The sequence below is a fragment of the Adiantum capillus-veneris genome, chromosome 17, assembly GCF_014529385.1.
Source record: "Adiantum capillus-veneris isolate H3 chromosome 17, ASM1452938v2, whole genome shotgun sequence".
Classification (NCBI taxonomy): Eukaryota; Viridiplantae; Streptophyta; class Polypodiopsida; order Polypodiales; family Pteridaceae; genus Adiantum; species Adiantum capillus-veneris.
Genome location: NC_140947.1, coordinates 99,209,309 through 99,353,487, shown reverse-complemented (window position 1 = coordinate 99,353,487; position 144,179 = coordinate 99,209,309).

Genomic DNA, 144,179 nt, shown 5'->3' with positions numbered 1-144,179 from the left:
CATTCTTTCTCTTCTATCTTTTGAGAATCTTCATGATATTTGATCTTTTACACAATCCTCTGCTTTTACAAGCATCAAATAGTGAGTTTTACCTTTTATCCTGGGCATAAGGTTCTCTCTTGCTTTGTTTCCTGCTCGTTTCCTCCTATAGCGTTCCTATCGTCTAGGGTGTTGATTAGCAAAATCATAAAACTTGATATTCTTGGTTTCCCTTCCATGCTCACTTGAGGCGTCTGAACACTCATTATCTGCATCATCATTTACTTCCAGATATTCAGAGGAGTTATAAAACTCTTCTTGTTCTGGTGGTTCTATCGTCTCATCTTCTCCGGGTATAATGCTTACCATGTAGTAGGGTAGCACATCATAGCCATCCTTATTGCAAAATTTTGTTGCTGGACTATCTGTAAGGGTACAGCCATCCAATGTTGCTAGGATGTGTTCCCATTCTAGAGGTTCCAAGGCATCTTCAGGGAAAGGTTCCGGAATATACTCCTTGTCCTCTATCGCTCTTTCTAAGACACATTCCTCTCTTATTAGGATTCCACAATGTGAAGCTCTGCACATCTATAGCTCTTTTTGTTGCCCTAACCATGCTGGGAGTTCCGATCCTGCTATTGTAGCTGAATCAAACTCCTCCACAGGTGTTTGGTTCACATCTTTGTAACTATGGTCTTTTAGGTGTATTTTAGTTGTTGTCTCACCATGTCTGAGGTATATGTGGTCGTAACCCCAATCTTGGACCATCTTCAATTGTCGCATGAATGGTCTTCCCTAGATGATCTCATCATTGTTCTTTTTGTCGAAATCGATTATTGCAAATGTATGCTCATACTCGATTCCACACGAAGTGACAATCACTTTTTCTAAGAGTCCTAGAGGCTTCTCCATGAACCCATTTGCTAATTGCAATTTCATTCTGGTAGCTCTTAAAGTTGGTTTTTCCCATTTTTTCCAGATTTCCTTGGTGGCGATAGCAACTCCTGCTCCACTGTCAAGAATAGCTTTGGAAACTACTCCTTGGAATTCTATTGGTAGCGTGGTGTTTCCATCTTCTCCCTCGCAATACTCTCCAACCTTGTTTAATGGTACTGGCCTAGTGTTTAGTTGAGGTCTGTCCAACTCTCTGATCCCTTCCTGTAGCCTTAGGGAGGGGTCTTTCACTCCAAATTTTTCTAGGCATTTACGTACTGTGGTCCACATATTTGGTTGTAACCTTAGGAGTTCTGCTAATGTGATTGTGCATGCCACCGGGGTGGACAAGAAGTCAATCAACCCTTGTGAATCCATTACTTTGTTAGAAGAAAGTCTTTGAGATGGGATTGCTCTCACTTCAGACTTGACTTCATACTCTCCTAGGTAAGAGGGTAAAGTTCTCAGCGAGTCTGGTTGGCTGTGCCCCGAACTAATTGATCCCTGGTCTCCCCCTTGTGAATGTATCTCAAAGTTCATTTGTGACCTTGCCTCAAATTCTTCAATAGGAGGTAAGGTTACATTGTTTTCTTTTCTCGTGCTATTCATGTGGTTAGTCATCCTATTAGCCTTGTTGGCCTCATGGATTTGCTTCCACAGATCGTCTAGACCATTACAGTCCTTACCCATTTCTGTCAATGTTTTAGGCTGGAACCTGTCACTTGCCTCCTCTGTTGTATTTGACACTATGATAGGCTCTCCTCTGGACTCATAGGCATTAGTGAGTCTTTCCTTTGTTTCTACTTGTTCCTCTAAAGTTGGTTGGATAGGGGTTGGAGCCGGTGCCTCATGCCAATTTGCAGGTTTACCCAACGGGTCTTCCATCAATGATTGAGCTGTTTCAATCATCTTTTTACACATTTCCAACCTCTGTTTTTCTATTTCCGCATATGGATAGGTCATCCACCTTTTCTCCTGGGTTTGGTTCTTTTTGAGTCTGGCTTCATAAGCCTTTAGAAGCGCATCCAAGTGCTCATTTACCTTGTTTGCCAGTACAGATCCTCCTGATCCTGCACTTTTGGGCTCTGCTATTTCCTTGGGTGCTATGGTTGCCGTGGTGTGTGAGCATAAGCTAGGTAGATCCTCTACCCGCTTTAATCTATCCTTTGTATGTTTCAACTCCTCGGATAGAGCTGTTTGCTCTCGTTCTTTCCTGGCTTTCATACGCGCTTTTCTAGCCTTCCAAGTGCTTCTCCGATTTTTCGTTTCTGAACTTTGGGCATCGGTTTTTGGATCCTTAACTATGGGTTCGTTCGTCATTCTTTGAGCTTGGGCTCGTGTTACCGCCTGAATAGGTATGATTGTTTCATTTTGTGAACCTCCACTAGAAGGTACTGTTTCTAGCATGTTCAAGGTGGTTTTTACTCCTTTGCTCGGGTTTTTAGGGCAATCGGGAATCAAATGAGTAACTCCACACTCGGTGCAATATGCGTTGAATCTAATGATTTCATCATGAGGACAGTCTCTTAGCCAATGGTCTCCACCACACTTGTAGCAGGGTCCCTTGGGTTGTTGAGGTGCTCCTTGAGCTCCCCTTTGTGGGTATGCATGTCTCTGTCCACCCATGCCTCCGTTCGCTATGAACAACAATGTTCGTTCATCTAAGCTATATCTTCCTTCTCCTGCTGCCTGTGTAGTTGTTGGTGGTCCTGTACTTCCTATCATGCTCCATGGTTCTGGTGTCGAGGGTTCTTCCGGTGGATAATAGATAGGGTTTTCCACATATCCATTGGGATCTTCATAATATGCATGCATAGGCACCAAAGCCTTATCCTCTGATTTGGTTACAGTTGGTGTATATCTTATACCAACTGGTTGTAATCCTGGTAGGGATGGTTGTTGCCCCAACACTGGTTGTGGTCTTTCTACACCTACAGGTCCTGGTAGGTTGCCTGCTTGATACCTAGGCATCGGTGGAGCTTGAGGAGAAGCTACTGGAGCTTGGGGAGCGTAAGGTCTCTCTCTCACATATCCCTTGTTATAATAACATTCCTCTGTCCCATAGTTTGTCCATTTTTGTTCAATAGCACACCACTTGGGCTGCTTAGCCTGGGGTTTGACGTACAAGTTAATCTTTTTTAGCACTTCATCTACAAGCTGCTCTTGGTTTATAGCTACTTCTCCCTTCCGGGCTGTCTTAGAAGACTTGCTTCCACCAGTTCTCGCCAGAGATGGTTCATCTCTTCGAACTCGTTCTAAGGGTGGCCCTCCAGGCTCTGTTGACCCTTGAGTCTTTGGCTTACTCTCTCCTTGATACCTTGAATAGAGTGGTGGTTCTTGCAAATCCCTTAGCCCTCGTGCGGCTTGATAACCATCTTTGTTTCGGTCTTGTTCCAATGTTGCACTCTATCGAAGCCATGCCTGCAATGATGGCTGGTTTGCTGGTTGGTTTTGGTTGTTGAATGCCTGCGGTCGGGTGGAATGTGAGGTAGCGTCATAATCTTCTGAAAAAGGATTTGTCGACTTGCTTGGGGTGTAGGTGGCCCTTGGCACTTCCTCAGGGGCATATGCTGATGCTCCTGGACCTGTTGCCTTTTCCACCTCCTCTGGGAGAAATAGTTGGTATTCTCGCCCGTATCTATCAACAAAAACTATACCCTTCCCCATGGCAGTTTCATAAGAGAATAAGTAAAGAACCTTGTCTTTGCTCAATTTGTTTGAGTATGGTTCTTTGCTGCGAAAGTAAGCGACTATACCCTTACTCTCATGCTTGTAGATTCCCACATTCTTATTATAAGTTGGAACCCTGGTTGTTTTCTTATCATTCATAAAAATAGCTCTGGGCCAATCAATGTTTGGTGGCGATTCTTGAGCTTTTGAAACCATTTTCCCTTTCGCCACGTTATCTCCATATCTGTTGTAATCTTCAGGGTTATTGACTATCAGATAGTGGTTCCCCTTTTCGTCTCAGAATCTATCTCCATCATCATAGACTCGAATTATCTCCAATCTCTGTGCTGGCCTCTCTTCGATACAAATGCACTTGCGTCCTCGATAGTCAGAATAGACTAGGGCTGCCCTCGAGTTTGTTCCCTCTAAGAAGATCACAATGAGCTTGGAATCATTCAAAGGATTTAGGGAGGTGCTTCCTCCTGGCATTGGTCCGTCATAGGTGAAACCTCCTGGCTCTTGACTACCCATCATGAAGAAAGATTTGTCTGACAAAGTGTCAGTATCACTACCTTCCTCAATAATCGGTGCTAGCGGATCTAGCCTTGCCTGAGTTACACTCTCCTCGGTGGACACTAAGCTACCTTGGTCACCTGCCACCTTCTGGTCTCTAACAATGTATCTTCCTGATCTTAAAATCATCAAACTTATCAATGCAATTTATCACAAATCCAACCACTCACCTGGCATCGGTCTCCGCACAACTTCTTGCTTTGTTGCTGAATATACCTGTACACAAGCGTTTAATTTCGGCAATCGAATCAAATCATTTATCTGCTAGAGGTTATCTTAGTAATGATTGGTATAACTGGAGAGTTAATCTCAACCATTGCTGATGATGTTCTGGATTAGGTCTGTCAATCTGGAACTGTACTTTCCTCGGATATTGGTCAATTTACGCGAAAAAGTCTGAATTCAGTCTTTGCTCCGTCAAATGAACAAACAAGGTCCAAATTCACTTCTGAAAGAAGTTCTGGAACCCTTAAGCCAAATGGAATCTCATTGTCTAAGCCCAATCAATTTTTCTCTTCAGTAGGCCCCAATAGACATCCTTCGCGTAGAATGTCTCCTGCTTTGTTTTGCCTGGATTTTTGCACTATGGATTCCCCTTGATGTGCAGAGTCTACAACTGTTTTTACTTTTTGATTTGGACACCTATAAGCTGGTCAATGGGTTAGAAATCTGTTTCGACAGCCTGTTGCTGATCTTGATCAGTCTAACCAACTCCAATTTGGACCAAAATTGACCTGGAGGCTTGCCTTAGGCTATACAACACCTTGCTATGCTCACAGTCAGTATTTGGCTTCAATTTCTTGCTAAAGACATCCTACGCGTAGGATGTCTTTTTCATCAAAATGGCTTCAAATTCAAAACACAGGCTCTTCTTGAGTTGCTGATCACTTTGGTATGCTCAAAAGTTGGTTTGGAGTGCAAAATCACACAAAAGACATCCTACGCGTAGGATGTCTTTTTGGCATGTTTGACCCTAGACTTGACCCACAGCTTCCCCTTGATGTCAGCAACCCAGTGGTATACTTAGATTTTGGTTTGGATTTCAAAAGTCCCCAATTTTAGCTGTTCTTGCCTTTTTCAGTCAAAAGTGCTAAAGTCCGCTTTGAACCCAATTTTCTCACCCAAATGAGATGAAACCCCTCTCAGTCACTCAATATATCCTGCAAGACATGCTCATGCAGCCATCTTATGGTTTTGGTCTCAAAATAATGCTTTGGCACAATTTGGGTAGGATGTATGGCAATTTCAGTTTATCTGGCCTTATCCTGTCAAGATATGGTCAAATTTCCACTTTCCAGTTGAAATTAGGGTAAACCCCACCTTCTGAACACACTGGTCAACTCAAAATCCCAAAATTCCTTCCAGATTAGCCTGTAGACATCCTACGCGTAGGATGTCTCCTGGCTTGAAATTAAATTTTTTCCTGACAGAAATGCTCCCGATGCTCTGCAGCTCTATCAGAAACACTCACAATAACTTTTTGGACTTCACTTAGGCTTTCAAACACACTTTTGCGTCTTTTACAAACTTGTGATGAATTTACCAAGCAAGTATACATGCATGAAGTGCTCTAGATCCTAAATCATGATGTCCTACTTACTCTACTCCTACTTATCATGTGAAATGGTGATAATGGTGTTTTGGTTGCTTTTTGACCTCTCTGGACTCTCAAGCTCTCCTCTCACCGCTTCTACCACTCCAATTCCTACTCAAGAACTCGACTACTACCTAAAACTATTTTAGTATTCCTAATTCTACCTAAGTCGAAGGATCTAGGCCAGACACACGCTCCCTAGACTCCCTCTAAGACCTAGAGAGTCCTCCACCCTCTGATCCTATCTAAATGTAAAACGAGACTCTTGGCAAGTCAAAAATCCCTATCCTTAAGGATTAGTCTCGGTCACCTACCTAAGGTTTTCGTCCTCGGCAGAAGCGGCACCCAATGTTGGATGGATACGCCGCGACGGACGTCAGCACAACGAGAACTCACCTGATATATAATGTCAGCTAAGGACGAAGCTCGACCCGTAGGCGTGTGGAAGCAAGCATAAGGTGTCAACCTACACTCGATCGACTCCTAACTAATTCCTACAGAGGTCTCTACCAATTGTCTAAGTCACAGCCTTCAAGAGTGCATAAGAGGAAACTTCCTACAACGCTTTCTAGAGCCGAACACCCATCAAACAATCTCAAAACACCATAGAACTTGAAGGAGACCCTACTAATACCAATAGGTCGCTCTCCCTAAGATCTAAGAACCAAAACCCCAACCCAAAACACTCGATGCAAAATCACGTAGGATGTCTGGCCGAAATTTGCAGGTCTTCGTTTTCAAAATCTAATGTACCTAATGTGTAGTTCTACTCAATGTGAATGTGTGGATATGCTGCAATGCAAAATCTGACAACGTATGCTCACCAAATCACCAGATGAAGCTCGTAGAAGGAGCTCACAAAACCGGACCGTACGCGCGCAATGTAGGTATCGGCGCGTAGCTCTCGTCGGGGGCAACACGCTGCACTTCTCCACACTCGATTCCAACCACCGGTGCACACGTAGTGTCAAGATGAATCTCACACTCTCTCTCGTACACAGTACTCTCACTCACAGACTTCAAAAAACTTGTTTTTTTAAAATGAAAAAAGGTTCTTTCATTAAGGTCAAAAAGTGGTATATATACCTTACAATTCTCAAACCCTAAAGTTGCAAATCAACCATCTACTCCATCTAACTATCAAAACTGGGATACAATCTGGAAACTTCTGTAAGTCCCAATATTTACAAGGTGAAAAATCGGGTTTCCTCAATAAATGAATAATTACAAAAAATGATAATCTTCCGAGTAGTTAGTTTCTGTGGGGTGTGTCCAGCTTCTAACAAAGAATTCCACGTAGGCTACCCAAGAATTTGGCTACCAGTCAACCTGTAACTACTATAGATGAGTTGCATGAAGATCTTAAGAGCCCAACAAGACCTTGAGCTAGACAAAGAAGCTACAAGGTAATGGAAGGATTTGGATTCTTCCAATGCTCCTAGCCAGTCAAATTTCGACGGTCAACAAAGGCCTACAACAACATCAAAGAATCCTTGCAACATGCCTAACTGGAGAATCAAACAGACAATGGAATCTTCTCAGTCAAAGAAGGACAACCCAACCAACAAAGCTGCATATTCAAAGATGATAAAATAGGTATGGGAAACTCTGTGCTAAGAGCCGTAGTTATTATGCTTACGCTCAAGCTGGAAGAGTTGAGAATATCTAAGTTGTGTCGCTCATGTTGGATGAGATGAGCATAAGAGTTAAAGTCTATTAACTTAATCATGTGGAGTAATGTAGGGTCCAAAGCTTACACACAATGCACAATATGATGAGAGCACCTATCCTTGACAATGAAAACCCTTCTTAAAGGGGTGCTAGCTTGTAAAGCCATGCCATCTGCTTTATAGCTACACCTTCTTTGTGAATAACCCCTCAGAATTTTTTCTTGCGCAACATATTGTTTTCAATGCATTATTTTGTATGCATATAGGATATCCCATCATTGTACATATGTATTAGACACTCTTTTTTGCTTCCATCTATGCACCTTGAGTGAACTATAAAAGGCAACCCAACTTCCATCTATGCACCTTGAGTGGAGTATAACGGGCAACCCAACTCTCTTATTTCCATATCCATCAACAAATAATTCCTTCAGTACTTAAGTAATATTTCCCATGCTAAGTACGTGGTTTTGAGATGTTGTTTGCCCAAGGGAAACATGTGAGTTGTGCTTTGGACTTCTTTGCAAGCATTCTGAGATGCTACTGAGGTAGCATTTCAGACCGTGCTTGAAGACTTGAGGGATAGCAATTGCATTTTGAGATGCACCTTGCGAAGGTCCTCTAGCGATTGGGGAAGATTCCAATATTGTTTTCAAATGCTAAGCTCAAAGGGAGCTCCAGCAATGCAATAGTGGCACATCTCTTTGTTTGCCGGGCAGCATTTTGAAACATTGCCTAGGCTATATAGGAGATTTTAGCTAGTGCCTTGAGATGCTGCCCCTTGGCCTTGTTTTCAACAGCGCATTGACACTAGTTTTTGTTAACATCCTAAAATGCCTTCCATTTGGTGCTTTGATAAGAATTGGCCTTGGGCATCCTTAGACAAGCCAAGTCTTGGACTATTCTAAAGTAATCCTGCGACTTCAGTGCGTGAAAATGCATTGTTTTCAACAACGCATTCACACTAGTTTTTGTCAGCATCCTGAAATGCCTTCCATTTGGTGTTTTGATAAGCATTGGCCTTGGGCCTCCTTAGAAAAGCCAAGTTTTGGACTATTTTGAAGTAATTTTGCGACTTCAGTGCGTGAAAATACCACCTTACTTTAAATCCTATGACTTGTTGATTATCAAAAGAAAATAACCTACTGACAGTTGGCAACGATATTTTTGAGACAGAGTATCCTGTATCATCGCGGAAGCATAAAATGGAATTGAGTCCATCATATTGGTATGAATTGTATGTAACTCATTAAAATAAATTGATAAGACCTTGGATACAAGAATAGAAATTTGGCCAATATCCTTACGTACCTTGCACTATCTAGAACTTGCTTTATGTCCTTTCAATTTGATTGACTGGTACTTCGTCATCCTTAATTTTAGATAGGTTGACTATCATTGCATTTGACTCTCTTTTCCTTCATTTTCTAATGAAATTGGTAGCTCCAGGTAATGCCCTTTTGATATAATCGGGTTTAATAGTTAGCTTCTTGATTCTCTCATATACTTTGCCATATATCTAGCCTTTGAATGGTTTTGGCATTTGAGCATTCTTGCCTTATTGAATTTCTTCTCTCCACATTCACTACAACATAACCCAAAGTTATCGACACCCTATATATCGACGCCTGTACCTTTCCACGTTCATATCGACGTTCTTACACTCCATCGATATGCGTGTCGATAACTGCATCGATATGGACGTGGAAATACACGTAAAAAGGTAAAATTTTTCATGTGCTTATCGATGCGCATATCGACGGACATATCGACACTAAAAATTTGGGGAAAAAAAAGGCGAACCCGCGCGCAGGGGCCATTTTCGCCCTCAACGCGCGCGTTCTCAGATCTTGGCTGAAACTTGTGCAGCAGGTATTATGGCACTCCCCCCCCCAACCCCTCTCTCTCTCTCTTTGTCTCTCTCTCCACATCGTGTGTGTGTGTGTGTAGGAAAAAGATAGATAGAGAGAGAGAGAGAGAGAGAGAGAGAGAGAGAGAGAGAGAGAGAGAGTGGTGTGTGTGTGTGTGTGTGTATATGTAGGAAAGAGAGAGAGAGAGAGCGATGTGTGTGTGTGTGTGTTTGTGTAGGAGAGAGAGAGAGAGAGAGAGAGAGAGAGAGAGAGGTGTGTGCGTGTAGGAAATTAAAGAGAGACATAGAGAGAGAAAAATGTGCGTAGGAAATTAAAACTAGAGAGAGAGAGAGAGAGAGAGAGAGAGAGAGAGAGAGAGAGAGAGAGAGAGAGAATTATGGTTTGCGTAAAAAATTAAAATTAAAGAAAGAAATGAAATGAAATGTTATATTAACTCTTCAAAAGGCCAAAGTGACCTATGAGACCAGAAAGTTACAATGTGGTAGGTCTAATACAAAGTCAGAATAACAAGATGACAAAATAAAATATTATGGAATCCTAAACTGTTGGGTGTGGACTAAGCAGCTAAAATAGCTAGCTGGGATAGGTAGATCATAGGAGATCCAGCATCTGTCGCGCTGGCGGACCTCATCAATCTCCTCCATGGTCAGTAGTTTGACCGGGCGTTGTGCATGTCGAGCCAAAGTGACCTGGATCGTCTGATGTAGCCTCTATCGATGTTGTGTAGTTTGGCCTCTGCAGTCGTGGGCGTCTGGATCTCCCTAGCTCAGACGCTCGTTCGATCAGTACGTAGAGAGATAGGGAAGTAGAGAGAGAGAGAGAGAGAGAGAGAGAGAGAGAGAGAGAGAGAGAGAGAGAGAGAGAGAGAGAGAAAGAGAGTGATATATATATATATATATATATATAGAGAGAGAGAGAGAGAGAGAGAGAGAGAGAGGGAAGTGGAGAGCGAGACAGAGAGAGTGATAGGGAAATAAGGAGAGAGAAAAAGATAGGGAAGAGAGAGAGAGAGAGAGAGAGAGAGAGAGAGAAAGAGAGTGATATATATCACTCTCTTTCTCTCTCTCTCTCTATTCCCTATCTCTCTCTATATATATATCACTCTCTTTCTCTCTCTCTCTCTATTCCCTATCTCTCTCTCTCTCTATATATATATATAATTCCCTATCTCTCTCTCTCTCTATATATCTCTCTCTATTCCCTATCTCTCTCTCTATTCCCTCTCTCTCTCTCTCTCTCTCTCTCTCTATATATATATATAATTCCCTATCTCTCTCTCTCTATATATATATCACTCTCTTTCTCTCTCTCTCTCTCTCTCTCTCTCTCTCTATTCCCTATCTCTCTCTCTCTATCTCTATAGAGAGAGAGAGAGAGATAGGGAATAGAGAGAGAGAGAGAGAAAGAGAGATAGAGAGTCTATAGAGAGAGAGAGAGAGAGAGAGAGAGATAGGGAATAGAGAGAGAGAGAGAAAGAGAGTGATATATATATATATATAGAGAGAGAGATAGGGAATAGAGAGAGAGAGAGAAAGAGAGTGATATATATATATATATATATATATAGAGAGAGAGAGAGAGAGAGAGAGAGAAGTGGAGAGCGAGACAGAGAGAGATAGGGAAATAGGAAAATAGAGAGAGAAAGAGAGATAGCGAGAGCGAGATCGGGAGAGAGAGAAAGGGAGATAGCGAGAGCGAGATCGAGAGAGCAAGAATGAGAGATAGGGTACGTAGACAGAGAGAGAGAGAGAGAAATAAAGAGATAGAGAGTGATATATATATATATATATATATATATATATATATATATATATATATATATATATATAGAGAGAGAGAGAGAGAGAGAGAGAGAGAGAGAGAGAGAGAGAATTAACTAGAGATAGCTACAAAGATAGAGAGAGATAGATAGATAGTAGATAGAGAAAGAGTTAGGTTGGCTGACCAATTGCATGTGTGAAAAGGACAGAAACTCTCTCTCTATCTCTCTCTCTCTCTCTCTCTCCCTCTAGAAGAAACTATGGAACTAAAAGAGGCAAAGGGGTTTTGCCCGCTACATGCATTGCCATGTACACCTGGGAGTGCACGTATGTGTCTACCCATATAGGATTTGACCAACTAAGACGATATTTTGACCCGGTGGTCCTGATCTTCGTACACCTCTCGACTGAGGTGTACGGAGATTGGGCAAGACTAGAGAATGCGAGGTAGTTTACATTGTGAGGAGTATATATATTAAAACAACATTCATAATCATTGTAGATGGCAACGTCATCAACTAACATGGAGGAAAAGATTGCATGCTCGTGCACGCTCTGCAAGTATCAAATCCTACGCAAGCGTAGAATATGTAATGAGCATGTGCACAAGTACGGAGAGTTTGCTAAAGAAACCGTACAGAATCTACGATACAACTCGTACGGAACGGGCATTGATTTTCGTGACATAGCACCTACATCTCAGAGAGAGAGAAAAAGGATTATGCGTGAAGGTCCGACCAATATAGAGCCAAGGATGGAAGCAGAAAAGGACTTACAGATAGAAGACGACGGCATGGAGGAGATGCTGGATGCCTTCTTCCAGACAAGCGAGGAGAACGCTAACGAAGCAACACCAGAAGCCGTGCGCCTATCTCTTGAAGACATGTTGAGGAAGTTGGCACGTCAACAAATTTATGAAGGCGCCAAAATATCGACGCTTCGTACTTGTCTGGCATTTTTGAATCTTCAGTCAGTGTACGGGTGGTCAGATGCAAGCGTCACTGCTTTGTTTAGGTACGTAATTTACAAAAGAGATTTTCCAATTGCAACGGTGACGTGCTTGGAGAGATTTTTAATTTAATGTGGCTTAAACAGGTTGTTGCGGGAGCAACTTCTCCCGGCTGGCAATGAAATGCCCCCCTCCAGGCCAGACGCAAAGCAACTATTGACCTCAGTTGGCTTGGACTACAACAAGATTCATGCATGTCCAAATGATTGCATTCTTTTTCACAATGAATTCGTAGATTGTCTGTCGTGTCCTAAGTGTGGAGCAATGCGCTACAAACAAGATGCAGTTGGCGAGACAGTGCCAGCTAAAGTGTTGCGGAATTTCCCTATTATTCCTAGGATAAAAAGCATGTTTCGTTGTGGTTCCATTGCAAAGTTGATGCTGTGGCATTCTACGAATAGATCCACTGACGCAAAATTTAGGGTGCCCGCTGATTCAAAGGCCTGGAGGCACATTGAAGATACCTGGCCACATTTTAAGAGTGAACCACACAATTTGCGTTTGGGCATGGCAATGGATGGAGTCAATCCATTTGGCTTGAGAAGCTCGTCATGGAGCACTTGGCTTGTGTGCCTTATCAATTACAACCTCCCGCCGTGGCTTGCCATCAAGAAGGGTCATTTGATATTAAGCTTGATTGTACCTGGTAAGTTCAAGGCAAAAAACATGGATGTTTATCTAGCTCCACTAGTTGACGAGCTCCAGGAGTTATGGCATGGGATCAACATAGCAGATGCAATTGAACCAGTAGGACAACAGTATGCAAGGATCCATGGACTTCTTATGTGGACTATGCATGATTGGCCAGGATACGGAGAAGCTTCTGGTAATGGTTCTTGATTTACAAAATTCTCGCTATTCGCAAGCACTTTGCCTTGGCCTGATTCATGCTTTAATATATGCAGGGCTAACAACTTCGGGATACAATGCATGTCCAATTTGCGGGCAGTCTTTGGATGTGCGCTATTCTGTCTCTCTTCAAAAGACAATTTATCAAGGCCACCACCGTTATCTTCCAGATGGCCATCACTTGCACGAAGGTCAGCTTGGTCACGTCGAATGTCGTCCTATGCATGTACAAGAGTGGCGTCGCCGATGGGAGCAACATGAGGGGCAACCTGTTCCAGAAATGAAACGTTTGTCCATTCTCCATACGTTGCCGTACTGGGGTGATCTACTAATTAACCATTTGCTGGATCCAATGCATATATTCAAGAATGTGGGAGAGCTCCTCTGGAAGACACTCATGGGAATGAAAGAGAATCGAGCTTCACGAGATGATTTGCAGTCAATTGGAAAGATGCCAGAGCTGTGGCCTTTCCCAATGCATCTCGCCAAACAAACTTCCAAGAGCGCCATGGGTATTGCTAAAAAACGAAGAGAGACAAGTTAAAAGGGTGATTTCAGAGTTCAGGATGCCAACAGGATATATGCGATGTCTCAAGACAACATTCACCCGTGACGATCAACTGTCAGAATTGAAATCGCACGACTGGCATAAGTTCTTGCAATTCATTCTTCCAATTGCGATCAAGGGGTGTTTAACGGAGGAAGTGTGGACCTGCATATACAAGATTTCAGAGCTAGTGCGGTGGATCTCTTCCAAGGAGATACGGGAGGAATCTATTGCAGTCGCAAGGGCTAACTCCATTGAGGCAGTTTGCATGATTGAGAAGTATCTACCCACGAGTTGCCTAACTATCCAAATGCACTTGCTCGTCCATGTAGTAGATGAGGTTGCAGTGGTAGGTACAGTCCACAGCCGTTGGATGTTCTTTCTAGAGCGGTTCATGAAAACACTTAAGGGTTTTGTTCACCAAAAAGTGCGTCCAGAGGGGAGCATGGCAGAAGGATGGATGGTGCAAGAGTCTCTTGTATTGACGACCGAATTTCTATCCGTTTCTAACCCAAAAATGCCTTGACTGTGGAGCGATGAGGAGGATGCAAGACTGGTGGGAGAGGAGCCGCAAGGGCAAGGGATGCCAAAGAAAATGAACGATGCCATGCGAGAAAAGATCATGAAGTTTTGTATACTAAATTCAGCGTCGATGCAAAAATGGCTTGAAAGGTACGAAGAAGAGAAAGAGAGACGCAATAGGGAGCGACAGGATTTCAGGCAAAGCCAAATGACTAGAGGCTTACCCTTGCCAGACTATCTCACTCCTCAACCTGAATTCCCTACAATGGCATGGTTGGACAAGACAATGAGAGCAGTTCGACAGATCGGAGAACCCATATCTCTAGAAGAGGAGGAGATGGCTATTGGATGTGACTGGAAGTATCATACATACATGGCACTGTGGTCGCATGGAAAACATTTCAGAACACAACAAATTGACACGAGAAGAAACACGTTTGACAGTGGGGTAATGGTTAGTTTCATGCAAAAGAGCAGGGCCAGTGCTAGAGACACGAATGAGAGCACTAGCAACCTGGATTACTGTGGTCTGGAGTCAGATATCCTGAAAGTAAGCTTCAGGCGGTTTGAGATGTTTTTGTTGGATGTGAAGTGGTTCAAGGTGATTACTTCTGGTCGCAGTGCAACGGTACGCAGAGATGGAAACAAACTTGTGCAAATAGATTCTACAAAGGTTTGGACAGATGCGAGCGACACATTTGCTCTCCGCGAACATTGCGAGCAAGTGGTCTTTGTACCGGACCCTCGAGAGCGACAATGGTGGTTTGTGGTTCAGGTTGCTCCAAGAAATAAACAAGTATTTGAAGGGCAAGACCTCCTGGAGGAAAGTCAGTCAGACGACGTCCATACTACTGTGACATTAGATGAGATGGACGAAGGTATATTGATAGAGGAAGCTAACAGATATACGAGGGATGACGTAGACGAGGCAGAATTGACACTTGTAGATGAAGATGCAATGGATGAAGACAATCTGCTAGAACGAGTTGAGGCAGAGTTATGTTTGCAATTAGAGATATACGATGATACGGTGCAAGATCTTATCGATGATGCCTCACTCGTCGAGGCCTAGGCCTGTAAGTGTTTGTGTGAAGACGTTGACTTAAAATTAATCTTAAAGTTAATTTAAACAACTATGTTCTGATGCTTTATTTTACTTTCTTTGTGCAGGACTTTAGTATGGCAGACCAGTTTCCAGATCCCACTTCGATGAGTGCAGATGCATTCATGGGCTTCGTCACAGGGATGACGCCTACTCAGATGGCATAGGCTTCTCAGTATTGGGTAGCCAGAGGCATGGGTACTACGCCTCTGGGCTTCACACCCGAGGGTTCGACGCCTAGGGGGGGACACCTAGGGGGGGGGATGCCTATGGGGGGGAGGAGGCCTACGGGTACGATGCCTGCTTCTCCCATCACGACCACTTCGACACCTAGGGGTGGGACAGAGGCGGGTACGTCCTCATCTTCGTAGCACAGGCGCACTCGCCGATCTCAGCGATCGTCAGGTGGAGGTGGTGGTTGCTATGGAGGAGGGTCCACAGATGCTTCAACCCCTCCTCGATCACGACCCCCGTCCTACCCAGGCACACCTCTCGACACACCTCTTGGCACACCTCGGACACCTTGGGGGGCACACGATCCTAGTGCCTCCAAGCTCTATACTGTGGCTCGCCAAAGCCTTCGGGCATACCACACGAGACGTGGCTACAGATCAGGGAGGATGAGCGGACAGCGGACACGCGGTTCAGACAGCAACGTGAGGCCGCGCAGATACGACACATGACCAGGGGGACATCTCATCTTCGCAACGGAGGCTTCAACACGTTTGGCTATGAGTTTGCGAGTTTCTAATCCAATCTTAACTATGGCGTTTTTAAAACGCGACGAATCATGTATTCTTATTACTTTGATTTTTGTATAAACGCAGAATCTTGCGATGCATCGAGCCTCGACACGCGAGGAGGAGTCAGATGGATATCGCAGAGGTATCTATGAAGTATTGAATGATCTTGATGCTTCAGGAGAGCCTGTAGACTGGGAGGCCTTACAATCTCGCCAATCTCTTGAGGTAAGACGTTAATATGTGTGAGTTGATTTAATTAAGTAAGTATATGTTAAGTAATATCAATACTAATTTTGTGGGTTGTCCTATGTGCAGGTTGTGACGCCTCGTCATCAGTGGACCGGATTTCATATATATGCTTTGTGAGACACAGACACGCTTCTGTGTCTCTTTTTTGTATAGACATATATGGTTATGGTTTATGTTCAGACAGTTATTGTTTTCCTTATGGTTATGGTTATTGTCATTGTCATTGTATAGACATGGTTATTTCTCCTATTCTTGTATAGACATAGTTATGGTTCAGGTTTTGTTTATGGTTATGTGTAACTTTCTGGATATGCTTATGGTTATTGTTAATTCTGTTTATGGTTATGGTTATCTGCATTATGGTTTTGATCAAAGTGGTTATGGCCGGTTATGGTTTTAAGTTATGGTTATGGTTCGTTATGGTTATGCTTTTAAGTTGGTATGGTTATGGTTTTGCACAAAGTTCATTTCATTTCTTTCATTGGCCTTAAATCTCATGTGAGATCCTAATTGGATAGCATGTAGGAGGCGTATACATGATATGGTTTTTTTTGAAAAGTTTATGTAAAAACGAAGGGAACTCTGTCGAAATTTCTGCGGAACGTTGATTTTGGTGCTGCTCGCTTTCTTGGGCAGAGGGCAAGAAGTTTGGCTATGGTGGCTGTGTCCATCTTTTCACTGGGCACAGGCCAGGCTACCTGTCCTCTGTCCAAGATTTTTTTTTATGTTATGGTTGTCGATATATGCGTCTATATCAGCGTCTATATTTCCGTCGGAATCTGCGTCGCTATCTGTGTCTATAACTGCGTCGCTATTTGCATTGCAAATAAAGCCTTTCCACACGTATATCAACACAAATTCTGACAGTTTCACAGTGACGCAGATAGCGACGTTAAGCGTCGCTATATACGTCGATGACACCTTTTTTTTGTTGTAGTGATTATGAGTGGTTTGAACTATCAGTACTTCAGAAGAGCCAGGTGGCTAAGCTATGTAAAAATCCAAGAAGGCCAGATGTAGCAATCTGCACCATAAACGTCCTTCAAAACAAGGAAAGCAAGACTAAGAAGTCTGCACTGCAGAAGCTACCATAATCTGCAGCAGCCACCGAGAGACCATACGGACCACCATCGGATGGAGTCCGGTCAGTAGGTAGGGTAATCCAAGATGAGGGGAAAGCTAGACTCAACATTCTGTGCTATGAAGGGCCTCTGAGAAGAGGTGTGTCCGAGCAAGCTATCTGCATCGTGATCATCCTACATGAAGAAGGAAAGCCAGACTCAACAGTCTGCACTGTGAATAATCTCTTGAGAAGAGGAAAGACTAGACCAATATATCTGCACCGTTTTGCCTGTATCTCTTGCCTCCAAGCCTCCGTGTCAACCAAAATAGAATCCATGCCAACAATGTCACCAAACCGCATCTCGGTGTGGCTCTCAATGTGAATGAGTTGGGAGTGGCCTACTGCCCAAGTCATGGGATAAGTCTGCTGTAAGGTTACCGAGGGTGATTGTAAGAAAATTTGGAGGAAGCAATCCAAATGATTAGGAGTGTAGAAGAGAAATTGCACTACCATCCAAACCAAGCTCCGGGTGACTCCAAATGTAGTCGGGTAATGATGCATAATCTCCCGCATCTTGCAGGTAAACTCTCCAAGAGAGTCCAAAGAACTGAAGTCCACTCTAGTCTGTAGATCCAAGCAATGAATCTGTCCAAGAAGAGATCCAAGATCCTCTCCCTAAGTCCGTGTAGATGCTCCTAAGTAAGCAAGTGATTTGACGTGTTGAGGTCAAGTGGTAAGTGTTTGTCCACCCAAAATCACGGTGTCTTCTTCGGTATCCCATATGCCATGACGATGGCCATATCTCGTGTGAACTCCTCTGATGAGTGAATATGTGTGTCCATAGCAAACCACAAGTCACCACCCCCTCTGGAGTGTGCAACCACTGAATGATGGCTGGAACGAATGGATCTCCCAAGGATCGTACGCCCATTGGTGATCAAGCCGATGTAAAAGGTATGTTACTCCAAATCTGTAGCAGTCCAAATAACCACTCAGACAACCATTGTATGGTGTCTCGGCAAGCAATGGGTATCAACCACGCAAAATGATGAAACTCCAACAAGCCATCCACCCAAAAATCAACTGCTAAGAGGATGACTATGATGCTATACAACAAAAAACAACAAGCTTGTATGCCACCAAACGAGACGAGAGAGTTGCAGAAGAAGGCAATAAGTATTCCCTGTGTACTTAGCCATCTAGGGACTAAAATGAGAGAAAAATAGAAAATAACAAATGTCTAGAAATGCGTCGGATGAGGAGGGAAACCACCTGTGAAAGGCAAGATCAAGATCCTCACCTCGTGTGTTGTAGGAAAACGCAGCAGACTTGATAACGCAACAAACAAAACTTTTGGTCCAGAAGAGGTAAATGCCTAGCGGATGTCAAGGCAATGTGGGTAGAGGAGGTAGAGAGGGATCCTTGCTAGGAGCAAGAGATGAGTCTTCCTAACTACAAAAAACATGCAAGCACCTAAAAGCGCTGAGCAGAAGGAAAAAAAGCTAGAGTTTCTACTGAAAAATGTGAGTGGGCATTTGCGTGGATGCGTGCGTGCAGGGAAGAAGGAAGAGCATGAGACTGATGTGGGTGGAGCAACCTCTAGAAGTAGATAGTGGGGAGCTCCTTATTCTCATATGTAATGAAGAATAAGGGTATGTACACACGTGGACGGGCCATCGGGACACCAGACATCCGGGTGGGCAAAAGGTGGAGCACCTTTATTCCATCAATCTCCCACTTAAAGGTGATGCACCAATAAGTGAGACCTACTAGCTAAACTACTATTATGTACAAGAAAACAGGTGAGAGACTCTCACAACCTATGCCCACTGGCTCACTCTGTCGATCTACACGCTGTTGTATCGGCTCTGGTGGTAAGCGAGTGTGCGTACCCATGCTAGAGCCTGCATGTAAATCCCGTAGACTACTCTATATGGTATGCAAAGCTCCAGAAGAATCACGCTAGTGTCACTCAACGTACGACTAACTATCCCTGCTACAAATGCTCCCATTGTAGCTGCTAGATCGGGCCTCGACACCAAAAAGTCGAACATGAGACGCTCGAATGTTGACAAAATCTGCACAAACCTGGCTGTACTCACCTCCCCTCCGCTATTTGCAATCACTACATCATCATGACTACCAATCACGTATGGATGTGTCAACACTGACACTGGGGAAGCTACGCCCCTCTCACCCATAGGAAAAATTGTGCATCCTAGTACCAACTCATGAGTCTCTAACATGAGCATATCAAAGAACTCCATATCTGTCAGCTCTGTTGTGTCTCTAGGGAGCAGACCTGCTCTACCTCTTCTTACAGAACGTCTGGAAACACTTGTTGTGTCTCACTAGAGTAGTGCCGCTCTATCTCTATCTCTACAGAGTCCACGTGCACGTCCTGCACAGTTAAATGCTTTGTCTCATGAGCATGGTGGAGCTCACCTGTGTAAGAGTCACGTCTTGTTTCTTGCTCAAAGCATGCCAGCATCGAGACTACACTGTCTTGAACCTCAGACACATGCATATGATATACTAGGCCGCTGCGAGCTCCTCTGGCAATCACTAGTGAACCGCAATGCATCTGGAAAGACTACTCTCTAAGCAGTACCTGGCAACCAAAAGCTGCCAAATGTCTCAGTGAGATCAAGCTCTATCTCAGCTGAGGAACATAGAACGCATGCCGTAGCGTGTATGATGCACCAGTGGGCAAAGACAAACAAACATCTCCTGCACTATCTAAATGGCCCAAGTCCAAGTCCAATTTTTTGTTGTGTAGTCTGTAAAACCCACTGTCATCTGGATGGTCTTGACCAAGGTACGTCATCCACCACCACAATGATGGTCATGGGCATATAAATATGATCGTAATAAGAACAATAAAATTTAAAATATAGAAGATGCCGCCATGTTTGATTTTTTCTCTCATTTTATGATAGATTGTATGTAATGTTTGCTTTAACTAACATTTGTTTTTTGCTCGTAGATATGCTACAAAGAATATTAGAGACAAAGATATTTTTTGAAATCAAGCAACATCAGAATGGTGTTGGACTCAACTGATATTTCAAAAAAGCCAGGTGGCTAAGATTTCTGTGTAAAACTCCAGGAGGGCCAGACGTAGCAATCTGCACCGTAAACGTCCTTCAAAACAAGGAATGAAAAACTAAGCAGTCTGCACTGTAGAAGCTACCATAAGCTATAGCAGTCATCACTGAGAGACCACACTGACCACCATCATATGGTGTCCTGTTAGTAGGTAGGGTAATCCAAGATGAGGGGCAAGCCAGACTCAACATTCTGTGCTGTGAAGGGGCCTCTGAGAAGAGGTGTGGTCAGACCAAGCCGTCTGCATCGTAATCATCCTATATGAAGAAGGGAAGCCAGACTCAATAGTCTACGCTGTGAATAATCTCTTGAGAAGAGGAAAGGCTAGACTATTATCTGCGCCGTCTTGCCTATATCTCTTGCGTCCAATCCTCTATGTCAACCAAAACAGAATCCACACCAACAACGCCACCAAACCACATCTCGGTGTGGCTCTCAATGTGAATGAGTTGGGAGTGGCCTACTGCTGCCGAAGTCACATGATAAGTCTACTGCAAGGTTACCAAGGGTGACTGTAAGCAACTTTGGAGGTAGCAATCCAAATGATTAAGAGTGTAGAAGAGAAATTGCACTACCATCCAAGCCAAGCCCGAGTGACTCCAGATGTAGTCGCGTAATGATGCCTGATCTCCCGCATCTTGCTGGTAAACTCTCCAAGATAGTCTAAAGAACTGAAGTCCCACTCCAGTCTGTAGACCCAAGCAATGAATCTGTCCAAGAAGAGATCCAAGATCCTCTCCCTAAGTCCATGTAGATGCTCCTGTGTAAGCAAGTGATTTGAAGTGTCAAGGTCAAGTGATAAGTGTTTGTCCACCCAAAATGGTGGTGTCTTCTTTGGAAATGTCAAAATCCCATATGCCATGATGATGGCCATATCTCGTGTGAACCCCTCTGATGAGGGCATATGTGTGTCCTTAGCAAACCACAAGTCACCACCCCCTCTGGAGTGTGCAACCGCCGAATGATGGTTGGAATGAATAAATCTCCCAAGGATTGTACACCCGTTAGTGATCAAGCCGATGTAAAACGTACGTTACTCCAAAGATGTAGCAGTCCAAATAACCACTTAGACAACCAATGGATGGTGTCTTGACAAGCAATGGGTATCAACCGCGCAAAATGATGAAAGTTCGACAAGCCGTCCACCCAAAAAGCGACTGCTAAGAGGATGAATATACTGCTGTACAACAAAAAATAACAAGTTTGTATGCCACCAAACAGGACGGGAGCCTTACAGAAGAAGGAAATGGGTATTCCCTGTGTATCTTAGCCATGTAGGGGATGAAATGAGAGAAAAACATCAAGTAACAAATTTCTAGAAATGCACCGGATGAGGAGGGAAACCACCTGTGAAAGGCAAGATCAAGATCCTCACCTCGTATGCTATAGAAAAATGCAACAAACTTGAAAATGCAGCATACAAAACTTCGGCTCCGAGAAGAGGTAAATGCCTAGCCGATGTCAAGGCAATGAGGGTAGAGGAGGTAGAGAGGATCCTAGGAGCAAGCGATGAGTCCTCCTGGCTGCAAAAAAAAAAGCAAGAACCTGAAAGCACTGGGTACGAGAAAAAAAATCTAGAGTTTTTGTTGTTGAAGAATGTGAGTGCGCATATGCATGAATGCGTGCGTGTGGAAAAGGAGGAAGAGCATGAGATTGATGTGGGTGGAGCAACCTCTAACAATACATAGTGAGGAGTTTCTTACTCTCACATGTAATGAAGAATAAGGGTATATACACACGTGGGCGGGTGGTCGAACTTCAGACGTTGAACTTCGGACGTCTGAGCGGGCAAAAGGCAAAGCGCCTTTACCCCATCAATCTCCCATTTAAGGCAATGCACCGATAAGTGAGACCTACTAGCTAAACTACTAGTATGTACAAGAAAACAGGTAAGAGACTCTCTCAACCTATGCCCACTGGCTCACTCTGTCAATCTACATGCTATCGTATCGGCTTTGGTGGTAAGAGAGTGTGCGTACCCATGCTAGAGCTTGCATGTAAATCCCATAGACTACTCTGTATGGTTTGCAAAGCTCCACAAAGCATCACGCTAGTGTCAGTCATTGTATGACTGACTATGCCCGCTGCAAATGCTCCCACTGTAGCTGCTAGATTGGCCTCGATACCAACAAGTCGAACATGAGACGCGTGAACGCTGAAAAAATTTGCACAAATCTGGCTATACTCGCCTCCCTTGCGCTATCTGCAATCACTACATCATCAAGACTACCCATCGCGTATGGATGTGTCAATGCCAACAATGGGGAGCTACGTCCCTCTCACCCATAGGCAAAACTGTGTGTCGTGGTACCAACTCATGAGCCTCTAACATGATCATATTAAAGAAATCCATATCTGTCAGCTCTGTTTGTGTTGCTAGGGAGCATACCTGCTCTACCTCTGCTTGCACAAAGTTTGGCAACACCTGATGTGTCTCACTAGAGAAGTGCCGCTCTATCTTTGTCTCTACAGAGTCCACTGGCACGTCTTGCACAACTAAATGCTCTCTGTGGTGAGCATGGGGGAGCTCATCTCTGCGAAAGAGACAGGTCTTGTTTCTTGCTCAAAGCATGCCAGCATCGAGACTACGCCATCTCGAGCCTCAGACACATGAATAGGATATACCAGACCGCTGCGGGCTCCTTTGGCAATCACTATTAATCCGCAATGCATCTAGAAAGACTACTCTTTAAGCACTACCTGACAACCAAAAGCTGCCAACTCTCTCATTGAGATCAAGCTCTATATCAGCGGAGGAACATAGCACACATGCTGTAGCGTGTATGATGTACCACTGGGCAAAGACAAACAAACGTCTCCTGTACCCCCTATGTCAAACGCCAAACCATCGGCCAAGTGCACACAGCTAAGTCTCCCACTAGAAAATATGCTAAACCACTCACAACATGGTGTGACATGGAAAGCAACATCGCTATCTAGTAACCATTATGGAGAAAGTGTGCTATCCATAAATGAATCTGTAAGAGTTACACTTGAGGCAAGCGTGACATCATCATCACTAGCATATATTGCCACCGGAACTGCCTCTCTAACATGTGTGAAAGCCGTATTTTCAATACGCATACATCTCCGTTGTTGCCTCATACGTCTGAAACAATGGTGTTTAATGTGCCTTGTGTGATCATAATGCCAACAATGCAAGTATCGGCAAGAACGAGAGCTTCGTCTCGCAAAAGTCACCATAGTGGACTCTACACTGTCACACATATCTGCAACCATAAGTGAATGGATAAGAAACCAAAGTATGGTGATAAATTTAAGAGAAATCTGGCAAAGTTTCCCCTATAAACTGAGCAAAACCTCAAGTACAATCTCAACCATATACCATGCCAAACTGGCAACAAAGTGGGAGGTAACTCAACCAGTACACAATGCTCAAAAGCATCAAAACTGGCGCTCACATATGTTTAAAATCAACTCCACAATTTGCAAACTCTTCAAGCATAACAACCTGGGACAAACTGCTCAACCGAGCGCAAAGCGCATAACCATATATGCAAGTAGAGAGCAAACTAGCTCAAAACGCACCCCATAAAAGAAACTTCCTGCAAAAATTTGAGAAAACCTGTAAAACCTGTGATTGCTTGACTAAAGCCACACAAGCATACACAATCCTCACTCTTGCGAAGGTGGGTACAAGAACACCAAATTGTGTCCAAACTGAAAAAACCTGTCAAAATCTGTCAAAATCTATCAAAGTGAGAGTAAACACTCGATCACTGTCAAAGTGGAGTTTATCTCGACCACTAAACCATCAGAGAGAAAAACTATGGATATGCATAAACCATGGCAAGAAATCCTGAGAAAAATCTGGCAAAGTTTCCCCTGGAAATTGAGCAAAAACTCAAAAAAAAGTCTCACCAAATTGCATCAAGAACAAAAACCCAGTGTCTCAAAAAACAGATCCACAAATGGTCTACATGCAATGCCAAAAGTCTGACAAATCAGTGGACACCTAACCAAGTGGCTCTATGGATGTGTACTTGTCCAAAAACCGCTGCAAACTGGTAAATCTACTACCTGCAAGCTACACCTAGCTCAAGACGTATCCACATAAGCATGCATAGCCTGAAACTCCACCAAACTTTGCAAAAACCGCACTGTAGTGCTACACACAAGCTGCACTGCAACCTGTGAGCAAAACCACTGAAGAACTGGCAACTACTACCTCATCAGTCGGATAAACACTTCGACCAAAAAACCTATCAAGAGCTGTGTCCACTCAAGGAAAAAATTGATCCGAAATGGGGGGCCGTCGGAGAATTAGACTAGAGTACATTTAGTTTAATTCATTTTAAAACACTTGATTAAAGAACCAATAGAAATTAAGCTCTCTAGAAGACTATTGGTGGATAGTCTCCCAAGGGGTCACCTAGGAAAGATTGGATGCTTGTGGGAAGAATCAAAAGTTTTCCCACATCCCTATCTTGGAGGGGGGCTCTCACCATCTTCGAAGGTGTGTGAGGTCTTGGGTCTCAGACCGTTTGAATGATGTTGTGTTGTATAAGTGTGTGCATGGTGCTTGACGCTTCCATCTTCATTGCACCAACAAGTTATTGAAGGAACACAAAGTATTGTATTGTAAAATGTCTCCCTTGATGGGGGAAACCTATAATACAAAGCCTTTTGGAGGGGGGGCATGGTGGGTATGTGCCATCGAAGTCGAGAAAATGCTCGATGCCGACTTCTGCCACCGAGCGGTAGCGCGCTAGTCAAATAGCGGCCTGATTGATGTCAAAATCAATGTGCTAAGCCGTAAACGTGAAACCATAGAATCACCAAAAAGGGCTGACGAAGTCGGGCCGATGCCGGGTGATGGCCGGGCTTACTCGCCGGTACCTGCACACGTCTGCCTATGTGTGTGAGTGCACGCCAAAAGAGGTGGGATCTATCTCTACACCTCACTCGCTCGCTCGCTATCTCTCTCTCACACTCGCTATCTTTCTGGCACTCACTCTCAATCTCTTTCAAGATCTCTCTCTCACTTGCTCGCTCTCACTCTCTCTCAAGCTGCTCTCAAGCCGTAGTGGAGAGTCGGTGTGTGAGAGCGGGGTGGGGAGTCAAGGTCGATAGTCGAGGCTGTCGGGGGCCGTTGGCGGGATCAAGCCCTAGAATGCAAATCAATTGTTTCTACCACTTGGTTCCGACCTACCTAGCTCACAATGCTCTTGTGAAATGATTGACTTGCTCGAATCATAGGCCCTCAATACGCCTTTCCTCGCTTGCTCCCGTTGCATGCCTGCAGAGAGAGAGAGTGTGTGTGTGTGTAACACACGGGCTCAAAAGCACTTCTGTTGCTCGTAGCCATGAGTCTTGCTCCAAGCCTTTGCACACTAGCTCTCTGTTATGCAGAGCTTCAAGCTCTACCTGTACATCCACAGTTTCTTTCAAAGATTCCACCTCCGCCTTGGAGTGGCTGCACGGGTCAAGAAGCCGGGAAACCGTCCGATCTCCTCCGAGTGGTCCTATCTGTGTCGGATTTTCTACCACTGCCAAGCTCAAGCATGAGCTCCAAGCTCCACCATAGCTAGCAACCTCTGTCGCTTTTGAGTTGGTCATCCGAGAACGATCACACGTGCAATTTTCTGAGCTCTGATACCACTCGTCAGTGCGTGGATGCGTGCACGGTGCGGTGCGTGCGAGAAAGGAGGAAGAGCACGAGACCGATGTGGGTGGAGCTGGAAGTAGATAGTGCGGAGCTCCTTATTCTCAAATGTAATGAAGAATAAGGGTATGTACACACGTGGGCGGGGGGCCGACGGACACTGGACGTCTGCACGGGCAAACGGCGGAGTGCCTTTACCCCAACAAAAAACACTGGACTTTACCATAATAAAATTGTAGGAGCATTAAATACCAGCATTTGGGCTAGGAAGAGGGGAAGGGGAAGAGGGGGCGATCAACCCCTCTGACTACCAGAGCATGAAAGACCAGTACAATGTCAATTTGTATGTGTGATGTGTATCTATGTTGAGAAGTAGGTACCCCCCTTGACCCCGTATATAGGTGTTCAAGGGGGAGGTCGAGCAGTGCATGAGATGACCCCACGACCCACCATGGAAAATAAAGTAGGGCGCCCATACAAAGTGGGTGGCCGGCCCAGAAGTGGGCGACCGGACAATGCAGTCAATGGCCAGCCCAAAGACATACTAGCATTACAATTATGCCGTAGACCTATGTGAAGTAGCAGAGTGGCGTAGATCTAACAGTTTTTCTACCTGCTTCATCTTTTAAAAAGATCAATATTAAGCAGCAAATCGAGCGATTTTGTTGTGGACTTCCCAAAGAGATTTGAGACTATTGCTTATTACAAAAATCTGAGTCCATACACAACTGATGGGGCATGGTAAGCAAGGGTCTTCTATGCATTCATGTAACTTGACTTATCCAATAGAACAACTTTTGACGAATGATGACAGAAGAAGAGGAAAGAAAGATGCACGTCCCCGATTGACAGAGGAACAGAAAGATGAATACCTCAAAACGGGGAAGTGTTTTGAATGTGGGGAACAAAAACATATATTTGTGCAGTGCCCCCAAAAGGCACAAGAATGAGAATGACCAATAGATTGAAGTAGAACTAGGTGAGGAGATACTCGATCCAGAACAGATATTGGATAGAAAATTGAAAAAGATAGTGATGTGCTCACATTATTTTTTCTTTATGACTTTATCAATGAATAATATTGAGATAGGTATTCCCAAAAATGAATCTAAATTGATGTGAAATTAATTTGTTTTGGAAGATCCTACTATTTGTGAACCAATAATAGGTGAAATCAATAATGAGATCATGATGAATTTGCATATGAATGCAATTAGGAGTGATGACAGCTCCAGAATGAACACGATCACAATTCGAGATAAGAATCATGAATTATGAATGATAATGAATGATATGACTGGATACTATGGTGAGCACATCCAGAATTCCCAAGATGTGAGATAGCTACACAATGATAAGATGACTAGACTAAATGATTGAAACACTCTGTTCAATATGAACTCAGTGTGTGATTCATGAACTGGAATTCCCAGAAATGAATCTGACTTTTAGTACTCACTCACGTGATTGTGTTTGAGTGCAAGATTGAAAGACAAAATGATTGAAAGATGCAATGACTACAACATTTTGATCTTGAGAAATCTACGGAGATGATCACAATAAGAATTGATTAATTTGACATCAGTGAGGTCAGGTGTGGATCTAGATACGATTATGTTACCAAGAATCATGGTCCTAGATTTGAATGATTTTATGTGATATGACTTCAATGTAATGTGATGTGACTGTCGTCTTTGTACAAGTGCTGGACTTGTGTCGTCTAGTGCATTGATACTTAGAGTCAGTGTCTACTGAACTGGTTTATGGCTTATGTCTGATTTTGCAGGTGTAATCAAGGGTGATTACAATTCTTTCAAGATGGGGGTATGTCACAAAATGATGGCGTGGAATTGTTGATTGATGATGTGGAACTGCTGACGTAGACAACAATATGGATTTTTGTAGATTGCACTGACATGCTAACGTGGTAGCAGTACAGATCTCCGCGCTTTGTGCTGGCAGTGCCATGTGGTAGGCTATACAGATTTTTGCGATTTTTGTTGTTGGCTATTTTTTGGGCGAGTGCTTTTGAGTTTTGAAGCTTTTCATGTAGCTGCTTTTCAATGGCCAATGGCCTTTAAATTGAACCCAAGGCCAAGGGCATTGAAATTGAACCCAAGTTCACTCCTCCCCTCAGTTAGTTGATGAGCTTTTGAGCAGAGAGGGCCTGCAGGAGTTGTAACTTTGCTCAAGCATTAATATAAAATAAATACCAAAAGGGGCACCAAATTTTGGGGCCAATATCTTTGGGCACAAAACTATGCCAACGCATGTCGACTCTATTTTAAAAGTGTGATAAAGTTGTGAAGTATTTTAAGTGATTCTCTCGTGTATCGTGCCAGATTTTTGACTTGGGGTACCCAAGTATGTAACACTCCTTTACAAGAGGCTTTCCCAAATGTTACCATATACATGTGGTAGTGATGTGTGTGAACACACTAGGACCGCTGGGGCATTTTTTCCCTCTTTAGGAGGTTTTTCCCCCCGTGCATTGTATATACGCCCATCACTCTAGGGCTATCTATCTTTCCATTGCACACTAAGTAACACACTCTCTATTGTGTGCCTTGATCTTCCTTCATCTTCTCCAAGGTGTGTGCATTTCTTTGCAAACCTAATTCCACGAATTGGTATCAAAGCAGGTTGAGTCCACCCGGGCTTAGTCGCTAGCAGCTCCAGTATACGCATGCTCACTTTCTCCGATTTCTGTGAGCTTTGGCGAGCATTCGCAGGTCGACAAAATATTTGGGTATGCTTGTAGAGTTCAATCTGCTCAGATTTCTAATTTGGGCTCATTTCAAACTCCGTTGCTACTATAGCCAAGTCTGTGCAAGTAATTTTGTCATTTTGTGGAAATTTTTTGTTAGCGCCAATTACTGCATAACAAGTCCCATATAATTTGCTCCAGGTTGTGCTATATAGACGTGCTGGTCTCACTCAATTTTTCCTCATTTTGGGCAGTTTTCACATCACGTGCATGCATTTTCCATGGCTGACAACAACACAGATGTGTTCAAGATATTTACTGCCGAGGACAGATTGGATGGGGACAATTACCCTATGTAAGCTTACATGATGCAACATGTTCTTGTGTCAAAGGGTGTTTAGAATATTGTGCAGGGCATTGATGTATGTCCTGGTTCTGAGGATGTAGACGATGTTGCAGGTCCTACTGCAAGGATTGCTCCTATTAGAGTTGTTTTGACTATGGCAGAACAAGCTCGTTGGGATGTAAAGGATGCTCTTCCAAATAATTAAATTGCACCATATCACCACCATTTTGAGTAGTTTTAAAGTAAACTTCCCTTGCTCAATAATGGGACTTCTCCATGACTCGAGTGCTAAAAATCTCAAGCAAACCATATTTGTGCATAGAAAATGCACCATGCGCAAACAAGATATGTTGTTCACATGAGAAAACAATGCACATTATTAAATGAAAACAATATCTTGTAATAAGTTCATTATGTGACATGGCTTACCATGTAATGAGTGATGTTATTTTCACCCCAAGAAAGGGTAAAGACCTTGGTGAAATCCACCAAGACTTCTTGAAATGATTGGCGTTGTTCTTTTGCTGTGCTGGTAAGACCCATAAGCTTGACCATTCTATCAAAAGTTTTGCAAACTTTCTTGTGCTTGTTTGCAAGCTTGCCATTCGAGTCATTGTCATTACTAGTTTTACATAATTCCTTCCACACTTCCCAAAGGTGACTTTTCATGCGTTTGGAGCGATTTTGAGCATCATATTGGTTGGGTTTCCTTGGGTTGGTTTCTTAAAAAAGTGTCTGCCTTTTTGTCCACTCATTGACAATTGTTGGAAAATTTCATGGGCCTCCCCTGTGTTCTTTGCAAACAACAATTGAAACATTTTCATCGTGATAGCCAATGGAATCCAGAAGTGCCTCCACCCTTTCGATCACTTCCTGGGACTTTTTGAATGGCTTCATTGTGAAAGCATAGTCAATGTGGAGATTCAATAGCCTATCAAAAATTCTCATTAATGTATGTAATGTACAAAAATGTACATTTGATAGAGGAAAGGGAAATATTCATTCCAAGCCTTGTCCTTTTGTGCATGATCTAGGGCACTGAGGATGGGACATCTCAAAATAGGCATTTCTCATTCTTTGCCTTCATCCCCGACATCAAGATTGTCCAATCCTTCATCTCCAACCTCTTGCCATGGAAGCATTGAACCACCCTTTGCAATGTTCTTGTGTGCTTTTTGTCTATTAAGTTTGTATCCCCGAGTGCAAAATGGATAAGGAAAGAGAGAAGAAGCCCCTTTTTTGTAGCCAAGCAAACACTTTATGGTCTTCAAGTCCCCACCTAGGTGCCACTCCACATCAAAGTTACCAAAACCATCAACCTCCAACTTCTCACCTACAAGTTGGGAGCGTATTACTTCTTTGATCCATGGAGTTCTCTCAAAAATCCATGAAAGTACTCCATTAGTCTCTTTGGGCACCTTTCTTTGATTGCACACTAAAAGATGGGGTGGGAGATGGCTTGACTGCATCCCTTTGCTTGGTTTGCAATAAGGTTTCATGAATTAGAGTGACACTAAGCCTCTCTAAACTTTGACCTTTCTCATCGAGTTTCAACACAAAAGCGACCTTTGTGCCAAGCACTACAAAATAAGTAGAGGCAAAACCTTAGACTTCAAAGTCTATGATAAGAAGAACACAACCAAAAGAAATAAGTATATTGTGTCCCTTTTTTAGGTAACTCGTGGAATCTAATCATCGCTTGTAGAAGCCTTCTAAGGTCCACAAAACATTGTTTCACATTGTGTAAGAGAATCCCTTCTTAGAAGGACTTATGGGATTTTTTTCTACCTTTTTCCCTTGCCTTTGGTGTATGTGAAGAATAAAGTGAAGCTGGTATTATGTCCTCAATGTGTAGGTATGCTCCAATGCGGGAGAATACATCTTTGTTTGTGGACTTCTTTGCAAGGTTGACCTTGTGTGGAATGAGAAATAGGTTCTTCACAATGCCATGCTCTTTGAAGGCATCCTTTAAGAGTTGAAAAGTAGACTTGTAGGCTTTGGTGCTGATCCTAGCCTCATTACAAGCTTGTTGCATAGCATCTTCTGTTGGAATTAGGGTTGCATAGAAACACACATAGCTTGGAGAAGACGAAGGAAGATCAAGGCACACAATAGAGAGTGTGTTACTTAGTGTGCAATGGAAAGATAGATAGCCCTAGAGTGATGGGCGTATATACAATGCACGGGGAAAAAAAACTCCTAAAGAGGGAAAAAATGCCCCGACGGTCCTAGTGTGTTCACACACATCACTACCACATGTATATGGTAACAAATCCCCCCTGGAGTCATGCGGTGAATGAGAGCTGGCACATGAGTAAAGGCAAGTGCCATGCCCTGAGGACATGATCAGTCCACAAAGCGGAGTAAGCCCAAAGATTTGCGGGAAGCTTCAAGCTTCTCACGAGACAATGCCTTTGTGAAAAGATTTGCAAGGTTGTCCTGTGTTGGCACATAAGCCAAGTTGATCTCTCCTGCTGAGAGCCTATCCTTGACATAGTGGTAATGTACCTCAATGTGCTTTGTGCGAGCATGAAAAACTGGGTTCCTCACAATTGCCAATGCGCTCTGACTGTCAGTGTAGATAGTGTTGGCAGTGTCTTGTCCAACACCCAAATCAACCATAAGGCGTCTGAGCCATACACACTCCACCGTACCTGTGAAGACTGCCCTGTACTCAGCCTCACAACTGGAAGTGGCCACAGTAGGTTGCTCCTTGCTCAACCATGATGTACATGAACTACCAAGCATGAAACAAAAACCACTTGTGGACACTCGCGTGTCAAAACAACCAGCCCAATCTGAGTCCGAAAAAGCATGTAAGTCTGGCGGAAATGAGCCCCCCTTGGGATAAAACAAGCCAAGGTGTAAAGTGCCACTAAGGTAGAGTGAAATCCTCTTGACAGCCTGCCAATGCTTAGACCGTGGGCTATGCACGAATCTATTGATCTGTGAGACTGCAAACTAAATATCTGGCCTTGTGTTGCATACATAAATGAGGCAGCCAATAGCAGTTTGGTAAAGAGTGACATCAGCAGGATTGCCATCATCATGTAGACTCAACTTCAAACCTGTTTCCATGGGAGTGGAAATAGGTTTGCAATCCTCAAGTCCAAATTTACATAGCAATGCCTCTATGTAAATTTTATGACACAAGGCAATACCACCATCACACTGCTTAAACTGTATACCCAAGTAATGATGCAACAACCCCAAATCTTTCATCTTGAAAGTAGCATTCAAATCAGCCTTAAATTCAGCAAGATGTCTCTCATTTGGTCCAGTGATCAGCAAATCATCAACATAAAGAACCACAATGATAAGTACATCACCCTCACGCTTTACATACAATGTGCTTTCTGTTGGACTATTACGAAGCCTTATTTAACCAAATGAGTGTCAGCTTTCTCATACCAAGCACGAGGAGATTGCTTCAATCCATACAAAGCCTTCTTACATCTGCACATTTTGTCCTCTTGTCCTTTTATGACAAAACCGCGAGGCTGCGTTACATAAACTTCCTCAAATATGTCACCATTCAAGAAAGCAGTAACAATGTCTGATTGATGTATATCCCAAACAAAATGAGCTGCCAATGCACATAGAAAATTCATAGTAGTCATACGACAAGTGGGAGCAAAATTTTCTTCATAATCTATGCCTTTTTGCTGTGCATAACCCTTTGCAACAAGTCGAGCCTTATGGAGATCGATCTCACCATCCGGCTTGCGTTTCAACTTGTAAACCCACTTCGTACCAATGACCTTTTTCCCAGGAGGCAAATCACATAAAGTCCATGTGTCATTTTCTATTAGTGCATCATATTCTGATTGCATGGCAGCCATCCAATTTTTTGAATTCTGTGCTTCATCAAAAGAAAAAGGCTCCTCAACATCATGTAAGCTAGACACAGCCAAAGCATAACAATCTGATGCATAAGATGCATGGCGAGAGTCTGAATGAGTACGACTAGACAAAGGTGCATCCAATTTATTGTCACGCAAAGTGTGCACCAGCCATTTTGGCATACCTCTAGCCTGCTCATTTTCAGCCCTTTCCTCATCAAGTACATCATGTACATCTGCATCAGTAGTAGGCTGATCTATAACATTTTCAGAAACCCCCATAGGCTATACATTTGCCTCATTGGAAATCACATTCATATTTCCACCACTGAAAAGAGGCAACAAAGTGTCATAAATGTCCTATGAGCTTACATTACTGTCTCTAGTACATGACAGAAAGGGCTGAATAGAATCTTCCACAAACACTACATCCCGTGAAACCAGAATACGTTTTGTTTGCGGATGATACAACCTGTAACCTTTGCTTTCAACACTATAACCAACAAAAATACATTTGACAGCCTTATCATCCAATTTTCTGCGTTGTGTTTGTGGCACCAAAGCATATGCCAAACAACCAAAAACACGCATGTGCTCAATAGAAGGCTTTCTATCATGCCATGCTTCATATGGAGTAATAGACTGCAAAGATTTTGTAGGACACTTGTTAAGTACATAAGTGGCACACCTGATGGCCTCAAGCCAAAAAGGATGCGGTAAACTTGACTTTTGACCATACATCGTTCCATTTCCATCAGTGACCTGTTTTTCATCTCAGCAACACCATTTTGCTAAGGTGTATAAGGCACTGTACATTGGTGTTTTATCCCACGACTAGCGAGAAATGCATTAAATTCATGAGACATATACTTCCCTCCTCGATCGGAACGGAGGGTACCCATAGTACATTTCGAGACATTTTCAACCATAGCCAGAAATTGTTTGAAGCACATAAAAACCTTGGACTTCGCTTTAAGCGGAAATATCCATGCATGCCTGGAGTAATCATCAATGAAAGTCACAAAGTACAGGTAATTGCCCAAGGAGGGAGTTTGCATGGGCCCATCACTATGCACAAGCTGCAACCTGCATGTGGCCCGAACTGACCCATCCTTTGGAAACTTAGAATGCTGCATCTTACCCAAAATACAGCCTTCACAAACATGTTTGACAGGTGCTTCAAGAGGCGGCAAAGAAGCAACCATATCAGATTTCTGCAAACGCAGTAAACTGGGAAAATTCAGATGACCAAAATGTGCATGCCAAAGTTTTTCATCTGAAATATCCCTTGAAACTGCAACAACATTTGCAAAATTTTGTCCACACTTGTCATACAAAGTGAGCTTATACAGCCCACGACACAAAAGGCCAGATGCAACAATTTCATCACCAAACTGAGATCATGAACTGTACATCTGTCATCCACAAATTTGACTACAAGTCCAAGTCTAGCAAGTGCGGATACAGACAAGAGATTCTTCTTGATCCTAGGTACATAAAGTGCATCAACAAGTGTAAAAGAGCTGTCATTAGCAGCAATAAGCCCAATCTTTCCAACTCCCTGAACTGGATAAGAGGCATTGTTGGCACAAGTGACTGAATTCCCATGAGGGACAGACTCGAGAGAGGTAAAAAATTCACGATGTGAGGTAATGTGCTTTGTGGCACCACTGTCGAAATACCACACATGTGAATCTGCAGCAACTGACAAGCATACATCATGGATAGCAGGATTGTGAGTGCACTCCGCGCTAAAATCCCATTCTGCATCAACATCAGCATGACAGTCTCCTTTCACAGAAGACTCAACAATGGCTGCATTTGTATTGGAACCACCCTCTTGGGCCAAGTTATGTTTAACATTGTAATTTAGGAGTTTGAGCCAGGAGTTTTCAGGTAAAGGATAGGCCACTACTAAGCTACAATATCCTACCTAAGGATTATGAGATCAGTAAGGTATAGTGCCAAAAGATATGTGTATATGTATACTCCAAACAATGTAACCATCAGCCCCCACCCAGTTATGCCAAGAGGTAAGACCCAAGGGAGGTAAACCAGTTTACTCATTAGCTTCATTATGCTTCAACCAAATTACTCCAAGATACAGGAATAAGGTAGTCCCCCATAAGACAAATAATCATTATCTATCTTAGTAGATCATGTGTAAGTGTGTGTAGCTAGGTGAAGAAATCATAGATAGATGAAGTGACCAAGTGTGTATGGTGTGTGTACATCATAGTGAGAGTGAGGTATCATTCTAGTGATTTGTACATACGATAGTTAAGTACAACTGATACTAAAGCGACCGAGGCCAAGTTTGATGGTGATGGACAACTCTCTCTCTCTCTCTCTCTCTCTCTCTCTCTCTCAAAAAAGAATGATGATTTGTGCTTAGTCCATAACCCAAAATACAATGTATAATAAATTTTGAAAGATTTCGGTTGTCTCACACCTACCCCATTCACTCAACAACCTTCATTCTTTCAATGTGTGACATCTGTTCTTTCATGGAAAGAGAGATAATGTAGCAAGTAAAATATATGTGTGCAAATGCTTATGAGTAGTGTGCACACACATATCTGATTGCACAAATGGAATATTGAGCAAACAAACATGCCAAAAGAGAAATAATACTGCCACTTTTGTGTACATTCAACACATGAACTTGAGAGAGAGAGAGAGAGAGAGAGAGAGAGAGAGAGAGAGAGAGAGAGAGAGAGAGAGAGAGAGAGAGATTTTATTATCATCCTTGGAGGTCAAATATGACCTATGGGGCCAAAGTTACAGGTGATGTAGTATGTGTATGGCTGATGAGTGAGTCTTGATGCTCCAAAATTGTGGTGATGAGAATCACAATGGAGAGCCCACACTATGGATGGGAGAGGAAGGTGTGTAGGTCTAAGTCATGGCTGAAAATGTGAGAGAAGCAAGTTTCGATGTGACCAAAAGCTGAGCACTCTAGTAGTGTGTGGTACTTAGACTCTCGAACTTGCAATGAGCATAATGTGCACAATCAATTTGACTCTTCTCCATTGCCCCAATGTCCTGTCTTACATCGAAGGGAATGGGAGCTAGGCCGAATGGTTGCGATAGTCCGTATCATCGACAAGGGGATAGGCTCAAGCATGTAAGTGTGAGTACGATTTCCTCTTTCAACAAAGAACATGGTTTTGTAGTTGGGGGCAATATGGGTGGTGTATTGTATGAAGTGTGACCCACTGGATTTCTCCCAAGCCGTAATACATTGACGTTGTAGAAAAGATTCATTCACTTGGGAGTCAGTTGAAGCATCATGTAGCAAGTGTAATGCATCCCATCTCCCAAATCACTTCTTTATTTCTTGCATCTATCCCGTGCTCAAGATCATACTTTTATGCCAAGGTCATGCTTTTATGCATGATCTTTTTAACTTAGGAAGTCGATGTGAGAGTTTTTGACGCATCTTTATCATGTACTCTACATCCCGTGCTCAAGATCATGCTTTTAGGATTTTATGCATCTTTTTAACCTTTTTTCTTGCTTCCCATGCAACTGTAGGAAATCGATGTGAGGGTTTTTGACTCATCTTTATCATGTACTCTACAACCCTTTCCATGTCCATAACCTCAATTGGAAGAGATCCCGACCCAAGAAGTAGGAGCATATATGGTGTTTGTGTATTAACTTGGAGAAAGCTTGTAAGAAACGCTTTTGGACATTCTCAAAATCTTTCCAAGTAGACTTTGTGAGAGAGAGAGAGAGAGAGAGAGAGAGAGAGAGAGAGAGAGAGAGAGAGAGAGAGAGAGAGGAATCTCTTAACAAGTCCCACTGTCAAAATTTCATACTGGTGATTTTTCTTGGATAGTGTCCTTGTGAATTTCCTTCTTTGTAGACACAGTGTCAACGAACCTCATCCTTCTCTAAGAAATTAAATATGTAATTCATTAGAGAAAATTTATATGTCTGTAGTACTAGGGTCCTAAATGAAATAAATCCCATGTGGAAGCCCAAGATGGGGGTGGAAAATTTGCTTTTAGAAAGTAATCTCTGTACAAAGGAGACTCTCGCAAAAGTTTTTAAAATCCGGGGGGTCCACCTTAAATATGTAAGTGTAGCACGTGAGCTCACCCGGAGGGTTTTTTTATATATTAAACAATTACAAAATTACATGTACAAGAGGGGTTTAAAAATGAAAAATTGAAAACAAGATACAGATCTATGAAGAAAGAGGGGTCCTTTAATTTGTGATGAAGTGTGTGTGTGTAGAGGGGTTTTAAAAATACATCTTAAATGCATGTGCTATAGGTATTTTTGAAAGGTGAAAACCCCGGGCATTTATTAATTGCTTGGGATTCTATTTAATTTTATCTACATGTGTTTATGAAAATTCAACAAAAGGGGGGTCATTGAAAACTTTTGCATGGAGAAAAAACAGGCGTTTTGGTGGGATTTTTGGAATCCACCTCCACTCGAAAATTGGAAATGTTACCAAACGACAAAATGTAGCTCACAAGCTAAATAATCACCTAAAAGTCTGCCCACTTTTTTTCACAAGTCACCTTAGTCTTCTCTCACCTCCATTCACTTCCACACACACACACACATACACTCATTTCTCCACATCCCTCAATCAAACCTGCAACTTCCATGGTTTCTTTCACCCTCTTTACCATTAACCTCCCCTCTCACTTTCATAGCTCTCATATGAACTCTACATGTATGTACACCATCTCTATGCCTCTCTCTATTACTTCCAAAGTACAATTTTATCTTACCCCTTCTCTATGTACATAAAATTAAGCATGTAAACCTTTCCCGAAAGAGAATGAATAAAAAAATGATTGTAATGGCCGGCCGAGTACACCAAGCCCAACCAAAGTGAAAGGGGGCCATAGCATAGACATATAGAACATTCCTACAAGCTAGATGGTGGTTTTGTAGGGGTCCACAAGGGTCTATAGATATTAAGTCCAAATTTGTCTTAGTGTCTGAATTGAGTTTTTGACTTCACAGAAGTCTTTCCCATAGGTTCCATAAGCAATGTACCTAAATGGGATGAAAAGAAAAAACCATTTGAGACCTATGGCATTAGAAAACATCCCGGAGGTGCGCAAGGCATCATTAGCCCAAATTCTTCAAGTTGCTTCAAGCCACAACTCTGATCATGACGAGATTTGGGGGCAATATCACAAATGTTGGGGAGAAAAGTGAAGATACAACTTTGGGAGAACCATTTCAAGCTCAAAATGGCTAGAATTTGTGTATTAGGCTTAGTTAGCATGTGTGTGACCAAATAATTTCACTTTGGATAAAATTTACAAGGGTCGATAATAATTGTAATTATCACCTTGTAGCCCAAAATGACCAGATTTAATCAAAGTTTCATTACACCTTGCTTCCACATGTCATAATGAGCCCACTCATGTCCAATAAAATAATAAATAACCATTTTTACCTTTATACTTGTTAAAAGAATGCACTAGAGTTTCTCATTTCCAAAATTGGGACCAAGGGACACTTGGAGAAACCAAAATTCACCAAAACCACATTCAAGGCTTCACCTCATGAAGGACAACTAGTGTGTATAGCAAAAATGTCAAAAGGTTATAAAATAGGGAGGGAGATAATAGTCCCAATTAATATCTACCTATCTCAAATCAGCTCAACACCACCCAACATTTTTGATACAACTCATTTCTCCATGTCATCACATGCACAAACACTAAGTTTGGGCACATTTGGACATCCAATGTATCCCTTCTTAGCCATTTTTTTTTTCTGAGAAAAAGATCCTTCTATTAGTTACTAAAACTGCCCATGGGGCTACAACCACCTCTGCTAGAGAGGACTACAAAATTCATAAGGGGGAGACTCTCCCAATGAAAAACAACATATGCATTGTGAGGCTAAGTCAAGAGATGGGAGGAGGAAAAAGCCACACAGGTGAGATGTGTGGCTTTCTCCATACTCTCGAAGGAAAAATTCCTCTAAGAGAATGGATCAGCTCTAGCCAAAGATCTCGAACAGTCTCTACTGGTGGTATAGGGAGAGCCTCAAAGATGTGGAAGCAGCGGACCTACTAAATGAACCAGAGTGTCACACCGCAGATGAGCTCTCAACACTACTCTCTCTCACTGCACCACTCCTACCAATGTAGTAGGCTAGAGTGTAGGTCGATATCCCTGCATCACTATCATCTTGCTGGTGGAGGACAACTCAAACTGAAGTGCCGGGCTTGTGAAAGTGGACCAAGCTGCCCCCCAAGTGTACTATCATGCGGTGGGAGCTGGCATCAAGCGAAGGACACAAAGTCAAACCTGCTGTGCTAAAGGAAAATCTCAAAGACAATGGCACTGACTCTCCACAGGATGGTCACAAGTTACACATGTTGCCGAGAGACCACTATGTACTAGCCAACTCCCAACTACTGTAGCTCGATGTGCAAACAGCCACTCGAACAAAGTGACTCACCACGGCTGTTTGGAGTCCCACAAACTCTCCTAAAAGGTTGACAAGAACGCAGCTGTGAGACCCTCCTCCTGCCACAATGAGGTGCTGTAGCAGGACAAGCCTCTCTCCGTGCTGCCAGTATGTGCGTCCCAGTTGAACAATGTACTAAAAGAAAGGGACACCTGGATGGTCAACTGAGGAGAAAGGGTCCCTCAAAAACTACTCTCTAGGATCCCACTACACTCGTGCCAGTTGACAACCCTCCCAAGTCCACAGCATCCAGTGGCCAGTCTCAGGAGCTTGCAAGGTCAGGATCTATGACACAAGTCCTCCCACAGATGCCCACAACTTAGATCTTTTGAAAACAACACTCTGCCACTTGTGGGGCCTCTACTGCAACTTGGTGTAAGCAATCCTCAACCTGTAGCTCAAAAAACAGGGAGGGTTAGTCTCTGAACAAGCCCGAACTGCAAAGAGAATCTCCAGTCACATGAAGGCCCCCATCCATTTGGATGTTGCTAACTCAAGAGGCGTGAGCCACTCAACTGATACTACCTCTATGATGTCTTGACACATGCTATGCACCCCTCTCATGCCATGTAGCTGAATTCTTTGAAGCTCCTTTGATAAGCCTGAAAAATATAGCCAATCTCCTAAAGTGCGTGTTGGACCCTCTTCCATGGGACCCCAAGAAACATGAAGCCTACTACCAACCAAGTGGCCTCTCTAAGTGCTAACCATGGGGTTCCAAACCATGGGTTGTCTCAGGCGCTCCTCCATGAAAGTAGGCTGATGCTGCTCCAGTCCTCTTCAAAGTTGCTCCTAGGAATGAAGCAGACTCATAGCAAAACGGTCCTCTAGTCTCTTACTCACTGCTCAAGCCAACTCTGCACATCTCTTTGAAAATCCATCTAGTCAAAGGTCGCCAAGGGCCTCCAGCCTGAGGTACTCTAGCAATAAGCCATCAAAGCAAAAACTCCTTCCAAGGCTCCTCCCCTGGAAGTAATCCTCTGACAACAAACTTCCCAAGAAGGTCTCTGCTCTGCTGTGCTGGGTCTATGATCCCCAACCCTCCCTGAGAACGAGTAAGAATGATGACACCAGAGAAATTTGTGTGGAACTCCAATGTAGCAGCTTCCTCTTGATGATGGACAGGAGGAGGGGAGCATTATGCTACTCAGGAGACAAGTCCAAGCCAATGTGACAACCCAAGTACCGAACTGCAGTACCTGGGGAAATCCATTTTAAACCCTCACCTGGCAACCAATTAGGTGTAGGAGCACTACCAACCAAGAAAAACACTTTCTCCAGTTGATCAGTGCACCTGATGCACAACAAAAGGTCTCAAGAGCCTGCTCACACCTGTGAAGGTTGGCCTCGTAGCCGTCCAAGTACAAGTCTGAGTCGTCTGCAAACTCAACATCCTGTAGCTCATCTCCCCAAATAGGGAGCACTAAGCCACGTAGACCAACGTCCTATGAAACCAAAAACCTGCTCATTACCTCAATATAGAGCAGAAAGAGGAAGGGGGCAAGAGGGAAGCCCTGTCTGACCAAACGTGTGAGCATGAAATGATCTCCTCTACCACCTAAAAAAAGTACCTAATTGTGTGCCCATCTATAGAGAGATGACACACCTTTGATCCATGCATCTGAGAAGCCCATCCTGGATAGAGTTCCCTCCAAAAAGTCCCAGTCAACTCTATCCTAGGCCTTCTCAAAATTGAGAAGAAGTACCACCAGATCCTCACCATCGAGGCGTGCAAGGACAGATGCCTCTCAAAAAGTAAAGATGTTGTCAAGGATACTATGCTCCTTAACAGAACCTGTCTATGTCTCATGTTATGCTCTCTAGAAGTGGCTAAATCCTCAAACTCAGAGCCTTGGCGAGAATTTTGTAGGCTCAGTTGAGGATGGTGATGGGCCGCCACTGTTGAATCTCATCTAAGGAGCCACCCTCCTTGGGGAATGATGTAAATTAAGCCCTCACTCATGCTGTCAGACATCTCTCCTGTGTGTCGGATGTACTGAAAACCGCTGCAAAGATATGAGCCAAGCAAGTCCCAACACTCTAAGAAAAAGCTGGGAGTCAAACCATCCTCACCTAGACAGCTACCACGGGGAAGTTCTCTGAAGGCTGCGTGGAGCTCCTCTAACTGAAGACGAAGCTTAAGCCTCTAGCGCATCTCCTCAATCACAAGATAAGGCATCTGTCCACAAACCTGCTCTTTGCATGCATCTTGACGCTCTAACTGAGGCTCTACTGTGACAGCAGGTCACGATTGTTGGGTTCAAGCCCTTTTTGATCAGCCATGGGAAAAGCCTCTTATAGGCATGCAGACTAGCTTCACTTAGAACTCAAGTTTTGCATGGTTTTCTTGGCTTTATATACTTTGTAAGGCTTATACACAAAGAATAATAACAATAGCAAAAGCGTGTTCTGTGTTTTTCAAGCAGTGTCGAGTCTCTTCTCTTCTCTCTCTCTCTCTCTCTCTCTCTCTCTCTCTCTCTCTCTCTCTCTCTCTCTCTCTCTCTCTCTCTCTCTCTCTCTCTCTCTCTCTCTCTCTCTCTCTCTCGTTCCTCTTTTGCCCGAGCCTCCAAGCCATGGCTCCTCGGTGGCATCCTCCCTAGCTCCAACCCCCAACAACTGGTATCAGAGCCCTACTGGGCCTCGACTCTCGACAAAACCCTCGCGGGTACAGCCGCTTACACAGAGAAAAAAGACACAGTTGACCTGCATGCTTTTGCCCATAATTGGTAGCAGTAGATTCGCCCTGGCTTGTTGGAGAGATCTCGATTCTTGAGTGCCTGCAAATTTGGCATATACAGTCTGCTGCGACCCCGATACCCTCCTTGCTGTCATCTTGCGCCATCTCTGCAGATCAGAGCTTGTTTTTCCCTTTGTGTTCACACTATTTAGAAATAGTGGCCAACTAAATTAACCTTCTAAGAAAGTGGACAGTCACACCATATTCACACTTTCGGTGCTCGATACCTGATTTGCAGGAAGTGCTGAATTGTCAAGGAGTGTTCGCAGCATATCAAAAGGCAGCATCTTAAAACGCAATCAATAGCTTGGTGGAAGTTCTGCCATATCATCTTGGGATGCTCAAAGGTCTTAGACTTGAAAAAGCATATCAAAATGGATGTAAGAACACACAAGAATTTCTTGGCTACATCAAGCATTTCAAAATACCATTGGCGGTATGTGCGACCTACCCAAGGACTTGTCAACATGTTTTCCGGCATGGACAAGATAATGCATGCACATCAAGCTCTATCACTAAGGTAACTTCCGACTCTTTCAAAGAAGATTTGCTTCAAAAACCAAGAGATACATCAACAGATGCTGAAGATCAAGACCTGCTTCGAGACTACAGTACAAGTTTTTTTTTTCATCAACTATTTTTGCCAGTTTAGTGTCATAGTTTTTGTCAGCTTTTGTCTATTGTCAAAACCATCATAAACTTTCAGTCAAAGCCTTTCTTTAGCCTATAAATTGTCAACTACTGTCATGCCATGATAACAAAACTTTGTACGGGTTATAGACACTGCCATCCATAAGGTAAGACCTCCCAATTTTTGTCAGTTCTCAGCCTATTTTTTTAACGCTTCTCATGAGGTTACTGGGTACACCTGAAACCCAAGGTTTGGCAGTGAACCAAAAACTCCAATCATTTTTGGTAGCTACATATTTGGCCTACACCCTATCTGTTCAAGGGGGGGTTACTGATCTAGCACCAGGTTATGGATAAACCAGAAATCCTTGGTTGTGAGAAAACCTAAAACTCACGGTTGACGAGTACACCAAAAACTCGAGGTATCATGAGAGGGTCTGTCCAGTTCGGGCTTGAGGGGGGGATTGTTGGGTTCAAGCCCTTTTCGGTCAGCCATGGGAAAAGCCTCTTATAGGCATGCAGGCTAGCTTCACTTAGAACTCAAGTTTTGCATGGTTTTCTTGGCTTTATATACTTTGTAAGGCTTATACACAAAGAATAATAACAATAGCAAAAGCGTGTTCTGTGTTTTTCAAGCAGTGTCGAGTCTCTTATCTTCTCTCTCTCTCTCTCTCTCTCTCTCTCTCTCTCTCTCTCTCTCTCTCTCTCTCTCTCTCTCTCGCTCTCTTGTTCCTCTTTTGCCCGAGCCTCCAAGCCATGGCTCCTCGGTGGCATCCTCCCTAGATCCAACCCCCAACAATGATAAAAGTCACTATAGCAACTGATCACATGTCCTATGACTCTGAAGTAGCTGACGTATCAGGACTCCTCAACTGACTGACCCTAGCATGTGCATGTCTGGGCCCCACTGTCTCAAAGAAACTCCGGTCACTTTGTCACGCACCTAGGTCCACTAAGATGCCTGTCGATGAAAAGAAAACTCTTGGTGCCTCTCCTTTGTGCTGGCAAGCTCCTGGAAAGCCTGCTGCAACTACTTATCCAACTAGGGACTGTCTAAAAGCTACTCCTGCATCCTGCTGACTAAGCTGAGCAAGTCAAGAGGCCATTCTGTCAGCAGGTGAGTCCTACAAGTCTAAGCCCTTCATCTGTCTATCTGTCACTGTGAGGATTACTGGTGCATGGTCCAAAAAAGAAGTCCCAACCAAAATGCAAACTGACCCACCCAAGTTACAGAAGTGGTCACTAGTATAGAAGTGATCTATCCAAGATAGATTCACTCCTCCCACTCTGCAGTCCGCCAAACAAGAGAAGGCCAAGCTAACTAGAGGCCTCACAAAGCTAGAGTGTTGCCACACATTACCTCTGCAAGAAGGCGGGCCTGGAGAAGATCTTGCACCTCTCCTTTGCTGTCTAGTCCTAAGAATCTTGCAGATGACAAAAGTGGTCTAAAGGCGTTCCACCTCTGTGGCTAGGCTTGTTGGCTCTGTTGGTGTGAGAGAAAGTCAAATGGTGGTCTCAATGGGGTCCGGTGAGGGTACTTCATTAGAGTCCCTCTGTGGTGGAGCTTGAGCCTCCATCTGTGTTTGTTGCTAACGTAAGAGCGATAGGGATGAGGGAAAGGCCCAACCTTGCTGAAGATAGCCCTTCAAACCATGAATGCACAGTAGGGAGAGTCCTTTGAGCAAAAACGAGGCGGGGGGGGAAGGGATCTCGACTAAGGGCTGTGAGGCAGGCAGCAGGGGGGGGGGGGGGATTGTGGGGGCGAATGGGGAGGAGGCAGCAATGGGCAAAAAAAGAGACAAGGGGGTAGTAGCTGAGTGAGCGTGCTGGTTGAAAACTGCAGCATGCAGCAAACTGTAGTGGCAGGTGGGGGTAGCGCAAAACAGTGACAATGCACAGCAGGGGAAGGGGCAACAGGTGCAGGCAAAGGGGGGGCATGTTAGCAGCAGTGAGCTGCAGTTTCCACCATGTCAATGTCTTGACCTGTAAATCGGCTGAGATCTCTACTTATAATCATGGATTCCTTAGATCTTCTTGTTTCATGTTTCTGGACGTGTATTTTTTAGCCAATTTTAGAGCCATCTTTCCCAAAAATCACTCCATCTCTCACTTCATGATCCAAATGCTTCCAAATCAATCAGTTCCTATTCATGATGCTCTTGACCTATGCATGAAGCAAAAATCCAAAACTCATGCACAAACCCATCCCTAGTTAATAAGCACAATTACTATCTATCTTGCAAACTTTTGTCCCAGGTTGGCATTTTTTGAGTTGCATCATGTTTCCTTAGCTTAAGAGACAAGCTTTAAGAAGGAAAACAGAGATTGAAAACTTCAAGCTTCACATGAGGAGTTGCACATATAATTTCACTCTAAAGTGTACCTAACAAACAAAAATTTACAAATTCAATGCATACATCACTAGGGCTAGCCAAAAATAAGAAAACTCCAAAGCAGAGACTCCAAGAGCTCTCAGTCTACCAATTGAAAGAAAGATCCATCAAGGTCGCAATGAAGGGGTACATTTCAGAGGCCAAGCTCAAAGGACACCATGTTTCCATTTTCTAAGGTACATTCAAGAATGCAAAAAATAAAGGTAGTGGAGCTCCAAAAATCTTGCCAAAGGAAGTATATGATGTGGCCAAGGATCCAGCCATACGTGAAACCAAATGGCGCGGCCACGATTGTTAGCATTTTACAAAATGGAGCCATGCATTGTCAATTTACAAAGATCTTATGAGCTCTTGAGCTCTATTCAAGAGGATGGGACTACTCACACCACATGGATTTTATATTTGCGAGCTTCCGTTTTTGAGCTTTTGCAATTGAAACTATATTTTTGAGTTTTTCAATGCTCGCATTACACTAGCGATATCTTAAAATATCATTGTGGCATGAAAAAGTCTATATTGAATTGTCAATTTCTTCAATTTCCAAACAATTAAATGTGACATGCATGCATGTCTACACTCGAGGAAATGTTAGCTTAAGCACTCTCTTATTAGACTATAATGTGGATTTTAAATAAGCACCATTTGTAATTAGTTTTGAGTGAATATTTGATTGTGAAGAATACCAAACAACACACATAGTGTCAAAGTAACCACTAAGTCAACTCAAGCAGACCCAAACCAAACCAGATTCCAAGTGGTAGTGTGACATGCATATCATACTACATAGTAAACCCCCAATCACATAATCTAGTCACACTATAATCTGATTCCATGTCCAAATCATGTCCCCACCATGTACACAAAACACACAAATCAGAACATAAAAATGAAATATATATAAAGAAATAACCTACTAGATCAACTCAAGGAGCCTCAAAACCAAATTACATTCCAAGTGCTAGTGTGACATGCATCTCATACTATCATAATAAACCTCTAATCACATTAGCTTATCACACAATAACCAAAATTCCATGTCCTAGACATATGGTCGCCATGAACTTATTGAAAGGTCACCTTGGGTGGTGGAACAATAGCATCCAAACCCCATACAAAAGTCACGAGTGCTGACGTGCTTACTCTCCTGTAACTTTATCTCTTGCTTTGGAATTATGCCCATTGGATAGTCCAACCACCAAGGGAAAACATTCATCGCCCAAGTTGTCATTTTTTGTCTCAAGAAAATATGGAGAGTATATCATATTCTCGTCATGGACATTAATCCACTCTCTAGTGAATATTGGGGTTGAAATTAATTGTTGCTCCTCTATGCATTGCACAGTCCATCTACACAAAGTTTTCAGCACCATCTACAAACCATCTAAAGGTATAGACGATGATCTACCAGATGCATATTTGTTCTCCGTGGAAATGATACCTCGATGGTCGGAAAATATGGTATCATTGATGACAATAGCTCAAGTGGATTTGCAAATACCACTTCCTATTACAATCGGATCAATTGAGCAATTGGCTATGTATCAATTACGACCTGGGAGACTATACAAAAGAAACCAAGATGGAATATTGCTCTTATGCATTAATCCTAAAGAGAAAACCCAATACCTAAGTCAAGCGCATATTACCATAGTAGGACTTCACTTTGCAGAAGGCCAAACTATGCGACAAATTTTGAGACTTAGAGTATTTTGGCCAACTATGAGTAGTGATGTTCGCTCTTTTGTAAAGAATTGTCCTCAATGTCAAAAGAAAACACCCATACCTCATGTAACATTTTTCCAAATGTCGCCTGTTCCTAAGTGGAGTAACTATCTACTTACTTACTTATCAAGTCAAACATTTCCTGAGGATATGAGTAAATGCTGTCAAAGAGCAATTCAAACTAAAGCAAGAGACTATGCTCTTATTGGAAACCAATTGCATTGGAGAGGTAAGGACCAACATCTGCATCTTTGTGCAAATGAAGACGAATATATTCCCATTATAGAACAAGCACATGCTGGATTAGCTGGAGGTCACTTTTCTAGTGAGACCACTGCAACAACAATCTCAATGGTAGGCATATGGTGGCCAACACTTTTTGCAGATGCCAAAGAGTATGTTCAAAGATGTGATGCTTGTCAATGAGAAAAAATGCCAACACGTGTAGATAGCATGCCCTTAATACCAATGATGGGGGCTAGAGCTTTCACAAAATGGGGTATAGATTTTGTTGGGCCAATACAACCACCTGCTTATAGAACCCAAGCTCAATATATCATTGTAGCTACGAATTATGTGACCAAGTGGGCTGTCACATTCTTAGATGAGTATGTGTTCACAAGATATGGACTGCCAATAGAAATAGTCAGTGATAGGGGAACTCATTTCCTCAACGAGGTAATTGAGTACCTGCTTAATGAATTTATGGTCATCCATAACAAATCAGCTCCTTATCACCCACAAGCAAATAGACAAGCTGAGCATACGAATAAAATTCTTAGCTCGGTATTGACTAAAGTGGTTAGTTCATGAAGGACAGACTGGGAAATGAATCTCCATGCAACTCTATGGGCTTATCGAGTTTCATTCAAAACAGCTTTAAATGCTACACCCTTTTGCGTTGTTTATGGTCTTGATGCCATACTGGCAATAGAGTTTCTTTTGCCAACACTAAGGGTAGGTAAGAATCTTGAATGGACTGGGCATGAATTATCAAAAAGACTTGAAGATTTAGAGAAGCTAGATGAGCAAAGGCTAACTGTTGTAGCTCACATCTATGCACAAAAGTGGAAACAAAAATAATTTTTTGATTCCCATTTTATTACAAAAATCTTCAAAAAAGGGGACTTAGTTCTAGTCTATTCCCTTAAGCAACACATTCCTAAGTTTAAGAAAAAGAGAAACGGACCGTTTATCATTGAAGATGTATCTCTCAGTGGAGTAGTTAAGTTGTCCACCCTAGATGGTGAACCGATGGCTAATTGGATTAGTGGATGTCATTTAAAGAAGTACAATTTGCCACTAACCAATGAGTTGCTAGAAAGGATGCATGTAGCTAGAAAAGGAAGATAAAACGACAACAGGTTATTGATGAAGCCCAAGAAGAAGCTCAACTTTGAGTACTCAAAAGAAAAGCTGCTCTCAAGAATCAACAAATACCTATTCCCATCAACACCCTAGAAATAGATGGCCGACAATGGGAATTATAGATGATGAATGGTTAGATGGAATGGACCTTCACATCAAAGTAAAACTCAACAATCATAGCACAAATGTATTGGTTGTTATAGGAGCTCGAGTAAATGCAATCAGTTATTCCACATACAAGAAAACAACAAGTCAGTCAAATCATTGACAGCAGGAATAGCGACTATCAAAGGATGCAACAAGAACCCAACACCAACATTGGGAGTAGTCAACTTAAATGTGATAGTACATGGATGTTCATGTCCTCATCAGTTTATATGCTTATCAGATGAACACAGGAATGAGACAATGATTCTTGGAATCTCATGGATGCGGACGTACAAGGCAGTACCGGATTGGGATACAAATAAGCTCAAGCTATCACCTAAAGGTGGACAACTCATTGTTCCAATTGCACCAAGCAAAGAGGAATGGAAAGTAGGTTACCAGCAGAGTAAATCACGGAGCAATCAATATTCTTCATCCTATCTACAAGCAAATGCTACAAGTAGCATGCAAGGAGTCAAGCAAATTTGGGTACCAAAAGCACAACTTAAAGACAAGTTGATTCAAATCTGGGTGCCCAAAACATCATCGACAATACCAAAGACGGTTCCAAAGATCACAAGATAGAGACGAGCATCTCCAAGCAAGAAACCTAACACGAAATGGATTTGGAAGAAAAAGAAGCAGTTATCTTCTCTGCAAACTATCAAACTGATCAAGCAATGGAGAGTTAAGTCTCAGAAGACTCAACCACACCATTCGTCGGCACAAAGAAGATATCAATGGAGAGTAAAAGATTGACAACAACCATTGTTTATACCAACAGCTCAGGCAATCAGCGTGCTAAAGCATCCTGATGGTACAATCAAGCAGAGGGCACACACGCTACAAAATTTGCTCTTTGGAAGACAACATCAGAAAACCTCGAGATCAGAAACCCTTGAGTTAATTACTCAAGACCCAACTCTTGCACAACATATTGGTTTGAACTGCATTGATCTTCAAGGCATGGTAGAGCCAACCAAGGCTATGCATAGACACGATTGTTCATCCCATGCACACAATTGTCCCGGAGTACGCCATCTAGGAGGGGTGGATGGGCACTAAGTAATTAAGGGCAATGTTTGAAGAGGGAGGAAAAAGTTTGATGTTAACATGTGATTTTTTGCAAAATTACCTAATAATGCCCTTATAAATCATCAACAGGGGATTTTAATGATAATATCTCCTTGATGAGTGTAAATAGTGTACATGCTATCAGAAACCAGTAAAAAATGGAGAAATCCAAAAAAAACAATAATGCTCTATTTTCCAATGGATTTTTTTAATTATTGGATTTTCACTTTATTTTTTGGTGCATTTTGTTATTTTCTTTGATTTTTTAAATAAACAAGTCAAAAATTAATAATAAATAGCAAATGAGCTCAGATGGAAAAACTGAAGATACGTTGATGATCAGAAAGACAAGTCAAACAGGCACAAAAAATTTCAATCAAATCAATAGATGAAAGCGGGAAGCCTAAATAGGCGGCCAGGCCTACTTTTGCAAAATTCTTGCGGAATGAGCTATAGGAGTCTGATTGGGGAAATTTTTGACTCTAACATAGATTTCACGGCCTAGTAGGACTAACAGAGGAATTTGGGAAAAAATAGTTTGGGAAGTCTAAGTATAGATACCCAAGGTAGGGTAAAATCACCTCCTTTCCACTTTGTTGCCTTTGGGGAGAGAGCTTTTTGAGCTTCTTCGCACGCATTTTCTAGAGTCCATAGTTCCCTGTTTTCAGCACCATCTCACATGAGACATGAGGGGTAAGTTCTATACTTATCAATGATCCATTTATATGGCCGGTAGCTAGTCTAAACCCCTGGAAAAAACCCTAGAATCCGAGCAGTGCACGAAGACCTACAACCAAAAATCAACCATAGCGGCCTGTCTGCTCAACCAAATCATATGAGACTTGAACTGTAGTATGTCCCAACATAATAGAACACTTCTATGTCAACATCTGACCATTTGGCAAGGGTCGAGGGGGTCCCAAGTAGAAAAGCTAGGTTTTTGACAGATGACAAAATTGGATTCTGACTCCACAGACAACTTACATACGAGGTCTATACACAAATGTATATGATTGGTTTCATAAAATCAATCAAGCCAAGCCCTCCAAAAGCAGAAAACGGCTCAAAGACTACAAAGCGTCAAATTTGACATATAAGGTCAAATTGACTCCAAATGGGCCAAAATTGGATGAGCTGCTTTAGGATTATGTAGCAGACAAGTCCATAGCCTCAAAAGTGACTAACCAACTCCAAAGGCCATGTAGTCACAAAAATCGGTGATTTCAGAGTCGACAAAGCACGAAGTGATGCCGGCAAGACCAAATTTTACCAAATTCAATTTAGGACTTGTTTTAGGTGTATAGAACATGTTTAGGTCAAAATTTTCAAGTTTTACAAGAAAAAGTTGACTGCTGTAAATAATCGCGATTATTTACTTTTGCAATATTTTGGCTTGAAAATGGTATCATCACCTCACCTATCACTTGTACACACCTACATGCCAAATTTCAAGTATGAGCCAAAATGATCAATTATAACTTGGGAAATTGCCAAAAACCGTAAAGAAGTCCTTTCAAACCAATTTCTGAGCTATGAGCCACATTTTTGATCCAAATCACCTCATATCACATCTACAAGGTCTACACCATGCCTAGAACCAAGTTGTACCAAAAAGTGTTTATTTTGATGAAAAATTCAATAATCATGATTATTTTCTTTTTGGCCAAGATAGGAAAAATTTGCAAGTTTGCCATGATGGGACCAAAGTACATGATGTCCTAAGCCCACTAACCAAGTTTGAATAAATTTGGAGTTCAAAATTTCAAAATTCCTGTACATCTATTGTTTCAGAGAAATCTGGCACCATTTTCATCGTGTGCTTCCAAATGAGCCCACACTTCACTCAGAGTATCTATTTGGTATATACTTCAAGCCTATAATGTCAAATTTGTAAAAAGGTGAAAAAATTACTCAGCTTGTAAATAATCACGATTATTTACTTTTGTTGCAATTTTTTGTTTGTACTTTACGAATTTGATCTTTAGATGTTTTTATACACCTTTGCATGTTCAAAAATTGTTTTGAAGCAAATTGGATTCAATTTGTCAGCACTTCAGACTGAAGGACATTTTAGGGCGGAATCTGTCAATTTTTCTAACTTTGACACGCAATTCACTTAACAAGAGCCATGCAACAAGGCCAAGAAGAGAGGCTCTTAAAAGGAGAAACTGCAAGAGCTACCACCATACCAAGTGGACTCCAGTTCAGTAAAAATAGCCAAAGCGACTTATCTGTCGAAAGAACAGTAGGAGGAAAACAACACCACAGTATTCACAGGTAGATTCAAAAGCAAAGAAGGACATCAAGTAGAACTGCAACTTCTACCAAAAGAGGTCTATAATGTCGCAGTAAAACTCGAGACAAAAGAAGCCAACAAAAGGCTTGGGCTCAGACAGTTCTACGAACAAGAGCCGTGTGGAGTATATTTTTAGAATGCTTATGAGCTCCTATCCACAATCAAGGAAGATGGTACAGCCCAGATCTCTGACCACAGCAAGGGAACAAGGTAGAAGTGGTCATTACAAAAGAGATAGTGGCTGAAGCTCTCAAACTGGCAACAAAAGGAATGACCATGAGAGCAAGAGACAGAAAAACAACAGGTACTTTCATGAAAGATACTGCTGTTGCAACATTTGCTAATCTCATCCAAAAACAAGTGGAAGAACCTACAAGATTATATCATCAACACTTCCACTTTCTTGCAAAGAGACCTCCAAGGTACACCACACCTAATCATGCATTTGCGACTACATTTACACAAGTGTTAAAGTCGACAACCAGGCAAGCAATTGACCACGCGTAGTACGTGTTGTCCACACTGAAGGGGACAAAGAAAGAGGGCAAGATAACATATCTCAGAGCCCCTGAGGTACTTACAAGAATTTCCTACCATGCTATCGGTATGGCAGATAACTTGCCACCTACCCCAGATCAGAACACATGGATCGTGTCCGCACAACCATCCCCTCGAGCCACAAGATCCACTAAAAGAACTTATAAATCCGATGAACAATCTGCCAAGAGCTCTCCAGAACGGCATAGCAGTGAAAGCTCTGACAATGAGGAAAGAAGAGCATGCATCAAAGAAATAAAAAGGAAATAAGTGGCAGCACATCAAGAGGAGCCATAACAGAAGCACGCAAGATTTGAGAGAGAGAAGCACTCTTATGAACGAAGACGCCAAGCTCAATGCAAGGACCCTACAAAGTGGGTACCTATAGAAGTCAAAGGACCAAGAACAAAGCACCCTACACGGAGAGAAGCAAAAGATCCAAAGGATCTATCGGAAAGAATGTATCAGGAGGCAGAGGCATTGAAGCTAAAAGAATCTCAAGAAGCAGAAAGAAAAGCTAGAGCAGATGCCGCCGAACGAGAAAAACAAGCAGAAGAAGCAATCACACAAGGAGAAACCCAACATGAACAAGGTGACATGTCTCCCCAACCTTCTTCACCTGCTATACGGAACATCATGACCACCCCATGCCAAGCCCTCCACCATCACCAGCAGATAGAACCACACAAGCTGAGACAACTAAGGAAAAAGAGCCTGAACCGAAGGAAGCAATAAATCTGCACAACAGGTAGCCAATACTTAGGAGCAAGTCAAAGCAAAAGAACTAGAACCGCAAAGAGAAGCAAGTCTTGCACTAGAGGAGACTAAAAAATTTGAGCAAACAAAAGAACTGGAAATAGAGGAAATCCCTTTTGCTGCCACCCAACAAGAAACGACCGAGGCATTCACGAAGCCTCAAGATGACAAAGCACAAGAGGGCCAACCACAGCCTCAAGGGCAAGAACAACCAATCGCCACGACCCCACTAAGGGAATCACAAGAGACTACCAAAATGTCTATGCAGCTCACAAGAAATAAAGACTGGCAGACCAATGATGAGGTAATCTTGCAAGTCAATGAATATGCAAAGAAAATGCAGGATATGACAAAGAAACTATGATCATCAGCACTTAGCCGCAGCACAAAGGCTAAAAAATTGGAGATGGTGATAGACGCTCTCAAAGGAGAGTTAGAAGACAGATTGAATGTCATCATTGATCTGCAAAAAACAAGTCGAGGATTTTGATACCTGAAGCTAAACAACACCAACTAGCAAGAGACAAACAACAAAAAGAAATGGAAGAATTAGGTGAACTAGGCTCATGAAGTTGGCAGATGCTTGCAAAACCAAAGACGAACAATTGACAGAGGTTACTAACAAACTTTTGACTACAACTCTATCGGTTCAAAAGATTCAAGTACAGCTAGATATCGCGAACACCTCATTGCAATATTCAGAGCAGAGGATCAACGATTAGACAACCTTTTTGCGACAGATACAAGAAAATCTCGCAGTTGCCTCGATCAAAGGGACAGACAAAGTGTACAAAGCACTAGAGAAAAAGAATAAAGAACTCAAGCTAGAGCTAAAGCTAGAGAAATCTCAATGCAGAGACCTGACATTAATGCGGGTGCAGCAAGAAGAAAAGCTGCTCAAAGAAATAGCCAAGCTAAAGAGAGTCAGCCAGTTGTGTTGAGAGATAGACGACAAGAGACGCAGGAAGAAGCAGGTACGTCAGAGCAACCACACATTGATATTCCCTCAATATCTCTCATTAAGATGGAAACATAGCCAGGAGAAGGGCTAGGTGGCGAAGAAGAGTTTCAGGTATCATTAACAGAAGTAGACGAAGTGCCAATCGTGCAGCTGTCAAAAGTTGAGGAAGATGCACTTAAGGAAAACATTATATAAGAGTCACATGAGCATTGGAAAGCAGCGATGGATTGGGAGTTGAGAGTCTTCACTCTGTCAATGTTACTCAACTCACTCCCAATCAAATTAATGCACAATGGCATCAGTAATCCCTACCATATCCCTTTATAAAGGTAGAGTTACTCCAGGTGAAGGAAAGACTTTGCAAAGACATGCAAGTAGAAGGCGCAGATGAAGACCACACCAAGTGGAGGAAGAGTTGGCTGAACAAGAATCCAAGATACTTGATTCTGTTCACAAGAGCACTTGCGGCACTTCAAAAGGATCCAACTTTTTGTCCTGTACCAAGAGTAAGGACATGGCAAGCACATGAGGCAATCACAAAGAAGCGGCCTACATGGCTAAATTATGTGAGATTTCCAACTCCAGAAAGGGACAGCCAACAGAAGAATATATATTGAAAACCCTAATGGGCGCCATATCATTATTCAAAAGTCTTCCTGATCTATCATGTGCGATGCTTTATAAAATTTTCCAAATGCTGCTCACCTGCATTGAAGTCCTTCATGAGCTAGAGCAAGCAGGAGCCCCATGGATGTCATTCCTCGAGGGCAATAAGGGGTTATGCTATGATCTCAGTGGACAACCTTTTGAAGAAGTTCTTTACGGCTTCTATGCCCATTGCATGTTCTTGCCTTCTCATAATATGTTGGCATTTGAGGAAGCGTTCTACATAGGGTTCTTCACTTGGCGAACGAAGATTTTTGGGCCAGTGATCAGCAACCTGACTTCAAGATTTGTAGGCTACTGCGTAGTCGAGCTAAAAAACAGAGTCACTATGCAATTTTTGCAGGTGCCAGACAAAGACACAAAGATCAGATACAAAAAGGATCTACATGCACTTAAAGACCCCCTCGCTAGTCGTCAACCCGAAGACTATTCCAACCCATAAAGCTGTGTCAAGGGACGACACAGGCGAGGAGGGGGGGAAGTTAGCAGCAAACTAACTTGGATATCACTTTTTGGAGCTCTCATTGTAAAAACACTTAATATTTTGATAAATCGAGAATATTGTAACTCCTATTTTTTGGATAAATCTTTGTAATTGATGAGCCGGGGCTACAAGCTTCCAGATTGTATCAACCTCTCATTATTGATCTTTAGTTAGAGCTTGTAGATTATTAGTTTTGACCACAGTAAAACTTGGCTAAGGTATAAAAGCCAATTTTTGTAAGTTATTTTTAAGTTTTGGATAATGAAATACACAGCGTGAGTTAACGACGCTCACTGTTCTCCTTCTCGCGCTTCCTACTTCCTCTTTGATTGTCACATTGTAGTCATGTTTGTGTTGCATTGCAACCGCAGGTAAGAGCTCTACGAATTTGAAAGATACCCCTCCCCAGGGGTCTATACACAAAATATACAATTTTACACTTTTATACAATTTTCAATATACATTAGAGTTGCGGAAGCATTTGCATAGGGGAGGAGTTCTTAGCACCCAACCAAGCATGAGCCGAACTGCATCCAAAGGTACCTAGCGACTAGTGATACCCCTGAATGGGTGTTATGAATGAAAGCGTATTCAAGAAAAATATAACATTGTGGAGGGTGACTATATGTGTACACCGCGTTGCGGGAAGAGAGAGAGAGAGAGAGAGAGAGAGAGAGAGAGAGAGAGAGAGAGAGAGAGAGAGAGAGAGAGAGAGAGAGAGAGAGAGAGAGAGAGAGAGAGAGAGTATAGTGGAGGGTGAAATAGAGTGCACAGAGACATGAGAAATTGACAATAGATAATCTTTAAATGCCCATCTAAATGGAACAGGCAACCATGTATTAATGCAATGACAATATCTGGGTATACCATAACATCAAAAATTTTATGAAAAAACAACTAGTAGAGCACCGGACCCTGTGTAGGGATTGATCGGTCCACCCATCCACTTCTGCTCTACTACGGATAGAGAGAATTTCACTTCGTGGGGAGCGAGCGAGAACACCTCCAGCCTACCTGAGCCAGATATAGGTGAGGCCACTTAGCCTCCCTCCATGAACCCGAGCTCTGAAAGCATCCCAAATACCAGCAGGTGGTAGGGTATCAACACCAACCATACTAGTTTAGGCTCACCGCCTCTTCGATGCCCAACACTGGGTGTTTAGGCAAAGCCAAGGAAAGATCCCCGACGTGTTAGTGGTGTAGGTCATTCAACCCCTGACGGGCTAACTGTATAGATGAGCCTAACAAGAAGAAGACCACCTATGCAACATCCCCGATCCAGCAAAGCCCCAGGTCAGCGACCCTTTAGTCTAAGGCTAAGCGATGTAGGTGATCCTAGTCTTGTAGCAACGCTTCCATGAGAAACATAACACATGAGTCCAATCACAATAGCACTTCCCAGATGCACAAACAATCCTTTTCCAAACTGTTAGATTGTACAGGGTCTCTACCCTTACACGTCTACCATAAACCATCTTGATCACTTCATGATCCAATCCAAAAACCATAAACCATAATCCGATCACATCACATGGGTGAGATCTCCACCCTACTTGGGTGAGGCACGACCAATCCTGCATAACCACTTTAGAACATAAAATGACTGCAAAAATTTCGGCAGCATAACCCAATCTAGAAAAAAACCATAAGCCACACCGGCTTCCACCATAAAATATCAACCATAATCAATGAGGGAATCTCAGCCCTTAACCATAAATCATAATGACACTGAACCGGCTCCCACACTTGGAGTTCGACACATCCCCTGCAATCAATTGGAGTCTACACACATGTGACCCTTAAGGTGTGATTCTTTCATGCATAAATGTAATGGCTATTGCCCACACGGGAGCAATAGGCATTACGGGAATGATTACCCGCAACTACATTATGTGAACATCAACATATAGAATGACAAGAGAAGGAAGTACATAGTACACAGGCACATAACACCTCTTGCTTCATTCATGTATATCCGGACTTAGAGTTACAACAGTAGATGCCATGAATATCATAGAGATTGGTTAAGTTACATCAAAAGACAGGCATGCCCCTCCATATACAACCCCTGCTCCAACGTAGATCGGGAACGGTGCACACACTCCTGTCCCATGATATCCGTGAAGAACTGCCGCTACGGCCACCGCATACCGCATGACTCCTGATCCGCAGTGTCCAGATCTTCGCAGGACCGCATGTGTGGCTAATGCTGTAACATCTGGCACGCACGGTGGATTGCGCAAACCCACACTCAGCCCCTCCAGTTGGAAGGTTCCGGTGGTTTCTCTACACCCTACTCTGGTGAAGAGGAAATATCAATATAGCCAAAGCCTCTAAAATCTGCAGTATGTGCCCGATAGACCTCATCCAGAAGACATGGATCTATCTCAATTTGTTCCGGCCAGGCAGTCCGAGAAATAAACTGCGTTGGCAAAGAAATAGATTGAGGCGCCTGTGGTAGAGGAGCAAGAGGTGTATGTAAAGGATAATAGCGAGAAAGGTATCTATTAAGAGAAGACCAAAATGGAGGGCAAGGTGGTAGACTGAGAGAAAAAGAATGAGCTAAGGTCTCCACCCAAAAACAGACCCTGCGCCGCTCCTTATGAAATCGACGAATCATTTTTTGCAAACGAGATACATGAGCTTGGGCTTCAGCACAATCCTTTGTAGCTTGCGCCCAATCAGCAACATCAAAACCCTCGGGAACAACACTCTTACCTCTGTCAGTGTTGGAGGACTCGGGGTGTTGCACCACAACCTGCTGAGTGGGTGGCTGTATTCGCACCTCAGCAGCCAAGCGTGTGCTCCAGCTTTGTAATTGATTATCCAAAAAAACTCGGAGATCTTCTTGCATCTCCACTGCCAACGCATCCAAATCATTCATATTAATCATTACATCGCCAGGGTGCGAGGCTAAGTAAGAGGCTAGGATATACTGCGTTCTCAACTGAAGAAGTTCCTGTTGAATAGAGGCCACAAACTCAACATTAGCCCCTTGTAACATTTGTATTTCTACCCCTTGCTGGCGAGTTGTTGCAGTCAGCTCTTCATTTTGAGTGAATAACTCGTCAATGTGAGTCTGCGAAGCCGCTACCTGCGCTTCCAGCTCATTGACTCTTCCCTCTATGGCGGGGGCTGGCCAGGCTGCACGAATAGACTCTGCAAGTCTACTCAAAAAAGTGCCGCATGCCTACAATTGGTCAGCGGGGGTCGCTGCCGTAGCCTCCCAAGGTAGCGTTGCGGAAAGAGTACCTCCCGTCGAGGCCGCATTGGTAATGCCAGAAGTTTCCGGTTGAGCGGGAACATCCGCAACCGGAGAGCTCATCCGCACAGGAGTAGCACTGCCCACTCTCTCCTGCATTTGGCGGCGCCAGCGAGCCACCGCAGAATCCTCCGAAAGAAGAGATACAGTTGCCGGAGGTGGTGTCAAAAATTGCTGTTCCTCCCTGCCGTGCTTGCGGCTTGCTGATCCTGCACCTGCAGTGGCCATCTCTTGGGCTCCAGAGGATACCACTGCTGTCGATGGACCAGACAAATCCCCAGTGCCCACATGCTGCTGCTGTGTTTCCCTCTCAGCCGGCACTGCCAAGCTTTGTGTTTGCGACAGAGGAGCATTAGTGCCTTGGACCACCAAGCGATCATCTTCAAAGTGGCAAAAAGGACGCAGGGCGAGAGGAAAAACTTCTCTTAAAGGAAAAATCAATGTGAGTAGTTGGCCAACCTTTGTATTGGTTGGGGTATTCCTCCCCAACTGTGCCATCACTCTTTGGCACTCTGCCAGCAGGCGTTCTCTGACCACCGCTGCCCAAGCTACTGGCCCAAAGTTGGCCGAATGCAAAACATTTCTTGCTCGGGTCGAAATGGTATAAGTTTTGGCCTGTAGCCAAATCGCCTCGAGAAACCACCGATATGCATCCCTGGTTGCGATATTTGACAACACTGACAGCTTATACTCCCCTTTTACCTTCAAACCAAATTCTTGTTCTACATCTGCAACAAGGATCACATGAGAGGCGCGCACCACGCCATCGTTGGGCAAACAACAACACCTTGAAATCCTTTCTGCTGTCAACTGAATCTGCTGATTATTCAGCACCACCATATCGCCTGCAGCGAGTTGCTCAATCAAACTTGCTGCCTGCGGGTGAACTGGGATCCCTTGCCAATCCAGGTTGGCGAACACGCGCAGCCGCAAATCTTGCAGCCATGCGTCTACTCGTTGAAGCGCTAGCTGCTGTACAGGTGTGAAAGGAATACATTGCAGGAGAGAAGCTGTCATGGTGGCGATGAGATGAAGGAGCAGAGAGTAGAGAACTAAGAGCGCGCAACACACGAAACAAGAGAAACACGATAAGAATCATCTGCATATAGGAGTAACCTTTCCACAATGAGTTCCCAAAATAGAGCGATCCACGGTGTCGCAACCATCATAGATCCTTTCCCGCTTTCCAAGATTGCATGCAAAAGAATCCCCAATCATGATTAGGGTGGCTTCTGGCTCTTGTACCACAACAAAGGGGCACTGAATCGTGGTAGGTGAAACATAATGGCGCAGTCTGAAACCATTGACCGGTACAGAAATAACCTCCCCCCTAAAATCCGCCAAATAAAAAGAGATGGGCCCGCACGCTTGAAAAATCCAGAATGGTCCTGACCACCGTAATTTAAGCTTCCCCGGCATCTTCCCGAGGCGGGAATTGAAGACCAGGACCAGTTGTCCCCGAACAAATTGCCATGCTTTCGGGCGATCCAACCATTTTTTTCGCCTAGACTGAAGATCCTGCAGCACTGCAAAGCTATTCAACCACTCTTCGTCCAGTTCCTGCAAAACATCCAATCGATAAATCACAGAATCCTCCGGAAGAAGCCGATCCGCAATCAACATACGCATACTCGGAATCACATGCTCCACCGGAGTGATTGCCTCCATGCCAAATGCCAACTTAGAAGGAGTCAATCCTGTTGCCACTTTATAAGCTGTCCGATAGGCCCATAAGGCGGAAGGAAGTTTCACATCCCAATCCGTTCGATGCATATTCACCAACTTTGTTAAAATCCGAATTAATTGCTTATTAGTATTTCTGCTTGCCCATTCGCCTGAGGATAATATGGAGAAGATTTCCTGTGTAATACAAAATAAAACCGTAGCATTCTCTCCATCACCTTATTCAAAAAATGACTTCCCCTGTCACTAACCAGCTCAATAGGGCAGCCGTATCTAGAAAAGATATCCTTATATAAGCATCCTGCCACAGAAATTGCAGAGTTATCTCTCAAAGGCCATGCCTCCACCCATTTGGTAGCGTAATCCGTGGCTGTCAAGATATACTTATTTCCTGTGTAAGCTGCCACTAGTTTAAAATGACCAACAAAATCCAAACCCCACTTTTGAAAAGGCTCCAAAGGCAGAACTGGCTAAAAAGGCATTCTGGACCATTTGGTAGGTTGCCCCAACCGCTGACACACATCACACTATTGCACATAATTTCGCGCATCCTGAAACAATGTGGGCCACCATAATCCAGATTGGAGATCCTTTCGAGCTGTGATTAATGCTACAAAGTGACCTCCCGCAATACCAGTATGGACTTCCTCTAATACTGCTTCCTGCTCCTGTGGTAGCACACATTTGAGTAACACCTCTGCCACTGTACGATAATAGAGCTTTCCCATAATAATCTCAAAATTCCTTATTCTAATAGCGATACGTTTCCTCTGCTGGCTGGACAAGAAAGAAGGCATTTCGTCGCTGTCGAGAAAATGAAACATCTCCTCATACCATGTCCATGGGATGCTAGGAATGGCCCTTGCCTGTTGCAGGACTGTGATATCCTCTGCAGCTACTCCTGTTAGAAATAGAGACGCATCCGGAAATTCATCAACTACACCCGTCGGCGGCTCTTCGGAATCTAACCTAGATAGGTAGTCAGCCACCGCATGCTGGGCCCCTGGCCGATGTATGACCTCAAAGTCAAATTCCTGCAGCAAAAGCACCCATCTGGCCAATCTTCCCGTCAAATTCTGTTGCCTTACCAGGTATAAAAGAGCCGAATGGTCCACATGTAAGAAAAAACGTCGGCCCAACAGATAGTGCCGGAATTTCTTTACTGAATAAATCATCCCTAAACATTCCCTTTCGGTTACGGAATAACTTCTTTCTGCGGATGGTAATCGTCTACTGGCATAATAGACAGGTCGAAACCATCCTTGACTTTGTTCCTGCATCAGCACACTGCCAATAGCACGATCCGAAGCATCCACAAACACATGAAAATCCTGACCCCAATTCGGTGCAAGCATAATCGGAGCTTTGGATAGCTGAAGTTTTAATCTCCGAAAAGCCAAGTCACATTCCTGTGTCCATTCAAAATCTATAGCATGAGCTGCCTGAGTAATCGGGATTGCTAAATGCGCGACAAACCGCAAATGCCTCCCATGCCAACGAGCTTGTCCCAGGAAAATCTGGCACTGTTTCTGGTTCCGAGGTGCAGGTGCTTCCATAATTGCGGCAATTTTATCCGGATCCACAGAAATACCATCTTCAGAAATGATATGCCCCAATAGCCTGCCACTGCGAACCGCAAATGCACACTTTAAAGGATTCAAACTGAATTTCACCTCTCTGCATTTCATAAAGCATAACTGTAATTGCTTCAAATGCTGCAATTTCGCTCCAAAAACACTGAGATCATCCAGAAAAATTCTCATAAAATCCGTCAAATAAGGACCAAAAATTTGAAACATATCCCTTTGAAAAGTGGAAGGTGCATTCCGCAATCCAAACCACATCACTGTGCAGGCAAACACACCCCATGCGGTAATAAAAGCTGTTTTTGGCTGATCCCGCAATGCCATTCGGATTTGATTATATCCACTAAATCCATCCAAAAAAGTATACATCTCGTGTCCTGCTACATCATCCAAAATGGAATCCAAAAACGGAAGAGGGAAAGGATCTGGAATAGTAGCTGCATTCAATTTCCGGTAATCCACACAAATTCAGATTTGCTTATTTTTCTTTGGTACTACCACAATTGGAGAAATCCACTCCGGATTATCAATAGGGGTAATAAAACCCACTTCCAACAGGCGATCAATTTCCATCTTAACTTGCTTTGCCACATTCGGATTCATCCTTTATGAGTGCTGCTTCACTGGCACCGCATCCGGTTTCAGATTGATCGTATGCTGATAAAACTTAGGATCCAATCCCTACATATCCGCATATTCCCATGCGAAAACATCCTTAAACTCGGTCAGTAACTTGATCAAATCATCTCTAAAACTCGCCTCCAGTTGCTTATTAATGTATATAGACTACGACTCCGCTTGCTCCCCAAGAAAAACCTTCTCTACTTCATCTTCTTTAACCCTTGTAATTTTACCCATTTGTGCCTCAAACGCTCGTTCTTGCTAAATCACGTCCTCCAATGATTCAGGACTTGGAAGCACCTGTTGTTGCTCCCCTATTCCTGTTGGAGTTCCTGAAACCCCCACCGAATTCCCTTTAGGAATCAGAGAAATATCCGCAAGATATAAAGAAACCAAATCCGGATTAGCTTTGAGAAATTGTTCCTCTTCATCCTCTTCTAATCCTTCCACCATATTGACTGTTTCGGCTATCACTGGCCATGCTGCCTGAACTGGCTGTCTGCATGTTCCCAACATCACACGCACTTTTCTTCTACCCTTCTTTACTGTAAGCATATTTGCTTCCCAATTATGTTTTACCCTCACTTGTCGTAACCAGGGTCTCCCCAAGATAATGTGATAATCCTGATTATGATCTTCAATATTCAAGACTACTAAGGAAACAGCAAAGTATAAGCCCGCCACATCCAAAACAATGCCCCGAAGTAAACCCACTGGTTGCACTCTTCTTTGATCTGCCATGCGGACTACAAAGGGTGCAGGCTCCCAATCACTGAGACCAAAATGCTCACAAGCTGCTTGGGTGATAATGTTTACTCCCGCTCCTCCATCCAATAGTACCTTGTCAATGTATGTTCCATGGTATCGAACTGAAAGCTCCGGAATGCGGGTATCCGTGATCCTATTTGCCGGCAACGGGACTGAATCATCCTCCTCGCTTGCAACTTTCCCAATGGCGACTTCCCTCAGCTCAGTGGTCGTTTGTCGCAGCAATGCATTATGGAAATTCGGGACCAATTTCAGCAATGAACCCAGAGGTACTTGAATCGGTGACATGAGGACCTCTTGCCAAAGTGAATTCCAATCCTCCTGTTCTTTAATATCATTCTTATTTCCAGCTTTTCTTTCCTCTATTTCCAGGCCCACAGTCGATGGCATAGTCGATGTCGATGGTCCTGCTGTCTTCACTGATGGTGCGGATTGTGGCAACTAGGACACAGTTTTTTTCCGCACTTCTTCCTGAACCGTCCAATCTGGAATTTTCACAACCACATTTTTACCCGAACGTGTGATTAATGAAACCACTGGATCAGACTCCTCCAGTCCTTCAATCTGAACCATAGCCACACTAGGTTGTTTCCCTGCAGTGCGTTCCTGCTTTTTCCGATCGTATTCCATAGCTTCCGTACACTTAGATCACCAGTGTCCATCCCCCAAACAGAAAAGGCATGTCTTGGGGCGATTAGGATCTCGGACACCTCTTCCGCGACCTCGTCCTCCCACTTGACCCCGTCCTCCTGCAGGACTTTGCACAGGTGTCTCTGATGTATGAGCATGAGCCATCGCTGCAGCAGGCTCTTGTCCTTGCCCTATCTGTGGTTGTTGCCAGGTAGAAGAGTCCCCTCGACTCTGATGACCCTGGCCATTGAAATAACATTCCACTGTATTATGAGTATTGGTGGTACAAATCACACACCACTTCTGATTCATTGCGCACTCCTGAGTAGCATGGCCCGGATTCCGACATTGGGTACACCATAGTTTCTTCAGACTTTTAGCCACCGCAGCTGATTCCTACGATCTGGATGAAACACCTTTCCCATGACGCTGGGATTTTTTCCGCGGTGTCTCTTCCGATTCTTTCCCCGAATCGCTGTTGCCTGAGTCCGAGGAATATGATACTGCGGATTCCGACTCCGAACTATCATTGCCACTGTCTTGCGACTTGCGATGAGATTTCTTCCTGTCTTTTTTCTTCCGAGGAATATGATACTGCGGATTCCGACTCCGAACTATCATTGCCACTGTCTTGCGACTTGCGATGAGATTTCTTCCTGTCTTTTTTCTTTGACTTCTTTGGAGATTCCGTATCCTCTAAAGCCTCTCCTGCTACTACCGCCCTAGCGATTACATTATCCAGTGGAGTAGTTACCTTATCCACTGTTGCCATAGCCGTTCTGAGATCCTTATTGAGCCCCCGCAAAAAATAATCATTCAGCACTTCTGCTCCCGGCCTTTGTGCCTGAGGTACCCTCTGCAAAAGCATCCGAAATTTTGCAGCGTAATCCTCCACTGGCACTGACTTCTGCCTGAGCGTTCGAAGCTTCTCCAAATGTTGAGGGACTGTCTTTTCTATTCGAAACCTTCATAGAAACGCTATGGATCCGTCGGCATACGTCTGGAAATGATCATCAGCGTATTCGGACAACCATTTCGCAGCTTTCCCTGAGAGTGTAGATTCAAACACTGATTGTTGATGGAGAGGAATCACCACCCCAGGATGATTCAATCCATAAGCTTTATTGAATTGGCGCAAATGTGTATCAGGGTCTTCACTCGAAAGACCTCGAAATTGACTATACTTAATCCGAGGATGAGCCATCACCCCTTGCCCAACTGTTCCTCCTCCTCCCGAGAAAAGCTGATGAGCACTAGGAGGTGGAGACAGTGGCGGAGATACTCCCGGACTGCTTACCGGAGACGGTGGTGGAGCAACCTGTGTGGGTGAGGGTGAACGTACAATAGGAGGACATGACTGACTGCGCGGAGTACGTCTCGCTCGCCGCAACCGCCTACCACGCACCGGGCTTGGTGATGGAGATACAGATTTCTCAATATGTGGTGAAGAAAAAATAAATTCATCTGAACCGCCTCTGCTCCGTCGTCTTCCTACAATTGGAACCAAAGGGTCAGGCGGACCCTGCGACCTAGTGCGCATGCATATTCATCGCAGGCCGTCCATCACGCATCGTGGACGCCAGATGTAATGGCTATTGCCCACACAGGAGCAATAGGCATTACGTGAATGATTACCCGCAACTACATTATGTGAACATCAACATATAGAATGACAAGAGAAGGAAGTACACAGTACATAGGCACAGAACACCTCTTGCTTAATTCATGTATATCCAGACTCAGAGTTACAACAGTAGATGCCATGAATATCATAGAGATTGGTTAAGTTACATCAAAAGACAGGTATGCCCCTCCATATACAACCGCTGCTCCAACGTAGATCGGGCGGTGCACACACTCCTGTCCCATGATATCCCGTGAAGAACTGCCGCTACGGCCGCCGCATACCGCATGACTCCTGATCCGCAGTGTCCAGATCTCCGCAGGACCGCATGTGCGGCTAATGCCATAACAATAAAAAGAGTTCGACCACAACGACTAATCACGATATAAAAATCCAATTTTGACAACATCCAACCATGCAAAATTTATGCATCACATCTGCACTTCAACACTCTAGAACATAGAGCTAGTTTTGATCTAGAAAGGTGGAAAGCAATCATAACCATGCATATGAAGCATCCACATTAATCCATGAGTTCCCATATATCATATTATTACATTTCAACACCATAAGCATGATACAAAACAACTCCGACCTTTAGGTCAACCATATACCATAACTGCACACATGTGCAAAAACAACTTTCTGACATTTTTGGGAGCATGCAAAACATGAAAAAGAAAGTGCTTGACCTCAAACCAATGTATCAAGTTTATATCTATAATATAGACTATCACTCCATCACGTCACTTTGACCATATGATACTCACACAACAAACGGTAACCCCAAAAGAAAGTCACTTTATTCATATTTACCTATGCGGTTCGAAATGTTACACCATATACTCCCATGTAAGTTTAGGGCCATCTAATAATTGAAATCAAATCACAAAAACAAACCATAAAACATATCAAAACGGCTCGGTTAACTCACGACGTCATATGGTATCCCCCTTTGATAGCACTCCTACGCATGTAGGTAAAACCGATGAAAGAGTGATGAATAACTCACATTACCAAAGTGATAATGGAGACCTATATTTATTTATTATCAAGTTTCATGAATATTTTCAATTGGTTAAGTGGGTTTGCCCATCCAGTGAATCTATATAGTAGTTCTCCAAGGAGCCTGGAGTCAAATTTTTTGGTTGTGTAGTGGAAAGCAATCTGTTTTTTGACCATATCTCTTAGCGTGTGCATGTTTTTCACATGACATGTAAGATAGAAAATGTTCTAAATGATGTGTTTTATCTATGGTATAAAGGGTTTGGGCTGATTCATAATGGTTTGTGATTTATGAACAAAAGTGAACCGAAAAGCGCTTTTATGCACGTGCGTAATCATAAACGCATCATGTACATAAATCAACATGTAAAACATGATAAAAAATTATGAGGCAACTTCATATGTACTTGGTTAATCCATTCATGCACTCATATGCGGAAAAACAATCACCGAGAGGGTGACTACGCAAAAAAAAAAAACGATATATATAAAGAGATGTGCTGACTATGGAGTTTATGGTTTCTCACCGTGTTTTAGAATTGATTTGGGGTTGTCGAAAGTCTTCTTCATTTGCCACAAGAGAGTGGTGATGAGAGCTACGTAGAGGTATCCACCATGAAAATTTCTGGAGAGCACGTACACCGTGAAACGGGAGAGAAGATAATAAGCAAATAGAGAGAGAGTATCCTTCTTCTTGTTCTTCACGAGAGAGAAGAGTTTATGGAGATGGTGATGAAGAGCTTGCACCACTCCATCTAATAGATAATTAATTCTGACATTAAGGCAAGAGAGCTTCCGCGTCTGAGAGTGTATCTATCTCCTAAAGTGAAAGAAGAGAGGTCTTTATATAGGCTCTCAAGGCCAAAAGCACTAGCTAAGAATAGAGTGAGCAAGAGGGGACAAGTTCGCGCATGTTTATGGCTTTTCAATTTTTTTCTTAGGACACGGATTTAGATGCACGATTTAGAGACTCCAAGAAGAAGTTTGGCCTCCAAGGCTCCAAGAAAAGAGTTCTAAACTAAGCGCCTCCTCTCTGTTCTATAAAGACTCTTTCTTTCCTAAAAACAAGCCTTTACCTTTTTGGTGGTCAACTCTCCCACTTACCATTCAATTTTTACATTAAATTTGACCATCCAAATGGTATCTAACCAACTAAGGAAAACTGGCTGAACTACGCCACACCGTAACATCCCAACATAATTATGACTTTCCAATAATGTCAATCAAAATTCGCCGGAATAGACATTGGAAGTTATTGTTCTTATTTTTAGAAGAGACCCAAAAATTGGGGATCGTACATCCTCCCACACTTGAAAAATTCGAGGTGTCCTCACCTCGACATGAAGTCTGAATAATTTAATCAAATCTCCTTTCAAGAAGATAACGTCGCCATACTTTAAGAGCATGCACAACGGCCAATAATTCCAAGTCATGTGTAGGATAATTCAACTCATGTATACGTAACTTACATGATTCATAAGCTATTGGTTTTCCTTCTTGAGACAGAACGCCACCAATTGCTTGTCCACTTGCATCAGTGAGCACAATGAATTCTTTTGAGAAGTCTGGAAGCTATAGTATTGGAGCATTCACCAAAGCTTCTTTGAGTTTCTCAAAACTAGCTTGAGCACGTTTATCCCAAGTAAACATTTTTGCTTTCTTAAGCTATTAGTCAATAGAGATGCAATCTTGGCGTAACCTTTAATAAATATGCGATACCATCCTGTCAAACCAAGAAAGCCACGGACTTCTCGTAATAATTTCTGTGTAGGCCAAGCTTTGACAGATTCGCTCTTACTTGGGTCAGTAGAAACACCATCTTTGGATACAATAAATCCCAAATATTCCACCTTGTAGGTGCATTTGCTACATTTGGCATAAAGTTGATTTTGATGGAGAAGTTCAAGTACTTGCTGCACATGTTGTTTGTGTTCTTCTCTGTTTCTTGAGTAAACCAGGATATCATCAAAGAATACAAGAACAAAATCATCAAGATGTTCTCAAAACACGTCAGTCACATAAGATGATTAAAAGTTGCAGGAGAGTTAGTAAATCCAAAAGGCATAACTCTAAATTCATAATGTCCAAAATGAGTATTAAATCTGGTCTTTGGTATGTCCTCCTCCTTGATTCGGATTTGGTAATACCCTGACCTAAGATCAATCTTTGTGAAGATAGAAAATCCATATAACCGATCAAGCAATTCATCAATCCTTGGTATTGCATACTTATTCTTGACTGTTACCTGGTTCAATCCACGATAATCAATACAGAGACGTGAAGTACCACCCTTCTTCCTATTAAAGAGAACAGGAGTACTCCATGGAGAAACACTAGGTCAATTGCGTTATGTTAATTCAAGAAGTTGTGTTAATTGCTCCACGAGTTCCGCAGATTTGGGTACTGACATTTTGTAAGGTCTACGAGCAATTGGTTGAGCTCCTGGAGTAAGCTCTACTGCATGATGAATATCACGCCGCGTGGGTGGTAGATGAGAAAGTTCTGTGGAAAATACATTATATATCTTTGTTATCCATTCGGGTTCAGGTGAATCTATCTTCTTCTCTTTAGAATTAAACTTTACTCCATAAATCATCTCATTCTTCCTACGACTCTTCATAAGTTTGGTAAAGTTCACTAGTTTGAGCTTAGGCTTTCCCTGTTTCCCAGTATAACTGTAACTCTAGCGTTTTGATCATTTTGAAAAGTCAATGAAGTGTCTTTACAATGGATGTGAGCATCGATGGATTTAAGCCAATCCATTCCTAGGATTCCATCGTAAATTCCGATGGGTAAGATTCTGAAGTTTGCAGAAGTATTATGACCATCCAAAGCAAAATTCAAATTATCCACTAAAGTAGAAGATCTAACCTTCCTACCCTTAGCTAATTCTACTGTAAGGTCTGTATCAAGGTGTTCAGTTAGAATGAGGTTTCTGATGCACTTAGGAGATATGCAAGAATGTGTACTTCCTGAATCAATCAATAGGGTAAAATGGTTACCTTGATACTCCACTGGGGTTTGAATAACTGAAAATTGTTCATTCACTCCTTGATGTTCAACTGCAGCAAGAACATACGCGTTTGCCTGATTTCCTTCACCTCTAGTCCCTTGAGCTCTATTAGCTTGAGGTCTTCCCTGAGGTCTTTGATTTTACCCTCCTCCTGGATGAAGTTGACGATTAACATTCCCGTTGTTGTTATTGTTGTGAGATAGGTGGTCCGTTCCAAACAAAAGGCGGATTGCTTGGTCTAAAATTTCCCTGGTTATGAGGTTGTCTCTGATTTTGGTTAAAGTTCTACTGATTGAAGTTCCTCTAAACTACCGATGGTCTGGGTCTAAAGTTTTCATAATTTCAATTCGGATTGACGTTTCTATGTTCATAATTGTCCACCAATCTTGTGAAGCTTGAGTTGTTAAAGGGACAATCCCTGGATTGACGACCAGGATCAAAACAAGTGTAGCATAAATGATCCTGTTTAGTTTTCATACGTAATAAGTTATCTCTTCTTTGTTGTAGAATTCCAAATCTTTGTTCCTGATCTGGACAAGGTCTTTTGATTTCACGAACAGAAGCAGGTTCTGGTTTTCTCTTTTTGATAGTAGATAACTCAATTTCAATGGGTTTTCCTACATCAAAGACATTTGAAAAATTGGTAAGTTGAAGAATTTAGAGTCTAATCTTCATAGGGTTATGTAGTTCTGACACGAATCAAGCTACCTTAACCTCTTGAGTCATCCCTACTGGAGCATACTTGACAAGGATTAAGAAATATTGGTAGTATGATTCTAGATCTCTGGTCCCTTGAGTACAATCAAGAAACTCATTCATACGGTATGAATGATAAACTTTGTTTTGATAGTTCTTCTTAAGCTGGGTCCTAAGATAATCCCAAGTTGAAGCATTAGGATCAACATTGTTCTTTGTGCAATGGTCTCTCTACCAACGCTTGGCTATTTTCTCTAGTTTGAACTTAGCGATGATAGATTTGTTCACTGTTGATGAGTGAGCCAAATCAAAGTAGTCATCCATGCGCTCAATCCAATCTTCAAGAATCTTGCCTACATCTTTGCCTTCCCTGTTAAAATTTCCAGGTTGAGATGATGATGGTGTGTTGAGAAACAATAGGTGCATTTGCGTTAGCAGCATCCGCATTTCCTCTAGGAGGCATGGTAACTTACTGCACCATATCAACCAAGGTCATACTTAGCAGAATATTCTATCCACTCGAAGTCTGTCAAATAGAATAGACGTTTAAAGATAAGATGAGAAGAAAATAGGAGAAAGAGTAATGAATAAATCAATCAAATTTCAATATCACAAAATTTTGGGTTCTCAAAAGTCTACAAGGTATTTCAAAAGTTTCTAATAAATCCTAGTGGCTCTAACATAATGTACTCGGTAATATCCATTTTGACATCCTTCCACCAATGGGGCATATTTGTCCCATTCCTTCAGTATGTCTGATGGCTGACTCCAGTAGTCCTTTACGACCTTCGGCTCGAACATCTCTTCTTTGGCGTGTGAGTCATACCATTCTTGAGTAAGAGATTTTTTTGTTACAGATACCCCCATTTTAGTGTGGATAATCACCTTCCTATACCCGAAGTAGTCATTGAAGAAAGAAAATTCCTTTGGGAACACATCCGGTGTGTCCCATCCAACTGAGCTGTGAATATTTGCACAATCTGCAAGGCACTGAGGTCTGCTGTAGGCATTGTATAAAATATTTATATTGCGAGGGTTGTAGATTAGTGACTTTCCAAATAAGTCAAAGAATAAATTCGTACTAGACTATAGGAATGTCGATCATTGTTCTCGCACTGTTGTCCCCACACATTAAACATAACAATGCTGAAACATCCCGTAGCCATTACTAAGGGTATTATGTTTCTAGCTATCCACGTTTCCTTTGTTGGTCTTAATGTAAGCTCATACGCATTTATATACCATATTTGGTTTGTGACAACAATTTCCTTTCCCAGCTTAGAATGTATCCACTCGATACACCCAACAGGCAAAGGTTTATGTTGAGGTGGTCTAAACTCGGGATTCCCTGCAGCATAGTGATACCAAGCTCTAAAGGTATTTGGTACAATGAAATCCGTAGACATCAACCTTTTTCCTCTCTTCCCGTTATGCGTAATATATAGTGATAAGTCTTTGTACTTCCACTCCAGTTTGGAAATGCTCTTCCACCATAAGGCAAGAGAGTATTTCCACCCATATCCCTGGAGGTAAGATGTCAATCATCTACACACGTACCCCATCACTCATGTCAGTTAGAAGGATAAAAACCAACAGTCAAACTCAAGTATTATATCCTCAAAATAATATGTGTTATATAAAAATCAAATTTCTATAACTGTAAAAGATAAAAATGATACATAGTGTTTCTTGGGAGATACATAAACACGAAAGGGTCCAATGAACCAATTCTTGGTTCCTACAACTGAGGTTCTACCCCTATATTTGTTCGCATTTCGGGTGTCAAAGTCTAGCACTTCAACTTGTGCACTAAAAGTCGTGTCTTTATCTTCATACCATTCTTCCCTCGTGACACATCCTTGGGTGGTAATCCATTAAAACACATTACATGGGCATGCTGTTCATTTACATCATTTCTCTAGAAATATCTACTCGAGTTCACTGCTATTGGCTATGCTCGGGCAAAGTCACTAACGCACCTTGGTTTCTCGTAGTCATCAAAGGTAATGGTAACATTATGAGGGTTGTATTTAAGAATGGGTCCATATACTCTATTGAACCAATCCTCGGTACATAATAGAATTGGTTGCCACCATTTGACTTCTTCCATACTCTGATTATGACCTTCTCGCAAAAGCCATATCTTTGGTTTAGCATAAGGACCTTTTTACTAAGTATGAGTTCACGACTCGGTATGTCCAAAAGAGAGCATAAGTTAAGGTAAATAACATATGCTTGTACTTTAACATTGCCTTCTTGGATCTTTTCCTTCACCCAAAGCTATGGGTTGGTCACGAATCTATCAGGTACTTGTGTTTGATGTTTGGGATGAGCTTCAACATATAACTCCCATGCTACATAAGTGTTGGATATAAGGAAATCCCTAGTCCCCTTTGAAACTCAAGTCACTTCAATTGTGCAATGGAGACCGAATCCAACTGCGTAATTGAAAAATATTCTTTGTGCAAAATCACTTGGGAGTTCATCAAGACAATTAAGAAGATCCATCTATAACAAGAGAAAGAGAGAAAACTTAGTACACATGTGAATCAAAACTAAGTTTATGCTTCTTTTATTCATCAAAATTTGATCTTTATGATTTTATTACAATATTATGGTGTCTTGGAGGTAGTTCTCTAAATATTCTTTTAACTCTCTTAACAGGGTATTCTCTCAGACCTCCCACTCAACAACGTGTTTTGTAGTTATCCTCTAACTTTTCTTTTCCTATGACAGCTACAAGAGCTTCAAAATTCTTGGCAACTTTGGCAATCCTTAACATTTGGGAACGCATTGCCAAGTAGTAGAACATGTCTTCTAGGCCTAGCCATACTCTGAGTTGAAGTAGTATGAGGTTGGCGAACCAGTCTCTTGGACTGTCGTCAATGTAGATGAAGAATTAATGGAAGGATTCTTGGTGACGGATAAGGTAACTACGGTCAACACTCTTCCAACAAGTTGTGCTTCCTGGTATGCCAAAGACTTTGGTCCTAATTTTTAAGTAAAAGAGTTCTTGTTCATCGTTGGACAATCGTGTCGCCATGTTGTTGAACACTATGGCCAAAACCTCATTCCCTTGGTTAAAGAATTCAGACGTCACTCTGGGAGCCATTGGTTACTACAAAAAAAACATTCAAATAAAATTACATCGTCATTGTTGAACACTTCAATCATTTTATCATAACTCACACCAAACACTTCCACTCAAGAAAAAAACTCAAACAAGTGCCACCAACCAATGTCACTTATAGATGCATCATGAATACATTATCTTTTCTCAAACAGCATGCATGAATGCATGCACGATGCATAACTAACCCAACTAGTATCAGGCTTTAGGCTATCCCTATAACCTTAAGCATTGGCTCTGATACCAGGTGAGAGATACACCTCCCCAGGGGTCTATGCACAAAATATACAATTACACTTTTATACAATTCTCAATATACATTAGAGTTGCAGAAGCATTTGCATAGGGGAGGAGTTCTCAGCACTTGAATAAGCATGGAGTTTAGGCCATGAGCTGGACTGTATCCAAAGGTACCTAGCGACTAGTGCTACCCCTGAATAGCTGTTATGAATGAAAGTGTACTCAAGAAAAATATAACATTGTGGAGGGTGAATATATGTGTACACTGCATTGCGGAAAGCGGAAAGAGAGAGAGAGAGAGAGAGAGAGAGAGAGAGAGAGAGAGAGAGAGAGAGAGAGAGAGAGAGAGAGAGAGAGAATATAGTGGAGGGTGAAATAGAGTGCACGGAGACATGAGAAATTGACAAGAGAGAATCTCTAAATACCCATCTAAATGGAACCGACAACCATGTATTAATGCAACGACAAAATTTGGGTATACCGTAACATCAAAGTTTATGAAAAAATAGCTAGCAGAGCACCGGACCCTGTGTAGGGATCAACCGGTTCACCCATCCACTTTCGCTCTACTACGGACAAAGAGAATTACACCAACCATACTAGTTTAGGTGCCCCGCTTCTTCGATGCCCAACACCGGGTGTTTAGGCAAAGCCAAGGCAAGATCCCCGACCCGTTAGTCATGTAGGTCATTGAACCCCGACGCACTAACATTCCAGTACCATAAGCATGATGCAAAACAACTCCGACCTTTAGGTCAACCATAAACCATAACTTCACACATGTGCAAAAACAACTTTCTGACATTTTCGGGAGCATGCAAAACATGCAAATGAAAGTGTTTGACCTCAAAAAAATGTATCAAGTTCAGCTCTATAATATAGACTATCACTCCATAATGCACTTTGACCATATGATACTCACACAACAAACGGTAACCCCAAAAGAAAGTCACTTTATTCATATTTACCTATGCGGTTCAGAATGTTGAACCATATACTCCCATGTAAGTTTAGGGCCATCTAATAATTGAAATCAACTCACCAAAACAAACCATAAAACATATCAAAACTGCTCGGTTAACTCACGACGTCATATGGTATCCCTCTTTGATAGCACTCCTACATGTGTAGGTAAAACTGATAATAGAGTGATTAATAACTTGCATTTCCAAAGTGATAACGGAGATCTAAATTCATTTATCATCAAGTTTCATCAAGATTTTCAATCGGTTAAGTGGTGTTGCCCATCCAGTGACTCTATATAGTAGTTCTCCAAGGAGCTTGGAGTCAAAATTTCCCGGGGAGGTCACCTAATAAAAATGTAACATATCACGTGAGTTCAATAGAAGGGTATTTAAAGTTCTTGAAACTTATAGAAATATATATACAGAGGGGCATTAATTTTTCAAATTTGAAAAAAAATTATAGATTTTAAAAGAAAAGGGTACATTATATCCTTAACAAAATTCACAGATAAGGGTTTTTACAAACATGTCCTTAACGCACGTGATATGGTAGTTTTACACATAATGAACCCCCCGAGCAAAATTTTTGGTTGTGTAGTGGGAAACAATCTGTTTTTTGACCATATCCCTTAGCTCGTGAGTGTTTTTGACATGACATGTGAGAGAGAAAATGTTCTAAATGATATGTTTTATCTATGGTACAAAGGGTTCGGGCTGATTCATATCGATTTTTGATTTATGACCAAAACAGTGTTCCTACTGCTTCTATGACATGAAACGAAAAGTGCTTTTTATGCACGTGCGTAATTATAAACGCATCATGTACATAACTCAACGTGTAAACATGATGAAAAAATCATGAAGTAACTTCATATGTACTTGGTTAATCCATTCATGCACTCATATGCGAAAAACAATCATCGAGCGGGTGACTACGCAGAAAAAACGATATATATATATAGAGAGAGAGATGATGACTATGGAGTTTATGGTTTCTCACTGTGCTTTAGAATTGATTTGGGGTTGTTGAAATGCTTCCTGCTTTGTAGCAAGAGAGCGGTGATGAGAGCTATGTAGAGGTATCCGCCACAAAAACGTCCAAAGAGCGCGTACACCGTGAAACGAGAGAGAAGATAATTAGCAAATAGAGAGAGAGTATCCTTCTTCTTCTTCTTCACAACATAGAAGAGTTTATGGAGATGGTGATGAAGAGCTTGCACCACTCCGTATAATAGATAAGTAATTTTGACGTCAAGGCAAGAGAACTTCCGCATCTGAGAGTGTATCTATCTCCTCAAAGTGAAAGAAGAGAGGTCTTTATATAGGCTCTCAAGGCCAAAAGCACTAGCTAAGAATAGAGTGAGTAAGGAGGGACAAATTCGCGCACGTTCGCGGATTTTCAATTTTTTTTTTCTTAGGACAGATTTTGATGCGCGATTTAGATACTCCAAGAAGAAGTTTGGCCTGCAAGAAAAGAGTTCTAAACTAAGCTCCTCCTCTCTTTTCTAAAAAAACTCTTTCTTTCTTAAAAACAAGCCTTTGCCTTCTTGGTGGTCAACTCTCCCACTTACCATTCAATTTTTACATTAAATTTGACCATCCAAACAGTATCTAACCAACTAACAAAAATCGTAGCTAAACTACGCCACACCGTAACATCCCGACATAATTATGACTTTTTAGTACTGTTAAATCAAAATTCGACGAAATAGATATTGGAAGTTAGTTTTCTTATTTTTAGAAGAGACCCAAAAATTGGGGATCTTACAACATTGACGTAAGCATTTCACGGTATTTTGTAGCTTTTGGCGTCGCCGACCCGCGGCCTAATTTCATCATAAGTAGGAATTTACACTTCAAAATCAAAAACTAAATATAGGCGGGATATTGGGGCATCATTGCTAAGCATTTAGATGCATTCTGGGTTGAAACGGACTAGGTCAAAAATCCACTGCTGTTAATAATCGCGATTTTTGCTCTTGACCTAAAGTGGGATTTGAGACCATAAGCATGTGTGCTTAGGTCTTATAAACTTGTCCTAGAAGTTTCCTTACATTTGGATGTCATTTGATGCTGTAACGGATGTGATTTGTTTGCCAATGAACGATTGGCTTTTGGTGATTTCAGCCAGTTGAGTGTAGCTTGAGTTAGATGCGAGTTGTTTATTGTTTTCCGAGAGATTGACAACCTCTTGTAGCCTCTATGCACTAATCAAGTCAGCTTCGTCCCATGGATTGACAATTTAATCGTGGCTCTCGCTAAATCTGTAATAAGATAAGAGTGAGGTTAGACACCCGTCCCACACCAAATTTCTTCGCTTATTCAAAAGTCTTCAATGAGTGATACTAGGCTCAGTGGACTCATTTTCTTGGCTTCTCAATTTGCAAAATTTAATGAAGTTCTACAACTCACTATTCATGGCATTCATTGAAGTTCTTAGTCTTCTTTTCAGCTGATTTTATTGTTTTCACCCTGGAGTCAAAAATCATGAACTCATGCCACATTAGTCACTATTGTCGGTTGATAAGCCTCATATCTTGCCACCAACTACATCACTTGGCAGCTTGCATTATTTTGTTATCAATTGTCACTAGCATCGTTGTCTGCTAGTCATCATTTATTGTGCGTGTTTTGAAGCAAAGTTTAGTGGAGCTTATATTTTTTATTGCAATTCATTTTCAAAAAAGGTTCACAATCACTTCACCATTTTTAAAGCTAACATTACTAAGGACACAAGTTGTATTTCCCACTAGACATATTGAGCCCAAAATTCAGAGCACCTTGTTATCGGTTGTTCCCATTTTCTATGGGACATCACGTGTAGCTTCTTGTGGCAAGCAAGCTTGAATGTTTTTGAAGAGGTGACTTCACAAAATATCCCTTTGCAAAAGACACATTTTTTATATGTATGTTTATATATTTATACTTTAGGATAATTTTGTGAATATGCCAACTCATGTACAAGAATTAGATACTACCTTGCAATATCAAGGTAAGACCTTTCTCATGAGGACGTGCATTGACACACATATAATGAGCACACACACAAGCATCATATAAGAATTGTAACATATGCCTGCTTTGCAACATTAACCAAGAACGGTGCACCCTCAACAAAATGGACCTACAATACAAATGAAGATCAAGGAATTCAATATAAAAATAAAGTAGCAAATGATAAAATGAAGATGACAACACATGAAGCCAATGAAATGAAGATAAAAGGACAAAAATGACAACGAAATCAAGATGAAGAAAATTTTGAAGAGGACATACATGATGACCTCGTTGGTGGCTGCTACATCCTCTTGTGAGAGAGTTGGTACCTCCTGTCATACTTGTGTTGCCTGTTGTTGTGAAGTATTCGACACTTGGTCTTTCCTTCAAGGATCACCTTTTCTTTGTTCGTCGGATTTCTTGTGGTCATCTTTTTACTTGTGGTATTGGTCTTGCATGTTTCAAAGTCTTCATTCTCCCTTTAAAACTCTCTCTTATCTTCTTGATCTTTTGTCTTCTCTTGATCTCAATCCATAGGAGGAGGCGACGATTATTTGGGAGAGACATGCTCCTCAGTCTCTTTCTCCTTCTTCTCATGCTTTCCTGTTGTTGTAGATGTATCTTTGGAAAATTTATCATTTCCCAATAGATTGATGGCTTCTTGGAGAGTCCAGAGGAGGATCCATCTTTTTTTGTCTTTTTGAATCCTCCTCTCTCTAGTCATCCTTCATCTTCAGAAAATCATGGATCTTTTGTCGAAAATACCTCGCCAACTTGACTTTAGCTGTTGCTTTTTAGAGTCTTTCTTATTTTTTTTTTTTCAAGCTTGCTCAATATCATCTTCATCATGTTTAGAGGGCGGTGGACATTGTCTAGCTTCATCTATCTTTTTCTTTTTTTCAGCTATCTTGGCAAGTCATTCTTCCCAAAGCTGTTGGCCTTCCTCCATGGACTATTGTGCCTAGGATTTGGAAATCTAATCAGCTTTTGTTCTTTTTCTTATCAATGGCACTTCTACATTTGCTTTCTCTTCTGACAAATGATATTTTGAGAGCACATCCTCTTTACTTTGATTCCACCACCCAACTCAAAATCTGATTCCGTGACCTTTATCTGCTGTGCATGCTCTCACCCTTTCTCCCTCCTTCTTCTTTTTGCCGGTTTGGTGGATGAGATTCCCATGGATCTTACTGCATTCTTTGCTTAATGCAATAGATTCAGTCAAGACTCTGCTTCAAGAAAGTCTTCAGTTATACCCAATGCTTGGGAGCACTCATCTAATGTTCATATATGTTTTGTTGCAGTCACTTTACGAGTCAAATTTTCTTTGACTAGGTTTTCTAGTGTATTGTTTTTGAGGTCACACTTTATGACCCTCCTCTCTGCCAAGCCGATGGCCATTACTACCACCACATGGAGAATTGGCTTTGCATATCTTGGTGGCTTTTTCACTTTTAAGTGCTGGGAGATTAGCCTTAGGGGTAGTTCTATTTTTTAATAGATAAGATATTTATGTGTGAGCTTGTGTCCTTGCTGCTTCATAAAAGTCTTGTAATTGTAAATAGCTTTATTCTTATAGAGAAGATTCAATTTGTGACTTCTTTCAAAAAGATAGAGGGCTTGATTGATGATCTCATCAATGACTGTTGCCCCATCTTTGTTAGTGAGTGTAACTTCTCCGTTGTACTAGATGTAGCTCATCAATTTGTGGGCTATTTGGAAATATGTGTACCATGGTGGTAGCTGAAAGAAGTTGTCTAATTGGAGGCATCGGCCACCCTCCAAAACTTGGTCTTCTATTGTAAGGTTTAGAGCTCCTTTGGGAAAATGGTTGCTTCCACTTTGGCGTCCAATCAACAACTTAAAACATTTTGATAAAGAGGTTTTTTGGAATTTGTGCTAGCTCCTCATCCGTGACATGGGCTTTCTCATTTGAGAAGATGTCTATAATCTTGTAGGCTATAGCCTCCCATTCTTTCTGAACCTTTGTGTGTGGCATCCTATTACCAAAATCCTGGTTGTTTAGGGTCCAAAAATTGATTCAAAAAGTGTCAAAAAGTCAAATTAATGCAAACTTGACCATAAAATAACAAATGAACATAACTTGAGCATAGCAACTCAAATTTGACCAAACTTCACAGTGTGACTAGGACAACTACATGCACTAGGTCAAAGTGCTTCAGTTCAAATCCGGGTCAAAAGTACATGGATTGAGATCCATATTGAATACATTTTAAAAATCTATTTTCACCATTTTATTTAGCATATTATTAAGATGTTATGGTTGAATTTTTTTGGGATTTAGATCACTTGTTTGGGATCTAAGACAAAACTGGATTTTTTTTGCAGACTTAGAAAATTTTGGTACTTTTATCAGGGTTCGAATTTCCAAATCACTTGAAACTTCAGGGTTAGTCTTTATTTGGCAATTGGGATCTAATGGCTTGATTCTAGTCTAGAAATTCAAGAAAGATACATGGATCATCGATCCATATTTTGTCACATATGGAGGTGGAACTTTGGGGACATGTTTTTATAGCTTATCTTAGCACACTAGTGGAATATTTTCAAATTCAGGTCTACTTTTTCTAAGATTATCCGATTTCTCAATTCATAGCCAAGTTTTACCGCCTTTTGCCATATTGTTTTTTTGGAGCCTAGTTTGATTGATCCATGTAGCTAGGGTGTGTTGAATTTGGTTGATTTGATGCTTTGAGATTGACCTTTACCCCCAAGTCTACTTGTCTATCAAATTACACTTCATTTTGAGTTTTTTTTTTGATTATCTTGGCTAAGTTGAAAAGATTTGCCCAGTTGGCAAGCATTTTTTGATTTCCTTTTGCACTTTGAAGCATCCCAAAAGTCCACTTTGTTCTTTAAGACTTTTCTTCTAAGAAAACCCTAAGTTGCACTTAGCACTATGAATTTGCACTTCTCCTAGAATTCAAACAATTTCTCACCAATTTCTTGATTGCTTGATGATGTCTACTTTTTAAAGAATTGTGGACTCTGAACCTGCTACATTTTCCCATGAGATACGTGGATCACGATCCATGTTTTGGGCCCGATTTACACTGAACTTGGAGGGAAGGTTCCTGATAAGTTCCCTAAGCTATTGGTCATGCTCTTTTGGAGTTTTGATTAGTTTTTCATTACATGGATCAAAATGGCCATTTGCATACTAAAACCCCAAATTTTAGGGTTTTTGGGTCAAGAGGACTTCTTTTTTATCAAAATTTATAGGGTGACATCCCCATGCTATGGTCTAACTACTGATAGATTTTTTTCTAAATCTAGCATACTAGGTTACAAAGATCATGATCCATGTTGGACAAAATTTCTCAAATGTAATCATAGAAGAGAGAACATGGATCACGGTTCCACCCCCAATCTAGACTTTGATGGGATGGATGGATTCTGCCCTGCTTGGGGAGCCCACTGTTGAAGTCTTTTTGACCCCCTAAGGGCCTCTAATATTTTGCTAACAATCCATCTTTGATTTGATTCTTGCAGCCAATCTTTTTTTTTTTTTGCATTGTGGGAAACATACATTGGTTAAGGGTTAGTAGACAAGCATATCTATGAAATCTGGTGAGTTGTGGTGGTCCTAAATGCCTGACACCTGTGGCAAGAAAAAATATAGCAGCTCTCCTCTAGGTCACAAAATCTCTCTCTCTCTCTCTCTCTCTCTCTCTCTCTCTCTCTCTCTCTCTCTCTCTAGCTCACGCAAGTGAAAATAACATAGACTAAACCATGGAAAGTGAAGCCCTCATCCATGGACTCCTGCACCTGTTGAACCAGCCATCACATAGCTATATTTGCCACCATACCCATCAACAAGAACTCACATACCTCGAGGAGAAGCAAAGCTACCACTTGGAATTCTTCTTTGCCCACCATAGGCGTTGTTTGCTATGCCGGAAGCACCACAACCTTTAGCTCCATGCTCTCTCCTTCATCCACAATGCCCTTGATCTTTGCACCATCAAGCCCTTTTTCTTCAACCAGCTGCTCTTCAAAGTTACTTTACTCCACCAGCTTGCGAGTTTTTGCTGCCTGCACTTCAATCACCTCGTCTACTGTTGCATCATGCTCTACCAAAGTGGAAAGAAACTCTCCCCACATGACCGTATCATCCTAGTCTTCTACAAGCATATTGGCTTGCACCACTCCCTACCCTTCACACAATTTTATTACTTCTCCATGCAGATGCATAAGGTCAAACCCTTCATACCTTGATTGGGTTGACTCTCTCTCCCAACTCGTATCTGCATCATAGAGATACAATCACTTGTCACATCCTCATCCTTGGTCTCGAGCTTGGGAATCTCCTCCAGCCTCATAGATTTGACTTCATCAGCAAACCGCATCACATGCTCTCTAGCATTATTAAAAGGCCTCCATGCCTTGGTTTGGAATCATGTCTCTTGTTCGATCTAGAAATGTCTTCATCTCTTGCACAACTAGATCCGTTCTCACTGGTAATCTTGGCATGGTTTAACCCTATCTCCTTTAAACCACAACACCCTTGGTTCTTCTTGTATAGGCACCTCCCTTTACACCACTTTCTGCTCAACGTTCATCGCTTCAATCCACCTTGGAATCACCACAACTGGCAAACCCTGCCTTGCCTATCGTTTCTTGAATATCTTATTGGTCCGCCCTTTTGCTAGAGACACCACTTCGCCATATGACCTTGGGTCATCAAATTCCACCTTGTCTCGCACTTCTAATTCATGCAATCAGTCCAACAATTTTTTCATTTTAAGATAATCCACATTTTCAACAATAGTTACCTAGATAACTTTTTCCCAAAGGGTTTTGAACTCCCATTTGAATGCTCGAAAATCTGCTTCCAAGCTTTGGTTCAACCCATCGAGCTTTCTCTTTACTTCGTCCAGTCGTACGAACTTACTTTGAAAAGCCTCTTTCAATGCTTCATGATTGGTCTTCACTTTGTCAAGTAGTTCATCAAACCATCTCTTTGCTTTTCCACATACCAGGAGTGGGAAAACTTGCATCGCACCGTCTTCTCTTGACACACCACCTCTCGGTGCTGACAGTGCGGATGTGTGTGCCTCCCCAGACCGACGGTGTTTTGCGTGAGAGAGTAAGATTGAGAGGTTGTGAGTGTGTGTAAGGATGGAGACATACCGTGGCAGTAGGTGTGCATTGGGTGGTGGGTTTGTGGAGTGTGAGAACAATGGAAATTGAGTAGGCGGTGATCTGCTAGTGTAAATTGTATTTTGGAAGGTGTTTTCAGAGAGGATAGGGGTGCTGTGAATAACCTGAGCTATAGAGAGGCCCTCGTGTCTGTGCCGGGTGTGTTCCCCCATTCCCCCTCTCCAATGTTGGTGGTGGTGGCATAAAGAGAAGGAGGAAGAAGAAAAGACCGCAGGGTCATTTTTGACGATCTACACAAGGGTGAGTCCAAATTTCTTCAACACTTCACCATCACAAGAATTCCCTCACTTCATTCACCCATCTTCTTTCAACCCTTTGACTCATTTTACCCATTGTAAATATATCATTAACTTTTTAGTGACTACTAACACTAACCACTAACCTACTAACACAAAATAGCCATTGACCTGACTATAAAAGACACCTCACCTCAAGACATGTACATTGTAAAATCTCTCTCTCTCTCTCTCTCTCTCTCTCTCTCTCTCTCTCTCTCTCTCTTCCTTAACTCTCTAATTTTTCCCTATCTACCATCAATAATGCCTTTTTCTTGAGCTACCAGCAATAATGCCTTTTTCTTGAGCCCACATCCATGACTCAAGTAGACAAAGAAGGCCCGCAATGTTTTGATATTTAAAATATATCGTAATCTTGATTTTCTTAGCGTGTAAATAAGATTGTCAATAACCTTCATAAGGGGTCTCCAACCTATAAATAGGCCCCTCTCCTTCTTGTAAATCATCCCCGATCTCTCACATAGCACCCCAACACAATAGGCATGAGGATACATTTAGGTGTAGTCATCACCTTGTGAGCTTTACAGTTGGTGTAAAAGAAGCTTTGATGCTACACATTCCAAAGTGAGAGAGTGTGAGTGTCCGATCTAAAACCACTATTGTATATGCTCTTTCATTTTCCACAATCTAAGGTTTTGTTGCTTCAAAGGTGTGTCTTGGTTCTAGAATTGTCGTCCTTTCACTTGTGCCGCGTGGTATCATGAATGCAAGGTGACTCGTATCTTTTAAGTTCCATCATTTGAGCCTGTTTGAGAAAGTGGTTAGTGTGTTTTCATTGCCAAGTTTCTTGCTCATTGTAAGAGGGTTTTGTGGTGAGAGATTTTTCACACCCTAAGACAGTGTGTGTGTGTGTGTGTGTGTGTGTGTGTGCTAGGAATGTTTACCATTCACTAACTATTTGTTTAGTTTATGCAAGCTCCATGATAGTGTGATATTATAAAACCTTACTTTGCAAGTTGTCAATCAGGTATTTGCACAAACTCCATTGCTCTCTCTCTTTCTTCCCTTTGCTCTAGCTCTCTCTTGGTCCATTTGGTATGTGTCTTGGTGTGAGATTGCTTGTGTGTGTTTTATTGCATCTCCTCTTGGTCATGACAAGATCTCTCTTGTGTCCTAGTTCGCATCCCATAACTAGGTGATGCCCCTTCACTTGTTTAGTTGTGGGTTTTGTTGTTGCTTTTTTCCTGCTTGCAATTGCTCCATCCCAAATTGAGCAGCACGAGTGCCTCAAGGGGTGTTTAGAGGTCGCCTCTTTTGTTGCCCGCCCCCGAACGCCTTAGTGTATCATGTCTTAGGGCTCAGTAGGAGACCTAATTTAATAAACCAGACTGCAATAGAGTGTTCTAAAGGGGTGTTTTTCCCGAAGTACACCTTGGGACTAAGGTTTTGACCAACATTTGGCCCCCAAAAGTTAAAAGTTGAATGTGAAAATGAAAAAAATAGGAAACTTGTGATTTAATGCATATCAGCACAATAGGTGTTGAAATTACATTCTACAAATGGTGGTGAGTTTCTTGGGTGGTGGAGATCCTCTAGAATAAAATTCACTCTATTTTGACCAGATAGAAATCATATGGGTATGATGTCACAGGGGCATATTCAATGACGAGAACTGCCAATAGAGCTTACTAGGGTGTTAAACACCTCAAGGCAAGCCTAAGGACCAAGTTTCACCCAACTTGGATCATATTTGACCTAGTTAACCTCTTGGAGAAGCCGGTAGCATCCAAGGCCTACATAGGAGAGATTGACCTACCCACAGCGGTTAGAACTTCAAATTAAGCCTAGGATTATAAAAATCAAGGAGAGTGCATGGTTCGAGTTTGAGTCAATCTTGAGGGATAAGAGATCATACATGGATGATGTCTACAGACCGCTTTTAGTGCTCAAACTGAGAATCTACTACTCTAGAAGCCTTTGCTAGCATTCCATTTGTCTTGTCAGATCATTGTTTGGAGCTCATATAAGGATCTTGTCTTTATATACAATAATAAGTAAGGATTACTGATTTAACAAAGAATTGCAGAGTCAAAGTTTTGTACAGATAGCCACAACCAAGGACCTTGCAAGTTGCTAATGAGTTGAAATTGCAAAGTACTCTACCAGTTTCAAAAGAAACTTGGACGCAAACAAGGAAAAAGGAACAATTGTGGGAAGACGTCTAAGGTATGAGGTTTGGGTTGATAGTTTTTTGTATTAAGAATTTGATGAATTTGAGATCTGAAAGGTGTATTCAAAGAGAACATAGAGTGGCCGGAGATCAAGTTAGCTTGGTGTTGACAAAAGAGAGTGTAAACCAAGCAAGGATAGATCCCTTAGCACCTATCATAGAAGAGGTCAGTGATACAAACACCTCTTCTGAAGGATCATATCAATGGATGGCTAACCAACAACTTGGAGGCTTCCATCAACAAGGGATCATGGTGGGTAGCACATCTGAAAAACCCTTAAACATGCCTAAATACATTGCAATTTGTCTTAAGGAAACCAATGACCATGGGGCCTTGATGTATGTTGATATTCGAGGACATCAATGCATTTGTATTGAAGAACGACCAGTCAAAACGACTAGCCAGAGGATTAGCAGTAATCATGATAATTGATGATGGTGATAATATTCGTGATGAGGAGGGATTGGGGGGTTCACCTTCAGTACCCTCATATATAACATGCGTTCACGGGGTATTGAAAAAATCCCTCTTTTAACATGTCTTAATGAATAAATGACCCCTTATTTTAGGAAATTTTACAAATTTGAATATAAAACCCCTTATTTAATTGCCTAACATTTTTGTATTTTAAAACCCCTCTTTTTGAAATCACTTATACATTAACATGATTACATAGTGCACCCCCCGAGGAGGAGGGAAACCACTATCTCATTGTCAAAGACCCATCAAATTACAATCGATATGGAGACACCGTAGCAAAAGGGAAGATGTTCATGGAGACTGGAGAGATAACTTCTAAACCCCCTCTTTCCGAAGCCTTCTACATTCATGACAAGAGAGTGGAGAGAATGGTGAAAATTCATGAAAATATTGGGATTTACAAGCACGACAAAGGAAGATTCATTTCTTACTACCTGTGCATGGAGCCCCATGTGAACCAATTAAGCATGGACAAAGTCCTGTACTTGTTTTCATATGAGTCGATAATAGGAAACCATATTATTTTTGTTGATAAGTACGAACAAGAATACGAACCAATTCACCCAAATGATGTAGGGAGAGTGAGAACGCTAGAACTGATGGCACAAGCTTCGGTAGAGAAGAAAAAGACCATAGAAACCCCAAGCAAGTCTACAAATCCCTTCTTAGATGATTAAGACACCACAACACAATGAAATAAAAAATCACTTCCTAACCCTTAGAACTCACAAGAATCACCACTATCATTTCAAGATTGGCTCAAACAGTTTTCAACACCAGATGCAAACACAAAAGGGGGTGGATATTAGGCAGTGTCAGGGCTAGAAGCACCACCAAAACTACCAGTCCATCGGCAATACTAGGATGGGAGTAGGAAGAGAACGCTGAACCCTATCATGACGAAAGCACCACAAGAAGAAAAAGAAGAAAGAAGCCAAGAAGAAGAATGAACACTTGCTAGAACAGTCAAGAACTATGGATTAGGAGAACACCTTGGGGAGGAGAATGTATCGTATCCCATGCCAAAAAAGGCTTATAGAGGAGGAATAGAGGATCCTATGTTTAGGATGGTAGATCACCAGAGGATCAAACCTTCTTAAGTCCAAAAAATGGGTTAACAAGAAAGATTTGAGATATAGGGATCCAAGAGATCACTTGGCCTCATTTGTGTGTGTCATCAAGGCTGAGGAAGTACTAGACTTTTCCACACAGTTCACAATATTTGGGTTAACCCTAGAGGAGGATGCTACCACCTGGTTCAACTCTATTGAACGTAGAGATTTTGAATCAAGGGAGGAGGTATTTGACGAGTTTATCGAGGAATTATCTCAAAGAGGGATAGCTCATAATACAATCTCACAAATCCATAAGTTCAAGCAGAAAGAGGGAGAATTTGTTAGAAAGGCAGCCTTAAGGTTGAAATTCTACGTTAAATTATGTCTTGTGGAAGAATTACCTACTCAATCCCGACTCATGTTGATGCTTGTCAATGATTCAACAAAAGTGGCCTCGAGAGCAAAATTCAGTGAATACCAACAGTGCTATAAATCCGGTTGGAGTGGTTCGAGCATGGGGAAGTAGGGTCAGTTGTTGTGTGTGAGTCATTTTGTCTTGTGCCAAAGCAAGTGGGTGGGGTCGCCACAAGTTGCAGTGCCAGTGAGAGATGGGCTCAGGGTGTGCACATGTGTGTGCTGAGAGCCAACTTGGCAGGAAAATTGTGTGTGTGTGAGGAGCGTGTGGTGAGCACCAATCTAGGCAAATCAATGCAAAAGAAATCAGGTGTGCCAGTTTGGTGTTTTCAAAAAAATAATGTGTGTGTGTGTGTGTGTGTGTGTGTGTGTGTGTGATGCGTCAATCCAGGCAATGGGCGTGTGTGTGTGGGTTTTGTTTGTTTTTTCTTGAAAAATCCTTTTAAGAGGCTATTCCCACGGAGAGATTATGTGTGGGGTTCACATACATTGCGACCTAGAGATTGGATGGTTATCCTTGAAGAATCAATGTTTCTCATATCGATGAACAAGATTGAGGGAGCCAAAAATCACCTTGTGGCACACAAAAATGGAGGCCAAATGAATCATTACACATTTAGAACACGCAGAGTTGCATCACAATTCTCATGACTACATTCAACTGTGCAATCCCACAAGGATCTAAAACAAAATTACACACTCAAACCATTTCATTATTTCAAACAAATGTGAGCTCCTTAAAGTTCATTTTCAAGCCATTTGTTTTAACACACATCCTAGAATAAGAACTCACACACGGGAAAATCAAGCTAAATTCTTATCAATTTGAGAATAACATTAGTCTATTTTTAATCGATATAGCTTCCAATTCAAGAGCAAAAATTCAATTTTCAATTTGACATTGATGCACTTTTTACTCAATTGGGCAATGCTCATAAGCAAATTAACCAAAGTTGTCATCTCATTTGCACAATCAAATCAATCATTGCAACTTAGGTTGCTCATATCTATGGATATCCACAATTAGCAAACCCACTTGCATTAGGGAAAATTTGGACCCTCAAAGGGGCCCTATAAGGAGGTTTGAATTTTCCTCTCTTGTCCAAAGTGGGCAACCTAGTGAAGTACATAAACGTGTTGTCAAAACCCTATCAACCAGCATATCATTGGAAAGATCTTAGAAAGTAGGTTCTAAATCTCCAAACTCCGACAAATTTGGAGTTGATTTATAGAAGTTATGGCCTCCCCACTGAAGCTGAAATGTGGGGAGAGATTCCATTTATGAGATAGAGTTGTCACATTAAAAAATGGAATCTTTTAAAATATAAAGAATCTGATGGCATGCTATATATCAATGGATAGATCTTGATGAGTACATTCTAAATTCAAAAGGTCTGACAAGTTTTGATTTCATTTGTAAAAAATTTACCATGCACCCGTTTTGGACAAGAGGGAGAAATTCAAAGTCCTTATAGGGCCCATTTGAGAGTCCAAAATTTTCCTAATGGCACAAAACATTGGTCAAATCAAACCCGATTTACTAATCATTGTAACAATGATTGCTCATATTTAGAATCCCTAATCATCCAAATCCACGTGGGTATGTCATCTCGGTTCGAATGGCTACACATGAGTGAATTTTGGTTACAATTAGGCACAGTCATCCGTGCAACATGGCCATGTTCATCCATTTGCACAATCATTAGCATGGCAATACAATAAAAATCTCCACAATTGAGCATCAATTGAGTGATCTATCTCAATCTTTGAGCCAATTTGTGATACACACATCAACTATTGGACCAATTCATCATCATAATTGGCTAAAAATATATACCAATTTTTCATTTACACACTGGATTGCACATGCCATTGATTGGCATACACACACAAATTTAGGCCAATACTTTTGCAATTTTCCAATCAACTTCTCATTGCAATGCTCAAATTGCAAGCCCTATCAAGCATAAATGAATGTATGCATGCTTAAGTTTTAAAAAATTAACACTATTTTGACCCAATCAAGCAATTCATACACTCAAAAATTAAGCACAAAAGTTCAAATTTAGCTCAATTGGCAATGCATTTAGGCTTACACCTAATGATTTCACATACTTTTCATGCACATTTCACAATAAAAAATTATTTAGGTGCCCCAATTGACCATCAATCATTGATAATCAAGTGGTCTTGGATGGGCACACACATTTAAATTTTGCCCATATTTTTTGGCAAATAGGAATATCCAATGATGGTATTAGCGTAGCATACACATTAATTACATGATTGCACACTCACATATCATCAATTCCATCAATTTCTATGCATGCACACATTCAAGATTAGGTGCCCACACACTTGAATTGTATGGCAGTTTTTTCCCTCTTTGGTGCATTACACACACAACGATTTTTATGCACACACATGAATTCTTGATGAGAATTAAGCTTGACACACACAAAGTTCATTAGTCAAAAATTGACCACAATTTCATTCCAAGCGAATCAAATTAGGTGCAAAGTGTAGGTCAATTTATTTACACACCTAATTTTCGCAAATAATTAGCACACATTGAACCACATTAATCAATCAAGAATTGACATGAGCAAGAGAGTTCACTCACATTGTAATCACACTCCAAGCTATTCCTTTTCTCTACACGAAGACGCATCATTGCACACACGTGTGTTCACCATCAAATTGGCTCCAAAATTGACCATTGTAGGCCAAAAATAAAACACTCAAATCATCAAATTAAGCATAATTAGCACAATCACACATCAAATGTTAGCGGTTAGCTTAGCAAGGCTAGTAAAAAATTAGTATAAAACTAGGACAACTAGCATGAAAGTGAAGCAAAATTAATAAGGGTTAGTATGAAATTAGTGAAATTGGGGGTTTGGGGTATTCATAACTCAACAATTAGCTTCAATTACTTGCACAAACATCATCAAATCAAACCAAAATTGAGTTACACATACTCAAAACCAATGAAATTAGTAGTGAAATTACTCTATTCTAAACATCCTATACTCACTAGCTCAGTTTATCGATCCTCGGTAGCGGCACCAAATGTTGGGGGCAATCGTAGCATGCCTCATCAACACAAGACCAAAAACATTATCAATCCTAGGATCGATAACCCGGCTAGGGCATGGAAGCACGAGCATAGGATGTATCGAATGAGAGGATTCAAGAGTATGCTCATCCAATGCAATAGAGATTAGTCATTAATCACTAACTCTAATCACATAATCAATCAAGCATCACCTACACACATTAAGACCACCAAATTCGGACTTACCATAGACTAGAATTTCTAAGCACACTCTTGATAATTACACACTAATTGCATTGGTGTCGGCCTCTCCAATCACCACATGCCAATCAAGGCACTTCATCAAAATCTACACACACAAGGTGAATGGTGCTAGAGTTGCATAAAATCCATCCACACACAAGCAAACATTAGGGCACATACACTGATTAAAAGATTAAGAACCAACTTAATCAACCTAATTAGAGATGTTAAATATCGCAAATCGAATGCTCATACAAGGATATGAGTGGTTATTAATAAGTAAGAAGTCATCACACATACTCAAATCTAGAATAATGAGAAAGGTGAAACTACTTCATGACATAATGGAATAGAAGAAGTAGACTAATGAAGAAAGTAGAGATTAGATTAAGAATTCTTTTCTAATTACAATGGATTAGCACTAGCCTCTTAAGCATGGGCATTAAGCTCAAGGCTAGGCCATCCATAGAGAGAACACTCAAGAGAGAGAGAGCTCTCAAAAGTGGATCCTCAAGAGTGGATACTCAAGAATGAAGCCTCCTTGCATAAAGTATTCCTTATAAAGGCTTTCACCACAATCCATTCTACTATGGGTCTAAGTTTGATCCCTCTAGCTAGCATATACAACTTTGGAGCTCCCAATGAGCCCAAGACCTTATACAAAGTGAGTAGGAAATATTGTGCACATCCATAGCACATCTCTCGCTTGATGCATAATTGATGTAGCCTGTGTTAGCTGTTGCTAACATGAGTAATTGGTGCTTACGGTAGTTGCACGATACACACAAGAGGAGTTGGTGCTTGCGATAGTTGGTGCTTACGACAACTACAAGACACACACAAGAACTAGTAAGCATCATAGGAAATTCTCAGTAGGAGCCATTGCAAGCATTCTCATTGAAGACTCTTCTTCCTTCTACTACTAATAGCTCTTGTGTCCTTCCTATTGTGAATAAAAGGAGGTTCCACTGAGATGAAGCATGTCAATCCCTATGCAACAATGTTGGAAAATCCCAACACAGTGGTGGAGGCTAGTGCTGCTCCTACCAAAGCAGAGTATGCCGCTGATTAGAAGCACTTGCAGGACACACATGTCACATTGTGGTTCTGGATGATTAGTGGCAAACATTCTAATCATGCGTAGTAGGGAACCGAGGGTGGTGGTGATAGGATGGGGAGAGAGCATTGAGGCAAGGGCCAACCCAGACATTGGAGCATGCACATCGCAGTGAGTGTATGGGCTGAGAAATGAGTGGTAAGAAGCACACGGGAGCTAGAATTGATAACACATGATGGCCAGTGGGACCATGCGTATCAAGACACTCAATCTTGAAGCACACCATGGTGGAGATGGTGGTGATGCGCAGGTCAATAGGGGTGACCTTAGGCTAAGCGTCAGCACGGATTTCAAATTAAAGTGCAAATCTCATTCAAATTAAAGTGCTGGGCCTTCAATTTTTTCATTTTGTCTTGACTTGGTGTTGAATGCTCAATGCTCAATGGCAAATGTCACATGATGCCACCTTAGACGGTCATGCCTTAGGTTGAAGTTTTGAGTGTGATGTTACATGATGTCTCCACCCACGTTCTCAAAATACATTCTTCTTTATAAGACTCCAAAGCCCTTTTCTTCAACCTCAAGTTTGAATCTTGAACATTATTTGACTCATGCGTTTTGTTTAGTGCATGAGGAGAAGCACGATGTACATTTTCATTCACTACAAACTACATTGAGATTCTATTCTTTTATGAATCCATAAGGAGTCTTAACCCAAAGATGAAGCATCCATGTTTTCAAGATAGGAACCTATACCCTAGAGTTCTACCCTAGCTTTTGAAACTCTTTCTTTTTTATTTAAGATAATCGTACTATGAAATTGAAGAACAGTCATCACCGAAGGTTTTCATGAGTCCTACAATCCTAGCCTCGGAAACAAAAAATGGATTTTGTGTTTGTGGTGACACAAAGTGTACTAGGTAGAAGCATAAAGTGCAACCAAACATTGGAGCTTTAATTAGAATCTATGTTGAGCCATAAGTGCACATCTGGTGCCTATTAATGTCTGTTTGAAAAAAGATGTGTGAGTGGATTGAGAAAACACCAGAGATCCATAAAGAAATCAAGACAAGATTAATCTGCATTTGTGGGCCACCATTCAATGCTCCCAAATACTAGTGACAAGAGGAATCATCCCATTTTCATGTATTTTTTCCAAAATTCCTAAATAGGTCTTTAGTAGACAATTGTGGTATCTACAAGGAAGGTGACTACGAAGACTTAGATGATGACTCATCATTACAGCAAAGCGAAGCTAAGTCTACAAAGTCGGCACAAAAGAGCGAGGTAATGGTGAATTAAGAGAAACTTGTTGAGGAAGTTCTCAAAAGAATAAGTCCATTTGCTAAGCCACAGGCTAAGCAACCTAAGTGGTGTGCCATTAAGCAAAAATGGAGGAATTACACTAAGGAAGAGTGTTACTATAACAAGGGTATGTGAGAGAGAAACAATATGCCCCACCAACCCAAGTAGTACCTCCTCAGGTACAAGCAATGCCTAGGTATACGGTAGGAAATTTTCCACAACCAGGAGGGGTTGAATGGCCACACTAGTTTTGGGGCAACAACCACCTCTACCAAGAATGTGACTGGTGGGCATCAGATATACACCTACTATAGAGGAATCAAAGGAACCACACTAAGGAAGAGTGTTACTATAACAAGGGTATGTGAGAGAGAAACAATATTCCCCACCAGCCCAAGTAGTACCTCCTCAGGTACAAGCAATGCCTAGGTATATGGTAGGAAATTCTCCACAACCAGGAGGGGTTGAATGGCCACACCAGTTTTGGGGCAACAACCACCTCTACCAAGAATGTGACTGGTGGGCATCAGATATACACCTACTATAGAGGAATCAAAGGAACGAGCTTTAGTGCATGTACATGTGTATTACAAAGAGCGAAGTGAATACGGGGCTAGTTAAAAATAATATTCACCCAAAGAGCCAAAAGCACATGAACCTTGGAGCATGATTGGAATTGTTGGACCACCAACAACAACTCATGCTGTAAGAGAAGGTAGATAGACTTTGAATGAATGAACATTGTTTTTCATAGCCAATTGGGAGTTAACAAGACCAAGACCTACGTATCAATGAAGAGCGGCTCTAGGAGTGCCTCACCAACCCTTAGGACCATGCTATGAGTGTGGTGGTGACCACCTTATGAAGGACTGTCCTCACACAGAGATCATGAGATTGAAGGTGTATTGTCCAGATTGTAGCATTACTCATTTGATCAGTGACTATCCAAAACCACCAAATAAAACAATGAAAACTACATTAAACATAGTGGTGGCAATCCCATCATGTAACGGTCCTGAAAATGGAACGGTAATACCTATACATGTCGTCACAAGAGCGCAATCTCAAAAAGAAAGGGAAGAATTGATAATTGAGGAACCTAAAACAAATGTGCCTGGTTATGAATGAAAAAGTCAGCAAAACACCTCAAGGAAAGTCTGAGGACCAAGTTTCACCCAATTTGGATCAATTTTGACCTAGTTGACGTCTTGGAGAAGCTGGCAGTGAGACCAAGGCCTACATAGGAGAGATTAACCTACCTAAAGGGGTAAGAACTTCAAAGTGAGCCTATGTTTGGATTAAAAACATCAAGGAGGATGCATGGTTCAAGTTCGAGTCAGTTATGAGGGAATCGACATCATACACGTATGATGTTTGAGTGCTGAAACTAAGAATCTACTGCTCCAGAAGCCTTTGCTGATATCCTAGCAATCCATTTGTCTTATTAAATCAATATCTGGAGCTCATATAAGGATCTTGTTTTTTTTATACAGTAATAAGTGAGGATTATAAATTTGACAAAGAATTGCAGAGTCAAAGTTTTGTACAGATAGCTAGAGCCAAGGATTTTGCAAGTTGGTAATCAATTGAAATTGCAAAGTACTCTATCAAGTTAAAAAGTGATTTGGAAGTAAACGAGGATAAATGAATGACTTCAAACACACTTCTAAGGTAAGAGGTTTGGGTTGATAGTTATTTGTATAAAGAATTTGATGACTTTGAGATCTGGAAGGTGTATTCAAAGAGAGAAGAGAGTGGCCGGAGATCAAGCTAGCTTAGTGTCGATAGAAGAGAGTGTAAACCAAGCAAGGATAGATCCCTTAGCACCTGTCATGGAAGAGGGTAGTGATACAGACACCTCTTCCGATGGATCATATCAGTAGATGACCAACCGCCAACTTGGAGGTTTCCAACAGGAAGAGACCATGGAAGATAGCACCTCTCAAAAACCCTTAAACATGCTTAATTACACTGCAATTTTTCTTAAGGGAACCAATGACCATGGGGCCTTGATGTATGCTAATGTTTGAGGAAATCAATGCATTTGTATTTAAGAATGACCAGTGAGAGGATTAGTAGTAATCATGGTAACTGATGATGGTGATAGGCTTCACGATGAGGAGGGAAACCACTATCTCACTATCAAAGACCCAAAAATTTACAATTGATATGGAAAAATGAAGATGGTCAGGGAGACTTGAGAGATACCTACTAAGCTCCCTCTTTCTAGAGCCTGCTACATTCATGACAAGAGAGTGGAGAGAATGGTGACAATTCATGAAAATATTGGGATTTACAAGCACAAGGAAGGAAGAGTCACCTCTTACTATCGATGCATGGAGCCCCATGTGAACAAGTTAAGCATGAAAAAGTCTTGTACTTTTTTTTCATATGAGTCGATAATAGGAAACAAACCATATTATTTTTGCTGATAAGTACGGATGAGAATACAATCCAATTCACCCAAATGATGATAACACCAAAATTGATGGCACAAGATTTGATAGGGAATCAAAAGCCCACAAAATCCCCAAGTTGGTCTACAAATCCCTTCTTAGAGGATTAGGACACCACAACACAATCCAATCAACAATTACCTAGCCCTCAGAACTCATAAGCATCACCACTATCATTTCAAGCGTGGATCAAATAGTTTGCAGCACTAGACATGAACACAAAAGGGGGTGGATATCAAGCCATGTAAGGTCTAGAAGCACCACGAAAACCACCACTCCATTTGCAATACCAGGATGAGAGTAGAACAAGAACACCAAATCCTATTAGGACGAAGCACCACAATGAGAATAAGAAGAAAAAAGATGAGCATATGAACGAACACTTGCTAGAACAATCAAGAACTATGGATGAGGAGAACCCCTAGGAGAGGAACATGTACCATATCCCAGGCCAAAAAGGAGTTAGGAAGGAGGAACCTATGTTTAGAATGGTAGATCCTTGAAAGATCAGACCTTCTCAAGTTCAAAAATGGATTAACAAGAAATATTTGGGAAATAGGGATCCAAGGGATCATGTGGCAGCCTTTGTGCATGTCATCAAGGCCGAGGAAGTATTGGAATTTTCCACATAGTTCGCAGGATTTGGGTTAACCCTAGAGGAGGATGCCTCCATGTGGTTTGACTCTGTTGAACATAGAGATTTTGAATCAATGGAGGATGTATTTGACATCTTTATTGAGGAATTATCTCAAAGAGGGATAGCTCATAATACAGTCTCACAAATCCATAGGTTCAAGCAGAAAGAGGGATAATCCATTAGAAAGGCAGCTTTAAGGTTGAAACGCTACGTTAATACCTCCCTATGGAAGAGTTACTAGCTCAACCCCGACTCATCAACCCCGACTCATACTGATATTTATTTAGAAGGATTGGCATATGAAGAAGAGCTCAACTCTAGATGAGTTGACTAAGGAGGATCTATACCTAGTAGACAATTGTGATGTCTACAAGGAAGGTAGCTACAAAGACTTGGATGATGACTCATCATCACAACAAATCAAATCTAGGTCTACAAAGTCAACACAAAAGAGCAAGGCAACGATGAATCAAGAGAAACTTGCTGAGGAAGTTCTCAAAAGGATAAGCCCGTTTGCTAAGCCACAGGCTAAGCAACCTAAGTGGTGTGCTATTGAGTAAGAAAGGATGAATCACACTATGAAAGAGTGTTACTACAACAAGGGGTATGTGACAGGGTGAAATTATGCCCCAGCAGCCCAAGTAACACCTCCTTAGGTAACACTAATGCCTAGGTATGCGGTGAGAAATTTACTAGGACCAGGACGGGTTGAACGGCCACAACCAGTTTTTGGACAACAATCACATTCTCCAAGAATGCGACTAGTGGGCATTGAATATACACCCACTATAGAGGAATCAAAGGAACAAGCTTTAGTGCATGTTCCTGTGTATTATGAAGAGCCAAGTGAATATGGGGCTAGTTCAACATACTATCCACCAAAAGAGCCAAAAGCACCTGAATCTTGGAGCATGATTGGGTTGGTCTTGGACCACCAACAACAACTCACGCTCCAAGAGAAGGTAGATACAGTTTGGATGAATGCATATTGATGTTCATAGAAAATGGTGGGTTAACATGACCAAGACCTGCCTATCAACATAGAGCGACTCCAGGAGCGCCTCGTCAACCCTTAGGACCATGCTACAAGTGTGGTGGTCACCATATTATGAAATATTATCCTCACACAGAGATCATGAGATTAAATATGTATTGTCCAGATTGCTGTTAGCAACGGCTAACAGTTGCACCAAGCATGCACCAAGCAAGGGATATGCTATGGACGTACACAATATTTTCTATTCACATTGTATAAGGTCTTGGGCTCATTTGGGAGTTCCAAAGTTGTATATGCTAGCTAGAAAGCTCAACTTAATCCCATAGTAGGAGGGTTTGTGGTGCATGCCCTTATAAGGAACCCTTTTATGCAAAGAGGTCATTCTGGAGTGGTCCTTTTGAGAACTCTCTCCCTAGAGTAGGTCTTGATGGCCTAGCCGTTAAGCTTAATGCCCATGCTTAGAAGGCTAGTGCTAATCACATGTAATTAGTGTAATCCTCTCTTAATTAATCTAGTTTTCATTATGTTGTCAATCATGTTTCTCTACTTTCCGTCATTGTTTTGAAGTGTTGATCTTTTCTAATCTAACTCTTACTTATGCTAAGCTACTCTGATTAGTGGAGTCCTTATCTAACTCTCTCGGTTAAGTGGAGTGGGCGTACTCGTGATTGAGGGATTAGAGTTGTCCTCTAATGGTGTGCTTGTGTGTGTGTAGGTTTGAGAAGCCTTGAGCTTAATTTGATTATGTGTGACTTGATTTGGACACCATGATTGGCATGGTTGGGGTGGCCGACTTGAATGCGATCTTGTGTGCTTAGTCGTCAATGCATGTAATTAGAGTTGTGCTTGAGAGACTCCAAGATTAGTGTGTTTCACTTCGTTGCTTGATGTGTGTAGATGATTGCTTGTATTGATGCTTGATGTACGATTAGCATTAGTTGATTTGGGATGATTTCTATTTGCATTGGAGGATGCGCGCTCTTGAATCCTCTCAATCTTTGCATCCGATGACACTCTCACACATTCTTTGTGTGATGCCTCCAAGCCCTAGCCGGGTCATGCTCTCTCTCTCCGGATTGATATATTTTGTGGGAGATTACCTATGCTATGGCGAGCCTCCAACATTGGCGCCGCTGTAGGGGAGCGGGTTGCCTACGCTAGTGGAGTTGAGGTTGCAAAAGATAAGAGTAATTTGATTACCAATTTCTTGTAATTAGGTAGGATTTGATTTGTGTGTAGTGTAATTAGGTTTAATTAGATGTGTATAGAGTCATTTCACCCCAAAAACCCCTAAATTCTCTTTTGATTTTGCTAATTTTTCACTAACCTTCACTAATTTTGCATCCCATTCATGCTAATTTCGTGCTAATTGTACTAATTCCATGCTAATTTCATGCTAATTATGCTAACCTAACCACTAATTTTGATTTGGAATGTATGCTAAATTCCCTTAATTGAGGAGGATCATCACTCTTAATTACTCTAATCTATGCCTAATCATGTGATTGAGTGTTGATTTTGGTCAATTTTTTGATCAATTTTGGACTGAATCGGAGTTGCACACATGTGTGTGCAATGGAGTGTCTATGCGAGGAGCAAGGACTAAGCAAGCAAGCAATCAATTGTAAGTGGATTGACCTACTCCGTTCAATTTTTGATTGATTAAGTTGATCCCATTGAGTTGCTAAATCATTGCTAAAATTAGGTGTGTGTGTGCCTAATTGATGGAATTTATGTCTAATTTGATGAAATTGTAATCAAATAGGATGTCTAGATGCTTGTGGAATGGTAGTTTTGCATAAATTGTGTGTGCAAATCACTAAATTGATGTGTATGTGAGGCTATTCCGGTCATGGAGTAGGCCTAATTGCCAAAATTAGGGCAAGATTTGAATGTGTGTGCCCATTTTAAATAACTTTGATGAGAAGATTTATGGTCAAATTGAACACCTAAATGCTTGTAGATTGATGATTTTGCAAGAAATGTGTGTGCAAACATTAGGAATTGGCCTAATTTTGTTGTTAATTGAGCAAAAAATTGGAATTGTGCACCTAATTTTTGTGTGTGTGCAATGCTAAATTGAGTTAAAATTTGATCAATTTTTGATTAAAATTGAGTTAATTTAGCATGTATATACTCATGTATGTGTGATCAAGTGTGCAATTGATGAAATGCATTGAGTGTTTAATGAAATTTTTGCACAAATCGACGGCCTAAATTTAGGTGTGTGTGCCTAATTAATGGCCAATTATGCCTAAATTGGGGATGAATAATTGGTCTTGGTTGTCAATTATGATGATTAAAAGACCTAAAAGATCGGTGTGTATTTGATTGATTGACTTTGGATGATTCAATTGATACCCGATTGAAAATGATTAATCTACATTACCATTGTGATGTGAATGCCAATTCGATTGGATATGGCAAAAAATTTCATTACATGTTGCATTTGTAAGTGCCATAATCAAAAGCGTGTAGCGATGCAATGAAACACCTAATTAGGTTTGATCGATGGTTGTGATATTGGATATGAGCAATTGATTTGCAATGATTAATACACGGGGTTGAAGTTGCAACTATGAGGAAATCGTGCATTAATCAAGCATGTGTGCATTTATCATTGATTACAAATTGATTCAAATTTGAATTCAAAGCCAAACATGCTCGTGCATTCCAATCTATTGTAATGTGTGTAAAAGGAGTTATCAAAACTAAACAAGATGGAGAAGAAATTGAAGGAAATTCATGAATATGTTTACGCAATGTGAAATCTCCTTGTAATTCGGATGCATGACATGTTAAGTGTGTTTTGGAATTACTTTGTATGCACTTCTTGTAATAAGATCGAGTGACAAGAGGAATTCAAACAAGTTCAATTACGAGCATTTTTTGACCTACAATTGTATACACAAAAAGAAGAATTGTGCATAAAACACACTTTTGGTAACCATGTGTATGAGATATCACGCTCCGGGATTGCTAGAAGTTGTTTAAATGAAGCCAATACGTGCACACCCACATTCTGCCCTCACACTTTTGAAGCATGCCATATCCCGCCACGCACACTATCTCTTTGCGGGACCGAGCTCTTAATTGAAGAAATGGTTTTGACTATCAAAAAAGAAAAAAAAACATTTTTGGCTGCTTCTGATGTGCCATTTTTGGAAACACACACACTCGTGCTTGGCCTAACTTCGAAACACACAACCCAAAGCGGGGTAGTAGGTCCCTGCAGCCCCATGTGATCTCTCGCTACCGGCTACCTAGACCTCACAGACCCTGCCAAGCTGCTTTGTCTCGTAGCTCGCGACCCCACACAAACCTGCTAATTTGCTAATTGGACCCCAGCCCATCGCGTCGTACTTGTCTAGTAGTGCTCGCCACCTCGGCTGCCTTCAAGGCGCTCACCTCACACACACACACCTGTTGATTTTGGCGCATCTTACACGCTTTACTAATTGCTGCTGACTTGCAGTGGGCACCACACACACACACACACAGAGGTTTTTGATAACGCCAAAGCCCCAAACCAAGCCTCAATGCTGCTTGCGAGTCGTGACTTGCCTCAACAATCTGGCTGTGTCAAAATTCTCTCCCAGACTCCCACACACATCCCTGATTCTCTACCTCCTGACCTCGCACTTGCCTGCTATCAGCGCATCTTCATACAGGTCCATCGACTGCAAACTCGCTGAGCCCACATCTCTTGCTTGTTGACCCCACCCACTGAATTTCCCATGCTCCGGCTTTGTCTCCCATGATCCCTTTGCTTCGGAATCCTAGCTGGATCTCGCCCGAGGCTCATCACCCTCTCGAGTCCAGAGCCCAACGATAGGCAGTCTTTTGTAGTCCATTGATTTGGCATGCCAGATTTTCTCTTGCTGCTACACAACAACTGTTATCAACTCGCGACATTGGCCTCACGGTGCTACTTGCCTCATCAATCCTTGCATCTCACCTAAGTCACTCTCTCTCTCACGCGCAGGTTGCCGACGTGCCATGGCACTGAAAAAAAAAAGTAATAACAACAAAAATGAATAAATAAAAGAATTTAATGAGGCTTGTCCCTACCTCCTTTTTCACCATAGCTTGCACTCACATACACGCTCATGAGCCTCACCCACATACCCTACCCCTCAAACTCGTTTTTTGGTTATGTCACCTCAAGAGACATGAGATTATACAAAGAGAACAAAATCATTAAAATTTTCTGAAGACTCATAAAAAGGGTTTGCATCTCTCTAATCACTTCACGATGCCCAAAGATGATGTATATTTCAAAGTTCAAAAACTTAAAATGTTCAAGACAATACCTTCAGTCCTGTGGTTGATTTTTGGCATTGACGATTGAGTCATTTGAGGTGATGACAATAATATCCAAAGAGGGATCCGCATGGCAACATATTTTTAGTGATCAGAGAGTCGTTGTGCATGGGTGCCTTGATTCTATATTGCTTTGTATGTCAAAATACGATGCAGGACAGTGTGTGATGCACATACATTCAATATTTGTGTGATGGGTGCCCAATTTCAAGGAGTTACATAAAATATGCCAAATTTGTGGTGAATGCGATAGATTTTAGTGCCTGGTTTGATTGAAATTCTCATTGCACTAAATGAATAATTTCTTGTGACATACATAAGGGTTTGCGAGTTAGATTGGATGAAGAGTTGTGCTTGCTTGGTCGTACTTTGTGCTTAAACTTAACATTTCTTATGCATTTTTAATGCTTGAATTGAATGAGAAATTATTTGAAAGCATTAAAATTGCGCCTTTTTTTTATGGACAAGAGTGTGCGTAAAAAATTGAACTTGGCTTTGTGCATTTTTTTAGTGCTTGTATTGGATGTTCAAAATCTAAAGAGCACTAATGATTTGAGTCTTTTGTGAAGAGATGTGGCAGGTGTGTGATTCCAAATGATCCAAGAAGGGGTCATCATTGCAATATATTGCAAAATTTGGCTACTTAGAGCCATTCCAAATGTTTGGATTAAAAGTTGTATATATACTAGCTTATAGCTTGGTCCAAAGTTAAGTTTTTTCAATTGAGCTAGGGTTTAACCAACTTTTTGAGATTTCAAGTACAAATTTGTCTATTGAGAGCCATTCATATTCATTTCATCAAGTTGCAGTCATCTCTAGCTCATAGATTGCTCTAAACAATGTATAATTTCATATGAGCTAGTGTTAGCCAACTTTTTGGAAAGCTTTAAATTGTAAAATTTGACTTTCAAGAGCCACTTCATTTCATTCAAAAGTTGCATTATTTTTCAGCTCTTGGCTTGTTTAAAATTCCATATTTCATTGAGCTAGAAATTAACCGACTTTTGAATCATGCATGAGAGTTGGTAAAAAATGTCAAATGTGCTTATGTAGAAGCATATTTTATCGCTCATGGTTGTTATGTATGCATAAATTTGCTACATTAGAGCATCATGCGCATAACCAAAGGCACTTTTTTCCCTTGGGTTTTTTCCCTTTGGCAAATTTGGGTATGGAAGACCTTAGCTTTAGGTATTCATTAATGTTTTTTGTGTGCTTTTAGATTTCAATAATTGGCTTTTGTAGCTTGTGTTTACACTTAGCCTCAAAAGGCTTCTTTTTGCAAATAAAAAGGATCAAGAGACTTCTCTACACAAAGGATGCTTGCTCAAGGATGCTCAAAGAGCATGAATAGGTGTAATCCTTCCATGATTTTGCTCTTTTTATCTCTTCATTCTCTTGCTTGGTTAAAGTGAAATTTTGCTTCTAAGCTATGGTTTTTTCATGTTAGAAAGCTAAGCATTTTAAAGTTTCAACACTTTGCTTTGTGAAAATTAACTCATCAAAAAAAAATTCAGGTTTTATGTGTGCTAATCATACGTAATTGGCCTTGACCTTAGGTTAATGTACAGTCATTTCTTGCTAGTCCTAGATTCTTAGTGATAGTCTTAATACTCCACTCATTTTTGTTATGACCTAGGGCTATGATTAGGCTTTAGTATTTTTTAGTCCAATTTCCATTAGTATCTCATAAAGGAAGAAATAAAAATGTGCTAAAAAATGAACCATGAAGCAAAGAAGTGTCCAAAAAAGTAGCAAAAATGCTACTAAGGCACATGAAAATAAAAATTCTATGTTATGTTGTGTCTATGAGAGGCCTAGCGCCTTATTGGCACTTGGTAGGCGAGGGGAATCACCTTGGCTTGCTTGGTCGAGGCCCTAAACTGATGCCCTGGGTTAATAGGGGTTAGCCATTGCCTTGGTAAGCTAGTAGGCTTTTGGAACACCTTCTTGAGGGTTCAAGGAGCTGAGAGTCACACCTAGACTTGCTTTGGGGTGGTAGCCTTGTGATTGTGATTTAATTTTTCAATGAATGACTAAATCAAAACTTCCATGAGCTTCAAAAAACTTTGACAATGTACTAATAGATTACGAGCTTTTTTTATAGCCCATAGACATGATAGACTAGAATGATTTATTAAGATTGTTCACATAGTTTTTAGGCTAGTAGGTTTATTAACTTTCATTAGCCTAGGGTCATAATTGATTGCTTGTGTTTCATGCATAAAACTAAAATTTCAAGTGGTTTAATCTTCACAATAGTTTGAGTATTTTTTTGCTTTATGTTGTCTAGTTTTTGACTATGATTGACCCATCTTTTAGAAGGCAAAAATCACTTTGCATGATTGTTCATTTATGCTTCATGTTTTATTCATTCTTGGTGGCCTTTGATGCTCATTACTTGTTCTTATGTTTTGCAGCTCAATATTTCTTCCATGGACTTTCTTTCTACCATGTCACCGTGTCTTGCTTCACTGGCACACGAGGACATGTGCCAAATTAGGAAGGGGGGAGTGTTAGCAGCGAGACTAACAGTTGCACCAAGCAGGCGATATGCTATGGACGTACACAATATTTTCTATTCACATTGTATAAGGTCTTGGGCTCATTTGGGAGTTCCAAAGTTGTATATGCTAGCCAGAAAGATCAACTTAATCCCATAGTAGGAGGGTTTGTGGTGCATGCCCTTATAAGGAACCCTTTTATGCAAAGAGGTCATTCTAGAGTGGTCCTTTTGAGAACTCTCTCCCTAGAGTAGGTCTTGATGGCCTAGCCTTTGAGCTTAATGCCCATGCTTAGAAGGCTAGTGCTAATCACATGTAATTAGTGTAATCCTCTCTTAATTAATCTAGTTTTCATTATGTTGTCAATCATGTTTCTCTACTTTCCGTCATTGTTTTGAAGTGTTGATCTTTTCTAATCTAACTCTTACTTATGCTAAGCTACTCCGATTAGTGGAGTCCTTATCTAACTCTCTCGATTAAGTGGAGTGGGCATACTCGTGATTGAGGGATTAGAGTTGTCCTCTAATGGTGTGCTTGTGTGTGTGTAGGTTTGAGAAGCCTTGAGCTTAATTTGATTATGTGTGACTTGATTTGGACACCATGATTGGCATGGTTGGGGTGGCCGACTTGAATGCGATCTTGTGTGCTTAGTCGTCAATGCATGTAATTAGAGTTGTGCTTGAGAGACTCCAATATTAGTGTGTTTCACTTCGTTGCTTGATATGTGTAGATGATTGCTTGTATTGATGCTTGATGTTCGATTAGCATTAGTTGATTTGGGATGATTTCTATTTGCATTGCAGGATGCACGCTCTTGAATCCTCTCAATATTTGCATCCGATGACGCTCTCGCACATTCTTTGTGTGATGCCTCCACCGGGTCATGCTCTCTCTCTCTCTCTCTCTCTCTCTCTCTCTCTCTCTCTCTCTCTCTCTCTCTCTCTCTCTCTCTCTCTCTCCGGATTGATAGATTTTGTGGGAGATTGCCTCCTATGCTATGTCGAGCCTCCAACAATTGCGGCATTATGCATTTGATGAGTGACTGTATGAAAAACCCAAATAAAACTGTGAAAAATACATAAAATATAATGGGGGTGATCCGATCAAGTAGAGATTCAAAAAATGAAATGGTGATACCTATATATGTAGTCACAAGAGTGTAAGCTCAAAAAGCAAGGGAAGAACCGATAATTGAGGAGCCTAAAATAGATGCACCTGGGTATGAACAAAAAAGTCAACAACACACCTGGAAAGCTAGGAAGGCACGTATGAAAGCTAGAAAGAAACGTGAACAGACATGCCTAGTGGAGGAGTTAAAACAAACCAGGGAAAGATTGGAGAGATTAGAGAACAAAAATAACCTTGAGTTGGAAATCCCTAAGACCAAAGAGCCTATTGAGAAAAGGAGACCAAAGAATGCAAGTTATAGAGGATTTGTACTAGTTGAAAAAGTAAATGAACCTCTAGACGCTCTTATGAAATCCTACAAAGCGCAGCTTCAGACTAATAAGCAAAATCAGGAACAAAAATGGATGACATATCCTTATGCATAGTTATAAAAGAAAAGGTTGGAGACGTGTCAAAAAAGGATCCAAACTGCCCAAGATTTGATAGAGCCACCTGCAAGTAAGCTGAAGAGTTGGACAAAAAAGTCAACAAAACATCTGGAAAGCTAGAAAGGCACTCATGAAAGCTAGGAAGGAATCCTAACAGATAGCCCTAGCAGAGGAGTTAAAACAAACCAGGGAGAGATTAGAGAACCAAACTAACCTTGAGTTGGGAATACCTAAGATCCAAGAACCTAATGAGAAAAAGAGACCAATGAGTGCAAGTTCTAGAGGATCTGTACTAGTTGAAAAAGTGAATGAACCTCTAGATGCTCTCATGAAAGCCTACAAAGCGCAACTTCAAACTAAGAAAAACTAGGAACAAATATGGATGATGTATCCTTATGCAGAGTTAGAAAAGCAAAGGTTGGAGATGTGTCAAAAAATGATCCAAAATTTTGAAGCTTTGCTAGATCCATCTGTTGCAATTAATCCAAAGAGATGATAGAGGTTCCAACTCCAACACCGATAACCCCACCGAGGCATGAAACGAAAGGGACCATCAAGAATTCCACAACTAAAATAGAAAATCCCAGAGTATTGCTGAATACCACAAATCACGCATCTATTGAGGATCTCCATCCTATGATACCAAAAGCTTACATAGAAGATGATGGCCTGGACGAGCTTTTGAGACACATAGGAGAATCAAACGATGTAAAAGAGTTGAGTCAAAGAGTCAACCAAATCAGAAAGGGGAGGGATGTTTTTCTTCCTTTGCTCATACTCGGGGGATAAGGGATTAGTACGCTCTTTAGAGATTCAACCCAATCTTTGAAAACTTTACCCTCATACATGGGAGAGTATGAATCCGAATTAGATGTGAAGGTGGTGCCATCACAAATGCTCTTGTCAAAAAATGCTATGGACTCTAAGGGGTTGATAGACATATTGTCTATGCATGTGACTTGTATTACACTAGCAGAGCTCCTCCGGATAAGACCAAACATGTGGGTGACTGTTGGAAAATGCTTGGAGAAATTTGGGTTAAAAGATCCAACATCACAAATTCAAGAAGGGATCCAAGAAGTGGACAAACTCTAATTGAACACAAGACCTGTACCATTAAACAAGGTTGGTCAGTATTGCAAGGGTGAAGATGTAAATACTACACTTCTAGTAGAATTCCAAGGTGAAATAACCATGGAAATTCTCAATAGTGGAGCTGGTGCTGCTATCACCACCAAGGAAATTTGGAAAAAATGGGAAAAACCTACCTTGAGGGATACCATAATGAGATTGTAGCTAGCAGATGGGTACATGGAAAAACTTTAGAGAAAATGATTGTTACTTCGTGCAACATTGAGTATGAGTATACATTTGCCATAGTTGACTTTGAGAAGAAGGACAATTACAAGGATGGCCATCTATGAGACAACTTAAGATGGTTCAAGACTGGGAATATGATCATATATACCTCAGACACATGGAAACCACGAAGTGCATAAACCTCAAAGACCATAGCTATAAAAACGTGAATTAAACCCCAGTGGAGGAGTTTGATTCAGTTACAATAGCAGGATCAGAGCTTCTAGCTTGATTAGGAAAACCCAAAGAGCTATGGATGTGCGGTGCATCAGAGTGTGGGAGTTTGAAATGAGAAGAGTGTATACTGAAAAGGGTACTTGAAGATAAGGAGTATGTTCCTAAAACTTTTTTTGAAGAAGCTCTTGAGCCATTAGAATGGACTCATATCCTAACAACCCTAGATGTGTGTGCTATTTTGGATCTTGGATAGTGAACTTTTTGTATTGGGATGGCACACTCATTTTGTCCCCATTTTTATCTTCTTCTCCCTCCCCACTTTCTACTTCCATTGTCCAAACCTTTCTACTTCCTTTAGCGTCATCCACTGCCTTTGTGCTCATCTTTACAATTGGAAAGAGTTTTGGCTTTGAGCTACTATGAGGAAGTGGCAAAGAAAGCTCAGATAAAGGCTAATGAATGTGTGAAGGATAAGGGAATTGAAAAGGGTGATCTTGTGCTGCATTACAATAGTAAGTTGGACAATACCTTTCAGAAAAAGTTTCAAATCAAGTGGGGAGGTCTTTTTACTGTTGTGAACAAGCTTGATAATGGAACATATCAGTTGGCAGATTTGGGTGGTGCACATCATAAATTCCGTGTTAATGGTTACAGGTTAAAGAAGTATCTGGCATGTTTGATAACAATTGTGACAGATGAGATGCTATCAATGGAAGAAGAAAATGCAAAGATATCCGAGAATGTAAATGAGTTTTTTGGGAATGAGCTACAACAGTTGTTCACCCTAGAAATCTCTGCTTGTCATGAATGATCAAGCAGGCTAGGGGGAGTTTGCAAGCTATGTCAAGCATTTTTTGAGAACAAAGGTAGTAGATCATGCTAAAAAGCTTGCTAGCTAGCCCCATGTATATATGTGTACATGGTGCTTTGAGTCTTGGGAGTGATCATGTAAAAATTCATGTACAAAGTTTTGGTTTTTCTCGGCTTGGTTACTGGAGTTTTGGGTGGATTGAGTCCCCAAAAGATGGTTTTCGATAAGTATTATCATATGTGCTTTATAGATCGTGAATCAGACTTGTATATCTTAAGTTATGTGTGTCCAAAGTGGGTGGTCTTGACTTAGAAAGTGGTTACAAATGCATGCAACAAAGGCAATTGGGCCAATTTGATGATTTAAATTAGAAATGCTGTGATTAAAATTTTTTGGAAGTAGCCGAAGTAATGGGCTCCAAGCCATGCTTTACGATGTTGCATTTGGTGGCCGGAGTGGTGCACTATGCTTTGGGAAAGTTGGCCCGGAAAGAAGGTTGAGCTGAGAATGTTTGTTGGGGAGAAAGGGAAATTGGGAAGACTATGGAGAAGGTGCCACGTGGCACTGGGATTATCCCACATGGGAAGGGGGAAGGAGGAAATGAGTCTTACCATACACCGAGCGACATTTTCCGAGCGAACCAAAATCCGAGCGAGTATTTATCCTCAACATCAAGGATGAAGTAGAGGGGTACATGCCACCTCGAGACCATGCCTATAGTTTTCTTCTATATTCTCTCTCTCTCTCTCTCTCTCTCTCTCTCTCTCTCTCTCTCTCTCTCTCTCTCTCTCTCTCTCTCTCGCCATAGCATATGCAAAACCACCTTCAAAGCCTCAGAGAGTAGGGAACTATGTGTGTCAATTCTTGTCTTCACATCCTTATTTGTCGATAGATGTGACTCGTGAGTCTTTGACTCCAAGAGTTGTAGGGTGTTGACATTCCACATACCATAGGCGAGTGTTTTTTGACATGTTTTATTCAACGAAATCTTTGTAACGGTGTGAGCGGGATGAAAACACACACAGCGTCTCTATAATGACCCCACACACACTCTTGGGAAGATACACACACACACACACACACACACACACACACACACACACACACACACACACACACACACACACACACACACACACACACACACACACACACACACACACACACACACACACACACACACTATGGGGCACCACTCCGCTTACACAACACACCTGGCCGAGACAGGGAACACACCTATGGAGTAAGAGGAGAAAGACTATCCGTTTGCCCACTCCACACAGAGAGACACACACACACACACACACACCCAAAAAACTCAGCTCAAAAGAGGAGAACTTCTGATGTTTAGATACAAATGAGCTTGGGTCAACACCAATGGGCAAATAGCTCACACAAAATGGGTAAAATATACCAGATACAATCACAAATTGGAGCAGAAGCTTCGCTCATAGGAGAAACTTACACAGCCAAAACAACACAAAAAGAGTAAGGAATTTGGCAAAATGGACAGTGCCATCGCGTCTAGAACGGCCCAAAACCCCAGTCTACAATGTCAAAGTGCTCAAATATGACCTCGGATGAGCAGTTTACGGCCAAAACAGGCTCCAAAAACCCCAAAAACACACCTGCGACTGTTCCTCCTCTCTTCTCCACGTTTTTTCTGGTATAATCTCTATTTTCTCAGTTCCCACACTTAGCTTTATTAGTTGGGCACCCTTGGCCTTTTAGTTCACCTCAAACCGACCCCAAACAGGCCAAAAACTGACCTCGCAGTGCATAGTTGTCACCTTTTTGCATCATCCGCACACCTGGCACTCATTTCTTTTCAATAATGCATCCCGCCACCACGTGGAGTGGCCCCAAAAAGTGGTCCTAATGATGACCTTTCTGCATAACTCTCACAAGAAAACACCCACGTTGTGTCCGTATTCATCCACGTGCAAATATTGACCCCATTCAGCCTCCTGACGCCACTAGATGCCATCTAACGCACCTGCTTACCTCATGTCGTCGGCCCGCGAATAGCTTCCTTGAGAAGTTTTACGCGCTAGCAACTCCCAATTATTATATAAAAAACACACTGGTACTGGTGATAGTGAAAATCGATGCACTATGTACATGCTGGCCTACCTGTACACATGTGGGCCCCACGTAACCACCTGGCTAAGGAAAATGGGCAATCCTTTATTCGATGCACCATGCATGGATATGTACATATGCGCAATTCCTTGCTCCAAAAACTCCTGACATAATTTTCCCACCCCCTAGCCTGCTATAGAATTCATGCTCAACAGCATCACTAGTAGATGCTCATTCCACCTGGATCAAAAGGCCAAAGGCATATCGCCTGATTCACAAGAAGCATCATAACACCACACCTACATTTGTCAACAATCAACCAAAATGCACCATAGGCATATCCAACTAACACATCCGCCATGTCTGGAGTTCCAAACGCATAAATATTGCATGCCACATTCAACCCAACCGATAGAGACAACTCAAGTAACTTATCACCTGGAATCTTGGCTTCACCAGCCATAGCAACAACCTGCAAATCATGCACCCAAGTAGCTAAAAGCATTGTGTGAAGGTAAAGTTGTTGATATCCAAAGCACAAAAGCATCCCCGTAGCACACATATCCCTAGCATAGGCATCCACATAGCTGAGATTGGACTCATATATGCCAAACCCCTTCTCATGATCATAAGCATACTCATCATCACACATAACTTTATCCACATCATAATCATGGCTAGCGCCACTATCCATAGCTTCTAGCATGGGTTCATCAGTCTCCAAGAATACAGATCCCTGCTCTAAACCACAATCATGCTCACAAATCGGTTCAATCACTGCACATACATCAAAATATGGCTTCAAAACAGGCTCCATATCCAACAAATCCACAAAATGGCTCTCAACCTTGCCCTCTTCCCTAATTTCCAAGGAACTAGTATCCAAAGATACGTGCTCATCATCAATAACCTCAACCTCACACTCACACCCAGAATCACAAGGTACACAAGTAGCCAATGCATCCTCTTTAAGAGTTTTCAATCCTGTATCCAAAGCATTACTCACCTCTTTAGGCTCTTCCATAAACCTGTCAACCTGCAAGACCTCTTTACGCTTCACAATAGACCTTGGGAAGAAACGAGAAACATCATAGGATAGGATACTTTTCACCTGCTTAGGCTTAACTTCATCTTCCATGTCAAATCCATCTTGCACATGCATACCTGTACTGATACCATGTTCCTCAAGACACTTAAACTTCCACTCCTTGTGCTTTTCAATGCATACCGCATCTTCAAAAGACTCGGGCGTCTTCAACTCAACCTCGAACCGCAACCAAGGTGACAAACCATCAACAAAAGAACTTTTCTTCAATGAACAAGGGGGGGTCTCATCCTTAAGAGCAACACACCAACGAGTCCATAAATATGTAAAAACCTTGACAAGAACCTTGCTTAAGAGCATTGAGCTCATTCCATACTGCATTTGCATCTTCAAAAACCTGGAAACGCTCTAAAAAAGCTTCTATAAACTTGTCAAGACTCAAACCATAAGAAGAAGCCACTGCTTCTTTAGCTTCCAAATCCATGAACCAAACACGGGCCTCATCTTTCAAAAGCAATCCAAATAGCCTCAAAATCTTGTCCTCATCACACATATTGTTGCTTATGCATGCCACCTCGACTTGCTCCAGAAAGTCTTCCGCATCTTCACCACTTCTTCCATGAAATTCTGGATAAGAGAAAGCCATGGCTACCCAAGTTACAATGCTTTGAGAACCCCTTCGAACACACGTGCAAGAACCCAAAACTTTTAATTGACTCAATTCCCAAAAACTTCAATGGAGCTCAACTTTAGATAAGGACAAACACATGCACATCAAATGAGTTTTCATAGTTGATCATCAGAATTACAACAGGGAAAGGACATTCCAGGATCTCCCTTAATCTTCTTGGCCCGAACATAAAGACTATGCGTTGTTGGAAAAAGATCTTCCTAGACACATGAACATTTATCTGGATTCTTTGAGTTAAATGAAAAGGAGTGAATTGAGGTCCATTTTGATCATCCATTAAAGCCAACCATGAAGCTCCCAAGAAAGCACACGTATCTTATCCTCTGATTTTGCCAAAATTTCAGCAGCATAACATCATAAATGTCTTAAAAGACCAAAAGACCAGCCATCATAACTTGAAAAAATTTTGACAGAGTTTCCCCAGAAGTAGAGCAGTAGGAACCCACAATATAGACTGTATATGTATGCATAAATTGTCAACAATAGAACCCGAGCATCAATTAGGAATCACTAGTACATAGCCTATGGCGAGGTCACGAAAAGGGTGCTCCAGCTACCTGTATCATCGAAAGGATCTCCACATTTGAGAATCCCCCAGCTCAATAAAACCTCACGCTATCGACCCTCACACGAAGGCTAATGCAAATCGCGTATAGTCAAGTCTCAGAAATGACTATCTTCCAGACCAAGTCTCAGAAATGACTGGGACTGCCAAATAAAACCAAATATGGCTCCACAAAGGCGTACAATGGCAGTTTCCACAAGTAACGTACAACCCAGCAGACAATGCGCTCAAACAGGCGCTAAATGATGCATACCCACAACAACTGCAAGTGACTCCACTGCTAGTATATCACTGTACTCCAACTACCTCTACCTGTGTGAATCACCTGTACCTGTCCCTGTAACCTGTAACCTATAGTCTGCAACCTGTAACCTGTAATCCCAAATCTCGAAGCTTGAAGCTCGAAGCAGAAGGTACTTGAAGAAGATCCTCCGTGGGGGCGTCAAAAGAATGTGAGTGGGATGAAAACACACACAGCGCCTCTATAACGACCCGAAACACACTCTTGGGAAGATACACACACACACACACTATGGGGCACCACTCGGCTTACACAACACACCTGGCCGAGACAGGGAACACACCTATGGAGTGAGAGGAGAGAGACTATCTGTTTGCCCACTCCACACAGAGAGAGAGACACACACACACACACACCCAAAAAACTCAGCTCAAAAGAGGATAAATTCTGATGTTTAGATACAAATGAGCTTGGGCCAACACCAATGGGCAAATAGCTCACACAAAATGGGTAAAATATACCAGATACAATCACAAATTGGAGCAGAAGCTTTGCGCATAGGAGAAACTTACACAGCCAAAACAGCAGAAAAATATTGAGGAATTTGGCAAAATGGATAGCGCCATTGCATTTGGAACGACCCAAAACCCCAGTCTACAATGTCAAAGTGCTCAAATCCGACCTCGGATGAGCAGTTTACGGCCAAAACAGGCTCCAAAAACCCCAAAAACACACCTGCGGCTGTTCCTCCTCTCTTCTCCATGTTTTTTCTGGTCTTCTCTCTGTTTTCTCAGTTCCCACACTTAGCTTTATTAGTTGGGCACCCTTGGCCTTTTAGTTGACCTCAAACGGACCCCAAACAGGCCAAAAACTGACCCGCAGTGCATAGTTGTCACCTTTTTGCATCATCCGCACACCTGGCACTCATTTCTTTTCAATAATGCATCCCACCACCACGTGGAGTGGCCCCAAAAAGTGGTCTTAATGATGACCTTTCTGCATAACTCTCACAAGAAAACACCCACATTGTGTCCGTATTCATCCACGTGCAAATATTGACCCCATTCAGCCTCCTGACGCCACTAGATGCCATCTAACGCACCTGCTTACCTCATGTCGTCGGCCCGCGGATAGCTTCCTCGAGAAGTTTTACGCGCTAGAAACTCCCAATTATTATATAAAAAACACAATGGTACTGGTGATAGTGAAAATCGATGCACTATGTACATGCTGGCCTACCTGTACATATGTGGGCCCCACGTAACCACCTGGCTAAGGAAAATGGGCAATCCTTTATTTGATGCACCATGCATGGATATGTACATATGCGCAATTCCTTGCTGCAAAAACTCCTGACAACGGTTTGCAGGTACCTTTGAAGACTAGGAAAAAAGGATGATATGGCAGGTGGAGGGGGGAGAGAGAGGGGGGGGGGGGGATGATAGCGTCAGTGTGCAAGCATGAAGACACAGGGATATTTTGTTGCTCTATGCATGAGGACGATCCAGGAGAGACAGGTACATGGGGCACCAATGGGCCCACGTATAGACATTGCAAGACAAAGAGGGAGAGTGCAATCTCTCTCTCTCTATCTCTCTCTCTCTCTCTCTCTCTCTCTCTCTCTCTCTCTCTCTCTCTCTCTCTCTCTCGTTTGTTTGCAAGGGAGGCGCACCAGGGAAACCGAGGGGGGTGGGTGAGGGGCTACAAGGCTTGCATGAATCATTGGAGGCGTGCAAGAATACAATGGAGGCAGGATGCTAGTATGGCAGTTGAGTTTTCCATATAACGATTCTCAAGAACAAAGCTGTAATCACCTCCCAGTTTTGTAGGCTAATGTCTATTTGCAACTAGAGTAGTTAGACCTCGGAGTGTAGGCAGGATGCTCAAAGGATATTGTAGTGCTGAAATGATGACGAAGCATGCCATGGCGGGGGGTGCATGAAGCAAGTTTAGAGGAGAACTTCTGCTTTTCTCTTAGAATTTGAGATTTGAAAAGAATGTGGAACCTAATTAATTGGTTTTTGACAAATGAGGAGCTAATAGGTGTGATAGGTGTGTTCAATTTTTCAAGTGGGGTTTAATAGATAGAATCTAGGGAGATGCTCCCATTCCTTTTGGGAGAGAAATCCAAGACCTGGCACGTGGAGGAGAGAGACAAAGAGATTCTGTTGCTAGCTGTAAATGCGGGTGCTCAGGGAGGAGGAGAGATTTTTGGCTTCTTGTTCATTGTGAAGCCTTGCGCCAGAGTGTGGTCCACTAGGACCTCAAGGAGCTGTAAGATCTCACTTCAAGGCGATGAGCACACTCGATAGAATCCTTGGAGGTGGAAGGATGGCGTGCTTGGTTTCCAGCTAGTCGTGCATCTCGGATGTGTAGAGAGCCCCTATTTTCCCACTGCATGTTCTTAATTAGAAAGAAAATATTAAGATGGATATCAATGACCTTTTTTTTTGCAAAAAATCACAAATTTAAGTGACAAAATAGTTTTTAAATTTCCAACTTGAGTATCCATGTTTCTCTTCATACCTCTACTGCTTTGAATTCCTCGCTTAAATTGATTTTCGAACTAAATAGATGTTCTATTTTGATCAACAAGAATTACAAGCTCTTAATATGAGGGTAAAAAATGCAGAACCTATAGATGCTTAAAGCCATGCTATCGAGGCCACATCACGCCATAAAGTCTCAATACACTTCAATCAACTTGTTTAAATTTTATACACATCTAGACTACCATAATTTCTAGTTTCCATCATATGCTATGGCTAAAAATAACCGGTCCTACCTTCCTACGTAGATACCAAGATAAATTTGACATTAAATGTGGTTGTATTGTATCTGGCTAACCAATTTTCTCAAGAAGTAATTCTGATGGAACATCAAAGTGCTGCTAAATTTCAAAACTCCACTATAAGGGCATGGTCACACGGGGCATAGTAATCTGTAATTCTGACAGGTAACTATGCTCGTGTCATGGTCACGCGAAGTTTAGTAACTTGTCCGGTCAAACTATGCCCATGTTTTTGCAACTATGTCGATTTTGGCATAGTTGCACAACTATGTTAGGGAGGACTTTAAATGAACTTGGTTGCTTGGTAGCTTTAGGCAACTTTTGCAGCAAGAAGCAGCTTTTGTAGAGACATGAACGAATTTACTTTCCTTGTGCGCTCATCTAGGCCCAATTTACCTGCAAATTTTGCAAATGTTGTACCTTGCTAGCATGATGTTGCGACCGTTTCACCTCAATTTACCGGTGATCTACACAACTTCATCTTTGCGTGAGCACGATGAGAGGCATAGTTGCCTGCAAATGCTAGTGACGAAGCATAGTTGGCTTAGTAGCGTATAACTAATAGTTATGCATCACATTACCACTACCTAACCACTAGCTCTCATACTCCCCCCCTCAGCTCCGCCCGGCGCCACCCCTCAACTTGCTCCTATCTACTGCCTAACACCCCTACTCATCCCCAATTTTCAAATACCCTCAGCCCCTCCTTGTACACCCCAGGCTCCGCCATTGACCTTTTAATAGCAATTATCATCTTCACCCAAAGGCATGCCGAAGCTTAGAGATCTCATCCAACGGTGGACAATAACAAACCGTATGAGTCCACACAGGTTGGTCACGGTCCTCTCTCTCTCTCTCATCAATTGGACTACGCCCCATGAAAGTGTATGTGCTCAGCCCATCTTGCCATGTAACCTTGAGGGTCAGCTACAAGGGTATAGAGATGTATGGAAAAGTGAAGATCATTAAATCTCACCTAGACACAGCTATCGCACGCAAGAGGCAAGCATGAGAGAGAGAGAGAGAGGGAGAGAGAGAGGTCCACGTGTGAGGATTTCCGAAAAGACAAACACAAATTTGTCCTGTGTGAGAAGTGAGGTCATATTTTTTTCTGCTCGCTCTCTCTAGTGATGCTGAGTGGAAGCTTAATCAAGTTGCAAGGGCTGACATAGGGAGTATGAGTGGAGGATAATGGAGGTAGGTTAGGGATGGAAGGTGTAGGACAAAGCAGTCCAAAGTGAGAAAGAGCTGCTAGGCAGGAGATGGCTCTCGCACAGCCTTGCACGAATGGACTCCATCTCATTTTCCTTCCACCTGCAAGATTTCAAAAGAAATATCTGAAAAATTAGTACGTTTCTTGGGGAGTAGGAAGAGGTACCGATTGAGGGAAAATAAAAAAAACTTAAGACTCTCAGGCAATACCTTCTTGGAGCAATCGAAAGGGAAACTTGGTACGTGCAGCCAATGATGGACACGGGCAGGTGAAATCCTCCAAGGCAGAGGGAATGGAAGCGACCCACGACACAGAGAGCAAAAGCGGGCTCGTCGTAGTGGTAGGGCCGGGGGTTGTTGTTGTCGGTTTAAACAATTGACGCCCAGGAAGCAGCGTGGGCCACTTATCTGGATGGTCTAGAGCACCATGCCTTTAATTGTTTTGTTGCGAGATTGTGAGATGTTGCGAGGGTTCGAATTAGGTTTCTTAGGGAGTAGTAGATAAGAGAGAAAAAGAGTTAAAAAAAAAAACAAAAACTCCCCAAAGGATCTGCGCCGGCGCAGATCTTTAGAGTGTTTTTGTTTTTGTAAAACACTCTCTTTCTCTCTTACTTATGGCTCTACTTTTCTCTTATAACATGGAATCTCAATAGACTCCAATTTCAAACTAATGTTTCTTAAAAGCCAACACTCGAGGTCAAGAGCATAGGGCGACGAATAGTCAGCTGATTGCCATGGGTGGGTCGGGTCTGCGCCGGCACAGATCTTTTAGAGAGTTTTTGTTTTTTGTAAAACACTCTCTTTCTCTCTTACTTATGGCTCTACTTTTCTCTTATAACATGGAATCTTAATAGATTCCAACTGCCATGGGTGGGTCCGGAGCTCGACAACCAGCAGGTGATGGAAAGGCGCAATGCAAAGTTTTCCATGTGTGGCACACGGAGCTTGATGAACAACAAGAAATGCAGACGGAATATTTGAACTTGAAGCAAAAGTCCTTCCAAAGAAAAAAAAATCCCTCCCTCACCACGCCTCCATCGCATCGCTACAGCACCTCTCCTTGTAATGCTTCTTTGTCCTTATGCATCGGAAAGCCTTTGCGCTCTTGGAGATGCCCGTCATTTTGCTTGTAGAGAACTATGGAGCGTCGCCTGCCCCACAACCCCATCCTACGCATGTCTTTACACACAGGTTGACCTATCTCTCTCCTTGATCCATCCCCCACCCTTTCTCCCCAAATTCCACTTAATCCAATAGCTCAAAAAAGATTAGGGACACCTACTATATATGATCTTAAAAAAAAACAAAAACTCCCCAAAGGATCTGCGCCAGCGTAGATCCTTTTGAGAGGTTTTTATTTTCAAAGGGAAAATTACCAAAATACCCCTCTAATTTGTGGAAATTCCCAAAATACCCCTCAAATTTCAAAAATTCCCAAAATGTCTTTGTATCTATTTTGGCGGGATCGTTCAAGATTTCCTAGTCTTTATCCCTTTTTGACAATTGAGATCTTTTTTGAGTGCTTAGAATATAATTTGTCACAAATTACCTTGCAAAACAGTACAATTATGTCAAAAAGTAATGAAGCAAATCATCTCCAAAGCCTACATAACCAACTCATATTCCACTTTTAGCATCTTGTATTAATAGACAACTAGTATTTTTATGAAAAGCTACAAAAAAACTTTCATCTTAAGAGAAATTTAATCTCACAACTAGGGGTATTTTGGGAATTTTGGAGAATTTGAAAGGAGTTTTGGGAATTTATTACAAATTATTGGGAGTATTTTGGGAATTTTTGAAATTTAAGAGGTATTTTGGAAATTTCTCCAAACTAGAGGAGTATTTTGGTAATTTTCCCCTATTTTGAACTCTCTCTCTCTCTCATTCTCTCTCTCTACATACCTGCTTCCTTATTATATTAGGACGAATCTCCGGGGATTCCTTCCCAAGGTTAAGCTTCTTATTTTAGTTTTGTGCCCAAAATTGAGCCATGGGATTTGAACTCACTCAAGATCCACGAATGACCACTCAGATTCTCTGAAACCAACCGAACACTGACCTCTGCTGCTGAGACAATCACCCACTTTATAAATATATATAAAGGTGCATCCTCCCTCCCCCCCCCTTTCGCGATCGGCTTGGTGACGAAGCAGAGCATGCAATCACATGTGCTTGTGCTTGTAGCTTGCCCTTGCCTTTTCTTCATCGTGGTGCATCCTTCTCTTTTCTATTTTCGTTTAAGAGGAGAGCATCTCATAGAGATGCTCCGCCAATGTTTCTTTTTTCAAACTCTAGTTTGATTTATTCCTCTTTATTTCTTCCTCCCTCCTTAAGCACAAACAAAGGCACCTTCCCTCTTAATCATCAACACCATCTACAAAAGGCCTAAAAATTGCATCTACCAAAAAGAGCCTAAAGCTTCTGCGCATGTCAACTTCTCAATTTTGGGAGAAGCCTTCAAGATAACACCACGAGAGCACGAGAGAGAGAGAGAGAGAGAGAGAGAGAGAGAGAGAGAGGGAGTGAGGCAAACATGAAGTAGTGGAGGCAGCGCAAACTTCTTTTCCATTTGATGATTAATTTGTCTTTTGGGATCTATGTAGATTCCTCATAAAAGCTAAATAAAACTAAGTGAGGATACTGATATTGGTCAATAAATATGACAAAATTGGTGACAATTTCAATTTACAACACCCTAAAATATTCACGATGGTCAACTACTAAGGTTTCTCCACGAGTGAAGAGTTGAAAAATACTAGGGCCTACTATAATCAAGCAAATAGTTGAAAAGTACGCCAATACAGTGGAGAAGAGGGGGGGGGGGGGGGGGGGGGGGGGGGGGGGGGGGGAGGGCAAGGGCTTCCTACAAGTTCGAGCGCTAATGCATAGGAAGGCATGCAGATAGCATGTTAGCAATGTAAGACCAATGTTTGGGAAAATTGATCTTTACAAATTTACAAAGTTCCTTTGGGCAATAGAAAAGCTACGACATTTCTTTTACTCGATAGAAAAAAACACAAGAAAAAACAAGCTCAAAAATTATCCAATGTCAAGCTTGCTAGCACATACATCTTGCTTAGCATAGCCATTCTTAAATTTAACCACCATCTTTAGGAGATCTAGGGCCAATTTATTTACTCTATTGAGTGAAGTAATGGGTGGCTTACAAGAACTCTTGGCTATGTGTGTTTTGATAAAGTTCCTCTCATTAACTCGCTCGATTTTATCATCGCTCGAAAAAGTTTGCTCGGAGTTTGGGATGCCTTGGAGGAAATGAAGGGTATAAGGGGAGGGTGGGGAGCTCTCTCCCTCTTGGCTATGGGGGGCTCGTGGGCTTCATGGCAGAGAAGATGGCACCTTTTTGGGTTCCACTTGCCTACCTAGGCACGTGGCCCCATGTTTTGGTCCCCTGGACACTAGCCCCCACCCCTTTCCTTGGCCCAAAAGTCATCGGCTGCCTCATTTTCTACCCAAATGAGGCAAAAAATGGACCAATTAAATGGAGCCTTGCAAGAGAGCCTTGTTGGCCAAGGAGAGAGAAAAGATCTCTTGGGATAAAAGATAAAAAGAGTCCCCATTTTATAGCTTCAATTCTTTGCAACACCTGTAAACTTTCCAGAGAGCTCATTTTTTAGCGTAAGAGAGGACACCCCCAGCTTTGAATGGCTATATCTCTCTCATCTTTTATCTATTTCTAGCCTATGGATTCTCTACAAACATCTACTCAAGATGAGAAACGTCTTTATGTCCTTGGTTTCTCATAATTCCAAGTGTGCTTCATGCTAGAAGGATTCTTCATAGATCTTTACAAGTGCTTATCACAGGTGGTTTTGACAGTGCATTAGTTCTTCTTTTCGATGGTGTGATTGATGCAAGGCTATAGAGGCACTTGTTTTCCTTGTTGTTTGTACGCTAACATCATTCTGGTGACCCCACCCGAGGAGAAAGTGATCATGTGCTCTAATTCTCATGAAATATGTCTATTTTGCAGATAGAGAATGTAAAGGGGATGTGGGTCCTTATGGACAACCGCCTATGTATGTGCAAATTGTGGACATCACTTGAGGTAGTCGTGTAATTGGATTGCAGCCTTTGAAGGGTCGTGAGGTTTTGTGAAGACAAGCACTAGGGGCTTGGTTACCTAGTGTGAGGTGGATTAGGTACTGGAGCGATCCATCGACATCCCTTGAACTTACGACATCACATGTAAGTGTTTTCTGTGGCAATCGAACATGGTAGACAAGTTTCAATAGTTTCATGGATTGCGTAATGAGAATGCACAGGATTTTATTGAGAAATTGGAATTCAATTGCTTATTGCAAAATATACTAGATCAAGCTATATTATCGCGGTTGTTGCAATATAGTTTACAGGATGAGGCAAAAGTTTGGTTACAAAATTATGAAGAGGTGGTACATGCACAAACTCCAGGGGTGGTTTTGGACTACAATCGTGTGAGGCAAGCTTTTTTGGCACAATACAGATCCATTGAAGTACCTGATAAGTTTGACATGAAATTTTGGGGTACACTCAGAAGGCTAATCAAAGTGTTGATGATTTTGTCATGCATTTTACCCATTTATGGGATAAATGGGCCTGAGATTTAGGAAATGAAATCCCTCCAGCCATGTTAAAGAAGGACCGTTTTGTGGCAAAATTAAAGGAAAGTTGAGTTGAAAAGGCCCGCTACTTTCTAGGAAGTAGTCACTATCGCCAAGGAGAAAGAATGGAAAGCTCAAAGACTTAAAGAGTATGGGAGAGCGGTCCATGTGCAAGGTAACGGTGGCCAAAATGAGCAAAATCAGGTAGAGACTGAAGCCCAACCTACTCAAAGGGTTGCGAACACTGAACAATTACAACAAAATATGCAAGACATGATGACCATGATGCAAGAATTATGACTTAGTGTTCTTGGAGGTGGTCGTAGTCGTGATCGTGGTAGAGGAATGTCCCAACCATATGAAGCTTAGCCTAATGCTAATGTGGGTTGTGGACAAGGTTTCTTTGAGCCACAAAGGAGGTTCATCCCTACCTGTTATAATTGGGGTGAATTTGGTCATATGAGCACTCATTGTCCAAGGCCAATAAGGATGGGAGGTGATATGTTTCCACTTCCTCAGCAGATTATTAGGGCTAATGATTATGAATTGGATATACATGGAGATCAAAGTACAGAACATGAAAATCAATCCTCAATCTCTGGTAGTCATGTGGGTATTGTGTGAGTTGAAAGGAAAGAAGCAGATATGATTCCCATATGCAAAAGAGAGAGAGGAGTCTATGCTGTTCCAGGTCCCAATAAGAAGAAAGGTAAAGAGAAAGAGGGTGAAGATGTGAAAGTTAAGAGAAAGAGAAGACCTCGTAGACAATTTGAAGTAGCAGATTTACCTTTGGGAGAAGGTCAAATAGCTTACAGTTTAAAGGAAGATCTGATTGGGAGGAAAGTAGATTGTACTTTTGGACAATTGATGAATATGGTGCCCAAACTTAAGGGGCAGTGGAAGTCATTAGTGAACCCAGAGAAAGAGCTAAAGCATGGAAAAGTCATAGTGTTGGTTGTGGGAGAGCTACCCGACATTTGTTCTGTGGTGAACGTTTGGCACAAAGGTGTGGGCATGGGAGAGGCCTACATTGATGGAGGTGCTCAAGTTTGTGTGATCACACAGTCATGTGTCAAGACATTGGATTTGATTACATGCAAAAGCTTTGGGTTCAGGATTCAACTAGCAACCATACCAAAGTAAAGTGTTTGGCACTGATTAAGAATTTGGAAGTTGAAGTCTTTAACGTGAAGGTTATAGTGAACTTGCATGTTATGCTAGCTGGCTTGGGAGATTTTCCTCTCATTTTGGGACAACCTTGGTTGAGAGCTGCTAGTGCTATGCAGGATTGGGGCAAGGGCACAATATGTGTGTATGGCAGGAAGGGTGAAAAGAGGGTGTTTAATATGACTACCAAGAAACCTTTGGGAGTAGAAGATGTGAGTGAAAATGATGAATCCGAAGTTACTAGTGAAGATAATTCTGAAGACTCAAAAAGTAGCACTACTTCTAGTTTTAGTGATGAGGGTGAAGTGTTATTCTTACTATTGGACGAGGAGAAGAGAGAAATTGGTGAATTATTGCAAGTGTCATGGAATATAAATGCTTCTAGCCATTTAGAACAACTTGAGGAGTTGATGCAGCCTAAACAGGAATTGCCAGTGAAGAAGGGGTTGATTCAAAATATGCTAAGTATTGATTTGACACAAGGAGAAAGAAGGGAGTACTTAACAATGTTGGATAGGTTTCCAAATATTTTCATCACTTCATATGAAGAAATAAGGGGTTTTTTTGGAGATCATGTGAAGATTGAACTAGTTGAAGGGGCACAGCCAATAAGATAGAAATTAAGAAGGATGGATAAGGAGCAAATGAATTCTTTAAAGGAAAAAGTGGATACACTTTTGGATATAGGTTTCATTGTGCCAATTGATAATGCTGACTGGGTGAGCCCTGTAGTGGTCACTCCAAATAAAGATGGGTGTTGGAGAGTTTGCATTGATTATAAGCCCTTAAATGCAGTGACCAAGAAAGATCTTTATCCCTTACCTTTTATTGATCAAGTTTTGAATGCAGTGGCTAAGTTTGAAAGATATAGTGTCTCTGATGGTTATTTAGGGTATTTCCAACTTATCCTTGCTCTTGAAGACCGGAAAAAGACTACCTTTATCACTCCATGGGGTTGTTTTGCTTTTGCTGCCTTCCTTTTGGGTTGACAAATGGACCTGGAGCTTTTAAAAGAAAAGTGGATTGGGTCCTTACCCCGTTCCTTGGGAAGTTTGTCAAAGGGTTCATAGACGATTTCTATGTATATAGTTCAAGGAAAGAGCATATTAAAAATCTTGACATGAATTTTGAATGTGGGGGTCAGTTGAACCCTAAAAATGTCATTTGGCACAGAGTGAAGCTTCTTGGACATGTGATTTCAAAAAATGGGATTGAAGTAGATCCAAAGAAAGTGGAAGCTTTGTTATTGCTGTCATCTCCAAAGGATACAAGACGGTTGGCCACTTTAATACAGAAGGTAAAATATATGTCTCGATTCATATCTTTGGCATCACAACTATTGTATCCATTGCAATAAGTGGGTAAGAATGATCCATTGGAGTGGACACATGACTGTGAAGATGTTTTTGACAGAGTCAAAGAAGTTTTGAGTACACTACCCATTATGCAAGATCCTGACTGGGAAAAGGAATTTTATGTTAACCCATTAGTGGGAGATGATGCCATTGGGGCTATGTTGTTGCATAGGGGGAAGGAATCTCAGTATATGAAACCTATTCATTATGCTCATAGAGTGAAGACTCCTCATGAAGGAGATTACTCAAAAATGGAATTGGTGATGACCAATATGGTTTATGCTTGCAAAAGATTCAAACATTACATGTTGCAAAAGTCGTTCACTTTTCTCACTATTTATTCATTGCTTTTCTCACTATTTATTCATTGCTTCCACAAATGTTTAATAATTCAAATATATCAAAGATGGTGATGAAATGGGTTTTTTGAACTGCAAGAATTTCAGTTCACTTTTTTGGTGGAAGAGAGTACTTGGGCTACCTTGGAAAATTTACTCACTTATAAAGAGACTCCTATTTTGGTTAAGGAAGAGGTGGTACAAAGGAACAAGGTGGAGCCTCTTGCCATATCCAATGCTTCACTGTTATCTTTTGATGGCTCTTATTGAAGAATTCATAATGCTGTAATGCGGAAGAAATGACTGGATCGCCCTAAAGCACAACAATAGAGAGAGAGAGAGAGAGAGAGAGAGAGAGAGAGGAAAACATCAGATTCCATTAATGCTTGTACTTAGAGTTCCCGATGATGCGTACAAAGGAAACCCTTCCTTATATAGAAATAATGAGCACCCTTTCATATCCCCGTAACCCTTCCAGTTTATGCCTTTTGAGATCCCCTCCTTCTTAGGGATTATTCCCACATGAAGGTACAAAAAGACATTCCGGACACTCCCAATGTGATTAATGCGGTCATGTGCAGCTGTGTGTGGTCTGGGCACATACACTTGGCACGCACAGTGGACTGTGCGAACCTCACAAGTGCATCCCTGGATTGGTTCCCTTTGAGCTTTGAGAATCGTGATGCTAGAATGATTGTCGAGACCGCACTCTGGCACAGTGGCTCTTTGCTCCTGGACCCACAATCTCCATCTATGCCGCAATCCAAACTTGGAGCCAATTTTCCTTCTCGGACTTGCAAACTTGGATGTCGCAACTTGCACTCCATAATGTGCCGCATCATTTAGAGTTTGTGGCGATTGCATTCTTGTTTATTGGTGAAATGCTGAGATGGATTTTATTTGCAAATAATGATAATGTGTGAAACCTTGCTTACTGAAATATTTATTGTGTTTTTCTTTTTAATGAACAGGTGAGTATGGATTATTTTGACTTCTATTTCCAGCTGATCTACGCAGGCAGCCACCACAATCTGTAAGAGCCACATCACTGCACACGGGATCAAGGTTCAAACACAGCAAGGTCTGGACTCTGCAGCACCCGCATGCCAAAACATACACGAATACCGCATACACCACATTTGGAGTGTGTCGCAAAGCTGCGCACTAAACCCACACTGCATACGAAGCTTTGCTAATGATTTGATCGTCTGCTGTCCTTTGCTGCATATGCACCACATACCTGGCTACGCATCGCGTACGGTACCACACAGCCTCGCCCTGACTCACCTGCTGGTCCGTACATTGCACCCGATGAAAATTGCACAGTAAAGGTCTGCAACCCACAACAATTCTAGCATCACAGGCACCGCACTTCAGAAGAAATTTGCACCCAACTTCTCTAAAAGTTGAACGCCATTGCAACATACCGCTTTCCCCACTACCGACTAGGTACAACCCGAGTGAACCGCATGCGATACTTGCATGGAATACCTTAAATTGTTGACGTTCTAAATTCAAGACTGCTCTGCATTGTGTTTAACCACCAAACCAATGTAGCAATACCCAGACCACCGCATGCAGTACTCCAACATCAACGTCAACCAACACAATCCGACTATCCTCCAGTAGGCCCCGCAACACCACACCGCCTGTATGGCAACTTCTCATCTCAGTCCCGCCTACAACACGGTGGTTCCCCGGCTCTCCATCTCCTACAATGCCTCACTCTCTCCTTCACAACCTTTTCTTCATCAGTGCACAATTGCCTTGGCCTCCAGAATTGGTATGGCAAGTCACAACAATTTTGGGCCTCCCAGCGTTCACGAACTTCATCCCCCTCATAGTAGGTCGCGAGAAAGAATCCCGTGGTCGCCAAGTGTAATAGGCATGGCTGCCTAGTACAAGACTGTGCTCACAGAAATGCAGAGAGAGAGAGAGAGAAGCACAACATTATAGAGAGAGAGAGAGAGAGAGAGAGAGAGAGAGAGAGAGAGAGAGAGAGAGAGAGAGAAAGAGGAAGACATCAGATTTCATTAATGCTTGTACTTAGAATTCCCGATGATGCGTACAAAGGAAACCCTTCCTTATATAGAAATAATGAGCACCCTTTCATATCCCTGTAACCCTTCCAGATTATGCCTTTTGAGATCCCCTCCTTCTAAGGGCTTATTCCCACATGAAGGTACATGAAGACATGCCAGACACTCGCAATGTGATTAATGCGGTCATGTGTTGGTTGGAAGACAATCCTAGCTTTTGATGTGTTGAGAAATGGGGTCTTGATGCTATTGGACCATTACCCATGACTAGCCAAAAAAATGATTACATTTTGACAGCAGCGGATTATTTGTCACGTTGGGCAGAAGCTAAAGCTGTCAAACAGATTACAGTAAGGAAATGGGAAAGTTTGTATATGAATGTATATGCTGAAAATTTGGTGTGCCACTGGAGCTACTTTAGCCTAGATTTAGAGGAGAGTTGATTTCCTATGTGAAAAGCTCAATATACAACACAGGCACAATTCTCCTTATTATCCACAAGGCAATGGTCTCAATGAAAGGTTCAATGGAGAGCTGGTGAGAATCTTGACAAAGATGACCCAAACACATGGGAAAACTTGGGATTCAGAGCTGCCTTGTGCATTATGGGCTTATAAAACTTCTACAAAAACAAGCACAAGGTTTTCTCCATATCACTTGAATTATGGCAAGGAAACTTTATTGCCAATTGAAGTGGAGATTTTTGCACTTAAATTGTCATTGGGAGATGGAGAGCAAAGAGATACTTGGTAGAAACGGTTGTTGGAATTACAATCTTTACAATTGGACAAAGTTTTGGTTTTGAGCTACTATGAGGAAGTGTCAAAGAAACCTTAGATAAAGGCTAATGAATGTGTAAAGGATAAGGGAATTGAAAAGAGTGATCTTGTGTTGTGATACGATAGTAAGTTGGACAATACCTTTCAGAAAAGTTTCAAATCAAGTGGGAATGTCCTTTTACTATTGTGAACAAGTTTGATAATGGAACATATCAGCTGGAAAATTTGGGTGGTGTGCATCATAAATACCGTGTTAATGGTTATAGGTTAAAGAAATACTGGCACGTTTGATGCCAATTGTGACAGATGAGATGCTATCGATGGAAGAAGAAAATGCAAAGATATCCAAGAATGTAAATGAGGTTTCTGGGAATGAGCTATAGCATTTGTTCACCCTAGAAACCTCTGCTTGTCACATGAATGATCAAGCAGGCTAGAGGGGGTTTGGCAAAATATGCTAGACATTTTTTGGATGAGCACAAATATAGTAGATCATGCTAAAAAGCTTGCTAACTAGCACCATGTATATATGTGTACATAGTGCTTTGAGTCTTGGGACTGATGATGTAAACATTCATGTACAAAGGTTTGGTTTTCTTGGGCTTGGTTAGTGGAGTTTTGGGTGGGTTGAGTCCCCAAAAGATGGTTTTGAATAAGTATTTTCAGTTCTGCTTTATAGCTCGTGAATCGGACTTGTATATCTTAAGTTGTGTGCGTCCAAAGTGGGCGGTCTTGACTTAGAAAGTGGTTGCAAATGCATGCAACAAAGGAAATTGGGCCAATTTGATGATTTAAATTAGAAATGCTGAGATTTTAAATTTTTGGAAGTAGCCAAAGTAATGGGCTCCGAGCCCTGCTTTATGGCGTCGCATTTGGTGGCCGGAGCGGTGCACTATGCTTCTGGAAAGTTGGCATAGAAAGAAGGTTGAGTTGAGAATGCTGGGGAGAGGAGGAAATTGGGAAGACTATGGAGAATGTGCCATGTGGCACTAGCATTATCCCACATGGGAAGGGGCAAGGAGGAAATGAAGGGTATAAGGGGAGGATGGGGAGCTCATAAGGGTTGACTCAAAGGAGAAATAAGCTCTCTCCCTCTTGGCTATGGGGGCTCATGGGCTTCATGGGGGAGAAGATGGCGTATTTTTGGGTTCCCACCTTCCTACCTAGGCGCCTAGCTCCATGTTCTGGTCCACTAGACACTAGCCCCAACCACTTGGTCTTTATAAAGACTTGAAGGGAGTAGATCCTACAATATGTCAGCACACAATCCCATTAAATCCCCCTGCAAAGCCCATCCAACAGAGACCTTACACGTACAATGATACGTTTGCTAAGCGCATCAAGAAGGAGATCGATAAATTAAAGGAGGTTGAGTTTATCTATGAGATAGAACACACCAACTGGGTATCTCCCATGTGGTAGTGCCTAAGAAGAACGGAAAACTATGAGTGTGTGTGAATCTAAAGAAAGTTAATGCTGCCATGATAAGGGATAATTATCCCTAACCTATTACTGACCATGTCTTGGAACGAGTGACCGATAAGCGAGCATACTCCTTCTTAGATGGATTCTTAGGATATAACAACTCACCATTGCTCATGAAGATCAACACAAGACAGAGTTTTCCACATAATGGGGTATATATGCGTATAAGGTGATGCCTTTTGGCCTAACCAATGCCCCAGCTACCTTCTAGAGATTGATGGCACATGCCTTTAAAGAATACTCAAGGATATTCTTGGAGATATACATGGAGATATACTCTCTCTTGGGAGATGAACATATAGGGCACCTCAGAAAAGTATTCGAGAAGTGCACGGCTTATAGGATCTTTCTTAACCCAGAAAAGTGCATATTTATGGTTAGACAAGGCAAAATCTTGGGACATATTGTCTTGGAGAATGGTATATCTACCAATTTGGAAAAGATAAAAGTAATTGTAGAGTTTCCTATGCCAGACAACTCAAAGCACGTACAATGCTTTATGGGATATTGAGGTCACTACAGGAGGTTTAGACACATGTATGTTGTCATTGCCCAACCCTTATACAGACTTATAGTAGCCTTTGTGTGGATGAATGAGTGTGAAGAATCCTTTGAAAAATTAAAGAAAGCACTCAAATCGGCTCCAGTACTGAAAGCACCGGATTGGGAAAAGATGTTTCATGTTTATATCGATGCTTTGGCATTCGCTTTTGGATGCATCTTGGCCCATCTAAGAGAAGGAAATATGTATTTTCCAGTCTGCTATGCCAGTAGGAAGCTTAATGGTATTGAGAAGAACTACACAACCACAGAGAAAGAAGGGCTGGGGATTATATATGCTGTTAAGAAATTTTGGCATATCTCCTTGCAAAAAAAATCATATTTTTCACTAATCATCAAGCCATCTTATACCATTTAAACAAACCATGCAATACCAGAAGAATTGTACGATGGTTTATCATATTGATAGAGTTTGATTTTACTATTGTGGTCAAAAAAGGAAAGATGCATCTACGAGCAGATCACCTTTCTAGATTGCCAAACAGAGAAGCTCCAAAAGGGGTTAATGATGACATCCTTGACGCATATCTTTTCAACATTGATGTAAGATCCCCAATTTTTGGGTCTCGTCTAAAAATAAGAAAAATCACTGTCGATATCTATTTCACCAAATTTTGATTTAAGATGCTTGATTGACAGTATTGGAAGGTTCTAAAGTGAAAAGCAAGGTCATTTCCATATTCCAGTAGGTTAAACAGACGTTTGATTCATTTTTGAAAAAATCCGCTATTTTTAGTTTTTTTTGTGCTTTTCAGCGTTTTTGGAAAGCAATGTGCTTGTTATGATGACCTAAATATAAAAATATTAATTTTAGTCTCCGTCGGATTTTAAAAATGATCACCCGAAGAAAAAACGAGACCAAATAAGATTTTTATGGTAAATATTTTATAAAAAGCGGTATCGTAAATACACCGGAGGAGTACGGGAAAGTCATAATTATGTTGGGATATTACGGTGTGGCATAGTCTAGCTACGGTTTCCATTAGTTGGCCAGATACTGCTCGGATGGTCAATTTGCTGTAAAAATTGAATGGTAAGTGGGAGAGTTGACCACCAAAAAGCAAAGGCTTGTTTTTAGGAAAGAAAGAGTCTTTTTATAAAAGAGAGGAGGAGTTTAGTTTAGAAATCTTATCTTGGAAGCCAAGCTTCTTCTTAGAGATTGGAAATCACGCATCAAAATCCGTGTCGCAAGAACAATTTTTTTTTTCAATTTTTTAAAATAAAATTTTTATAAGCCGCGAACGTGTGCGAACTTGTCTCTCTTTGCTCCCTTTATTCTTAGCTTGTGATTCTAGCCTTGAGATCCTATATAAAGACCTCTCTTCCTTCACTTTGAATACATACATATACACTCTCAGACGCGGAAGCTCTCTTGCCTTGACGTCAGAATTACCTATTTATTATACGGAGTGGTGCAAGCTCTTCTCTCTCTCTCTCTCTCTCTCTCTCTCTCTCTCTCTCTCTCTCTCTCTCTCTCTCTCTCAAGAAGAACAAGGATACTCTCTTGTTGGGGATCCCATCGTTGCAATAGCTCCAATGACCAACAAAATTATCAATCTGGAGGGATGAGCTACCCGGCTAGGGCATGGAAACACTCACACGGTTAGTGAGCTAATCATGGCAACACGAATGGTTAACTCTATGAGGTGAGCTTCTCGGCCTATGGAGCAGTGAAGCCACAATGAAGGGCAATATCCACATCCACTTGTCTTCACCTCTAATCATCCCAATAACACACACTACGACTACAAGACGCACACAACACTAATCCTATCATGCAACACACTAATCGCAAATGCACACACATGGATCTATCGAGCACCACATTCCAATCAAACCTACATGCACACACAAGCAAAAGAGGGCAATCACACAAGATTAGAGAGGGGTTAACCACTAATTAGTTAAGATCTAGCTAATCCAAGCATCATAGGAAATCATAAGAAGCATGAGAGAGGCATAGTGAAAGAGAATGAATCATTGATTAGTGTTAATCAAGTCTCATGAGCAAGGAGAAGTTCAAGGACTCCATAGTCACACACCTCAAGAGCTCTCACCAAAGAGTGCTCTCAAAAAATGAGCTTGAGAACCCTAATTTCTTTTACACACTGCCTTATATACTTAAGGTAAAAATATGCAACATCTGGGCGCCCAAGGCCTTTAGGGCTCCACCACTTACTACCACTTACTGAATCTGCTATCTAGGCACACTAACTGACATGTTCTTTACAATTTGGAACTCCCATTGAGCCCGTAACACATTTAAATATTACAATGGCTTGAAACAAATCGAGAATTTACAATACATGACCTTTTTGGAAAAATGTGAAAAATGTGTAACTCCAATCTTTACTGCTTCTTTGTATTCATCCTTGTTGTGCATCCGTATGTCTTTGGTCTTTACTAACTTTTGTTAACTGGCGATGACAGAGTTAACATTCCCCCCTTCCAATTTAGTACCCGTCCTCGAGCATTGCTAAAAAGTGTCTATTGAGGATGTGGAAGGTTTTGATTCGTTGTTGATGGGCTAATTGTGTTCATTTATCATTGAATTTGTTGATGAGGTTCTATTTGTTGTAGCATCTTGATTGGTCTAAATATGTCTGATGTGAGAGATGATGTTGCATTTGTCCGTTGCAATAGCATAATGATGAGGCTACTGTTTATTTAATATGAAAAGGATGTACAAGAGAAGTAGAATGATGAGGTTCTAATTTACGGTCTAAAACTTGGATGACCAAAGGGAAAAATCCGAGTGGAAAAAAAGTGCCTTTGGGATACGCGCATTATTGGAGTACTTATTAGCATTGGAAATATTAATAAAGTACTCAAGGGATTATTTGCTGATAGATATGGAATTAAAGAGACAACAAATATGAGAGGGTAGCATGATGGAACATTGGTTTTCTTGTTGTAGTCCACTCAAGGTGCATATGTGGAAGCAAAAAAGAGTGTCTAATGCATATGTCCAATGGTAGGACATCCTATTTATGCATACACAAAAATGCATGGAAAACAATACGCCGTGCAAGAAAGATTTTGAGGGGTTATTGAAAAAGACGGTGTAGCTATAAAATCATATGACATGGCTTTGCAAGCTGGAACCCCTTTAAGAATGGTTCTTGTTGACGAGGATATGTGCTCTCATCTTACTATGCACTGTGCGTGAGTGTTGGACTCTACAACACTCCACCAATTGTAAGTTAATAGACTTTGACTCTTATGCTCATCTCATCCAACATGAGCAACATAACTTTATATATGCTCAACTCTTCCAACTTGAGCGTAAGCCTAATAACTACGACTCTTAAACTCTTAGTACAGAGTTTAATATGACTTGAAGCTTTGGGACTAATGCTTTTCTCATTTTATGGCTCAGCAGCCCGACTCTAACTATGCCAAAGAGTGTTTTTTGCACCCTTGCAACTTGATTTTTACATTCTGGTGCTTACTACAAACATTTCTCTAGGTAAAAGTTAGCTTGAATCCTCAAAAAGAGGGTTAGTGAAGGACCAAGTTGGCATTGAAGGTTTCTTTTGCCATACCTGTTTTATCTTCTTTGGCTTTGCATTCTTGTTGGTTGGGTTGTCCTTCTTTGACGGGGTGAAGACTCCATTATTTGTTTGATTCTCTAATTAGACCTATTGTAAGGACTCTTTGATGTTGTTGTAGGCCTTTGCTCATTGTCTACATTTGGATTTTGACTCGGAGCATTGAAAGAATTAGGAATCCAAATCTCTTGATGACCTTTGTATCTCCATTCTTGACTTTTTTTTCTAGGTCTTGTTGAGCTCTTGAGATCTTCATGTAGGTATGGTGTAGTTGTAGTTGGCTTGTGGTTGACTAGTAGCCAAATCTTTGTATAGCCTGTGCAAAATCCTTGTCCAAGAGGAACATTCTTTGAGATCCGTCTTTGTTATGTATCCTCTTGTGAGTTGTGTTTGACTTTAGCATCTTTTGATGTTGTTCTATTATATACCCGCTTCTTAGGTATCCTAGGATATCGCCGAAGCTGATACCTTGTTGGCCTTTTTTCTTGGGAAGGACTTGATGTTACTTCATATGCTCTAACCTGCGGTTTTGGTACACATATATGTCTGTTACCTCTATAGTACTCCTGTTCCTTTCAGCTCCATTGTGATGCTATCCATCCCATGTGTTTGTATTTCTGTGTTGATTCCATCTTTAACCCAAACCGGATCATTGACTTTGACTAAACAGCTCGAAACAAACACTTGCTTGACTCTCCATTGCTTTCTTGAGTACTTTCAATTGGGTCAGCAATTGACTTGAAGCTTTGAAAGCCTGACTTGCTCGCAGAAGCTGATCCATGAGGGTTCTTTGATGTAGAGGCATATGATGTTACACTATCTTTGATAATCGATGGAAGATCCACTTTGGCTTTACCTTTGTCTGCAAGATTTTTATTTGCTTCTTGTGATTTTTGCAACTCTGAATCTAGCATTAATGGTATCTGTAAATGTTGCTGGCTACCTCTTGGAGAAGAGAGTATTAGCATTGTATCTTCTTTGCAGGCCTTGTGTTAGTCTAACCATTGCTGTCCAAGGATGACATCTACATGCATTTCCTTTGAAGGCTTCACCTGAAACTTTACATGCTCTTCATGTTGTTGGATGCTAAGGGTAGCAGCCATTTCTTTTTTACTTGTGGCCTTACCCATGATTTCTCTATTATCTGGCTTGCTCTGAGTAATCTCAAGAATGCTATGAATTTTTTATGCAATCATATTGCACTCTGCTTCATTATCCAGTAGAGCATTGCATCTAACACTTGCTCCATTTATACTACTGAGGACTATTTCTATTCTCATTATTCGCTTTGTTGAAGATTTTTGTCTTGCTTTTGCCATGGTCTCATCTTGATCTAACTGTGTCTCTATGGAGGGTGACTTGAGACTCTGTCTTCCAATCTAACTTACATTGGTTGATTCAATTGGCAATGTCTGGATATTTGGACTTCCTATTGTTTCTTCCTGGTTGTTTGCAAACTCATTCTTCTTAACTTCTGGCTTTGGTGGCATTCTTTGCTCTTTTTGATCTACAATTGTTGCTTGATCTGCTTCTAGCTCTTCTGAAGTTCTGTTTGGATGGAGATGAATCATCTTCCATAAGATCTGCTTTGATATCAGTCTCCATTCTAGCTGTGCTTGAGGACTTTGTGTTGTCATCTGCGGGTGACTAGTCTTGGTCTTCATTCTTTGTTTTTTGTGATGACTCCATCATGTTTCAATTGTGTATCTCTAACATCTTCTGGGCCATTGGCATTCCCATTATGATGTCGTCTGGCATATCCTTTGTTGTGATCACGTGGAATTGGGCTGTGATGATTTGTGAACTTACTTCAATGGTGGTGGAGATGATTCCCCAGCATTCTGCTCGTTTGTTTCCTGATATGCTCACAAATTCAAGAGCCTCTTCCAGCTGTGGTTGGCCACATCTTTTCCAAGTGCAAAAATACATGAGGTTCTTGTCTAACTGAAAATCTAGCTTTACTTCTCTTGGCAGCTTTTCTTTGTTCTCACCAATAATGTTGCACTTGATCGTCTCAAGATTTCTTTCTGTGCTGACTTCTTTTGCTGTGATAGCATCCTTTGGGTGAGCTTTATCTACATTTTCTTTGCTTCGATCACCTGCTTTAATTGATGTTGGCTCATTGGCTTTGATACTGCACTTTTTGTTTGCAATTGTTGAGCATTATCCACCTGCATCTGAGTAACCTTTGATCTTAATAAATCCATTGTACTTTCTGGCAAAATCTCTCTCTTCGGAGAAGATTTTGGTGGTGACCTTTGTGTAGCTTTCTAGACTTTAGCTTCCATTGAATTTGAATTTTCTGTCACCTGTTTTGGCAGCTTGAGGTTTTGCATCATCTTTAGATAGTATTTGATTTCAGCCGGGCCATCCATAGGGGTTTCGACAAGGTCACGATCTTGCTTATATTTGTTACCTTATGCATCTCGATATGCATATGTCAGCTTGATCACATGTAACTGTTTGAACACTATTGGATTTGTCTATTGGATTTGTTGGCCTTTGACTTTGACTTGTAGAGATCTGCTGAAACTTTTGTCCATGATGATCTTCATAGAAGCATTTGTCTACAGATTCTGAGGGAACGTGGATCAATTGGAAACTTCCAACAACCATATGATCTTTCAATGGTTTCTACTTTGAAGGAGTTTGTTGGCTAGAAGCTCTAGGGCTTCTAACTGCTGTAGCATTTCCTGGTACATAAGCTGAACTTGATGGATTTACATCTCTCCCCTTCCTAGGGTGATCACTATAGGTTGCTTCATTGTAAGAGTTAAATTTTTTTTGGCTCTAATTTAGTCTCATCTTTTGGGACTGTGAAGGCACAGTTTGGGTAGCACTATTGATGTTTGGCATCTGTGAACTTTTTGCATAGTTTCCTATATATCTCCGTGAAACATGACAAATTATTTCCCAAGTCAAGCTATAAATAGCATTATCTTTGCCCTGATATTGTCTATCCCATGGGTCTCTTATGCTATGGGCTTCTGTGGTTTTAGGACCCAACGCATCATAGATGCTAGAATCTCGTCTATATCTACGACTGTTTGATCAAAGTATATGCTTGTTTGGTCACAACAACGAAGTTTTATTTTTGATGGAGGAGATTTTGGCTCTGAACAGATTTCGGGGTTCACTCGGGTAATATCCTTCAACTCTAGAGAGGATGGGCTATACTAGATTCTTTTCTCTGAAATGAACCATCCTTTTTTATCTATCACTAGACACACTTCTATGAGCTGGTATGTGGGCCGCTCAAACACTGGTTGATCCTTTTTTATAGTTTTCCTTTTTGGTCTACATAGTGTGCATATGAATTATGTGTGCCATACAAGGCTTACATCATTCTGTTTGACTCGTGAATGATTCCACACTTGTGGTAGTGGATGCAAAAATCATTTGCAAATCTTACATTTTTTCAACCTTTGGTGATATCTCGACACCTTGACTAAATTCATGCAAGAATTTGTTGTTCAAAGAATCAATTTTAAGCTTTTTAGGTGCCTGTGCATCTTTATGCTGATTTTGACCTTGCAGTGTTTTTACTGGTGCTTCTAATGGTAATGCAGAATCATCCGATTTCATTGAAAGTCATGAGCTAAATGCACTTACATCGAGAATTGCATTTCTAATTTGCTCTGTACCTTGCTTGGCAGTTGATGTATCCCTGTTGTCTGGATTTCTTAGACAATCTTCAGAAAAATGTCCACCTTTTCATCCACAATTTGAGCAATACGCCATGACTGGTGGTATTTCAACTGGCTCTATCATGTCAAGCTCTTGCTGAGAAGTCTTTGCTTCTATGCTTGCCAAGTTGTCGGCATCTTCTTTAAGAACACTAAGCATCAAGTTGTATATTGCTTCATCTTGACCTTTGTACCGTCTTTGACCTGGTTCTCTAATTAGACTGACTTCTATTGGTTGATCTGTTGGATCTTGCATTTCTGGTCCTCGATTATAGATTTGACCACTCTAATCCATGTACAATGACACTGATTGCATATGCACTAAATGGATGCTTTGCTGGCTTGTGCAGATTTATGAATAAACACTTGGGTCAATTTTTTGCAATTCTATCTACACTTATCTTTGAGCTTGCAATACCTGGCTCCACTGAAGTCTGTGAACATCTGGGAGTTTTCTAAATATGGTTTCACTCTGATCAACAGGATCTTGGTTCCTGTGTTTCTTTTGCTGCTCATCAAATATCTATGGCCTTCTATATCTGCATATAAGACTTTGTCTCCATTGTAGCCATATAGCTGCAAAATTTGGTATGTTGCACTTGTGCAGAAGTTGCCACTGCTACTAGCTTGCTCTGATGTACTTGAATTAACGGCTCAATCTGAGTCCATGTTGGCTCAATCTACAAAAACTGTCAATTGGAAGATTCAAGTATTGATTAGCAGAATTTCTCCTGCTCGATTTTGATTAAATTTCTTTAGCCAAAGTACTTTTGCAGTTGACTGCTCTTGAGTTGATTAACTCTAGCTTGACAGTTTCAAAATTGATTTGGGCCCTAAATAGACTAATCTGCTATCTAGCGTGATTTGTGTTGTTCCTCCAACTAGAAGCTCAAATTGCGGTGCTTGATTTTGACAAATTTCAAAAGACTTTCTGCCACTCACGGCTTTGAGTTGGTCGTTTTGCTTGCTTTTTTTGGCTCATCCCTGGTTTGGCACGGTCTGCTACTCTTCCGGCTTTGCTTTTTTCTTTTCTAGGTCTTTCTAGCTTTTTCTGGCACTTCCAGCGACACTCTTTTTATTTTTCCTAATTTTTAATAAAATTTGAATTTTCTAAAACAAATTAGTATTTTAATGATTTTTTAGGGAAAATTTTGATTTTTTAATGAATTTTCTTGAGAACTTTGTAATTTTTTTGTGAATTTTGAAGGTTCTAGTAATTTTCTAATTTTTTTTTGTGAATTTTAGAAATTTTATGGAATTTTTTATGGTTTAATATATTTTTTGTGATTTTCTTTTTATTTTTTCCGATCAATTTTTTATTTTTTATAAATTTTCTGTACTTTATCTGTGAATTTTTGAATTCTTTATGATTTTCTATGTGCTTTTTAATTTTTCTAGAAATTTTTAAACTCTTTTTATAAATTTTTTATGTGCTTTATATTTTATATTTTATTTTCTAAATTTTATGTCAATTAAAAAAAATAGATTTAAAAAAATCATTTTTTATTCCTTGTTGAGAATTTTTATTTGACTTTTCTATTTATTTATCTTTTTGGTAAATTTTTAAACTCTTTTTTTTATTTTTGTTTTTTGTTTTTTAATGAAGAAACTAAATTAAATAAGAAACAAAATAAAATAAATACAATAAACATAAAATAACTTTTTTCTACCTTTACTTACCTGTCTGCGTCGTTGACTTGCGAGACTACTGGCGGCGAGTTCAGGGCTTACGCATGATTGTCGAGCTGTCAGTAGCCGCAGCGCGAATGAGGCGAAGAAGGTGATGAAATGGTGGAACCTAGGCTCCAGGCGTTGATTGCGGGAAAGACTGTCAAATGGGCTATCAGCGGCAACAACTCGAGTGTGTGTGTGTGTGTTGGCGTTCACGTGCGTGGGTCAGGCTTGGCTTGTAGAGAGAGAGAGAGAGAGAGAGAGAGAGAGAGAGAGAGAGAGAGAGAGAGAGAGAGAGAGAGAGAGAGAGAGAGAGAGAGAGAGAGAGAGAGAGAGAGAGAGTACTTTCCACTGAGTAGGACAGAGAGAAAGCGGGAGACCTTGGCAGGAGCGAGCGTGTGTGTGTGAGTAAATGCGCGCATCGGTAGAGCCTCACGAGTCACGGGGAGTCAGTTCAAGAGAGTGTGTGCGTGTGTGTGAGTTTAATGGCGTTCACACGCATGTGTGGGAGACAGCAAGAGTGGGAGAATAAAGAGAGAGAAAGTGGAATACAAGCAACTGCGAGAGAGAGTTAGAGAGAGAAAGAGAGAGAGTAAGACAAAGACAGAGAGTGAGAAGAGAGGGGAAGTTAGAGAGAGAGAAGAAGGTGCAGCGTTCACACGAACCGAGAAAAAAGAAGAAGAGTATTTTGATGTCAGCGGAAATTATTCCAACAAACCGTAAAGATCTATTCACTGAACAATTTTTATGCGCTGTAAGGCACAGTATCGAAGCCGAAAATGCCAAATTTAGGTCGAAAATTACCCGAAAATCCCAAAATTTGCCAAAAAAATCCTTAAAAATTCCAAAAAATTCTAAGAATCTTAGAAAATCATCGTCATTCACAACCAAGCATTTTTGACACACAAAAGCACACCAAAAATAGCACATTTTATCAAAAATATAATTTACGACACAATCATCAACTACACTCTAGAAAATAGCGAAACGTTCAAAACTCGACCACGGAGGGTACAAATGCAAACAAAATGATGCTGTAAATATGCGCACACAAAATAGCTTGTAAAGGTCGCAAGATATCAAACTTTTATGGAATAAACCAAATTTTAATGCAAAAATTGGCAAAAATTACAAAAATTATCCGAAAAATACCCAAATTTTTTCTAAAATTCTCCACACATAGGGGAATAGTGCAGCAAACTAAAATTTTAAAAATCACATCAATTCATTTGTCAAACAATTTCATCAATAAAATCAAGACTAGGCAATTAAACTGGTAAAATTAACGACAAAATTAGGTCAAAAATTGACACAATTGAAGTGTGTAAATCCCTGTTTTGAGCACAAAAATGCAGCAAATAACCATTATACTCATCAATTATGCAATCAAAAATTAAACAATCATGCAAATTAAACACTTTTTAGGCACACACACACATTAATAAAATTGGCAGTTTTTACCAATATTTAGGCGTACACAAAAGGGTTAAACTTGTAGAATTTGCAATGTGACTTCACAAATCATTAACTGGGCATGACCACAACACAACTCAATCATCACAATTGAAAAATTATTAAGCACACATTGATTTTTAGGCGCACAAACATTGGAAAAATAGTGCACACACCTGAAAATTAGGCATACACACACTCAATTAGAATGCACAGATACTTGATTTTAGTGCACACACACTTGCATTTGACCATTCAAACATGCAATTAACTCAATTAGGCACCCAATTAGCAACACACATTCAACAATTAGCAATTGAAACTTCATACGCCACCAAATCTTAAAAATTTCGACATTACGACGGTGTGAAAACGAAAAATAAAAAAACTTCCAATCCACGTTGCATCAACATTACATAGCATCATCGTGGGATCTCTACACAATTCTACACATCTTTAGATTATAGGGAGGTTGAGAATACCACCTTAATTACCTTCCATTGAAGATCAATTGAATGGTCGAATGCTCCAATCCTTCATAGCAAATTAGTAAGTTAGCAAAAATTAGTCAAATTAGCAAGCGATTAGTGTGAAAGTAGAGTGTGTAAACGCACAATTGGCAAGATACGATGACAAATTAGGGAATTATGAACACATTGCTTCATGCACACACATCCACAAAAGCATAAACACACAAGTGAAATTAGTAGATAAATTAGTGAGTGAACGCATTTGATTATGCCATAATGAGCAAAATTATCAATCCAGAGGGATGAGCTACCCGGCTAGGGCATGGAAACACTCACATGGTTAGTGAGCTAATCATGGAAACATGAATGGTTAACTCTATGAGGTGAGCTTCTCGGCCTATGGAAGAGCGAAGCCACAATGAAGGGCAATCTCCACACCTACTTTGCTTCACCTCTAATCAACCCAATCACACACACTACAATTGCAAGATGCACACAACACTAATCCTATAATGCAACACACACTACAATTGCAAGATGCACACAACACTAATCCTATAATGCAACACACTAATTGCAAGCACACACACATAGATCTATTGAGCACCACACTCCAATCAAACCTACATGTACACACAAGAAAAAGAGGGCCATCACACAAGATTAGAGAGGGATTTACCACTAATTAGTTAAGATCTATCTAATCTAAGCATCATAGGCAATCATAAGAAGCATGAGAGAGGCATAGTGAAAGAGAATGAATCATTAATTAGTGTTAATCAAGTCTCATGAGAAAGGATAATCTCAAGGACTCCATAGCCACCCACCTCAAGAGCTCTCACCAAAGAGTGCTCTCAATAAATGAGCTTGAGAACCCTAATTTCTTTTACACACTGTCTTATATACCTAGGGTAAAAATATGCAATGTTTTGGTGTCCAAGGCCTTTAGGGATCCACCACTTAGTGAATCTGCTATCTAGGCACACTAACTGACCTGTTCTTTACATCTTGGAACTCCCATTGAGCCCGTAACGCATTAAAATATTACAATGGCTTGAAATAAATCGAGAATTTACAATACATGACCATTTTGCAAAAATGTGTAACTCCAATCTTTACTGCTTCTTTGTATTCATCCTCGATGTGCATCCGTACGTCTTCAGTCTTTAGCAGCTTTTGTTAACTGACTTAATTAACATCTCTCTCTACTTGCTTATTATCTTCTCTCTCGTTTTACGGTGAACTCGCTCTCCGGAAGATTTCGTGCGGATACCTCTAAGTAGCTCTCATCACCGCTCTCTTGCGGAAAATCAAGAAGCCTTTTGATAACCCCAAATCAATTCTAAAGCATGGTGAGAAACTCTAAACCCCATAGTCATCATCTCTCTCTATCTCTCTATGTTGTTTTTCTGCATAGTCAGCCTCTTGGTGATTGTTTTTCGTATACGAGCATGTATGGATTAACCGAGTACATACAAAGTTTCCCCATGATTACTTTATCATGTTTAACATGCTGATTTATGCACATGATACATTTATGATCACTGTTTGCATAAAAGGCGCTTTTTTGTTTCACGTCATAGAGACTGTAGGAACACTGTTTTGGTCATATATCACAAACTGTTATGAATTAGCCCGAACCCTTTATATCAATAATGAAAGAAATCATTTAGAACATATTCTCTCTTCGTTGTCATGTGAAAACCACGTACGAGTGAAGAGACATGGTCAAAAAACTGTTTGTTGCCCACTACACAACGAAATATTTTTTTGACTCTAAGCTTCTTGGAGAACCACTATATAGATTCATCAGATGGGCAAATCCACTTAACCAATTTAAAATCTTGATGAAACTTGATGATAAATGAATTTAGGTCTCCGTTTTCACTTCGAAAATGCGAGTTATTAATCACTCTATTACCTACACGCGTAGGAGTGTTATCAAGGTGGGGGATACCATATGACGTCGTGAGTTAACCGAGCCGTTTTTGAGATGTTTAATAGTTTTGTTTGGTGAGCTGATTTCAATTATTAGATGGCCATAAACTTATGTGGGAGTATATGGTTAAACATCCCGAACCGCATAGGCAGATATGAATAAAGTGGCTTTCTTTTGGGGTTATTGTTTGTTGTGTGAGTACCATATGGTCAAAATGACATGATGGAGTGATATACTATATTATGGAACTAAACTTAATGCATTGTTTTGAGGTGAAATACTTTCATTTGCATGTTTTGGATGCTCCCAAAAATGTGAAAAAAATATTTTTTTGCATATGTGTGAAGTTATGGTTTATGGTTGACCTAAAGGTCAGAGTTGTTTTGCATCATGTTTATGGTGTTGTAATGTTATCATATGATGTATGGGAACTCAAGAGTTGATGTGGATGCCTCATATGCATGGTTATGACTACTTTTCACCTTTTTGGATCAAAAACTAGCTCTATGTGCTAGAGTGGTGAAGTGTAGATGTGATTCATTAACTTTGTATGATTGGATGTTGTTAAAATTGGATTTTTATGTCATGATTAATTGTTGGTTGGACTCTTTTTATGCATGAAAGAATCACTTCTTAAGGGTCACATGTGCATAGACTCCGATTGATTGTAGGAGATTGGTCAACCTCCAAGTGTGGTAGTTGGTTTAGTGTGATTATGATTTATGGTCAAGGGCTGAGATTCCCTCATGGATTATGATTGAAATTTTATGGTGGAAGCCAGTGTGGCTTATCGTTTTTTTTTTTTTTTGGATTGGGTTATGCTATCGAAATGCTGCCAAAGTTTTGTAGCCATGTTATGTTTTAAAGTGGTTGTGCAGGATTGGTTGTGCCTCACCCAAGTAGCGTCATTAAGAAAAATATGAACCCTCTAGGGGCCCTTTGGGATTAAGTAAGTAGAGGCCAGCCAATAGGAAGAGGGTGGTGGACACACTCTATACCCTCAAAAAAGTAGGGGGACAAGATAGCCTTACACCTCTTAATGGCCTCTTACCTGGTGAGAAGGTAAGGGAGGTGGCTAGGGGAAAGGGGGGGGGGGGGGGGGGACCACTTTGACCTCTTTTCCCCCACTTTTTGGCCCACATTTAAAAATACACTAAAAGTTTTAAATTTTCAAAAAAATTCAAATTTTCAAAAAAATTCAAATTTCAAGTTTTCCCTCCTTAAAAGGTCCCCTAACCTATTTCATGGTCAAAAAAGTATTTTTGACCTCCAAAAGTAAAAAACGTGCACTAAAAAATTCCAAAAAAATTCAAAACATCATTTCCCCCCCTCCAAAGTCTTTCCAAACCTATTCTATAGCTAAAAAGTGATTTTCTCTCTATACAAACCCTTTTCCAAGCTCTCCATGGCTGCAACAACCACATGCACCCCCTATAGTCCAGCATTATCTCTCTACAAGCTTTCTCCCATCTCCATTGTAGCACCAAGCAAGCTTCTCCCCCATCTCAGCTTCCCCTTGTTCACCACATAGTTCCACACCAAGCTAGCTCCTCTCCCTTCTCTCACCTCCATTACAACATGAAACAAGATTCTACTCCTTCTACTTTCATTCACTCGCATGAGGTGTGAATAGTGCATGGGCATTGCAAGGATTCATCTCCAACATAAAGATAGAATGGTGAGAAAACTACCCTTGTAGCTTACATTCAGAGCTTAAGATCATCTCCATCTTTAAGTTTATCATGATGGAGGGAATTAACCTCTTTATGGCTTTCAATGTTTAGGCTTCACACCTCATAACATTGGGTGGTGCTATTTTGTTGATGGCTTTGGTGCGCCATCTATAGTTTTGTAGCATGTGATGAGTCTCACAATGTAAGTAAGTTGTGTTATCTATGGAGAGTCATCAAAGATTTTTCTTATAATTTATTCTTTGTATAGTTGTCATTAGATTATCATAATGATATCATTTTGTACTTTATAACTTTGTGCTCACATAATCTGTTGTTTACTTACAGAGTCAACTTGTTTTGAAAGGACATGAGCAAGCAACCATGTGCAGAGATGGAAATCACCCTATTTTTGTTCCGTGAGGAACCTTTCACTACCATGTTAAAATATTTTGATAAGAATAGTAGGATTTTTGTAGAATCTTGAACCAATAGGTACTCTCTAGAAGCTCTTAGAAAATCCATCCCTATAGTATTACTATCTTCCCTAGTGTCATAGACACACAAATATTCATGTATATGAATCTCTAGATGAGAAAGACAAATACTTGTAAGAGAAGGCTAACAGTAACAACATTGTCTCCGTTTGTAATTATTTTTATGAGGCTGGATTCCTCTATAAATGCAATATAAATATTTCTTTTTGTTAAATGGTGTCGCACTGAGTGAGAGTATTTAATTTAGATTACTGAAGTTTCATACAGATTTGAGAAGTATTGTTGTTTTTTATGGATGTTCTGATTTGCCTGTAAGATGTTTGAAGCCTCAAGTCTTAATCATTCCACCATGAAGAAATTCATGCAATATTTTGATTTGAAAGTTTAATCACTAAAGGTTATTCTTATTAAAGTGGATCATAACCTTTGTCAAGATGTCCTCGTTTGGGGATGTTGAATATATATCAATAGCAACATTTCAAAAGTTGAGAAAGCTAAATTATTGCTTTCCAAAATGTTATTGTTTCCATACTATGCATATGCCAAGCTTGACTTAGAGAAATGACAACTTGAGATGGAGGTGTAGATATATGGGGGTGACTTATTATTGATTCTTGTTTCATCATATATATTATAAAGCCTTTGAGTTTTCACCTTTTTGAGTAGTGTTGACAAGTTTTTGGTATCAAACCTTCTTAAATATCCCTATTCATTCGCTATTGGTAGCTGTTTATCTGGTATTGTTAAAGATCATACCAATAGCTATCACCTTGTGAACTTAATTGTTGAATTGCGGATTTGATTTTTACTATGTAGCTCATTTGGATAGAGAAAGTGTAAACATAAATGATGGATACATGCATTGTTAACATAGAAGATATGTATCACTCGAACCTATATAACTGCTAATCAAGAAACCTTTGGTTGGATACTATAACAATAGGGGTCACATGTGGTTTCAAATACCAAAGAAATGGCTTAACCAAAACATT